The sequence below is a fragment of the Scyliorhinus torazame genome, chromosome 21, assembly GCF_047496885.1.
Source record: "Scyliorhinus torazame isolate Kashiwa2021f chromosome 21, sScyTor2.1, whole genome shotgun sequence".
Classification (NCBI taxonomy): domain Eukaryota; kingdom Metazoa; phylum Chordata; class Chondrichthyes; order Carcharhiniformes; family Scyliorhinidae; genus Scyliorhinus; species Scyliorhinus torazame.
The window spans coordinates 121162945-121289537 of NC_092727.1; the positions used below are offsets into that span (position 1 = coordinate 121162945).

General features: G+C 46.5%; 1 protein-coding gene across 1 annotated transcript; it reads right to left on the reverse strand.

Moving 5' to 3' along the window:
• Window positions 1-27206: 27206 nt before the first annotated feature.
• On the reverse strand, window positions 27207-80881 carry med1 (mediator complex subunit 1). The gene is made up of 17 exons (XM_072487425.1): window positions 80736-80881; window positions 71410-71516; window positions 71073-71151; window positions 69767-69821; window positions 69512-69644; window positions 68394-68422; window positions 67423-67494; window positions 58578-58652; window positions 50587-50660; window positions 49319-49408; window positions 47729-47840; window positions 42544-42668; window positions 40592-40713; window positions 39738-39939; window positions 34732-34827; window positions 33537-33642; window positions 27207-31812 (listed from the first exon to the last, which is right to left on the reverse strand). Exons 1-17 carry the CDS (start codon window positions 80860-80862, stop codon window positions 28584-28586), a joined length of 4833 nt encoding a protein of 1610 aa, XP_072343526.1. The 5' UTR covers window positions 80863-80881; the 3' UTR covers window positions 27207-28583.
• Window positions 80882-126593: the final 45712 nt, after the last annotated feature.

Below are 126593 nucleotides of genomic sequence, written 5' to 3' on the forward strand. Positions count from 1 at the left end.
GGGGGAGGGGGAGGTTTGGGGGGAGGGGGAGGTTTGGGGGGAGGGGGAGGTTTGGGGGAGGGGGAGGTTTGGGGGGAGGGGGAGGTTTGGGGGAGGGGGAGGTTTGGGGGAGGGGGAGGTTTGGGGGGAGGGGGAGGTTTGGGGGGAGGGGGAGGTTTGGGGGAGGGGGAGGTTTGGGGGAGGGGGAGGTTTGGGGGGGAGGGGGAGGTTTGGGGGGAAGAGGGAAGGTTTGTGGGAAGAGGGGGAGGTTTGGGGGGAGAGGGGGAGGTTTGGGGGGAGAGGGGGAGGTTTGGGGGGAGGGGGAGGTGAGGGGGAGGGGGAGGTTTGGGGGGAGGGGGAGGAGGTTTGGGGGGAGAGGGGGAGGTTTGGGGGAGGGGGGGGGGTTTGGGGGGGAGAGAGGGAGGTTTGGGGGAGATTTGATGGGGGAGAAGGGGAGGTTTGGGGGGGAGAGGGGGAGGTTTGGGGGGGAGAGGGGGAGGTTTGGGGGGAGGGGGAGGTTTGAGGGGGGAGAAGGGGAGGTTTGAGGGGGGAGAAGGGGAGGTTTGAGGGGGGAGAAGGGAGGTTTGAGGGGGGAGAAGGGGAGGTTTGAGGGGGGAGAAGGGGAGGTTTGAGGGGGAGGTTTGAGGGGGGAGGTTTGGGGGGGGGAGGGGGAGGTTTGGGGGGGAGGGGGAGGTTTGGGGGGGAGGGGGAGGTTTGGGGGGAGAGGGAGGTTTGGGGGGAGAGGGAGGTTTGGGGGGAGGGGGAGGTTTGGGGGGGAGGGGGAGGTTTGGGGGGGAGGGGGAGGTTTGGGGGGAGGGGGAGGTTTGGGGGGAGGGGGAGGTTTGGGGGGAGGGGGAGGTTTGGGGGGAGGGGGAGGTTTGGGGGGGGAGGGGGAGGTTTGGGGGGGGAGAGGGAGGTTTGATGGGGAGAAGGGGAGGTTTGAGGGGGGAGAAGGGTAGGTTTGAGGGGGAGAGGGGGAGGTTTGAGGGGGGAGAGAGGGAGGTTTGAGGGGGAGGTTTGAGGGGAGAGGGGAGGTTTGAGGGGGAGGGGAGGTTTGGGGGGGAGGGGGAGGGGGAGGTTTGGGGGGGGAGGGGGAGGTTTGGGGGAGGGGAGGTTTGGGGGGAGGGGGAGGTTTGGGGGGAGGGGGAGGTTTGGGGGGAGGGGAGGTTTTGGGGGGAGGGAGGTTTGGGGGGAGGGGGAGGTTTGGGGGGAGGGGGAGGTTTGGGGGGAGGGGGAGGTTTGGGGGGGAGGAGGGAGGTTTGGGGGGGAGGGGGAGGTTTGGGGGGGAGGGGAGGTTTGAGGGGGAGGGGAGGTTTTTGAGGGGGGAGGGGGGAGGTTTGGGGGGAGGTTTTGGGGGGAGAGGGGAGAGGTTTGGGGGAGAGGGGGAGGTTTGGGGGAGAGGGGGAGGTTTGGGGGAGAGGGGGGAGGTTTGGGGAGAGGGGGGAGGTTTGGGGGTGAGGTTTGGGGGGGAGGGGGAGGTTTGGGGGGGAGGTTTGGGGGGGGAGGGGGAGGTTTGGGGGGGAGGTTTGGGGGGGAGGGGGGAGGTTTGGGGGGGAGGGGGAGGTTTGGGGGGGGAGGGGGAGGTTTGGGGGGGAGGGGGAGGTTTGGGGGGAGGGGGGAGGTTTGGGGGGGAGGGTTTGGGGGGGGGGGAGGGGGAGGTTTGGGGGGGAGGGGGGAGGTTTGGGGGGAGGGGGAGGTTTGGGGGGGAGGGGGAGGTTTGGGGGGGAGGGGGAGGTTTGGGGGGGGAGGGGGAGGTTTTGGGGGGGAGGGGGAGGTTTGGGGGGGGAGGGGGAGGTTTGGTGGGGGAGGGGGAGGTTTGGGGGGAGAGGGGGAGGTTTGGGGGGGGAGGGGGAGGTTTGGGGGGGAAGGGGGAGGTTTGGGGGGAGGGGGAGGTTTGGGGGGGGGGGGGGGAGGTTTGGGGGGGGGGGGGGAGGGGAGGTTTTGAGCTGAGGCCGGGATCAGCTGGGAGACAATAACAAGGAAGGAGCTGGGTGGGCCTAGCGAGGGCAGAGGCAGAAGTGAAGCCTCTACTCCCACCCTCCCTAGCAACCGGCCACTCACTCACCTCGAACCTGCTCTTGGTGACTCCATCATGGTGCGGCTGTGTGCGGGCAGGCCCCGGCCCCCCCGGCCCCGGCCCCCCCGGCTCCTGCCCCCGGCCCGGATCGCTCTCTCCGCTTCTTCAACTTTCCAACAAAAACATTACAAGACAAACAGAGAGGACAATCCCGCCACCGGCCAGCATCCCGACACCTGATTGGAGCGCCCGCCGCCTCGGCTAACGGGTTATGAGGATTACAAACTGCTCCTCCCCCCCTCCCCCTTCTCCGCGGGACGGCTTTTAATAAATAAATAAAACCCCGGCCAGGGCTTTCTAACTCCGGCTTCCGCCTTAGGCCACCAGCTGAGGGTTCCGGCCAATCAGCGCGCCGCTTACAGGGACGTTCCAGCAGAGGGCGGGGCCTCACCTCCTACCTCATTTTTGCGGGAAAAACAAGCATGGCCCCAGCCCCGCCCCCTGCTGCTCAGAGCAACAAAAAACCCCAAACCCAGATACCCACAACACAATTCTGGCAGTACCAAAACCCCCAATATCCCCCCAAAACCCCAAATACCCCCATGTCCCCCAACACCAAAAACCCAATGTCCCCAAAACCCCAATGTCCCCAATATCCCCCAAATAACGAAAAACCCAATATCCTCAAAATCCCCAATATCCCCCAAACCTCAATATCCCTCAAAACCCCAATATCCCTCAAACCCCCAATATCCCCAAACCCCCAAAATACCAAAAACCCCAATATGCCCAAAATACCAAAACCCCAATATTCTCAAAAAAAACAACCTCCAATATCCCAAAACCCCAATATCCTCAAACCCCCAAAATACCAAAAAACCCTATTTCCCCAACCCCCCAATATCTCCAAAATCCCCAAAATAACAAAAACCCCACTATCCCCCAAGACCCCAATATCCCCCAAAACCCCCCCAAAATACCAAAACCCCAATGTCCCCAAAACTCCAAATATCCCCAAAACCCCAAATATCACCCAAACCCCAAATATCCCCAAACCCCAAATATCCCCCAAACCCCAAATATCCCCAAAATACCAAAACCCCAAAATAAAAAAAAACAATATCCCACAAACCCCCAAAACCCCAATATCCCCCAAACTCCCAATATCCCCCAAACCCCCCAATATTCCCAATATCCCCCAAATACCAAAACCCCAAAATAACAAAACCTCACTATCTCAGAAACCCCAATATCCCCGAAACCCCAAAACCCCCAATATCCCCAAAACCCCCAATATCCCCAAAACCCCCAATATCCCCAAAACCCCAAAACCCCCAATATCCCCAAAACCCCCAATATCCCCAAAACCCCCAGACCCCCAATATCCCCCAAACCCCCAATATCCCCAAACCCCCAATATCCCCAAACCCCCAATATCCCCAAAACCCCCAGACCCCCAATATCCCCCAAACCCCCAATATCCCCAAACCCCCAATATCCCCAAACCCCCAATATCCCCAAACCCCCAATATCCCCAAACCCCCAATATCCCCAAACCCCCAATATCCCCAAAATACCAAAACAACAAAATCCCCAATTTCCCCCCAAATCCCCAAACCCTCAATATCCCCAAACCCCCAATATCCCCAAAAACCCCAATATCCCCAAAATATCAAAATCCCAATATCGTCAAAATAACAAAACCCCCGCTATCACCACAATATCAGAATCCCCAATATCTCCAAAATAACAAAAGCCCCAATATCGCCACAATACCAAAAGCGTCAATGTCCCCAATATACCCAATATACCAAAAACCCTCAATATCGCCAAAATTACAAACCCCCAGTATCCCCAAAATACTAAAACCCTCAATATCCCCAAAATTACAAAACCCCAGTATCCCCAAAATACCAAAACCCCAATATCCCCAAAACCCCAATATCCCCCAACCCCCTAATATCCCTCAAACCCCAGATATCCCCCAAACCCCAAATATCCCCCAAACCCCAAATATCCCCCAAACCCCAAATATCCCCCAAACCCCAAATATCCCCCAAACCCCAAATATCCCCCAAACCCCAAATATCCCCAAACCCCAAATATCCCCAAACCCCAAATATCCCCCAAACCCCAAATATTCCCCAAACCCCAAATATCCCCAACCACCCAATATCCCCAAAATACCAAAACCCCAAAATAACAACAAAAAAAATATCCACAAACCCCAAAACCCCCACCCCCCACACCCCAATATCCCCCAAACCCCAATATCCCCAAAAACCCCAATATCCAAAAAAAAAACCAATATCCCCAAACCCCAAAATAACAAAAAACCCAATATCCCACAAACCCCAATAACCCCAAGTCCCCAATACCCCCAAAACCCCTAATATCCCCAAAAGCCCCAATATACAAAAAAAACCTCAATATCCCCAAAAGTACAAACCCCCAGTATCCCCAAAATACTAAAAACCCTCAATATCCCCAAAATTACAAACCCCCAGTATCCCCAAAATACTTTAAAAAAAAACAATATCCCCAAAACTCCAAAACCCCTCAATACCCCCCAAACCCCAATATCTCCACAATATCAAAAACCCCAGAAGACCAAAACCCCAATATCCCCAAAACTCCAAAGCCCCCAATATCTCCACAATACGCAAACCCCAATATCTCCAAAATACCAAAAAACCCAATATGCCCACAATACCCAAACTCCAATATCTCCAAAATACCAAAACCCCCAATATCCCCAAAATACCAAACAACCCTCAATATCCCCAAATTTACAAAACCCCAGTATCCCCAATATACCAAAACCCTCAATATCCCCCAAACCTCCAATATCTCCACAATACCAAAACCTCCAATATCCCCCAAAAGACCAAAACCCCAATATCCCCAAAACTCCAAAGATAACCTCAATATCACCACAATTCTGATAATTCCCAAAACAGCCCAGACCCTCAATATCTCCACAATACTGACAATATGTAGATAGTCCAACTAGGGAAGGGGCTGAACTGGACCTGGTATTGGGGAATCAGCCCGGCCAGGTGGTAGAAGTTTCAGTAGGGGAGCATTTCGGGAATAGTGACCACAATTCAGTAAGTTTTAAAGTGCTGGTGGACAAGGATACAAGTGGTCCTAGGGTGAATGTGCTAAATTGGGGAAAGACTATTATAACAATATTAGGCGGGAACTGAAGAACATAGATTGGGGGCGGATGTTTGAGGGTAAATCAACATCTGACATGTGGGAGGCTTTCAAATGTCAGTTGAAAGGAATTCAGGACCAGCATGTTCCTGTGAGGAAGAAGGATAAATATGGCAAATTTTGCGATCCTTGGATAACGAGGGATATTGTATGCCTCGTCAAAAAGAAGGCATTTGTCAGGGCTAGAAGGCTGAGAACAGACGAAGCCTGTGTGGAATATAAGGAAAGTAGGAAGGAACTTAAAGCAAAGAGTCAGGAGGGCTAAAAGAGGTCACGAAAACTCATTAGCAAATAGGGTTAAGGAAAATCCCAAGGCTTTTTATATGTACATAAAAAGCAAGAGGGTAGCCAGGGAAAGGGTTGGCCCACTGAAGGACAGGGGAGGGAATCTGTGTGGAGCCAGAGGAAATGGGCTGTACACACACAACTGCGTGGCAAAACTTGGTTCCAACTCCATCTACAAGTTTGCTGACGATACGACCATAGTGGGCCGGATCTCGAATAACGACGAGTCCGAATACAGGAGGGAGATAAAGAATCTAGTGGAGTGGTGTAGCGACAACAATCTCTCCCTCAATGCCAGCAAAACTAAAGAGCTGGTCATTGACTTCAGGAAGCAAAGTACAGTACACACCCCTGTCAGCATCAACGGGGCCGAGGTGGAGATGGTTAGCAGTTTCAAATTCCTAGGGGTGCACATCTCCAAAAATCTGTCCTGGTCCACCCACGTCGACGCTACCACCAAGAAAGCACAACAGCGCCTATACTTCCTCAAGAAACTAAGGAAATTCGGCATGTCCACCTTAACCCTTACCAACTTTTACAGATGCACCATAGAAAGCATCCTATCGGGCTGCATCACAGCCTGGTATGGCAACTGCTCGGCCCAGGACCGCAAGAAACTTCAGAGAATCGTGAACACCGCCCAGTCCTTCACACGAACCTGCCTCCCATCCATTGACTCCATCTACACCTCCCGCTGCCTGGGGAAAGCGGGCAGCATAATCAAAGATCCCTCCCACCCGGCTTACTCACTCTTCCAGTTCCTTCCATCGGGCAGGAGATGCAGAAGTCTGAGAACACGCACAAACAGACTCAAAAACAGCTTCTTCCCCACTGTCACCAGACTCCTAAGTGACCCTTTTATGGACTGACCTCATTAACACTACACCCTGTATGCTTCATCCGATGCCAGTGCTTATGTAGTTACATTGTATATGTTGTGTTGCCCTATTATGTATTTTCTTTTATTCCCTTTTCTTCTCATGTACTTAATGATCTGCTCGAAGAAAAATTCTTTTCACTTAACCTCGGTACACGTGACAATAAACAAATCCAATCCAATCCAATCGAGGTACTAAATGAATACTTTGCATCAGTATTCACCAAAGAGAAGGAATTGGTGGATGTTGAGACTGGAGAAGAGTGTGTAGATAGCCTGTGTCACATTGAGATCCAAAAAGACGAGGTGTTGGGCGTCTTGAAAAATATTAAGGTGGATAAGTCCCCAGGGCCTGATGGGATCTACCCCAGGATACTGAAGGAGGCAAGAGAGGAAATTGCTGAGGCTTTGACAGAAATCTTTGGATCCACACTGACTTCAGGTGATGTCCTGGAGGACTGGCGAATAGCCAATGTTGTTCCTTTGTTTAAGAAGGGTAGCAAGGATAATCCAGGGAACTACAGGCCGGTGAGCCTTACGTCAGTGGTAGGGAAATTACTGGAGAGAATTCTTCGAGACAGGATCTACTCCCATTTGGAAGCAAGGGGTCGTATTTGCGAGAGGCAGCACGGTCTTGTGAAGGGGAGGTCGTGTCTCACTAACTTGATAGTTTTTCAAGGGGGTCACAAAGATTTTGATGCAGGTGGGGCAGTGGATGTTGTCTATATGGACTTCAGTAAGGCCTTTGACAAGGTCCCTCATGGCAGACTGGTACAGAAGGTGAAGTCACACAGGATCAGAGGTGAGCTGGCAAGATGGATACAGAACTGGCTAGGTCATAGAAGGCAGGGAGTAGCAATGGAAGGGTGCTTTTATGATTGGAGAGCTGTGACTAGTGGTGTTCCGCAGGGAACAGTGCTGGGACCTTTGCTGTTCGTAGTATATATCAATGATTTGGAGGAAAATGTAACTGGTCTGATTAGTAAGTTTGCAGACGACACAAAGGTTGGTGGAATTGTGGATAGCGATGAGGATTGTCAGAGGATACAGTAGGATTTAGATCGTTTGGAGACTTGGGTGGTGAGATGGCAGATGGAGGTTAATCCGGACAAATGTGAGGTAATGCATTTTGGAAGGTCTAATACAGGTAGGGAATATACAGTGAATGGTAGAACCCTCAAGAGTATTGGCAGTCACAGAGATCTTGGTGTACAGGTCCACAGGTCACTGAAAGGGGCAACATAGGTGGAGAAGGTAGTCAGGAAGGCATATGGCATGCTTGCCTTCATTGGCCGGGGCATTGAGTATACAAATTGGCAAGTCATGTTGCAGCTGTATAGAACCTTAGTTAAGCCACACTTGGAGTATAGTGAGTGTTCAATTCTGGTCGCCACACTACAAGAAGGATGTGGAGGCTTTAGAGAGGGTGCACAAAGATTTACCAGGATATTGTCTGGTATGGAGGGCATTAGCTATGAGGAGAGGTTGAATAAACTTAGTTTGTTCTCATTGGAATGAAGGTGGTTGAAGGGCGACCTGATAGAGGTCTACAAAATTATGAGGGGCATAGACAGAGTGGATAGTCAGAGGCTTTTCCCCAGGGTAGAGGGGTCAATTACTAGGGGGCATAGGTTTAAGGTGAGAGGGGCAAGGTTTAGAGTAGATGTACGAGGCAAGTTTTTTACGCAGAGGGTAGTGGGTGCCTGGAACTCGCTACCGGAAGAGGTGGTGGAAGCAGGGACGATAGTGACATTTAAGGGGCATCTTGACAAATACATGAATAGGATGGGAATAGAGGGATACGGACCCCGGAAGTGTAGAAGATTTTAGTTTAGATGGGCAGCATGGTCGGCGCAGGCTTGGAGGACCAAAGGGCCTGTTCCTGTGCTGTACTTTTCTTTGTTCTTTGTAATACCAAACCCCAGATACCCTCAATATCCCCACAATACTGACAATAACAAACCCCAGATACCCTCAATATCCCCACAGTACTGACAATAACAAAACCCCAGATACCCTCAATTCCCCACAGTACTGACAATAACAAACCACAGATACCCTCAATTCCCCACAGTACTGACAATATCAAAACCCAGATACCCTCAATAGTCCCACAGTACTGACAATAACAAAACCCTAGATACCCTCAATTCCCCACAGTACTGACAATACCAAGACCCAGATACCCTCAATATCCCCAGAATACCAAAACCCCAGATACCATTCCATAACCGCCAAAATACCAAACCCCCAGGTAACCTCAATATCACCACAATTCTGATAACTCCCAAAGCAACCCAGATACCCTCAATATTCCCCAATATTGACAATTCCCAAACCCCAGTTTACCTCAATATTCCCCCAATACTGACAATATCAAACCCCCGGATACTCTCAATACTCCCGCAGTACTGACAATCACCCTGGCTCAATTTTAATTCATTCTTCTTGTTTCGAACCCAGGTCCTTGGTGTCATGAGGCTGCAGTGCTAACCACTGCACCACCGTGCTACCCAACCCGGTCATTCCAGGTATCAATCTAGTAACCTCTCCTGAACCGCTTCCAATGCACTTGTATCCTTATTGAATAAGGAGACCAAAACCGATGTTCAAGATGTGTTCTCATCAATGCATTGTATAGCTGCAGCATAACATCTTACTTTTACATTCAATTCCTCTTGCAATCAGGGATAGCATTCCATTAACCGTCTTGATTATGTGCTGTATCTGCATACTAACTGTGTATGATTCATGCTAAAAAGCATGAACAGAAAAAAAACAAATGCTGGAAATGGACAGGCCTGTCAGCATCTGGAAAGCAAAAAGGTTGGTTGCGAGTCAGCAGAAGTCCCCTGCTTAGGCAGTCCCTTGGCGTCGAGGGCGATTTTCTTCCACACTGAAGATGAGTTCTCAGGTGACTGAGGTGTCCAATGTGTGACCTACAAACTCTGTCACACGTGGCGCAGACGGTGGTTGGAGGAGCGGGTGGGTAGTTTGCCGGGGTTGCCACGTGTTCCTTTCGCTGTCGACCCTTGGCTTCAGCTTGCTCTCAGCTATGAAACTAGAGGTCTTCAGCTCCTTCCTAGATACTTTACCTCCACTTTGGTGGTGTTGGGCCAGGGATTTGCAGCTGTCGGTGGGGATGTTGCACTTTTTCAAGAAGGTTTTGAGGGTATAACCGAATGGCAACATGTATCAGGAACCCTGCCTAATCTTACCCCTCCCCAACCCAGGGCTGCTGTTGTGCACTGAAGCATTCCTACTGCTAATTTACCTAAATTCAGCTGAATCAACACAGAGCAATAATCTGTGACTCACAATCACCTTTCTGTGTTTCTTAATGCTTCACTGATGGCATATTTGCCAACTCGGTCAGTGGAGTTGATCAGACCTGCCCTACAGCATGTTTTCCAGGCTCAAGTAGTACTTTACGGAAAGGTCTGGGAGTCACTTTCCTTTGAACTGAAGGAAGAAAACAAATTCCAGTTAAGAGGAACCCTTTAATTGTATAAAACATCCCTGCACTGTGGCTGCATCACAGCCTACATTATGGATTCTCGTTTGGCAATAAATGAGATCTGAAGGAAGGAGCTTTAATTTTTGCCAGGGAGACTCATGTTACATTTTCATTAAAATAGAAGCATTCACAATTTCCCTTGTTGCATTTAGGGGCATGGTTTTTATGATACTAAAAGTGAAAATGCTGGAAAATCTCAGCAGATCTGGCAGCATCGGTAGGGAGAGAAAAGAGCTAATGTTTCGAGTACCTTTTATGATATCTGTGTTACCGCCCATTGCCCATCATACTTTGGAAGTTGGTATTGCTACTGATGAAAAAGAAAGTAGGACAGTGAGAACATGCTGTTATAGTTTGTCGTAATGTTCTTTCACTCTCTTTAATAGAGTGAACCTTTGGTTTCTGCCTCCAAGCCAGAGTTCACAATCCCATTCTATGGTGGTTGAAGTCTGTGATGACATTCAGTGTCTCTCCATATCTCTGTACCCCACCAGCCCTACAACCCTCTGAAAACACTACATTTCTTCAACTCTGGCCTCTTGAGAATTCCCCACACTTCTATCATCCCAACATTGGCAGCCTTGCTTTTGGCCACCTAGACCCTCGGCTCTGGAATTCCCTCCCTAAACCTATTGTCTCACCTTATTTAAGGCAATCCTTAAAACCTACGTCTTTAACCAAGCTCTGGTCACCTATGTTAATAATGTCTCTTTCTTCGGCTCTGTTTCAGTGTTTGTCTAGTTACACTCCTGGGAAATGGCTTGTCACGTTTTGCTGTTAAAGTTGTCACTGTTTAACCTGTGCTTTTTGGTCCTGCTGTCAAATTGTTTAATTTTAGTCCTGCTATATCATTCAGCATAAACTATCTCTTTGTCCTTCTTGACCTGTCTGCAACTTTTGACATGGTTGACCATGCCATCTTCTACCCGTTTCTTCACTGTTGTTCACCTGGATGGGATTGCACTTGGATCCAATTTTCTCTATCTAACCATAAGTAGCGGATAACCTCCAATGGCTTCTGTTCCTGCCTCTGCAGTTATTTCTGATGTCCCCCAAGGATCTAGCACTGGCCCCTCCTATTTCTCATTACATGCTACTCCTGTGATATCATCCAAATTCATGAAGTTAGTTTTCAATGTGTGCTGACATCTTCCTCATCACCACCTCTCAAATTCCCTCCAATAGTGTGAAGACTGGAATCATTGTCTTCAGTCCCTGCCACAAACTCAATTCCTTATCTTACCTCCAACCTTCTCCCCAGCAACTATCTTTGTTTCAACTAGGCTGTTCTCAACCTTGTAATTTAACACCAAGATGAAATTCCAAACATATAGCTATGCCATTACAAAGCCCACCCATTTCTACCTTCATACCAGTCCCTGACTTTGCCCCGCCTTTTGTTTTCTTGTTGTTGAAACTCCCATGCATACTTCTGTTACCTCCAGGAGTGACTATTCCAGAGAACTCCTTGCCAGTCTCCCATGTTGAGCATTCCACAAGTTTAACATCAAACCTCTGCCGCCTGTACCCGGACTCTCACTAAATCCTGTCCACCCATAATGCCTTTTTCTGACTGACCTACAGTGCCTCACAGTTAAGCAACACCTCGATCTTAAAATTCTCATTTCAGTTTCGAACTACATCATGGCCTCACCCCTCCCTATCCATGTCACCCCCCCCCCCCCCACCTCTCCCTGGATTTACAATGTTCTGGGATTTCTGCACTCCTCCGATTCTGGCCTTGTGAGCTTCTCCAATTTTTATTGCTCCCTTAGGAGCCGTGCCTTTGACTGAATAAGCTCTGAAACTACCTCTGTAAATCTCTGTTTGTCCACCTCTCTTTCTTTCTTTAAGGTGTTCCTTAAAACCTACCTCTTTGATCAAGCTTTTTGGGCATCTGGCCTTGCATCTTCTGGTGTGTCATATTTTATTTGATAATATTCCTATGAAGTGCCTAATTTTACTCTGTTAAAGGTGAGATAGAGAGATACAAATATAATTTATTGTTGTAGAAATATGGCTTAATTATTTTAATCCTTCAGAAGCACCTTCCAAACCCGTGACTCCCTACTTAGAAGGATCCCTTGAAGGGTGGCACAGTGGGTAGCACTGCTGCCCCACAGCTCCAGGGTTCTGAGTTCAAATCCGGCCTCGGGTGACTGTTTGTGTGGAGTTTGCACTTTCTCGCCGTGACTGCGTGGGTTTCCTCCGGGTGTTTTGGTTTCCTCCCAGCCCAAATATGTACACGTTGGGTGGATTGGCCATGCTAAATTGGTCCTTAGTGTCCAAAAGGTTAGGTGGGGTTACTGTGTTAGGGTGGAGGCATGGGCTTATATGGGGTGCTCTCTCCAAGGACCGGTGCATACTCGATGAGCTGAATGGCCTCCTTTTGCACTGTACATTCTATGATCTATGGATGAGGGCAGCAAACACATGGGAACACCACCATCTGCAAATTCATCTCCAAGCTACGCACCACCCTGACTTGGAACTATATTGCCATTCCTTCACGGTCACCGGGTCAAAATCCTGGAACTCCCTCCCGAACAGTACTGTGGGTGATCCTACACCACAGGGACTGCAGCAGTTCAAGAAGGTGGCTCACCACTACCTTCTCAAGGGCAGTAAGAGACTGATACCAATCGAGCCATTGATGCCCACATCCCGGGAAAATAATTTTAAAAAGTTTCCAATGAGAATTTTTAAAATAAAGTTGTTATTTAAGGCAACACAACATTTTTGATTTTTTTTCTGAAGACGTATGCGAGAAGAGCAAAGAGGAACTTCCAGTCCACTCAAAATGCTATCTTCCTGCTCAGAAACCAAATCTTTCCAGTCTGACAGGGTTTCAGGAAATTGTGTGGGCGGGTAAATGTTTGTTACTTGCAGTTCTCAAAATGAAAACGAGGAAATGTGGATTAGATACAACTGTAAAACTTGTGATTTATTGAAAATTAACCATCTAGACAGTTCAGTCAGAGACTGGGAAAAATAATCAGCAGGACCATGCATCCTTTGCCAGCTTAGCATTGATACATTCATGGTGGAAGTTTTGAACTATATACAGTGGAGGGGTTCAAGATGGGACAATGCGTTTTGGCTGCTAATTGTGCTTATTGAAGTGGTGGGACTGAACACCATGAAAGACCTGATTGCTGTGGTCAGGTTCAGCTAATCCAGAATTATAAAGACATCTCCAACCAGCAAACAGGATACCACAAGCGATCAAACTCCCTTAGTTCCAAACTGATAACCTACATTTACTAAGCAACATGAAACAGAACTCTGCAGGCAAGGAAGATCCCAGTTGCACCCTAATCTGCACCACTGGGGCTGGTTTAGCACAGGGCTAAATCGCTGGCTTTCAAAGCAGACCAAGGCAGGCCAGCAGCGCAGTTTAATTCCCGTACCAGCCTCCCCGAACAGGCGACTAGGGGCTTTTCACAGTAACTTCATTTGAAGCCTACTTGTGACAATAACCGATTTTCATCCCATTTTCATTCAAAGTATGGTCTTGGGCTCAGTGGTAACATTCTCACCTCTATGTCAGAAGGTTGCAATTCAAGCCTCACTCCTGTTAACGACTGTGGAATGCGGGCAGTATTTCATTGCAGTTCCGATGGGAGTGTTGCTCTGTCAGATGTCCTAACCTTCAGATGAGCCATTAAACTAAGGCCCTGTTTCACTTCTCAGTCTATTGTAAAAGAACCCAGAGCATCATCTGAAGAGCAGGCAAGTTCTTTCTGGTGTCCCTCAATGCATCAAAAACGAATTATCCAATCATTATCTAGTTGTTATTTGAGTAAGCTTGCTGTGTACGAATCTGCAGCTGCTTTACCACATTATCAGTGACTGCACTTTACTTAATTCGTTGCAAAAGCTTCGGATTGTCCTGAGTCAGGAACAAAAAGAACAGTCAAGTTTTGCTCACCATTCAAGGAGTTTTGTTCTAAAGTATAAACTTTGTGCGGGTAAAGAATCTGGATTAGCCGTAATATCCTCAAACCTCCAATCCCCACCTGCCTATTCTAACCTCATCGTTGACCCCCCCACCCCCCCCACCCCCCACCACCACACACACACACATTTCCAATGATGGTTTATGCGAGCTGTAAATGAATGACAGGGCACCCATTGCTCAAACAAATCTCTTCCTCATTTATATATAATCCTTTTGTGACGCCATCTGCAGGCAAGATTCCATGCATATACTGATGGCGCACAGCACAAACGCTTTACCCAGCCATAGAATTCCTACAGTACAGAAGGAGGCCATTTGGCCCATCTAGTCTACACCAACCCTCCGAAAGAGCAGTCTACCTAGGCCCACTCCCCCACCCTATCCCCAAAACCCCACGCATTGATCATGGCCAATCCACCTAACCTGCACAGCTTTGGACACTAAAGGACAATTTTAGCATGGCAATACACCCAACCTTCAATCTTTGGACTGTGGGAGGAAACCGGAGCAGTTTCATCCTCCGGTTTCATCTCACAAGTCCCAAAGACAGGCTTGTTAGGTGAATTGGACATTCTGAATTCTCCTCAGTGTAGCGAACAGGTGTCGGAGTGCGGTGACTAGTGGATTTTGGGGTTGTCACAAGGAGGGGACATGAGAAGTATTTGGCAGGAAGGATCAAGGAAAACCCAAAAGCTTTCTATAGGTATGTCAGGAATAAGCGAATGACTAGGGAAAGAGTAGGACCAGTCAAGGACAGGGATGGGAAATTGTGTGTGGAGTCTGAAGAGATAGGCGAGATACTAAATGAATATTTTTCGTCAGTATTCACTCAGGAAAAAGATAATGTTGTGGAGGAGAATGCTGAGTCCCAGGCTAATAGAATAGATGGCATTGAGGTACGTAGGGAAGAGGTGTTGGCAATTCTGGACAGGCTGAAAATAGATAAGTCCCCGGGACCTGATGGGATTTATCCTAGGATTCTCTGGGAGGCCAGGGAAGAGATTGCTGGACCTTTGGCTTTGATTTTTATGTCATCATTGGCTACAGGAATAGTGCCAGAGGACTGGAGGACAGCAAATGTGGTCCCTTTGTTCAAAAAGGGGAGCAGAGACAACCCCGGCAACTATAGACCGGTGAGCCTCACGTCTGTAGTGGGTAAAGTCTTGGAGGGGATTATAAGGGACAAGATTTATAATCATCTAGATAGGAATGATATGATCAGGGATAGTCAGCATGGCTTTGTGAAGGGTAGGTCATGCCTCACAAACCTTATTGAGTTCTTTGAGAAGGTGACTGAACAGGTAGACGAGGGTAGAGCAGTTGATGTGGCGTATATGGATTTCAGCAAAGCGTTTGATAAGGTTCCCCACGGTAGGCTATTGCAAAAAATACGGAGGCTGGGGATTGAGGGTGATTTAGAGATGTGGATCAGAAATTGGCTAGCTGAAAGAAGACAGAGGGTGGTGGTTGATGGGAAATGTTCAGAATGGAGTACAGTCACAAGTGGAGTACCACAAGGATCTGTTCTGGGGCCGTTGCTGTTTGTCATTTTTATCAATGACCTAGAGGAAGGCACAGAAGGGTGGGTGAGTAAATTTGCAGATGATACTAAAGTCGGTGGTGTTGTCGATAGTGTGGAAGGATGTAGCAGGTTACAGAGGGATATAGATAAGCTGCAGAGCTGGGCTGAGAGGTGGCAAATGGAGTTTAATGTAGAGAAGTGTGAGGTGATTCACTTTGGAAGGAATAACAGGAATGCGGAATATTTGGCTAATGGTAAAGTTCTTGAAAGTGTGGCTGAGCAGAGGGATCTAGGTGTCCATGTACATAGATCCCTGAAAGTTGCCACCCAGGTTGATAGGGTTGTGAAGAAGGCCTATGGAGTGTTGGCCTTTATTGGTAGAGGGATTGAGTTCCGGAGTCGAGAGGTCATGTTGCAGCTGTACAGAACTCTGGTCCGGCCGCATTTGGAGTATTGCGTACAGTTCTGGTCACCGCATTATAGGAAGGACGTGGAGGCTTTGGAGCGGGTGCAGAGGAGATTTACCAGGATGTTGTCTGGTATGGAGGGAAAATCTTATGAGGAAAGGCTGACGGACTTGAGGTTGTTTTCGTTGGAGAGAAGAAGGTTAAGAGGAGACTTAATAGAGGCATACAAAATGATCAGGGGGTTGGATAGGGTGGACAGTGAGAGCCTTCTCCCGCGGATGGATATGGCTGGCACGAGGGGACATAACTTTAAACTGAGGGGTAATAGATATAGGACAGAGGTCAGAGGTAGGTTCTTTACGCAAAGAGTAGTGAGGCCGTGGAATGCCCTACCTGCTACAGTAGTGAACTCGCCAACATTGAGGGCATTTAAAAGTTTATTGGATAAACATATGGATGATAATGGCATAGTGTAGGTTAGATGGCTTTTGTTTCGGTGCAACATCGTGGGCCGAAGGGCCTGTACTGCGCTGTATTGTTCTATGTTCTATGTTCTATGATTTTCACAGCATCTTCATTGCAGTGTTAACAGTAGCCTATTTGTGACAATAATAAAGATTATTATTATTATATAGGACTGAGATGAGAAATATTTTCACTCAGAGAGTGGTCGGCCTATGGAATTTGCTACCACAGAGAAGCAGTTGAGGCCAAATCATTGTTTTCAAGAAGCAGTTAGATATAGCAGTTGGGCGAAGGGGATCAAATAATATGAGGGAAGGCAGGATCAGGCCATTGAGTTGGATGATAACCCATGGTCATAATGAATAACAGAGCAGGCTCAAAGGGCTGAATGGCCTCCTCCTGCTCTTATTTTCTATGTTTCTATGTATAAGTGCCAGGAACCACTTGGTATCTCTTCAGGTGGCCAACTGCCAGATCTTCACTGTGTTTATCACAACATCTTGTTAGCAAACAGGAAACTACACTTTACAATTTTAGCAATGATCAGGCAACATGGCCCATTTACAAAATGCTGTACTACTACTGAAATTCACTGTCAAATACTAACCTTTAGGAATTGTTCCTCCAGCCCACTGATTCTTAACAGTCATTCCACACTGAGCCAAACTTAAATTCCCGTAACAGCCTCCCCGAACAGGCGCCGGAATGTGGCGACTAGGGGCTTTTCACAGTAACTTCATTTGAAGCCTTCTTGTGGCAATAAGCAATTTTCATTTCATTTAACTGAAGTGAAGAACAACTTTACAGAATGTTGTATCTTTTTGTTAAAAAAGTTGTTTTGTCACAGTACAGATCATTCAGCCGATCAAGTCTGCACCGACCGTTTGAAAGACCACCTACCTAGGCCCAATTCCCCCACCTTATCCCTTAACGCCATCCAACCTTCAGACACTTATGTGCAATTTAGAATGGCCAATCCACCTAGCCGGACAGGCAGCTGCATATTAGTTGCTGTTATGAAGAATTGTCACACAGATAGGTGAATGCGTATTGGCTGCCTTTAGTCTCTGACATTCTTGTCACTATCCTTCGATAAGATTGTCTCCTTGTTTTGGAGTCCCGTACCAGAAGACAATGTCCTATAGACCATGTCACTGTTATAAACACCTTAATTGGACTCTGTTCATCCCTAGGACAGTTTATTTATCACCAGTCATTGATCTATGGTAAGCCAAGAGTTAAGCAGCTGTCAACTAATGTAACCCTCAACTCAAGACTACTGAGAATATTTGTTCACTTAATGTTAATTAATGCTTTAACAAAGAATAATAAAAATTACAGCACAGGAACAGGCCCTTCGGCCCTCCAAGCCTGCGCCGATCCAGATCCTCTATCTAAGACTGTCGCCTATTTTCTAAGGATCTGTATCCCTCTGCTCCCTGCTCATTCATGTATCTGTCTATATACCTCTTAAATGACGCTATCGTGCCCGCCTCTACACCTCCGCCAGCAATGCATTCCAGGCACCCACCACCCTCTGCGTAAAGAACTTTCCACGCATATCTCCCTTAAACTTTTCCCCTCTCACCTTGAACTTGTGACCCCTAGTAATTGAGTCCCCCGCTCTGGGAAAAAGCTCCTTCCTATCCACCCTGTTTATACCTCTCATGATTTTGTAGACCTCAATCTCCGTCTTTCTAATGAAAATAATCCTAATCTACTCAACCTCTCTTCATAGCTAGCACCCTCCATACCAGGCAACATCCTGGTGAACCTCCTCTGCATCTTCTCCAAAGCATCCACATCCTTTTGGTAATGTGGCAACTAGAACTGTACGCAGTATTCCAAATGTAGCCAAACCAAAGTCTTATACAACTGTAACAAGACTTGCCAACTCTTGTACTCAATACCACTTCCAATGAAGGAAAGCATGCCGTATGCCTTCTTGACCACTCTATCGACCTGTGCAGCCACCTTCCGGGTACAATGTACCGGAACACCCAGATCTCTCTGTACATCAATTTTCCCCAGGGCTTTTTCATTTACCGTATAGTTGGCTCTTGAATTGGATCTTCCAAAATGCATCACCTCGCATTTGCCCAGATTGAACTCCATCTGCCATTTCTCCACCCAACTCTGCAATATATCTACATTCTGCTGTATTCTCTGACAGTCCCCTTCACTATCTGCTACTCTACCAATCTTAGTGTCATCTGCAAACTTGCTAATCAGATCACCTATACCGTCCTCCAGATCATTTATGTATATCACAAATAACAGTGGTCCCAGCACAGATCCCTGTGGAACACCACTGGTCACAGTTCTCCATTTTGAGAAACTCCCTTCCACTACTATTCTCTGTCTCCTGTCAGCCAGTTCTTTATCCATCTAGTACACCCTGGACCCCATGAGTCTTCACTTTCTCCATCAGCCTACCATGGGGAACCTCATCAAATGCCTTACTAAAGTCCATGTATATGACACCTACAGCCCTTCCCTCATCAATCAACTTTGTCACTTCCTCAAAGAATTCTATTAAGTTGGTAAGACATGATCTTTCCTGCACAAAACCATGTTGCCTATCACTGATAAGCCCATTTTCTTCCAAATGGGAATAGATCCTATCCCTCAGTATCTTCTCCAGCAGTTTCCCTACCACTGACATCAGGCTTATCGGTCTATAATTACCTGGATTATCCCTGCTACTAACGTAGGTGAACTAAACAAAATGGAGCATCATATATTACACTCTAGACATGCCAACATAAATTCAATACAATTCATACATTAGTTAAGCCTGTCCCAGTTAATCATGCACATATTAATAATGGGTGCATGGATCTGTAATTTGGATTCCTAACATTAAATGGAATTTGGACTAGAGACAAACATTAATCATTCCTATGACACTCACATTGCAATGAAAAAACATGTGTAAATTCCTCTGGTTTGGATGAATCATTACCAATTACTCAGCAAATGCTGCAGTCCCATAATCACTTTCTCCTCGAATTTATTTTTCAGGTGATTCATCAGAAATATTTTTTAAAAAGGGTCCAAGGATGGCACCGATTTTGGAGTGTTTTGACTGAATACCCGCAGTATTTGAAGAATGTAACCACAGAGAGAATGTGTTATTATTCAGAGGTGCAATACCTATTGAGAGAGTTTGCACTGTCATGCCTTATGTGCGCTCAGGATATGTTTTATAGGTCCCAAAGCAATTTGCATCCAACAAACACACCAATTTAGTGCCTATGAGGTCAATGTGTCCAGGACACTAGAAAAACTCCTGTGTGTGTGTGACAGGCCAGCAAGATTCCAATATGCAGAATAAATTGTAAATTGGCCATGGTTGGGGCAATCATAGGTTTGTTTTAATCAGATTCAGTAATCCTCAGATCGGAAGAGGGATGTAAGTTAGGGTCTTTGTTTGAATTGCACTATGGTATTTTCTAAATCCACTCAGACAAGGCACTCTGAATGATGGCATCTCTGAATAAGTTAATTAGACTGCTGAAGCAGAAGCTGAAACTTGACTCAGCTACACATGCATCTTCAAAACCAGCTACCTCCACTACACATAATCAGTTAGTGATAATTAAACCACGCCGCTCACTCCATTCCCAGATTCTATTCCAAATTACAAAATGATTCTGGCTCTGCTGCAGTTTCCCATATTTGGTCTCCATATCCTACCTCTGAAGTCAGACTTTTACTTCTCCCCAAAAGGTGTTGACTGGAATCAGAGACCACCACCACACAGGATATTTGGCTCATTGTGCCAAGCTACTCAATTAATCCCATATGCTTCCCTCGGATACTTCACGCATTCAACCCATTAATTTCTTCTAATGCGCAACGCACCTGCACTTTGTCAGTCACCAGATCACAACCAGGAACATAAATCCCGATTGTTGAAGCTGATTTCAGCGTCCTGGCTCCAGAGATCAGTTACATCGATATACATTGTATATTGGAACCCGCTAGGGCCGTCTAAACTCATCAACCTGCCAGCTCCCTGTAAGAGCAATTTAGCAAATTTCACACCCCACCCTTTCTGCTCTACAAAATCTCTCTTCTGACGCTTATCCAATTCTGCCTCCATTATCCAATAAACCCATCTCCTACTTGAATGCTTCACTCTCTCAAATCAGCATAAAAAGACCGTAATCCCAGCTCACTTTAATGTTAGCCAACACACTATCTGAAAAGGCCTCCTTGGCTCACATGATCTAACGTGGCAGAACCCCTAAAACCTGCTATCAAACATTGCTCTGGAAGTTATATATATATATATATTTTTTTAAAACAGAGGTCCTCTCAGTAATTCCCTTCCAATTTTTAAAATAAATATTAAAACAAGACCCATATACTTGGTGCAGTCAAATTAAATCTGTTTAACTGGTTACTCATTGTACTGTCTTTTGAGAGATCTGGCTGTACACAAAATGGTTGAAGTTGCCTATACAGCTACTGCACCTCAGTGTAATTTGTTGTCTGCGAGGTGCTTTGGGACATTTTTAAGACATGGTTAATTGCTATACAAACAGACACCTTTCTTCTCCTCACTGATATTCCACTTAAGCTAAATTATTTCAGTGATACGAAAAGTCTCAGCATAAAAGAGTTTTTCAAACTTTTTCTCCGGAACACACTTTTACTAACCGGCCAACCTTCGCAACACACCGTTTTCGCTTACTTTTAATGTGACAGGTGAGCCTGCTTGGTCCTCACGATCTCACTCTCAGGTTCACAAGAGGAGAGGGCAAAGCACATATCAGATGCATCAGCCGTTTCCTTTGCGCTGTCTTCATCTTTGTGAGGACGGAAAATCCAACCTCGCACATGTAGGTTGCGAAGGGCAATAGCAACAAAATGCTAGTTTTATTCAGAACTCAACACTTCTCGGAGATGCTAATTCAGAATGCTGACAGCCTCATGGACTTGTGGCGTGTTTTTAATGTGCTGTCAGAGGTGAGGCGCAGAGGTTCAGTCTCTTCATTTGGAGTCATCTGTAAGTTAATAATTGACTCTGGGGTCTCAAACGCAAAAGGATTTTTCACCCACCTCTTCTCATTGTAAATCTGAAACTTCGCCGCTGGAAAGTAGCAACAAAAACTGTTGAACAGCACAGGCAAATGCGATTGAATAAGGTTTGCCAGTCCGCTAACACTGTTTTCTTCGATGTGTTGTAGCAGTGTGGGGAACATGGCTTTGTTCTTGCACTTGCCAAACGTTTAATGACTTTTGGAAAGCATCTATTTCTTCATAGTACCGAAAGTAATCATCTTCCCCTTGCAATTTGAGGTTTAGAACTGAAAAGATTTTTGCAAGGCAAGACATAGTTAGCATCCAACTCTCATGTGCCAGTACTTTGCTGTGTATGACAAACATGGGCTTTCATCAGCACAATTGACAAAGCCATACCCAAGAAATCATCTTTATACTGCTTTGTTCCCAATTTCAGTTTCTTCTTAGTAGGCTGTTCATCAGAGACCCTGGAGTTCTGTCTGCAGCTAACACTAGCATTGTTTTATCCTGCCATGGACTCTCCTGTGCAGCTCTCTCCAGCAGATTCAGTTGTGAGATCCTGGTCTGTTTGTGTCTCTGGTCCTCTCTTCCTTCAAACAAAACAATCTTCAGTTTTTCACAGTCCTGCTGACTTGCTTACTGGCAGCTAGAAAATGGAGGAATCTATCCTCCGTGAGTTCACACCAAAAGCACAGAGGTACGTGCCGGGCGCATGACCTGGTCTATGCCGCCATTTCTGACGGGAAGACTGTATCTTTCGCATTTAAAGGCCAGTCGCGGCCGGAATTCTCAAATTAAAAGCCGGTCACAGCTGGCATTCTTAAAAGCCAGTCGCAGCTGTTGGGCCCTTAACCCAAGATCGGGAATACCGCAACCAATCGCTCCATGATCCACCCGTGACTCATCTGCAGGTTGCGACCAGCAGTTTGAAAAACCTGGCATAAAGTTTGCCCAAGGCTAATAAGTTAAACGGAGTAACCGCCCTCACATAAATTTGGATCATCCCAAGTGTGACACTTCAAACTGACCCACAGTAGCTGACTGTGAGGTCAAAAATAAATCTACTACTTCAACAATGGCAATTCGCAGTACTGCAATGTACTGCATCCTACGAGGAATTGGATCGAGACAATGTAAATGTATGTCACAAGTAATTAAAATTTTATTTACATTTTTAAATTTACAATTTTTAAAGGGGTGCATTAACAGAGCAATCTGGTAGTGTATGTACATAAATCTTTGACGGCGGCAGAACAGGTTGCGAAGGCTGTTTAAAAAGCACATGGGATCCTTTATCAATTGAGGCAGTGAGTATAAAGCAAAAAAAATATGCGCAACGTTTAGAACACACTTGCTAGGCCCCAGCTCGAATACGGTGTTCAAGTCTGTCCATCAAACATGAAGATGTCTACATCCTGGAAAGATTGCAGGAGAGATTTATTATAAAGAAAGGGATGAGGGTCTTCAGTTATGTGGCAAGACTAAAGAAGCTGGGATTGTTCTTCAGGTGAGAAGGTTAAGATAAGCGAAATACCGCAGATGCTGAAAATCTGAAATAAAAACAAGAAGTGCTGGAAATACCCAGCAGATCAGGCAGCAACTATGGAACGAAACAGAGTTAATATTTCAGGTCAAGTTAATCATTCATCTCTCATTCACATTAAGATATTTGAGAGAGATGTTCAAAATCATGGAATGATTTTGGGAAGAGTAAAAAGACAAACTATTCTCAATGGCAGGAAAGTTAGCAATCAGTGGACAGACATTAAAGAACCAGAAATGGCATGCAGAATTCCTTTTTTTTTTTTAAACTTAGCAAGTTGTAAAAATCTATAATTCTCTGCATTAAGGCATAGTGGAAGCAGATTCAATAGTAACATTCAAACGGCAACTGGGTAAATACTTAAAAGGAGTGGAGTGGAATTGGTAGGGCAGCCCTATTGTGAAATGAAATACCTTCTTCTGTGCTATATATCCTTCTAAAATTCTAAATGGTAATCCTTGAAGGCCTCCAAATCCAATAATCCGGGCTGCAGCCAAACACAGTTAGCAAAAATGAAAGGACATTGCACTTCAAATCATCCCCAGCTTCCCCACAATTTATTTTTGAAGCAAAACATTTGCAATACCAACATCAAAATTACAATGCAGAAACATTCAACATTGCAGTGTACAGACCAGGTTCCTGCAAATGCAATGTTAACAGGTGCAAATGCTCCTGCTAAAACGTTTACTTCCAACTGCATTTCATTTCCTGCAAGTAACACCCTCTACTGCAACGCCCATGACAGAAAGAAAAATCTACATTTTGTAAAAAGGTATGGCACAAGTCGAGCCTTCATGCTAAATATGAGGAAATTGCAAATCATTTACATGTTGGATGGAAAGAAAAAGCAAAGAATTGCTCAATAAAATACCAAAAGTCACCCCCCATTTTCTTTACCTACATCGGCTTTAGGCAAACACTGGGAATCTTAGTTGCCACACCATAAGATCACTATACAAAGAGAAATTACAAGGTGTTATCCCAAAATACGTATAAAAATAGCTTCTTTTAAAAAAACCATAACATCTGAACGTTTCTGGAAATAATTTAAAAGCAGTCACACTTTGACTTTCATTTTTATATACAGAGCCAACCAATCACCTCAACCAATGAACACTTCTAAATGGCTGCCTAATTGGGAGAGTGGGGGAAATGCAATCTTCAGTTCAACAGGAATGCTAAAATGGTTTCACTGCACCAGTTTTCTCTGCTATTACTGCCATCACTGATTCTTGCTGGGGTAGTTCCAGGGTGCCCTCTGGTGCCTAACCAAGGTTTCCTCATTCATTCTGGGCTAGACTGGCTGTCTGCTCTTGGGTCTCTGCCTAGCTCCCACACATTTTTCGGCAGAGGTAACTGAGCAGTGATGAGGAATTAAGGATGTTTTTCTCTTCCCTTAAATCCTAGGGAAACCAAAGCCACAAGATACAAGTTAAAACTCAGCACGGGTGAGGAATGAAAAGTTAGGTATTCTGGTCTGTCCTGCTTAGCTTAATACAAAGGAGCAACTTTGCTCTCCAGGCTGCTGGGAACAGATGTTACATCACCTATCCAGGCACACACACCAAGTGAAAGCATTTGTAAGTTGTACATCAGTGGGTCCAGCTTATTCCATTTTCTATATAAATCAAAAATCCAACAATACACCAAGAAATGCCTATTTGTTTCTAGTTAGTTTTGATGAACAAGGCCTAAGTTGATGTTTCTGGCACCATTACACAAACTAGGAGCAAGATACGGCAATTTGGACCCTCTAGCCTGTTCCGCCATTCAATAAGACCGTGCCTGATCATTGCCGCCTACTAGCATGATTGAATATGACCCATACATCAATACTCAATAAAAGTTTAGATTTTTCATGGAATTGTGTGCTCTTTTCCTACCCACTGAATATTAATCTAGTTCCAATAACTGAAGATACACTTATGAAAGTAGAACTGATTCAAAATTCATAAACAGTGGTCGTTACACTTCATATTCATCAATTGCAGAGAGGGTTAAAAAGAAAACCATCGTGCTGTAAATTTAAATAAAAGCACAAAATGTTGGAGCTATCTCGGGCCAGTCAGCAGCTGGGAGAGAAGGATGTATCACAAATTGCAGGTGGAGCTGTTCAGGGAAGAAGCCCAACCACAACTTACCTACTTTTCCCTTTAGGCGGCTTACAAACCCAGTTTGGCACTTCGAGCATTTCCTATTTTTATTTCGCAAAGCGACCCAATTTACAATAATCTCCAAAAAGATTAAAACAAAGATTTTTTTTTTTTTAAAAACAGATGTGGAGAATTCAGAAATTTCAGTCATAGATCCTAATTGAAACACAGCCCATAGAATCACTTGCAAGAGATTTAGATAGATGCTCAAAAGAGAGGAGTTCAAAAAGGGTGTGGGGAGCAAGCAAAATAGTGGATTTGATAAGTGGCTCACATGGAAAAAAACCACTGGTGTAGACTCGATGGGCCAAATAGCCTGCTCCTGTGCTGTAATGATTTGCTTCTAAAATTTGGTGTCACACCCGTGTTTCGCCAGGGTTCATAAAACACAGTTCTTGAGAAAGTCGCTGCATCTCCATTTATTCAGAGCTGCGGAACTGTGCCAAATGCAATCCGAAGTGCATGTTGCTAAAATTGTGGCTTTCACCCATCTCAATCCCAATATAATTTTGAACTGTAACGCTCTGCTGACAAAACCAATATGAATGAAAGCGATTGTATTTAAAAATTACAGGTTTAATTAAAGACAGTAATTCATTAATGATGGGACTCAATTTCATACTTTGAAAACATTTCTCAGTGTATCAAATCATATTTTAACATTGTCAATTTTTTCTCAAATCGAAATATTTAAAAATTATACCTGACTGATGTCTTCAATTTCACAATTAAAGTCGTCAATCTTGTATGAGATACTTTCTCATGACACCCGACAGTATTCCCTAAAATACTTTATTTCCTGACAACAGGGAATCATCTGCACCTCCATGAAGAAACTACTACAATCTACGTATTCTCCTACCCAAAAAACAAGGTATGCCCAAACACAAAATGCACATGCTTCAAGCAATAAAAACAGGGTGGGTTCGCAAGGCTGCGGTTGGGGTTGACCCAACGCCAATGGTGGGCAACGATCAGCCCACTTTTCTGTTCCTGATTACCATCATGTGATACTGATTGGAAACTGCAACTGCACAGGATGTTCGTCAAGAACAGGACTACTGGCTTTGGAACAACACCCTTCAGAGTCAAAGAGTCCACTGGCACTTGTTGCCATGGCCTACAGAAGGTGGCTACTTGGGTGCAATAATGGTTGGCAACTAATGTTTGTATTCCCCACTACCTTTTAAGATTTTAGTCAGTGCCTTGAGGACCAAGCAATGGGGAGGGATGATATAGGTAAAGGTGAAGGACACACTGTTGCAACAAATGCACACTGGATAAGAGATTCTGAGCTGAGGTCACTGGGAAGAGGAAAGTAAATACTCTTAAAGTTGGTCTGACACTGATCGAGAGAACTGCTCAAAAATAAGAGAATGGGGATAATTTTCACTTATGAGCTTGGGTGGAACACTGGCGGTGTGAATCATCTGTCCATTAATGCCCAAAAGATTTTTGTTCCATTCGCTTCAGTGGCAAAGCAAAATCAGGTGGGGTGCATAACAAGTGTCCAATCCAGAAATGCCAGTCTTTCTCTCATGCTCAGTTATAAAGTTCCCGCAACGTGCACAACACAACCTATTAGATTCTGGTCACAGACCCTTCACAGCTGTTCAGTACATTCAGTAGTCACCCTTACACACTGGATAAATTGGAACTATCATTAATCAAAATCATTAAACAATTGAGCAAAATGCCAATGACCCTTTATTTGGCAATACTACGGAGTATGATTTCTTTGGCCAAACTGGACAACGACATGCAAGGCAATAGAAAAAAAACCTCTTCCATTATCTGAACCGCTGTTGAGATCTTGACCAATTCATAACGATTTAGGATCCCAAATTTAATTTTCAGGACTTCAACATTTATTTTGAGGTGGATTTGGACAGTTGGCACAGTTATGCTACACTTGCAAATATATTGTAAAAGATTTTTGAAGAAAGATCTGTAGCTTTTACTAAAGTCTGGTGTCAGAACAACAGAGGAAAATCCTTCCTTTTTAAGTTCAGAGTGTCCAATCTGGATCCTTTTCTTCATTCCTGAAGTCTCAAATTGAAATTTCCATCCAGCAAAGGGACAGGGCCAGGTTGAGCATTGGCCTACGCTTTTCACGGTCTTATTGCATGGGTGATACAATTGCTTTAAAGATGCCTCACTATTCCAGTAAACGTACATCAAATGAGTACTCTTCCCCCCCGCCCCTCCCCCACCACCACCCACAACCCCACCCCCGGAATGTGAAGTTAGCACATGCGCTCTTGAGTTTTCCAATTAAGTGCTGTCCCATTTTGGTACCAATCGTCTTTTTCTCCTGGGCATCATAAAGAGTTATCGCCATGGAATTTGAGCATCGTGTAGCTGCAGATACCATTCTACGTCAGGTCTCTCTCCCTTTTTTCGGGAACAACATTTGCATACAATTAAGTAATGGTCTCATGGGGGCACCAATCCATCACCAGCACGACAGAGCGAACATTTACGTACTAATGGTTATGTTACCACGCATCTGGGAGATCAGTTACAGAGTTTGGCCGGTTCAATTTTCAGATAATGGGTGAATGCTTTCAGTTTAAGCCCTTTGGTTCCTTTTGTACGCAAAATCCTTTATCCCCCAACTCATGGTATGAAACTAGGAGTACCTGGGAAGAATTGAAAGACAAATTCTCACACTGAATTTTGACAGAATGTGACAAAGATTATGGAAACATCCTTCAAATAAACAAAACCATCAGCCTCAAAGTATTAATACAAATAATAGTACATATTCTTACACTTCATAAAAATGAGATAAAGTGAATTGCAGCACAATCTGCGTATTCAAAGCAACGCACAACCGTTGACTTCAAAATGTACAAAGAGGCTTTAGAAACTATTAAAATGATTTCACGAAGCACATGAAAAAACACTGAAATTAAGAGATTAATAAATAGTTAAAAATAAAGCATGTTAAAGCATCTTGGGTTTTTACATAAAAGAAGCTGGGCCTTGTGAACAGTTAAATAAAATCTATCTTTTGCATGCGGGATGGGAGACGAGGAGAAAATTCTCACATGGACCACTTTCATCTGAAAACAATGAAAGACTTTTAGCACACAAAGCCTCAGCCTCTTCTGATCTTAAAATGGATTTCGGCTAATAAAAAAAGTTGCAAAATGTGGGAGCCAAACACAAGTACGATTGAGCCGGGAATTAAAGCTGCAAAGCTTTGTTAAGACTTTTCTGAGTCCAACCCTTTGTTTTGGGGGAGGGAGTCTTCATACAAGGGTCGCCACACTTGGGTGGATCTTGCACAACTTCAAAAACTCTGATAGTGAGGGAAGGCAAAAAAATGTTTATGGAAAACTTGACAAAGCCCAACTCCTCAAAAATGTACAAAAAAGTTACATTTCACGTACACTGTCTGATAAGTGATTGCTCATATCAAAAATAATGACAAACTTAACACTTTGAAAATGTTGTTACGAACACGTTGGCAGATCTGAGGCATGTCAGAATCGGGACGAGTTACCAGCTTAAAGCAAAGAACCTCGTATAATCAGCAACAAAATACTATAGTTGTACAATAGACAGTCTTGCTTTAAGAACAATGCACTTCATTTCAGTTACCAATCAGAGCCACATTCATGAGGTCATCATCCTCGCCAATTAAAAATGCTGGGCTGGGGCGAGATGACCGTTCGGAGTTCAGGGATGTGTTCCCTGCCATAGATAAGGATTGGTCAGTTGAAATAGGAGACTTTGACCAACTTTCTGGTTTGATGCTGGAGTGAGATTTTTTCTTCTCCCTGTCTCTGTCACGGTCCCGATCCCTGTCCCGATCCTTGTCCTTCCCTTTCTTCTTCTCCTTTTTGTGCTTTTTATGCTTTTCTAAGCTGTACTCGGGGAGTGGCCGGATATCGTCATCTGAGCTTGGACTGTTCTGGTGGGATTTCTCAGCAAACGATGATCCCGATTCGCTGCCACTATCTCCACCTTGAGGGGTGTAGGCAGGAGACTTGCTGTAACTTGGTGAACACCGTTCGTGTTTTGGTGTTGAACCACTGAACAAAGGTGAGCCATAGTTTTTCGCGCCAGTTATCTGAGGTCTCAAACCATCACCACTACCGTCACTTGGCTTCTGCAAGGTTACTTTGGCCTTGATGCTGGGAGAACCACCATCATGTTTGCTAATGATAATTTTTGCCACACCAGTACCGCCACCATTCTTGGAGTCGGAAGATTTCTTTCCACTGTCACCCGAGCTGCCTGAGACAGAGACCTTGGATTTTCCTTCTTTGTCGCTTTTCTCTCGCTTACCCTGATAATCTGCAGGGGACATATTGTGCTTGGATGGCAAGCTATGTGTAGAGGGCATTGTTGCTGCAGCCATTTGACCATCTGGACAGTCTTCTGTACCCGAACCACCTACACCACCCACACCATGTTTCAATTTGTCAATCACTGCAGTCAAGGATGGCTTCTTGGTTCGACTTGGAGATTTTCCCTTGATTAAATTTCCATGAGCATTTTGAGATGAAGACATTGAGGAAGCAGAGGACGAGGAGGAAGAAGAGGTGGAGGTTGGAGGCTTCTGGCTCAAAGAACTGGAGGAAGCCATACCAGAGGACTGTTTCATGCTTGAACTGGAACTAGACCCCGACATGTGAGAACCTCCTGAGCCAGAGCTAACTGGAGATTTAGCTTTCGTCGGTGGAGTCCCTGGAATGGGCTTCAACGGTGATGAAAGCTTGTCCGAGTTGCCTGAAGGTCTTGAGTGGGAGGGAGACACATTGGGTTTTCCGCCAGATGGATTAACCAGGGAAGATGATGACTTAACTTGAGGTTTCATTTTGTTGCTACTACTATTGCTGGAACTCAAGCTGCTACTACTGGTCAACCCATGTTTGGTGACTGGAGAAGAGCTGGGTTTTCCCATAGACTGAGAAGAACTCTTGGACTGGCTCGAACTGGTGCTTTGACCTGAATAAAGGCTGCTGCTCATTTTGGAACTGGAAGAGCCTTCGGATTTGTTGCTTTTCGCTTTGCTGGAGGAGGAGGAATTGGATGAATGAGAGTGATGACTTTTACTGCTGGATGAAGGTCCTGATCCAAACTGACTATGTGAAGACGATTTGCCAACCATCTCTTTGCGAATCTGAATTGTGATTTTTGGAATTGGAGGTGTAGCCCCACTAGGTGGCGTCTGTGAGCGGCCAGAACTCCCAGGAGATTTGGAGCCGGTGGTACTTGCTGGTGGAGTGAAAGGACGACTTGACACACTATGAGATGGGGACTTACTTTCCGAGTCAGTTTTCTTACGTTTTGGAGGTTTTTCTTTGCTTTTGCCTTCATTCGATGGTGTCCTGGTGCGTTTCCCAGGCTTTCCATCAATGCCTATTCCTGATAAATTGCTACTTCCACTGCCATTTCCTTCCTTACCACATCGCTGCTTTTGAGATTTGTCCATTTTTCCGACTTCAACTGTGCTCAACAAAGGACTCTGATTCCCACTATGTTCCACGACATCAGATGGTCCTAAAGACTTACTGCCACTCGTAAACATACTGAAATCCACCATGTCTGTATGGCTGCTCCCTTTAGAGCGATCTCCAGTGTCACCACTCATTGTCTGCACATTTATTGAGGCAAGTGGATGTGAAGCAAAACTCTTTGAGTCGTCGACATCTTCACTCTGGCTGTTCTCATCAAAATAGCCACTCACAAAATTGTTGCCGCTTTGATTATCTAATAAAAAATCAACTCCATCAGGAAAAAACTGGTTTGAAGAGTCACTGGTTGGAGTAGCAGTAGCATCTGCTATTAAATCTGCAGGATCAGTGTACGTGTTCTCATTACTTTCACCTTGAAAAACATCCGCGTCAAACGTACTGTTTACAGCGGAATGAGAAGAGCTTGAAGAATCACGGACAGGCGTCCCAATGGACTGGCAATTGTCTCCGGTGGTGGCCAGCTTAGCTGTCTGTTCTGCAATATCGGATAGAATCTCTGTGACATCAGCTCCAATGCTGTCTGTACTAGGTAGGCGCACCATTCTCTGCATACTGGACTGCTGAGCATGCACCACCGTTGAAGGGTATGTAGTAGGTGGTGTGTTACATTGGCTTGGGGCTGGGGTAATATGAGGAGTGTCCAAAGAATCTCCGGCCAGGTTTACATCAAAGACACTGTTTGGAGCATCAAAGTCCATGGAGATGAGTTCTCTCTGGAAGTCCTCCTCAGTCTGTTGCTGCTTGGGCTTATCTGTTTGCGACCTCGTCCTCTTCTTTTTCTGTTTCGTACTACTTGAAGCCACATCAATTCTAGGAGAGCTTGATGAAGAATTTTGCCTCTCCAAAGGACTACTATTATACAGTGTCGAGAAATCTTGGCTTGGGTTGTCTTTGAGCAAGTTCATGAGCATGGGGTGGTTTTTGGTATTACTTGCCGGGGAAGATACTGATGGTGGTGTATGGCCGGGTGGTGTAGGGCTTGAACCAATGGATGAACCAACACTCCCTGTAATTTGCAGCAAACTAGTCAGAATCGGGTTCTGGTTTACCTTAAAGGAATCCTCCCCGTGCCCCGATTCATGCCTTTCCTTCACACCCATGTTTCCCAAATTGAAGATGGTGGAAATGGGGCCGGGAAAGGTACTGGTCGGAGTAGTGGTGCCACTTGCTGGATTGTTGCCCAGTTGTGTGCTGTAGCCGGGACTGGTCGCTGGGGGTGGATTCCTTTTCAGCATGTCCTCAACTGTCTCTGCAATGAGGGGCAAGGCCGGTGTGTCTGCTTGGATGGTCTCAGCCTTTCGACGGATTGCTCGCATCGTCACGGGGATGGACATACACCTGTAAAACACATGTGATATCAGTAACATCACCCAAATTTAATTTAAAGTGTTTCCACCCCCCCAGAATTTGTCCATGGTAGAAAACTGTCCAGCTCGATCTCGAAGTAGAATTCAATAAGACAAAAAGCACCGTGCCTTTATCTGAAGCTCAGCTTTATAAAAAAATGTGAGCCCACTTCATTCCACATTACACTTTATGCAAACGTAGGCGGCCCATTGAAGCTCATTCATTCAGAAGAGAATCATGCCACAGTATCTAACTAAATCTGAAATAATTCCAACATATTCCCACAATGAAGGCCATTCCACAGATTGAAGGCTCTTTATGTAAACAGTATCCTGCCATCATCTGTAAATTAATCTTCTTTTCTTCTTTGTCCTACTGATGCCATCTTAAAGTAAAGCTCCGTAGCTGTACTCTTACTGTCTTATGTATTGTTGCCTATCAGCTGCCTTGAAGACCAACTAGAAAAAATAAGCATTACAGGAATTAACTACTGCAATAGCCTTTTTCTGCAAAAGTCCCCAAGTAACAGAAACATAGAAAATAGGAGGGGGAAATTCGGTCCTTCGAGCCTGTTCCGCCGCCATTCCTTATCATGTCTGATCATCCAATTCAGTAACTTGATCCCGCTTTCCCCCATATCCTTTGATCCCTTTAGCTCCAAGAGCCATATTTAACTCCTTCTTGAAAACATACAATGTTTTGGCCTCAACTACTTCCTGCGATAATGAATTCCACAGGCTCACCACACTCTAGGTCCTAAGTGGTCTATTCTGTATCCTCAGACTGCGACCCCTGATTCTGGATTCCCTCGCCATCAGAAACATCCTTCCTGCATCTACTCTACTTAGTCCTGTTAGAATTTTATAGGTTTCGATGAAATACCCTCTCATTCTTCTAAACTCCAGCGAATATAATCCTAACCGACTCAATCTCTCCTCATATATCAGTCCCACCATCCCAGGAATTAGTCTGGTAAACCTTCACTGCACTGCCTTTATAGCAAGCACACAATATTCCAGGTGTGGCCTCACCAAGGCCCTGTATAATTGCAGCAAGACATCACATCCCTGCCTCTGTACTCAAATCCTCTCGCTATGAAGGCCAACATACCATTTCCCTTCTTTACCATCTGCTGCAACTGCATGCTTACTTTCAGTGGCTGGTGTACAAGGACACCCATGTCTCGTTGCATGGAACATTGGAACTAAAAGAATTCAAGCTCATACGTCTTCCTTACTGATTTTCTCCTCCCTTTATTGAAGGAAATCCTTTTCAGACATTATTTGATGTTAACAGACAGCCCAAAAGTGGCTAGTCTTCAAACTGAGAAATTGAGTTATGAACAGATTATTCAGCTATGGGTGGTATCACAATCAGTGCTATTTTCTTTCTCCCGATTGCCCAACTTGTGTGTATTTTCCAGGACAACTAGCAGGAAAGTAATAGAGATGGAATACCCTGGCTGAATCTTCCTCTCTTGAGCCCAGAATGCTGACCTGAAACTGAGTCCGAGAGCTTCTGTTCACGTTGTGACAGCGCAAAATCAAACAATGCCTCTTCCCACCAGACTACTGGAGAACGCGATCTCCAAAACTCTGGTATAAATCTCTAAATGTTACTGGATAAAGACGGAATTTGAGTTACTGGGTGACGGTAAATCCCACCCAAGAATCCCAAATTTTCAGCAATGTATTCAGCATAGAGAAGACCCTTACCGCTGTACCACTCTGGCAATGAAGTCATCAGTACAGATGAGGGCATCAGATAGTCCTTTATACAGCTTACAGCTCACTTGCCTCGAGTCCAGCACATCCATCACAACTGGCAAAATAAACAGCATTGAAAATTGAAATGGAGTAGCTACCGAGAACAGAACTGAATACCGATTACTCTTTGGGAGCCTTCAAAATAACATTGATTGTTTAGAACAAAGGCGACATTTAAAAATAACTGAACAAGATGCAGTCTGAGAAAGTCTAGAGATCCTTAAAAAATTATTTTGATAAAAGCCAAAGATGTGCAGGTTAGGTGGGGTTACGGGCATAAAACAAAGAAAAGTATAGCACAGGAACAGGCCCTTCGGCCCTTCAAGCCTGCGCCGACCATGCTGCCCGTCTAAACTAAAATCTTCTATTAGGATAGGGGAGGGGAGTGGGCCTAGGCAGGATGCTCTTTCCGAGGGTTGGCGCAGAATAGACGGGCCAAATGGTCTCCTTCTGCACTATAGTGATTCTATGGTTCCAAAGGGTATTAGCTCAAAGGTAGAGCATTTGACCGAAGATCAAGAAATCCCCAGTTCAAAGCTGGGTGCCCCCTCCTTGTTTAATGGAACTGGCAAAAGTGAATTGTTATAATCTAGAAAGCACTCCCTGAAAAGGGAGATGGAAGATGATTCAATAATAAGCTTCAAAAGGGAATTGGATAAACACTTGAAGGGAGACATTTGCAGGGCTATAGGGCTAGAACAGGAGTGGGAACTAATTCTTTCAAAAAGCCAGCACAGGTACAAAGGTCTGAACGGCCTCCTTCTATGATTCTAAGAGGCTCACGCCAGATGATTGAGTGCACTAACCAGTGCGAACACAGGAAGATCCTAGGTTCAGTTGCTGGCCTGTACAGAACACGGACACTTGCCACCCAGCTCTTACATGAAAAATGATACAAGATACTGCTGGGCACTGACTGTATAATCTGTACTTCAGTACCAGTTAGAGATCAAAGATTCAGAGAAAAGCGCACCCTGGGGGGGAGAAAACTGCATCATAACAAAAGTAGATTTCGTGTTGCTGCAGGCATTTTCTGAGCAGTTACAAAAACTGATGTTTCCGAACCTAGTCGCAGTAATGGGTATTCTACAAAATGGCTTTACATAGAAACTATTTAAAGATTTGAGACTGTAAAGTAGCATACCACAGACGAGTGAGTCATTGACTGGGTGCTGGAAGGACAGGCTGAAGCTGGTATCAATCAGTGGGCACACCTCAAATTGCAAGCGACCAGGTAAATCTGCAATCAAATGATTCAGACAGAATAAGAAAGCAACACAGAAAAGGAACAAAATTCCTTTCTTTCTTTTAAAAGAAAGACCATTTTACAACTGTTCTGATCAGCAGATTGGAAGGTGGGTCCCTGCTGTTTCTTTCCACCCCTGGAACGAGGTCTAGTCCTGATTTGTCCAAGACATTGTCCTCTTTCTCTTACTCTGAAATTAATTTTAGGGATTGCCATCCAGTTCTTGGTCAGGATGAGAGCTAACAGAAGATTTTAGAATTATTAAATTATTTGCGAGAGTGAACCACAAAAGATTGATTTCCTCTCTGTTCCAGTAAAAACAAATCCACAATTTTCACCACAACTATAGCCTCATGACATGAACATCCTACAGATGCTGAACTCCATTCAATATTCCAACCATGTCGCTACCAATATCACACTTCCTTGTTTTTATAATAAGTGACTCTGTGTATAATGAGTTCAAATCTCATTACGGCATGTTACAAGATTGAATTCAACAAATTTGGTAATTGTGAGCATACATCAGAACAATAATCATGACAGCTGCCAGATTGATGTCAAAACAAAACTGGTCCATAATTAAATTTCAGCATTGGAAAGTTGCTTGCCAGCAACTGACTACAGTTTCATGCTGTTGTTGATTCTTAACGCCCTCTGAAGTGGTCTAGGAAGTTTTATGGCTGTAAAAACAATTACCGAGTGATTCAGGAAGGTCTGACTCTTTCTGGGGGGGGGGGGGCGGGGCGTACGGTGAGTGATGGACCATATATGTGGCCCGATTCGGGAGAAGCTGGAAAAAACCTCGGGGCTGTGAAGGAGTTTGGAGAGGTGCTCAAGGGCGTGGAGGCAGCCTTGTCACAGCATGAGAATCGAATCACCTCGCTGGAAGCTGAAATGCTGCTGGTGGAGGAGAGGAACAAGACCCTGAGGGCTGAGGTGGATGACTTGGAGAACAGATCGAGGAGATTGGAACCTCAGAATAGTGGGGTTACCAGAGGGGATGGAGGGTCTGAAGTCGACCGATGTTTGCCAAGCTGTTGGAGGGGGATGAGCGAGTGTCCCCTTCAGAGTTGGATCGGGCTCACCGAGTACTCTGGCGGAAGCCTCGAGTGAATGAGCCGCCATGGGCGGTGATTAATGGATTCCACCGCTTCCAGAGAAGGAGCGGGTTCTGCAATGGGCCAAAGTGAATTGGGACCCGAGGTGGGGAGGAAGCATCATCTGAACACACCAAGTTGTCGGAGCGGAGTTGGCAAAGCAGCATGCAGCTTTTAATAAGGCAAAGTTAGCACTATTCAGGAGTGGAGTCAGGTTTGTATGGTGTACTCGGCGAGGCTCAGAGAAACTTTTTGGTTGAAAGATCATTTATTCAACACGTTGGAGGAGGCAGAGGCTTTTGTCAAGGAGCGTGGACTTGGACTTGATTAAAGATTGAGACTTTAATGGTGACGGTTAGGTTCAAGATGTGTTGTATTTTGTCTTTGTAGTATGCTTGGATATGTGGGCGCTACGGTTGTCAGGAGTGGTAGTATGGGGAATATAAGGCCTCCGGGGAGTTGTGTTGGATTTTGGTTCACTGAGCTGGGATGGACCAAGGAGCTTTGTTTTTCTTTGTGCACTCACCCTGGGTGGGGGTTACCTTTGCTAGCTGTAAAGATTTAGATGGTGAATGGGAGTGAGGTGGCGGGAGGAACTGTGGACTTGTTGGATCTGTTTAATTAAAATTCAGTGAGCCTAACTTGTTTGATTGGTGGTGGGGGAGGGGGGAAAAGAGGAGAGGATGTGTGTGTGTGTGTGTGTGTGTGTGTGTGGGGGGGGGGGGGGGGGGGGAGGGAGGGGATGGGGATCTGACGGGGACCAAGGGCTTTTCATTGTCTCACCTTAGGGGCGGGGTTGGTGGCTGTCTTGAATGGGCCCTACACCCATCGGAGGGGGTACCTTTGTTCAACCTTAACAATCAGTGGTGCCGGGGGGGGGGGGGGGGGGGGGGGGGGGGGGGGGGAGACTTGTAAATTGTATTTGATCCGTATGGATTTGTTCATTTTGTGTTTATTTTTTAAAAGTTGGCGGCGTAGTGATAATGTCGCCAGACTAGTAACCCAGAGACTAATGTTCTGGGGCATGGGTCTAATCCCACCAGCTGGTAGAATGTGAATTCAACCAATAAGATCTGGAATATAAAGCTGAAACCATTATTGATCGTCATAAAAATCCATCTGGTTTACTGATGTCCTTAAGGGAAGGAAATCTGCCGTCCTTACCTGGTCTGGCCTCCAGAAACACAGCATTGTGGTTGACACTTAACTACCCTCTTAAGTGGCTTGGTAATCCACTCAGGTTAAGGGCAATTAGGGATGGTTACACTCACATCCCAAGAAAGAATTTAAAAAGCCCAATATATTACAGTATTTGGAACGGTCCCTGAGCAGAAGCAAAACAGGCAATAGGGACTGGAAAAGCAGGCGACGCTGAATCGGTGAACTAATATTTCTGTCAGAATTTCAGATGGTCCTGTAGTGACCTGGCTGGAAATGAGCCATACTTTCACTTGAATATTGTAACAGATTGAAGATTTCAGCCTGCTTATACATGATGCTCACGTCACCTTTTTGGAATGAATCCTAGGGGACAGCACCATAGCAACAGAATTATTAAAAGGATTTTTTTACCATGTTGTTCCATTTTGCAGCCCAGTTGTTTGCATAATCTCCGACTTTTATCCTGAGTGCTTAATGATGAACCTTCTTGAAAAATGTTACAATTCAAAAGCGGTATATCTGAGATGGCACAAGGTGAAAGCGGCACGGTAGCACAAGTGGATAGCACTGTCACTTCACAGCTCCAGGGTCCCGGGTTCGATTCCCTGCTGGGTCATTGTCTGTGCGGAGTCTGCATGTTCTCCCCGTGTCTGCGTGGGTTTCCTCCGGGTGCTCCGGTTTCCTCCCACAGTCCAAAAGATGAGCTGTTAGGTGGATTGGCCATGCTAAATTGTCCTTAGTGCCCAAAAGGGTTGGGTGATGTTGCTGGGTTACAGGTATGTGGCGGAGGTAAGGGGTTAAATGGGGTGCTCTTTCCAAGGGCTGGTGCAGACTCAATGGTCCGATTGGCCTCCTTCTGCACTGTAAATTGTATGTCTATGAAAGAAGGCATTCCAGGTTGATCAGCAGGGACAAGAGCTGGTATATGCACAACCACTCTTTATGCCTCAAACCATACCTGCTACAGGCAAAGTGAAACTGGCTCTGCAAGCTTCAGGTCAGCATGAAACCAGTTGCAGGCCGATGCCACCTTCTGCAAGGAGACTGGCGACCAACCTGCACCACAAGTAGCACACCACAGAGGTGAAAGTCACTTTTTTACGACTACTTCCGAGGAGGTTAAGGGGTGATGTGATCGAAGCCTTCAAGATATTTACAGGAAAAGACAGGGTAATTAAAGATAAACTAATTTGACTGGTTGAGGATTCTAAAACTAGGGGCATAGTCTTTAAGGTTAGGGTCAGACCGTTCAGGAGAGATGTTAGGAAGCACTTCTTCACTCAAAGGGTTGGAATCCTCTCCCACAAATATTTGTAGTTAGAACAGTTGTAAATTTTAATTCCAAGATTTTTGTTAGGCGAGGATATAAAAGGATGTGGGCCAAAGGCAGGCATATGGTTTTAGGCCACAGGTCAGCCATGATGTCACTGAACGGCACGACAGGCTCGAGGGGCTGAATGGCCTCCTCCTGCTCTTATGAATGCCAAGCAGCACAACGGCGAATTCCATTGAGCAACCAGAAGGTTCGGGAGCAGCATCGCTTACTCACTAACTCACAGGCTTGGTTTGCGTATCCAGATTTATTTTGCCAGACAATTGATTTTGTTGAGCCACCTTTTCTCCCCAACTAGCCCTTTGTGACTGGAGAGATCACATTCATAACTTTTACAAAACGTTTTACTACCCATCTGCCTTTTAAGGGCTACTGACGTAGCCAAATCACTGCCCCCTGCCCTTTCTCAGTGCTCAGCCCTATTAGCCAGATACTGGCCACAAACTGGTAGTGAGGGGCAAACCTGAAAAAATAGTTGGGAGAGTCATGCTGACGAGTGCTGCGCTTTGCACACATTTTTCATCGGGTTCCGTTGTGTCACAACAAATTCATCCTGTTGTCTTTTCAAGGGAAAAGCAGTCACAGGGAAGTTGCTAGCATATAATGGTCGGATAGCCCTTATCCAAAATGCTTGGGCTGAGTGTGCGTCGGATTTTAGAATGTTTCGGAATATACTCCGCAGCACACATTGGGAATTGCGCAAGCACATGCATTGGGAACTACGTATGTGCGGAACATTTGGAACTACGCATGTACAGTGCGCATCGGGTACTGCGCATGTACGGAACATTGGGAACCGCGCATGTGCAGGGCGCTTGAAAAAAAGTGTGGATTTCGATACTTTGGATAAGGGACGCTCAACCTGTTTTTGCTCAATTGCAGAAACTATTTTCAGCAGAACTGACCAACAAGTTCCTGTTTGCCTCATAGGGGAGAACAAATCTGGGCACAACTGTTTCACAAAAGGGAGGCACAGTGGTTAGCACGCTGCTTCACAGCAACAGAGGCCCAGGTTCAATTCTGGCCTTGGATGACTGTATGTGCGGAGTCTTCACTTTATCTCTATGTGTGTGTGTGTGTGTGTGTGGGTTTAATCAGAGTGCTCCGGTTTCCTCCCACAGTCCAACAGTGTGCTGGTTAGGTGGGGTTAGGGGTGTTACAGGCATAGGGTGGGGAAGTGGACCGAGGTTGGGTGCTCGATGGGCCAAATGGTCTCCTTCTGCACTGTAGAAATTCTATTTCTTTATGTCTATATGCAAACTCCCTATATACAGAGCAACAAGGCTTTTGCATACAAAACCTCCACATACCTTCCTTCAGCACAGTCCTTTTCACACAGCTTCCAATCAGTGTGTTGTAGGACACTTGGTGTCGGATGAGTTCTAGAATCTGAGGCACCTGGCCTGGGTGTCTGAAAGGAATTTTATGAAGCAGTGCACCCTGCAGACACCTTCCATCATGGATTGGAGCGTCTTTGTTCAGAAAGTAGCAATGCTGCTGGCCTGGCAAAGACTGGCAAAACATCAAACTTTTAACTTAGTTAAATATATTGTGAATACCCATATTAAATAGAATAAAGCAGTCCAGTTAACCTGCAGAATACATTTATCACAGATGTTATCCAGAGGAGGCCATTTGTCAAAATGTGGGGCTTTCTTCATTTCTTTTGCTCTTTCCACCACCCATTACATCTTATTTAAAGAGACAGAATAGAAGGCAACCAAGTGAAACAGTGAAAGACTGTGTGTCTGCCAAGTGGAACTACTTGAATATTGACACAGTAATTGAGGAGATATACACTCAACTTGCTCTCTGTCTTCCTATTTTTACAGTTTCATAAGTTTGAGAGACTTCCTTCATGCGCGAGTGAGGATGGTTAACATCAACGGGTTATTTGACTGTTGTGGAAATTGCAGTCAAATATGACTTTGTTCTTATCAAACGCCCACCCAGATGGATGCCCTCCAAGAGGTACCTATGAATAGCAAGGAAGAGCACTGGCTGACACTTACACTGCTAAATCCTAGGGCGGTGGGGCGAGCAGTGTCCCAGATAGGTCAGCTAACTCAGCATGAAAACACAAATCAGCTAATGAATAAATCAAAAGTAATGTTTTAAATGAATAATCAGGGTTATAACAAGTCTATAAATTATTGCCACTCACAGCATAAAACAGCATGTTGTGTTTCAATGTTGATGAGGTGTCATCCTTCCCGGAGAGTACAAACTGCGTGATCAGTTCATAGAGTGGAACTAGAGTGGCAGGAGGATCAAAGAGCGGGATACCTGTTCAAAAAAATACATTGGTCATTGGAAGAAAGTGGAAAATCACATGCCTTCAGATAGTGAACTTGTGATTCTTCAATTAAGTTTGTGTATTGAACATAATGGGCACAAATCCAAGTTCCGGCTGACTTTTGAGCTAAAAGTGCTATAAAACTGTATACACTATCCATTCCTTTCAAAACGATCTTGGCGAAAATGTTACAGTAAATGCTCAGCTCTTCCTCTTCCTGACTGAACATCGGGCTGCAGCTGGATTGTAATTTTATTTTAAAAGATTTCCGAGATGGCGTCTGAGCGTGGCAACTCTCTGTGAGCTCGCCCCTGTGGATCCTCTTTCTACATCTTAGTTGTTATAGAATTATTGTAGTATGTCCTATGTATTTATGTATGGAGCAATCTGCCAGCACTGTGAGCAGAATACTTATACTGGATCTCAGTACACGTGACAATAAATAAATCAATCAATCAAATCAAATACATAGACAAAAACATAGTGCAGAAGGAGGCCATTCGGCCCATCAAGTCTGCACCGACCCACTCACTTCCACCCTATCCCCGTAACCCAATAACCCCTCCTAATCTTTTTGGTCACTAAGGGCAATTTACCATGGCCAATCCACCTAACCTGCACGTCTTTGGACTGTGGGAAGAAACCAGAGCACCCGGAGGAAACCCACGCAGACACAGGGAGAACGTGCAGACTCCGCACAGACAGTGACCCCAGCGGAGAATCGAACCTGGGGCCCTGGCGCTGTGAAGCCACAGTGCTATCCACGCTATGTTGAGACTACTATAGACAGTAATCTATTTCTGCCAATAGGGTGCAATAGAAACATGTACTTAATAACTTGGAGACTTCACTACTAGATGGCGTGAGGATGCTTTGTAAAATTTCGCAGTAGATTGCGAGTGTCCAAAGTCAACAGTGTTAAATTCTGCTTTCAAAACATTTTAAAACTCAAGACTATGATTTAGACTGTTTGATCCTGGACAAGGGAAACAGAACTGATTCAATTTAAAAATCCAATCTTACCCTGCCCAAATTACTCTCTCTTAGAAAAATGTGGGGCATAACCCTTCTACTTTCTTGTCTCCATGGCTGCTTTGCACACATGCACCTGGAAGAGAGTCTGGGTGGGGTCCTGGGGGACACAATTCTGCTCCAAACCAAATTTCAAACAGAGATCAGAAGCAGGAGCCCTGGGATGACTTTACTTTTTAAAACTCTCCCTAATCTGTGGGCACCGAGTTCAATTGCTCTTCCCCAGCTGGGATCAGCTAACCCAACACTGGAGTCAACCAAGCCGCTCTTTAGCAGCTCCTGATCTTTCTACCACTTGGGGGACTGAGCCCCAACCTCTGAAATTCCTTCCCAAAGTCTCTCTACATCTCTCTCTCTCACTTTTAAGATACTCCATAAAACCTCCCCAATCTGCCCTAATGTCCCCTTTTGTGGCTCAGTGTCACATTTTAATTGATATTGTTTCTGTGGCATAATTCAAAATGCTAAAGGCACCTTATAAATGAACGTTTTTATAAACAGAGAAGCTGCTGCAATATCAGGAAAAATACCATAAAGTGATATCTCACAACGTCTTGAGTTAATGAGCGATCTACAAAACTAAGAGCATCACAGTGAAACTTGAAAAACAGCACACTGCACTGACAGTAGAGATTTGATCAAGTCTACAGGAAGTTCTTAAAACTTCCATTCTTTAATGTTGCTAAATTTTAACAAGCTGGACTATACAAAACCCTCCAGGGCGAACTTTAAGCTTTGATTGCACCTTGCAGCAATGTTTCTCACACACCAGGTGCAGGTAAACTAACCTAAGAAGTTCTGAAGTTTCTGAATGCAAAAAGCTGATATAGGAATTGGCCGTGGAAATTTTAGGAAGAAACAGGCTGGAAGGTCCACACTGTTGGTATTAGTCACAGAAGAGAAGGTAGGTGTGCTGGAAGAGAAACAAAAAAAGATTACTACACATCTACTCAACAGTCAGGACGCAGAGTCAGATTTATCTGCGGAATTTCAGAGCTCAAACTGTAGTGTTGTCAGGAACCTTAATTAACCTCTCAGTAACAAAAAAAGAGGAAATATTTTGTTTCAGGCATAATATTAATTCTCTGCTGACATATTTATTGCAGGACACCCTTAATTTATCATCTCAAATTGATCCCAATGCTATCACCATTACACATGCTTTTGCCAGCATTTAGGTGCCAGTTTGGCTCAGTTGGTAACTCTCCATCACTAAATCAGAGGATTGAGTTCAGGTCTCTGAACCATTCTATGGGAGTGCTGCGTTGTCGGAGATGTGGTCTTCCAAATAAAATACCAAAGCAAGGTCCCCTCAGCCTGTTCTTATGGTTCAGGTGAATGGCAAAGATTGAACAGACTGTTCCTCCAGTGCCCCAGCCAACACTCACCCCTCAACCAGCAGGCATGAAAAACAGATCAACTGGTCATAAGTTCACTTGCTGCCTGGAAGTGTTTGCCTTGGCAAAAATGACTACCGTTTCCTCCATAGCAATGGCTGCACATGATAAAAGCGCTATGAAGCACTTTGGCATCACTTGAGGATATAAGCTACATTGTAAATGCAAACTCCTTCTCTACTTCAGCCTAGCACTGCACTACATAAAAATACTAAATATTGAAAAAGCTATCCCTACAAACTAACTGACGAGTGAACATTTTTAACAATAATTATGGCAAATAAAAAGCATTGAGTTGTGCAACAGGCATTCAATTCACTATTACTTGGTGGCACTGGGAGTTTTGACATAATCTAGCATCATGTACAAGATGATATAAGCAAAAGCCTGGGGATTTGACTAAGTTTCTCTTCTTATTTAAGGAATGGCGTAGCGATCCCTGCTGATGTTAATGCTGGACAAGTCATATCCCAGAGTGAAACCTGGCTTGAAAGATCCTAACTGGTTTTTTTTTAGAAACCATGGAATGAAGTTTTTTGAGGGGGTGACCAAGAAGGTAGATGAGGGCAGTGCAGTAGACGTTGTCTACATGGACTTTAGCAAAGCCTTTGACAAGGTATCGCATGGTAGGTTGTTGCAGAAGGTTAAAGCTCACGGGATCCAGGGTGAGGTTGCCAATTGGATTCAAAATTGGCTGGACGACAGAAGGCAGAGGGTGGTTGTAGAGGGTTGTTTTTCAAACTGGAGGCCTGTGACCAGTGGTGTGCCTCAGGGATCGGTGCTGGGTCCACTGTTATTTGTGATTTATATTAATGATTTGGATGAGAATTTAGGAGGCATGGTTAGTAAGTTTGCAGATGACACCAGGATTGGTGGCACAGTGGATAGTGAAGAAGGTTATCTAGGATTGCAACGGGATCTTGATCAATTAGGCCAGTGGGCCGACGAATGGCAGATGGAGTTTAATTTAGATAAATGTGAGGTGATGCATTTTGGCAGATCGAATCAGGCCAGGACCTACTCAGTTAATGGTATGGCGTTGGGGAGAGTTGTAGAACTAAGAGATCGAGGAGTACAGGTTCATAGCTCCTTGAAGGTGGAGTCGCAGGTGGACAGGGTGGTGAAGAAGGCATTCGGCATGCTTGGTTTCATTGGTCAGAACATTGAATACAGGAGTTGGGACGTCTTGTTGAAGTTGTACAAGACATTGGTACGGCCACACTTGGAATACTGTGTGCAGTTCTGGTCACCCTATTATAGAAAGGATATTATTAAACTAGAAAGAGTGCAGAAAAGATTTACTAGGATGATGCCGGGACTTGATGGTTTGAGTTATAAGGAGAGGCTGGATAGACTGGGACATTTTTCCCCTGGAGCGTAGGAGGCTTAGGGGTGATCTTATAGAGGTCTATAAAATAATGAGGGGCATAGATAAGGTAGATAGTCAACATCTTTTCCCAAAGGTAGGGGAGTCTAAAACTAGAGGGCATAGGTTTAAGGTGAGAGGGGAGAGATTCAGAAGGGCCCAGAGGGGCAATTTCTTCACTCAGAGGGTAGTGAGTGTCTGGAATGGGCTGCCAGAGGTAGTAGTAGAGGCGGGTACAATTGTGTCTTTTAAAAAGCATTTAGATAGTTACATGGGTAAGATGGGTATAGAGGGTTATGGGCCAAGTGCGGGCAACTGGGACTAGCTTAATGGTAAAAACTGGGCGGCATGGACTGGTTGGGCCGAAGGGCCTGTTTCCATGCTGTAAACTTCTATGATTCTATGATTCTAAGTTACAGTGTCGGCTGATGAACTTTTAACACAATGAATAAAATATTTATTAAAAACAAGAAAAATTAATTATATTACACCAGACAAAAAAGGTTGAAAAGATCTCAATAAAAACTCAAGATGACAATTCAAATTCCCACCATTCCACAATTCACATTCCTGCATTTCCTTTACACCAGGAAAATCTTTAGGGACATAAACTAGTGAAGAGTTATCACTAGCTTGACACAAACATCTTCTCGCTTGAGACGGGCACAGTTGCAAATGGTTTTCTTGCACTGAATTCCTGAGCATTCATTCAATGCTTTTCATCCAACTTGCATCGCTCCCCGAGACACCCAAACACCCTATGCCCATTCTTTCCTCAACGGCGGAGCAAACAAATGAATTCCCTAAACTCAGTTTTCGAGACGCAACTCTCCTCAGCTGATCACTTTACTGAGTCCGACAACTGATTATTCACTGAACTACTGTCCCAATAGCCTTGAAGGGTTTATTCTCAGAGGGCTGAAAATCCTTGTCTTCACTCTCCGCCACACACTGAGCACTCCCTTTCAACTCCTGTCTTTTTCTGTGCCTGTGTCATTGTTTCACTGTCACTGGGCAATAATAAAACTTTTTTTCTACTACTATTAACCCCCCCCTCCTCTCCAGTGCCCCTCCCCCCTCCCCCAAACCCATATAACCCATCAATCCATCTCTTTAACTTCAGGGTAGTAAACCACAAACAACCTAAATGAAACTGAAACTGTTTCACTTATTTAGTACACTTATACATTCAACTTAAAAATTATACAATGTTCATAATGGTCTAAACATTGAGTGCCGATTTTAAAATAATTCCTGTATCAAATTATGCAAACAAGTGTACAAAGCATATAGAATATAGATCACCGTGAGATATCAAGGCATATTACACAAAATCACCAAAACGAAATACAGGTTTAGTCACTCACACGATGATTAATTTATGGTTTGTTACTGAGATGTTGCAATCTTTATCAGCACACCCGCTTGGCAATTAGCGAATCAAAAAGTCTCTTCCTGCAGCTGACGACAAGTTTAATGTTAGTTTGAAGGTATTGCGGCCTTGTACCAAAACTAATATATACCGGAGTTAAGGTTTGGCCTCCAGTCAGACCCATTCCCTTGTTCTAAACCTGTAGTCCTGCAAGTTTATTTCTCTCAAGTGCCCATCCAATATCCTTAGGAAATCACCTATCATCTCTGCTTCCACCACCCTTGTAGGCCACTTGCTGCATTAAAAGTTATCTTGTCCAATGCCTTAAATCTGTGTCTCCTAGTCCTTGTGTTAGGCCACACTTGGAGTATAGTGTTCAATTCTGGTCGCCACACTACCAGAAGGATGTGGAGGCTTTAGAGAGGGTGCAGAAGAGATTTACCAGAATGTTGCCTGGTATGGAGGGCATTAGCTATGAGGAGCGGTTGAATAAACTCGGTTTGTTCTCACTGGAACAAAGGAGGTTGAGGGGAGACCTGATAGAGGTATACAAAATTATGAGGGGCATAGACAGAGTGGATAGTCAGAGGCTTTTCCCCAGGGTAGAGGGGTCAATTACTAGGGGGCATAGGTTTAAGGTGAGAGGGGCAAGGTTTAAAGTAGATGTACGAGGCAAGTTTTTTTTACGCAGAGGGTAGTGGGTGCCTGGAACTCGCTACCGGAGGAGGTAGTGGAAGCAGGGACGATAGGGACATTTAAGGGGCATCTTGACAAATATATGAATAGGATGGGAATAGAAGGATACGGACCCAGGAAGTTGTAGAAGATTGTAGTTTAGTCGGGCAGCATGGTCGGCACGGGCTTGGAGGGCCGAAGGGCCTGTTCCTGTGCTGTACATTTCTTTGTGCCATCAACTCATGTGAACAGCTTTCCTTTTTCTACTCCTGTCACAATCTTGTCAATCTCTATCAAATCTCCCCTCCCTCCTTTGCTCCAAGGAGAACCTCCCCAGTTTCTGCAACCTAACCTTGTAGTTAAAACCCCTAATTCCTGGAATCAGCAGTAAATCTCTTCTCATGAACCCTTGCATCTTTCCTAAAGCGTGGTGACAGGAATTGGATGCAATAGATTATCATAGAATTTACAGTGCAGAAGGAGGCCGTTCGGCCCATCGAGTCTGCACCGGCTCTTGGAAAGAGCACCCTACCCAAGGTCAACACCTCCACCCTATCCCCATAACCCAGTAACCCCACCCGACACTAAGGGCAATTTTGGACACTAAGGGCAATTTATCATGGCCAATCCACCTAACCTGCATATCTTTGGACTGTGGGAGGAAACCGGAGCACCCCCAGGAAACCCACGCACACACGGGGAGGATGTGCAGACTCCGCACAGACAGTGACCCAAGCCGGGAATCGAACCTGGGACCTTGGAGCTGTGAAGCAATTGTGCTATCCACAATGCTACCGTGCTGCCCTTATATAGCCTGGTTATAGCTTCACCAAAGCATTATAAAGGTTCAGAATAACTGTCCTGCTTTAGTACTCAACTTTTTTATTTACTTATGAAGCCCAAGATCCCGCATGCTTTGCTATCTATTCTCCCAATATCCTGCCACCTTCACCTTATATTTGCGGAGTTACCAACCTATAGTTTATGTTGTAAGTACACATCGATGAGGACAATTAATAGTGTATGTTTGGATTGTTGTCAATCATTGCATAGCCATGTTAGGAAAGTCCATATTAACACTGTACATGAACAATTACTTACAAACTAGTGCTTAATGAACAAGGATTACTTTGAACCCATTCACCAGCAGCAAGTTTTCTTACCCCTTGTTGTCTGTGGGATGGGAGCCAGTGATCAGGGGAGCTATAGGCAGCTTACACATTGCTGTGGGGCCCTCAATCGTTACAAACACATTCATGCCCAAGGAACGGGGAACTGCACAGGAAGAATAAAAAGAATTAGCTGCAAAACTACAACAGGACAAAACGGAAAATAAACAGAAGTGCAGAATTCCTGCTACTTAACATTTGTTACCTATAAAATAGCATGAAATAAAATAATATATGGGTCTGACTGTATCACAAGATGAAAACATTTAAACTTCATACGCTGAAGCAGCTTATAATACTCACCCAAACCTACATATCAGTCTGAAAGGAAAACTTTCCAATTCTGTTTTCTCGAGTCTGCAACTTCTAGAATGCTATCTGGTATTTTCACTTTTTAGAGGATGGAATTATGATTGTTGTTTCTGATTACTTCACTGGAATTCGAATGTCTTGCCAAAGTTACAACAGTCAGCTAACTGACATAGGATTACTTCAGCATAATCTCAGTCTAACACAGTCTAGCTACCTGGGCGGCATGGTAGCACAGTGGTTCGCACTGTTGCTTCACAGCACCAGGGACCCGGGTTCGATTCCCGGCTTGGGTCACTATCTGCATGGAGTCTGCACGTTCTCCCAGAGGATTTTCTCCGAGTGCTCCGGTTTCCTCCCACAGGTTCCGAAAGGCATGCTTGTTAGGTGAATTGGACATTCTGAATTCTCCCTCTGTGTGCCCGCACAGGCGCCGGAATGTGGCGACTAGGGGCTTTTCACAGTAACATCATTGCAGCGTTAATGTAAGCCTACTTGTGACAATAATAAAGATTATTATTAATCCAATAATATCAGGTGCCCACAATGGTGGAATAGATGGTATGGCCTCGGATATCAGTCTGCCCTACATTGTCAAAAGCATGGGACATGGGCCAAACATAGGTGGAAAATATACACAGTTCCATTACTTTTACATGGAATTAGATGAATGTGTGGAACAGGCTTCCCAAATATGTTGATCTTACAGGAGAAATGGTCAAATATTTCAAGGAGTAGGCAATCAAGCAGTATCAGCTTTATTGGTACCAGCTAGAAAACTCAATCGTCTCACAATACTGAGTTCCTTCCAAAAAAATAACCTGTATTCCAACTGGAGATGCACATACAGTCTCCTTACTTACGTCGAGGGTTTTTGTAAAAGTTGTCAATTCTATGATAGAATAAATACAGACACCATAATACGAACTACTCTGTCTAGTTTCTCCTTGGGTTGGGTGTAGAGATACAAGAGCTAAGACATCAACAAAACTTTAAAATCAGGTTCAAAATGGACAAAAAACTAAATTGTACGATCTCTTTGTCAGCTGTTACGTTTGATTCAAAATGGAATCTGTGGAAGAAACTCCCCTCCCATCTGTCTTAGCTTTGCAGTCTGCTAGATAACAAAACAGATCCTGGGCACACATTAACATTACAACTGGACTACATGAACAAAATTACCAAGAACTTAATTTATCAAGAACTCACTGTCCTAGATGTAACACATCACATTTTCTGCCTCAGCCATTAATTTTCTACTGACAATAAGCATACCATTATTTTCATTAAGGTTCAGAGATGCACCAGTTCCTTCTTCAAACAGATCATAAGGAGAGATGTAGTACTTTAAGTTCATTAAGTGTCCTATAAAATCAAGCAAAGATATTTTGGTTCAAAACAAATCTACCATTAAAGAAACTGGTCGGAACAAAATTGAAAGCATTGGAAATACAAAGATCAATCAGTGCCTGAAAGAGAAAGATAGCTTTGCATGGTATCTTTCATCTCTTTTATTGAAGCGTTTCATCTAAATATTAACCTACCTCTCACTCTCTGAGCTAACGTACAGGGCAGGAAATAGAGCGAGATGCTGCAGAGCTACTGCTGCTATCTTAACGTGAATCACACCTTCCGGGGGAAGTGGTGTATGGGGGGGAGAGGAGAGACAGAGTGTCTAGCCAGCACGGTAGCCTTGTGGATAGCACAATTGCTTCACAGCTCCAGGGTCCCAGGTTCGATTCCGGCTTGGGTCTCTGTCTGTGCGGAGTCTGCACATCCTCCCCGTGTGTGCGTGGGTTTCCTCCGGGTGCTCCGGTTTCCTCCCACAGTTCAAAGATGTGCAGGTTAGGTGGATTGGCCATGATAAATTGCCCTTAGTGTCCAAAATTGCCCTTAGTGTTGGGTGAGGTTCCTGGGTTATGGGGATAGGGTGGAGGTGTTGACCTTGGGTAGGGTGCTCTTTCCAAGAGCCGGTGCAGACTCGATGGGCCGAATGGCCTCCATCTGCACTGTAAATTCTATGAAATACCATTGTGGTGGCCGGGGAGTTGGATGCAGGGTAGGACCTATGGCAGGACTGATAGCAAATAGTCTGTCTTACAGAAAACAGTCTATTTAAGCAATACACTACTGCAAATGGTCAATTTACTCAGCAGAGTCTGGACAAACTACAGCAAACAGAACTCGTGACCAAAACTACAGCAAGCTCACCCAATAATAATGGTGGTTTCTCCAGCAGAATGCAGCGAGGATAGGTACAGATACAAATTTTGTGTGTAAATGTCCGTCCGCAGCAGCACAGTCACCAGGCATGATTGACATGGGCATATCGTCGTTACTATGTAGACGAGGTGAAGGACGTTAAACTAAAATTTAAAAGATGACTAACTGTTCTGAGACTGCCAGGGGTTTTACAAAGTAGCGCAATCTAATTCCATTGCTGCAATTGTTTCAGTGATGTAACACAAGTTAATATCGATCGCCCTCTCATGTCTAGATACTGTCCTGAAATACACACAGGTCAAATATCGAAAGTAACATACCACCACTCCTCGGGGTAAGATAACCAACACTTCCTTGAAGTATTGTATCAAGGTTACTTGCATTTGTCGCTAACCTACAAGATGAAGAACAAAGAGAGATCTTATGACAGGATTACAAAACGAATGTTGCAAACTAACACATTTCTAATTAATCCTCACAAGCACTTTCTGAATTTTTATCACTTCCCCAATGCTCCCATTTGGTGCATTTATAAACAATGAAGACCCTGTTTATGTATCCAGCCCCCTTGATAGTTTAGTCAATTTATTGAGTGAGACGCTAACCACAGGCACCAAGAATGTCCCTGTTCTGATACATGGGACTGCAGGTGCACCACATGAGTGAAATCAGTGACTTCCGGTTGTGGCAATGCGGAGCTAAGTCGCACATTCGGTGGCTCCCGCAAAAACAGACTTTTGGGCTCTTTTCAGGGCCCCCAACGGCACTTTTTCGACGTTTCCCGGTGTGGTAAGGAGTCTATAACAGCTCCCCATCAGTAGATGGCTTCAACTAGGAGCGGGGCGACAAAAAAGGTGGTGGTGGACCCGAAGGTGCGAGGGAAGGAGAACAAAATGGCGGCGGGCGGAGACCAGGCAGCGTGGATGCAGTGGGCGGAGGAGCAGCAGGAGGGTATCCAGCGCTGCCTCAGAGAGATTAAAACGGACCTGCTAGAGCCGATGGAGGCTTCTATTGATAAGCTGCTGGAGACACAGATGGCCCAGGGGGTGGCGATCCGCGAGGCCCGACAAAAGATCTCTGACAATGAGGACGAGATCTTAGGCCTGGCGGTAAAGGTGGAGGCGCACGAGGCGCTCCACAAGAAATGGCAGGAGCTGTTCGAGGAGATGGAGACTCGGTCGAGGCAGAAGGATCTGCGGATTCTGAGCCTGGGGCTGGAGAGGCCAGACGTGGGGGCCTATGTGATCACCATGTTGAACTCGCTGATAGGAGCGGGGTCTTTCCAGGGGCCCCTGGAGCTGGAAGGGGCCCATAGAGTGCTGGCGAGGAGGCCCAAGGCTAACGGGCCTCCGCGGGCGGTGCTGGTGAGGTTCCATCGGTTCGTCGATCGGGAGTGTGTGCTCAGGTGGGCCAAGAAGGAGAGGAGCAGCAGGTGGGAGAACGCAGACGTTCGGATATATCAGGACTGGAGTGCGGAGGTGGCGAAGAGGAGGACCGGGTTCAATCGAGCGAAGGCGGTGCTGCACAGGAAGGGGGTGAGGTTTGGCATGTTGCAGCCGGCGCGACTGTGGGTTACCTACAAGGACCTGCACCATTATTTTGAGTCTCCGGAGGAGGCGTGGGCCTTTGTTCAGGCCGAGAAGTTGGACACAGATTGAGGGTCGGGATGGGCGATTGGGGACTGCGGTTTATATGTTATGTTTATTTTTGTTTCGGGGGGGGGGGGGGCTTTGTATTGCTCCGGGTTTCTTTTTCTCTGTGTTTTTCTCTTTCTGGTCGGTGAGGGTGGCTGGGGCGGGTTGGGCACTGTTTTGGTTGGGTTGGTCGGGGGTGCTCTTGGAGGGGGGTAGGTAAACGGAACGGGGGGGGGGGGTGAGATGGGGCCCCGCCGGGGGGGGGGGCCTTGTCAGGGGTGAGGGGACCGGGCCTGTAAAAGGAGCTGCATCAGAGGTGGCGGGGCCTGGTAGGTGGAAAGCGCGGGCTTTTTCCCGCGCTGGAGACTGGAGGGGGCAGGGCTGGGAAGCGAGGGTTGTTACCCGCGCTTAGAACGGAAGGGGGAGGGGGAGAGCCTATGGATGGGGACGGGAGAGGAGGGTGTGCCACACAATGGGAGGAGTCGAAGGAGAGGTGGGAGTGGCCGGGGTCAGCTGACTTGCGGAAGTGCAATGGGGGGGGGGGGGGGGGGAGTAAATCAGCTAGGATGGGTCCTTGCTGGGGTTGGGTGGGGGGAAATCGAGTTGCTGCTGCTATGGTCAAGGAGGAGCTGGAGCGAGTGGGGGGGGGGGGGTCGAGACGGGGGTATGCCGCTGTGGGGAACGGGCCGGGTGTGGGGTGCGGGCGCGTGGCTGGCCGAGGAAGGGTCATAGCTAGTCGGCGGGGCGGGTAGCCCCCTGACCCGGCTGATAACCTGGAATGTAAGGGGACTGAATGGGCCGGTTAAGCGGGCCCGCGAGTTCCCGCACATGAAGGGGCTCAAGGCGGATGTGGTTATGCTTCAGGAGACACACCTGAAGGTGGCAGACCAGGTAAGATTGAGGAAAGGGTGGGTAGGCCAGGTGTTTCACTCGGGGCTGGATGCCAAAAATCGAGGGGTGGCGATCTTGGTGGGAAAGAAGGTGTCATTCGAGGCGTCGAGCATTGCGGCAGATAATGGCGGTAGGTACATAATGGTAAGTTGCAGGGAGAGAGGGCGGTACTGGTCAATGTGTACGCCCCGAACTGGGACGATGCAGGTTTTATGCGGAGTATGTTGGGTCGGATCCTAGACTTGGAAGTGGGGGGCCTGATAATGGGGGGAGACATTTACACGGTGCTGGATCCGGCAGTGGATCGCTCCAGGTCTAGGATGGGTAGGAAGCCGGCGGCGGCTAGAGTGCTGAGGGGGTTTATGGACCAGATGGGAGGGGTGGACCCTTGGAGATTTGCAAGGCCGGGGGCTAGGTAATTGTCATTCTTTTCACATGTCCATAAAGCTTATTCAGTAATTGACTTTTTCATCTCGAGTAGGGCGCTGTTAGCGAGAGTAGAGGATACTGAGTATTCGGCAATAGCCATTTCGGACTACGCCCCGCATTGGGTGAACTTGGAGTTGGGGGAGGAGAGGGACCAGCGCCCGCTGTGGCGCTTGGAGGTGGGGCTGTTGGCGGACGAGGAGGTGAGCGAGCGGGTCCGTGGAAGTATAGAGAGGTACTTGGAGACCAACGATAACGGGGAGTTCCGTGTGGGGATGGTATGGAGAGCACTGAAGGCGGTGGTGAGGGGAGAGCTGATCTCCATTAGGGCCCACAAGGGGGGGGGGGGGGGGGGGAGTTGGTGAGGGTAGACAGGAGGTATGCGGAGGAGCCCGAGGAAGGATTGTTGAGGAAGAGGCGTAGCCTCCAGGCCGAATTCGACCTGGTGACCACCAAGAAGGCGGAGGTGCAGTGGAGGAAGGCCCAGGAAGCGATTTAAGAGTATGGGGAAAAGGCACGCCGGATGCTGGCGCATCAGCTTCGGAAGCGGGACGCAGTTAGGGAGATCGGGGGAGATAAGGACAGGGGAGGGAGTGTGGTGCAGACATGTGGTTGGCATCAATGGGGTCTTCAGGGACTTTTACGAGGAATTGTACCGATCCGAGCCCCCACAGGAGGAAGGAGGGATGGGCCGCTTCCTGGACCAATTGAGGTTTCCAAAGGTGGAAGAAGGACTGGTGGCGGGATTGGGGGCCCCGATTGGGCTGGAGGAGCTGATCAAAGGGATAGGAAGCATGCAGGTGGGGAAGGCACCGGGGCCGGATGGTTTCCCGGTCGAATTCTATAAAAAATATATGGATCTGTTGGGCCCGCTGTTAGTCAGGATCTTTAATGAGGCAAGGGAGGGGGGGGGCTTTGCCCCCGACGATGTCCCAGGCACTGATCTCCTTGATCCTGTAGCGGGACAAGGATCCCCTGCAATGTGGGTCTTACAGACCGATTTCCTTGCTAAATGTAGATGCCAAGGTGCTGGCGAAGGTCTTAGCCACGAGGATTGAGGATTGTGTGCCGCAGATCATCCATGAAGACCAGACGGGGTTTGTGAAAGGGAGACAGTTGAACGCGAATGTGCGGAAGCTCCTGAACGTTATCATGATGCTGGCGAGGGAGGGAGAGGCGGAGATAGTGGTGGCGATGGACGCTGAGAAAGCCTTCGATAGGGTAGAGTGGGGGTACCTGTGGGAGGTGCTGAAGAGGTTCGGGTTTGGGGAGGGGTTTGTCAGGTGGGTTAGGCTGTTGTATGCGGTCCCGATGGCGAGTGTGGCCACAAACAGGAGGAGGTCTGAGTCCTTTCGGTTGCACCGAGGGACGAGACGGGGTGTCCCTTGTCCCCCCTGCTCTTCGCACTGGCGATTGAACTCCTGGCTATGGCACTGAGGGAGTCAAGGAACTGGAGGGGGTTGGTGCGGGGTGGGGAGGAGCATAGGGTGTCACTTTATGCAGACGACTTGCTGCTATATGCGGCGGACCCAGTGGGAGGAATGCCGGAGGTAATGAGGATTCTTAGCGAATTCGGGGACTTTTCGGGGTACAAACTCAACATGGGGAAGAGTGAGCTGTTCGTAGTTCATCCAGGGGACCAGGAGAGGGGGATTGGCGAGCTCCCACTAAAAAAGGCGGAGAGGAGCTTCAGGTATTTGGGGGTCCAGGTGGCCAGGGGTTGGGGGGCCCTGCATAGGCTTAATTTTACAAGGCTGGTGGAGCAAATGGAGGAGGAGTTCAAGAGGTGGGACGCGTTGCCGCTGTCCTTGGCGGGTAGGGTGCAGTCAATCAAAATGACGGTGCTCCCAAGGTTTTTGTTCCTGTTCCAGTGCCTCCCCGTGTTTATCCCGAAGGCTTTTTTCAGGCAGGTTAACAGGAGTATAATAGGGTTTGTGTGGGCGCGAGGGACTCCGAGGGTGAGAAGGGTGTTCCTGGAGCAGAGTAGAGATAAGGGGGGGACTGGCGCTGCCCAACCTCTGTGGGTACTACTGGGCCGCCAATGCGACGATGGTGCGCAAGTGGGAGGGGGCTGCATGGAAGAGGCTGGAGACGGCGTCTTATGTGGGTACGAGTCTGGGGGCGCTGGCAATGACGCCGCTGCCGCTCCCTCCAAGGAGGTATACCACGAGCCCGGTGGTGGTGGCTGCCCTCAAAATTTGGGGGCAGTGGAGGCGGCACAGGGGGGAAGTTGGGGCCTCAGCGTGGACCCCATTACGGGGGAACCACCGGTTCGCCCCAGGAAGAACAGGTGGAGGGTTTTCGGGGTGGCACAGGGCAGGGATACGAAAGTTGGGGGACCTGTTTGTGGACGGGAAGTTCACGAGCCTGGGTAAGCTGGAGGAGAAGTACGGGCTCCCCCCTCGGGGAACACCTTCAGGTACTTACAGGTAAGGGCGTTTGCCAGATGGCAGGTGGTGGAATTCCCATGGCTACTGCCACACACAGTACAGGACAGGGTGGGTGGGAGTGGGGAAGATCTCGGAAACTTACCAGGTGATGCAGGAGGAGGAGGAGGCTTCGGTGGTGGAGGTAAAAGTTAAGTGGGAGGAGAAGTTGGGAGAAGAAATTGAGGAAGGGACGTGGGCAGATGCCCTGGGGAGGGTGAACTCTTCCTCATCGTGCGCGAGGCTCAGCCTCATACAGTTTAAGGTGCTGCACAGGGCGCACATGACCAGGTCAAGGATGAGCCGTTTTTTTGGGGTGAGGACAGGTGTGTTGGGTGCTCAGGGAGCCCAGCAAATCACACCCATATGTTCTGGGCATGCCCAGCGCTGGAGGAATTTTGGAAGGGCGTAGCGAGGACGGTGTCGAGGGTGGTAGGATCCAGGGTCAAACCGGGCTGGGGGCTCGCAATATTTGGGGTGGCAGAGGAGATGGGAGTGCAGGAGGCAAAAGAGGCCAGAATTCTGGCCTTTGCGTCCCTGGTAGCCCGACGAAGGATTCTTCTTCAGTGGAAAGATGTGAGGCCCCCAAGCGTGGAATCCTGGATCAGTGATATGGCAGGGTTCATTAAATTGGAAAGGGTGAAATTCGCCTTGAGAGGGTCGGTACAAGGGTTCTTTAGGTGGTGGCAACCGTTCTTAGACTTCCTGGCAGAACGATAGACATTGGTCAATGGCAGCCGCAGTTCGGGGGGGGGGGTTACTTTATTATTGTTTTTGTTATTTCCACTGAAGGGTCTGAGGGGGTGTATATAGCTGTTGTGTTAAGTCGGGGTGTTAATGTTAATTTATTATTTATGTACGGGGGGGTATGGGGGGTTGCTTTTCTAGATTGTGTTTTGTACTTAACCCTGTTGGGTTCTTTTTTTTTTCTCATTTTGTTATTGATATTTTATGGAAACCTTTAATAAAATTTTTTTTTTTTTTTAAATGAGTGAAATCAGTCAGAATTTGCATTCCTAATTACTACCCAGTGATGCCGGTTGTGAAGATTTGCACATGACTATCAGGTGAAGACAGGATCAAGCTTGGCCTCACTCAGTCAAAATATCCACGAAGTGAGAGGTGTCAGTGTAACATACTTAAACAAAAAGTCAACAGCTTCAGGAGACAAGGCAAGAAGAGAGAATTGACATGGAAAAATAATTTAAAACTCCCCAACCAATAGTTCAGATAATCTACCTGGCTCTCAATGTCAGCTTCAATTCTTGAGACCATGGTGATGAAACAAATTGGCGTCCAATGCACTTGTCACATAGCAAATCAGTCACAGACATGTAGCGAACCTATGCACTTCATTAGCTGAGAGACTTTAATCCGATGGACATTAGAACCCTACAGTAGCCCATTCGACTGAGGACCCAGTTCCTAACTCAATGCATGGCCACATCGAAAGCAGAAAATCCAAAATACAATCCTGAATATTAAAGAATTGTAAACTAGCTTTTAATTGCGACACCATAATTGGAAGCTTTGTTTTAATTCATTTACGGGATGTGGGCGCTGCTGGCTAGGCCAGCCTTTACCTAATTGTCCTTGGTAAGGTAGTGGTGAGCTGCCTTCTTGAAACGCTGCATATCTGATGTAAGCACACAGGGAATACGTTCCTTGTAGCGGTTTGATACAACTGAGTGGCTTGCTAGGCCATTTCAGAAGTTAGTTAAGAGTCAGTCACATTGCTGTGGGTCTGGAGTAATATGTAGGCCAGGCCGCGCCAGGTAACGATGGCAGATTTTCTTCCCTAAAGAGCATTAGTGAACCAGTTGAATTTTACAACGGTAGTTTAAATATGCAACAAGTTTTTAACTCCAGATTTTTTTAAAAATTGAACTTAAAGTTTCACTAGCTGCCACGTTGGGATTTGAACCAGTGTCTCCAGAGCAAGCCTGAGCCTTTAGATTACTAGTCCAATGACACTATCACTACGCCACCACCTTCCTCCTAATGCTGGGTACGGATTAGTTGCTGCTATGAAAAACATTTGACAGAGCTGCTGTCACAGTGCACCATTGCTCATATTTAGTCCTGTCCCTCAATTACAGTTAATCTTTGGGATTGTTAGGTGATTCACCCCACCTTTTGCAATATACTTTGAGTCGAATATGATGAGTTGATTGCCACAAGTTTGGCGGGCATTCTACTGGAATGTTACAATTGGCTACAGGAAATTGGGGGAGGTGGAGATGGAAACGTTAACTAGGATTCCCACTCCTGTTCCTATGGAAAAAGCATGAGTATTTCAACTGGGCTTGAAAGTGATGCCTCAATGGAAGGCTGGCCTGGCAACACATTCTGCCTCATGACACACATGCCACTCGGGCTCCTGTGGAACTGTCCCCTCGGCACGAATCAGCTATCTTCTGGAAAGCAGAGAGGAAAGTTTATATTTGGCTTGGGGTTTCATAATTAACATGTTTGGGTGAGAAATTTAAACGTCAATCACAAACTTGCAAATCTTTCGCACCAGTTCATAATCTTTGTACCAACTATATCTATAGAGGGAGTCAGGTTTGCACAGATAATCATATTTCAAAATAAAAATGAGTGAGCTACCTTTTAGTAAATACTAGGAATACAAAGGGAACAATAAAAACATTAATACAACATGTCTGAAATAGCCACTTAATTGTTCTAATAATAGCTGAGGAAGTGTCAATGTTCCTTTCATTTCACTGCAGTAGCAAGCCTGGAGGTTCTGAACTTGTTCAAAATCAATCCCCCAACCATTTTGCTCACCCCTCATGAAAAGCCACTGCACTTATGTTCTGCAGAATTATTTTCCATGGTCTTATCTCTTGCATTAAATCATTCCGATCCAATTTTATTACAAACCAATCTCAACAGTAACTGTGTCAAACCACAGGAGTGACTTGTTACCTGAACATATGCGCCATCTTTGAAAGATCAAGCTCTAAGGACTGTAGAGCCAGGTACATCTTAGTTTTCAGCTTACTGCAAGAAAAGGAATGAAAAACTGAGAATGTAACATACCCCTGATTACCCACAGACTTGCCTATACTGAAACATTTCCAGGGAGTCAGGAGAGCAGCGATCTGCACTGCAGGGAGCAGCAAGAGGAGTACACTGATCAGAAGAGAAGAGCCTTTTCTCTACAGTGATCCTTGTGTTCTATATTACTCTTCTATGGGGCTATTCAAACTTTTTTTTTTTTTAATATAAATTTAGCGTACCCAATTCTTTTTTTCCAATTAAGGGGCGATTTAGTGTGGCAAATTGACGTACCCTGGACATCTTTGGATCGAGGAGGTGAGAACAACGCAGACACGGGGAGAATGCAAACTCCACACGGACTGTGACCCGGGGTCGGGATCGAACCGGGGTCCTCGGCACCTATTCAAACATTTTATGCTGCTCTTCTTTACAGCTATCCTTACAATCTATATGGATATCCTTACACAAAGTTTCTTCTCAACTATTAATATTGAGTTATTTTTGAGCGGACAAAACTTTCAAAAATAAACAGGATATAAGAAGAATTGCATACAAGCTCAGTCAACCCCACCTCATTGGTAACTTCACTATCTTCCAAATTTTCATTAACCATTGGTTAATGCACATGTCCCCACTACTATAAATATACAGTGATGCTCATTTCCTTCTACCCTGAAATAATTAAACATTAAACCAGGAAACAACATTTTTTTAAAATTACAGCAAAGGTAAAAGTCAAGGCATTAAGATATCGTTCCTTCCTGTGGCTACATCTACAGTAGGTAACAGAGCTGGCAGGATTCATGATCGGGAATGGATTCCCGTATGGGTACGTCAAATCATAGTAGTTCACTAAAGGCCTGAATATAGTAACTCTGCATCTAAATGAGAGACTTTAAACTGATTATCTAGGTATGAACAGTTAAATACATTACAAGATTACTCTTATTTTAGTATTTTAGTGAGAGTGCATTATAACATATTTAAAATATGCATGTGACTCTTCAGCAGATAAGTGCAAAAATGCGGTAGTTATTTATCATAGGATTTACAGTGCAGAAGGAGACCATTCGGCCCATCGAGTCTGCACCGGCTCTTGCAAAGAGCACCCTTCCCAAGGTCAACACCTCCACCCTATCCCCATAACCCAGTAACCCCACCCAACACTTAAGGGCAATTTATCAAGGCCAATCCACCTAACCTGCACATCTTTAGACTGTGGGAGGAAACCGGAACACCCGGAGGAAACCCACGCACACACGGGGAGGATGTGCAGACTCCGCACCGACAGTGACCCAAGCCGGAATCGAACCTGGGACCCTGGAGCTGTGAAGCAATTGTGCTATCCACAATGCTACCGTGCTGCTCGATGGATTTTACCACACAACTGCCTCCACTTCACCAATTTCAGAAGGAAGTTTTGACTAGTGAATGTGTTCAAAAAATAATTAGATGATACTAACTCCAATTCTTTTGCACAAAAATAAGCTCGTCATAAGTTACAGTTTCCTTGGCAGCAAGCCAAATTCCCAGGTATGAAAAACGCTCAGACCTATTTTCTGGATACCCACACAAGATCTCTCCATTCCCAAAATGGAGGAACACACCAATACAACATGGAAGATGGGAGTACCTACCACATGCAACAGGCACCACATCAGAGACCTAATCCAATGGTGTACAGGGCAGAGTAAGAAAGCCACCCATACAAAGCTAGTTGGCTACTCTCCCTAGTTTGTGACCACTTTGACCCCAAAGCTTGTGGCTGTGCTACATCAAAATAAATTATAATGCTAGCATACTTGCAACAGCTTATTTTCCTCTTATAACCCCAGACCAGGCCCCAACATTTGTCAGGATACTGGACAAGAACCCTAAACACTTTGTTTTAATTTTTAAAACTGTGTGGAAAGGATATTTTGCTCCAGGAGTGATTCCACTGACCAATAGGTATCTTTTAAATTAAAATAAACTTTATTCTCAATATAGGGTTAAATACATGACCAGACTTCCGGGTGCGGCGATGACCAGCTGCGTCGCACGTTTCGGCAGCTCCCGGTGTAACGGACTTTTGGGCTCTTAATAAGAGCCCCAACGGCAATTTTAACGGCTAAAAGTACTGTGCGGTGCACCAGAAGGGAATCCCCCCTGGATACGGATGGAAAAAGGAGAGGAAGGTGGCCGGATTGCGGTGGATCCTTTAGAGCAGCGGCAAGGAAGGCAAGCAAAAACCAAGATGGCGTCGGAAGGTGGCAGTTTAATATGGGGCCCTGAACAACATGAGTTTTTGAAACGCTGCGTGGAAGAACTCAAAAAGGAAATGAAGAAGGAGCTGTTGGCTCCGATATTACAGGCGATCGAAGGGCTAAAGGAGGAGCAAAAGACCCAGGAGCGGGAGCTTCGGGTCGTGAAGGCAAAGGCTGCCGAGAATGAGGACGACATACAGGGCCTGGTGGTGAAGACGGAGATGCACGAGGCACACCATAAACGATGTGTGGAAAGGCTGGAGGCGCTGGAGAACAACGCGAGGAGGAACAACCTAAGGATTCTTGGCCTTCCTGAAGGTGCGGAGGGAGCGGACGTCGGGGCATATGTGAGCACGATGCTGCACTCGTTAATGGGAGCGGAGGCCCCGGCGGGTCCGCTGGAGGTGGAGGGAGCATACCGAGTGATGGCGCGAGGACCGAGAGCAGGAGAAATTCCCAGAGCCATAGTGGTGAGATTCCTCCGTTTTAAGGATAGAGAGATGGTCCTTGGATGGGCAAAGAAAACTCGGAGCAGTAAGTGGGAGAACGCGGTGATCCACGTATACCAAGACTGGAGTGCGGAGGTGGCGAGAAGGAGGGCGAGCTTTAATCGGGCCAAGGCGGTGCTTCACAAAAAGATGATAAAATTCGGAATGCTGCAACCGGCAAGACTGTGGGTCACATATCAAGGGAGGCACCACTACTTTGAGACGGCGGATGAGGCGTGGACTTTTATCGTGGAAGAAAAATTGGAATGAGCGGGTTATTAAAAAAAAGAACGTTTGAAACAAAGTGGTGGGGCGAGTATGGGGGGCGAAGAAGGGGGGAAAGAGGAGTTTTATGTTATTAATCCTGCGATGTGGTAACTTTTCTCTCTTCCACAGGAGGTGGTGGGGGGAGGAAAGGAGGTGGAAGAGATAGGGCGTTGGCCATTGGGGGCGGGGCCAAGGGGGAAGCGCGGGCTCGGTTCCCGCGCTATGATAATCATGGCGGGAATAGGGAAGCAGGAAGGAGGGGGCATCGCACGGTGCGAGCCGAGGTCACGGGGGGAAGCCGAGGTCGGCCAGAGTTTGCTGACTTCTGGGAGCAACATGGGGGGGTGTAACTACGCTAGTGGGGGATCTAGCGGGGGGGGTGGGAGGGGGGAATTATTGGGCTGCTGCTGCTGGGGAGAGGGGGGAGCTGGTATGGGGTGGGATGGGCGGGGGGGGCACCGCCTGGGGGGGACACAGCTGCGTGGGAACCGGGTGAGGAGCTGGAAAAAGGGGATGGCTAATCGACAAGGGGGGGGGGAAAAATCCCCCCAACCCGGCTGATCACGTGGAACGTGAGAAGGCTGAACGGGCCGATAAAGAGGGCACGGGTACTCACACACCTTAAGAAACTTAAGGCAGACGTGGTTATGTTACAGGAAACGCATTTGAAACTGATAGACCAGGTGAGACTACGCAAAGGTTGGGTGGGGCAGGTGTTCCATTCGGGGCTAGATGCGAAAAACAGGGGGGTGGCTATATTAGTGGGGAAGTGGGTAATGTTTGAGGCAAAGACTATAGTGGCGGATAGCGGGGGCAGATACGTGATGGTGAGTGGCAAACTACAAGGGGAGACGGTGGTTTTGGTAAACGTATATGCCCCGAACTGGGATGATGCCAATTTTATGAGGCGTATGCTAGGACGCATCCCGGACCTAGAGGTGGGAAAGTTGGTAATGGGGGGAGATTTCAATACGGTGTTGGAACCAGGGCTGGACAGGTCGAGGTCCAGGACTGGAAGGAGGCCGGCAGCAGCCAAGGTGCTTAAAGATTTTATGGAGCAGATGGGAGGAGTAGACCCGTGGAGATTTAGCAGACCTAGGAGTAAGGAGTTTTCGTTTTTCTCCTATGTCCACAAAGTCTATTCGCGAATAGACTTTTGTGTTTTGGGAAGGGCGTTGATCCCGAAGGTGAGGGGAATGGAGTATACGGCTATAGCCATTTCGGATCACGCTCCACATTGGGTAGACCTGGAGCTAGGGGAGGAAACAGAAGGGCGCCCACCCTGGAGAATGGACATGGGACTAATGGCAGATGAGGGGGTGTGTCTAAGCGTGAGGGGTGCATTGAAAAGTACTTGGAACTCAATGACAATGGGGAGGTCCAGGTGGGAGTGGTCTGGGAGGCGCTGAAGGCAGTGGTTAGAGGGGAGCTGATATCAATAAGGGCACATAAAGGAAAGCAGGAGAGTAGGGAACAGGAGCGGTTGCTGCAAGAACTTCTGAGGGTGGACAGACAATATGCGGAGGCACCGGAGGAGGGACTGTACAGGGAAAGGCAAAGGCTACACGTAGAATTTGACTTGCTGACAACGGGTACTGCAGAGGCACAGTGGAGGAAGGCACAGGGTGTACAGTACGAATATGGGGAGAAGGCGAGCAGGTTGCTGGCCCACCAATTGAGGAAAAGGGGAGCAGCGAGGGAAATAGGGGGAGTGAGGGATGAGGAAGGAGAGATGGAGCGGGGAACGGAGAGAGTGAATGGAGTGTGCAAGGCATTTTATAAAAAATTATACGAAGCTCAACCCCGGGATGGGAGGGAGAGAATGATGGGCTTTCTGGACCGGCTGGAATTTCCCAAGGTGGAGGAGCAGGAAAGGGTGGGACTGGGAGCACAGATTGAAATAGAGGAAGTAGTGAAAGGAATTAGGAGCATGCAGGCGGGGAAGGCTCCGGGACCGGATGGATTCCCAGTTGAATTTTACAGGAAATATGTGGACTTGCTCGCCCCGCTACTGATGAGGACCTTTAATGAGGCAAAGGAAAGGGGACAGCTGCCCCCGACTATGTCTGAGGCAACGATATCGCTTCTCCTAAAGAAGGAAAAGGACCCGCTGCAATGCGGGTCCTATAGACCTATTTCCCTCCTAAATGTAGACGCTAAGATTCTGGCCAAGGTAATGGCAATGAGGATAGAGGATTGTGTCCCGAGGGTGGTCCATGAGGACCAAACTGGGTTTGTGAAGGGGAGACAGCTGAATACGAATATACGGAGGCTGCTAGGGGTAATGATGATGCCCCCACCAGAGGGGGAAGCGGAGATAGTGGTGGCGATGGATGCCGAGAAAGCATTTGATAGAGTGGAGTGGGATTATTTGTGGGAGGTGCTGAGGAGATTTGGTTTTGGAGATGAGTATGTTGGATGGGTGCAGCTGTTGTATAGGGCCCCAGTGGCGAGTGTGGTCACGAATGGACGGGGATCTGCATACTTTCGGCTCCATAGAGGGACAAGGCAGGGATGCCCTCTGTCCCCATTACTGTTTGCACTGGCGATTGAGCCCCTGGCAATAGCATTGAGGGGTGCCAAGAAGTGGAGGGGAGTACTTAGAGGAGGAGAAGAACACCGGGTATCTCTGTGTGCGGATGATTTGTTGTTATGTGTAGCGGACCCGGCGGAGGGGAGGCCAGAGATAATGCGGACACTTCGGGAGTTTGGAGAATTCTCAGGATATAAACTGAACATGGGGAAAAGTGAGTTGTTTGTGGTGCATCCAGGGGAGCAGAGCAGAGAAATAGAGGACTTTCCGCTGAGGAAGGTAACAAGGGACTTTCGTTACTTGGGGATCCAGATAGCCAAGAATTGGGGAACATTGCATAGGTTAAATTTAACGCGATTGGTGGAACAAATGGAGGAGGACTTCAAGAGATGGGACATGGTATCCCTGTCACTGGCAGGGAGGGTGCAGGCAGTTAAAATGGTAGTCCTCCCGAGATTCCTCTTTGTGTTTCTGTGCCTCCCGGTGGTGATCACGAAGGCTTTTTTCAAAAGGATCGAAAAGAGTATCATGAGTTTTGTGTGGGCCGGGAAGACCCCGAGAGTGAGGAAGGGATTCTTACAGCGTAGTAGGGATAGGGGGGGGCTGGCACTACCGAGCCTAAGTGAGTACTACTGGGCCGCCAATATCTCAATGGTGAGTAAGTGGATGGGGGAAGAGGAGGGAGCGGCGTGGAAGAGATTGGAGAGGGCGTCCTGTCGGGGGACTAGCCTACAAGCTATGGTGACGGCCCCATTGCCGTTCTCATCGAAGAAATACACCACAAGCCCGGTGGTGGTGGCGACTTTGAAAATTTGGGGACAGTGGAGACGGCATAGGGGAAAGACGGGAGCCTTGGTGGGGTCCCCGATAAGAAACAACCATAGGTTTGCCCCGGGGAGAATGGATGGGGGATTTGGAATCTGGCAAAGAGCAGGAGTAACGCAACTGAAAGATCTGTCTGTGGATGGGAAGTTCGCAAGTCTGGGAGCGCTGACCGAGAAATATGGGTTGCCCCAAGGGAATGCATTCCGGTATATGCAACTGAGGGCTTTTGCGAGGCAGCAGGTGAGAGAATTCCCGCAGCTCCCGACGCATGAGGTGCAGGACAGACTAATCTCAAAGACATGGGTGGGGGACGGTAAGGTGTCAGATATATATAGGGAGATGAGGGACGAGGGGGAGATTATGGTAGATGAGCTGAAAGGGAAATGGGAAGAAGAGCTGGGGGAGGAGATTGAGGAGGGGCTGTGGGCGGATGCCCTAAGTAGGGTAAACTCATCGTCCTCGTGTGCCAGGCTAAGCCTGATTCAATTTAAGGTGTTACACAGGGCGCATATGACTGGAGCACGGCTCAGTAAATTTTTTGGGGTAGAGGATAGGTGTGCGAGATGCTCGAGAAGCCCAGCGAATCACACCCACATGTTCTGGTCATGTCCGGCACTACAGGGGTTCTGGGTGGGGGTGACAAAGGTGCTTTCGAAAGTAGTGGGGGTCCAGGTCGAACCAAGCTGGGGGTTGGCTATATTTGGGGTTGCACAAGAGCCGGGAGTGCAGGAGGCGAGAGAGGCCGATGTTTTGGCCTTTGCGTCCCTAGTAGCCCGGCGCAGGATACTGTTGATGTGGAAGGAAGCCAAGCCCCCGGGGGTGGAGACCTGGATAAATGACATGGCAGGGTTTATAAAGCTGGAACGGATTAAGTTTGTCCTAAGGGGATCGGCTCAAGGGTTCACCAGGCGGTGGCAACCGTTCGTCGAATACCTCACAGAAAGATAGAGGGAATGGAAAAGAAGAAGGCAGCAGCAGCAGCCCAGGGGGGAGGGGGGGGGGAGGATCCAGAAGGAGTCTCAGGGTTAATATATATGTATAATATGTATAGGTCGTTGCTATAAATAATTGTATATTGGATTGTTAAACCATATTTTTGGAGAGTGTTTATCTGAGACAAGGCAGTTGCCATTTAGTTTTAGTTTTCGTTTTTGTTATATATTATTTATTCTTTGTTTATAAAACAGGTCATTGTTATTTATACTGTTATATTATTGTGTAAAGGATACACAATGTACTGTGATGGTTGACCAAAAATTTTCAATTAAATATTCTTAAAAAAAAACATTACCATCACAGAAAATAGCTTTTCAATTAATAGTTAAACAATTCTTAAAATAAAAGAAACCCTTTTTACTACTGATGACTTTTCTATCTCCAATTAAACAAAGCCCATCACAGGTCAAAAACCACTTATAAATAAAGTTAGAAAACACAGGATTACTTGCTGTACACTTGCATAGAGATTTCTTGGGAAGATTACTTGACGAGAGAAAGATCTTTTCAGGAATAGTCTGCAGATCTTTCTGTCTGTGTCAGACTACTGCTCATCCTGACAGCATTTGGCAAAAACTGCTGCTCAACGTAAAACGTAAAGCAGACTTCCAAACCTATATCAAACTGCAAAACGACAGACAGGCCTGGCTCCTCTCATTAATTACATCATCTTTATCCAACTCAGGTCCCCTGACCTGCTTACCCAAGTCTGAACACATTGTCTAAAATGATCTATTCTCTGAGGAATCTCCAGCAATCATAACAAAATGCCATTAGGTCTCTCTTTGTACACAAACACATGGTTGGAATGAATGATGATCTGATTTTTACGACATCTTAATTGCCTCTTTTGCAGATACACCGCCTGCCTGTAGGTTAATACTACTGTGAGATTATAAACACCGTAAACTAGGCTTTTAATGACATTATTGCAACTGTCTTTAACCATTTGTTTCTTTCTTGTCTTTCTTTATATATATTTACCCACCCCCCCATCTACATCTGTTACAGGTTACCCTCGGATGTTAGTTTCCCAGCTGTTTGGCCATTCACACCTTTTGTTCTCTCTGGAAATTGCCATTAGCACTCTTTCCCTTGGTATCTGTGGCTATGACTCATCTTTCATTCACACTCCACAGTATAAAGATTTCCCACTTTCTCGGTCTTTTAGTTTTGATAAAGGGTCATCTGGACTCGAAACGTTAGTTCTTTTCTCTCCCTACCGATGCTGCCAGACCTGCTGAGATGTTCCAGCATTTTCTCTTTGGTTACTGCAACGGATATATATTATATATATAATACAATCTATATTTAAAAATCCTACATTAATCACACTCTGCAAACAAATACAACAACATTGATATGTGAATTAGTGAAAACTGCTCGGCGAGAGAAAGAAAATATCTGATACTTACTTGTCCCCAGGGAGTTTATATAGATTGACGAGACCTTTAAGATGTTTTGAGAACTCCAAAAAATTCTTCTCTCTGTAACACAATTAGCTTCCATTATCAGGAAAGCACAATATAAAAATAACACATGAAGAAAAGATCTTACATTTTCCAAAGTATGTTCATTTCCCTTTCTCTGAATTTGCGAAGTGATTATTCTGGCTGAGAATGGTAGCACTGTAATACACCAAGGAGAGATGAAACGAGGATTCAATCGTCCCAGTCCTCTGAGCTGTTCCGATGTAGGTACCCCACAATTCATCGTAAATTGTGAGGGATGGAGAATGAATGGAAAGTGTTCTCCAGCTGCTGTTCATCATCTACTGATGGACCAGTCGGGTCTCCCGCTCTACTGACCGCAGCAACATGGTTGACTCTTAACTGCACTCTGAAACGGTCCAGCAAGCCACTCAGTTTAAGGGAAATGAGGGATGGGCAACACCCAAATCCCATCAAAGAATAATTTTAAAAAGGGAAGCTAGTAGTCCATTAGGAGAAACAAAATAGCAACACAACCTCATGTAAAACTGCTCTACCCAGCCCCTTCTCTCAACTTTTCTCAGCTGAGAAGCAACATGAATCACAAAATCAATGCAATGCGATCTTTACTGCTGCTTATTTCAGAAATTAAGGTATTTTAAAAACATACACCAATAAAAATATACACCAAAAACATGGCCAATATTTAAACAAGAGATTTCAGCTTATTTCTATTTATGGTTATAGGAGAAATTAGATAAATGGTAATTTCCCCCAGTATCAGAATTGGTTTTCTGTGCTCAAATGTAATTGCTTCCTTGAATCAACACCTCACTGATACTGACTAGCTCTACATATTTATCAGATTGCTTCATGGCCTTTACCCCTGTCCTAAAGACTTTAAGTTATTCACAATGAAAATATTCATCCCATCACGTTCTTTAAAAATTACTTACCTCAAATATTGCACCAGTTCCTGGCAACTCTAGGAAAAACATGTTTAAAAACATCATGTAAAGTTATATTTTTAGAAAAAGTCAGGCAATTGTAGACACAAGTGCATTTCATCAATTAAAACATTTATGTATTTAGTTTCTCATTGAGAACGTTATCCCAATTATCATTGCTTTATTATTTTAAAAACTTCACCACAGATTTACATTTTTTTAAAAGTATTTTTTCATTTAAAAATTTGTTGGTGTTTGTACCAAAAATAAACTTAGCTCTCAGATATGACAGGCCATTTTAGACATCACCATGCACTATTGCACTGTACTTCAGTGCAGAACTGAGGGACCCTGTTGGAAGGGTCACCTTTTGGATTAAACCAAATCAAGGTCCCATCTATCCTCTGAGGTGGCTGTAAAAGATCCCATGGCCATATTTCAAGTGCAGAGATGTCCCCCTGCTGTCCTGGCCAACATGCATCTTCTAATAATCTCCACCAAAACTAGATTATCTGGTCATCTTTCTCATTGATGTGTAGAAATTGGTTGTGGTGTACTCCAACAATATCTATCCTTTCCCTTCATTCTGTTGATGATCTGAAATTGATGCCTCTAATTGCTGAGCATTGGGAATAGTTATTTTTTCGATCTGTGAAAATCTCTCAGTTAACACCTCTATTCGAGTTCCTCTTCCACCCCTTCAACATATCCTTTTATTCATTTCTTTCTTGTGCTTATCTAGCTTGCCATTGAATGCAGCCACGTCATATGCCAGAACGATTACTTGTGGTTGAGTTCCACATTCTAACCACTTTCTGGGATATTTCTCTTGCGTTCCTTATTGGATTTATTACTAACTATTTTGTAATTATGTCCCTGTATGGATAGCTAAATGGATAAAGCACAGAAGGTTGAAGACAATTGTACGATCACAATCCCAACAAAGTTTAGGGGTACCAATTATAAACAAACACAGGACTCTGTTTAACAGACAGCTCACACACACTTGAGGCTATGTAGCTCCCATGAAGCAACAGATCAGTCATAAGTGGAGAATTTTAGAGACTAAAATCATTAAGTGAACAGGCAGTAGAACAGTCACAGAACCCCAACAACAAAGGACTTACCACGGGATTTTCTCCATGATGTGCCACCTTGACATCACAGACTTGCCCTGTTGAATCCAGCAGCACTTCTACATAGAACATGTCTGATGTAATGTAACATTCGGTACCTGAAGGACTCAGGTGAGAACCAAGGCTGGATGTCAGAAAAGGGTAGACTGGAATTAGGTACTTTTAAAAAACTTTAATTGCTTAGTAAACAGTCTGAATGATGGCAGATCAATGAATTCATTTGGCATTCAAAGCAGGGAGTCTTACCCATTCTGTCTGGCAATAGACTCCAGGCGGTCTGTCATTGCAGGCAGAGACATGACTAAAGAAACAATGAGCATGAATTGAGAGTTAGCATCAATGTAAAGATTCAGAGAAAACAAGGGCAACATTTGAATTTGTACAGTGCCTTTAAGGACAGAAAATCATTTTGATTGAAGAGCTAGGTTTTAAGATGGTGTTTGAAGGTAGTGAAAGAGCTAAGGAGATTTCAGGAAGGAGAAGAAAGCAGGGCTTGAGGAACCTACAGAGGGAGGATAGGGCTGGTAATGGAGGGAGTTAGACATAGTTTTTAAATTGAACATGTTGGGATCAGGGAGCCAGTGAAGGTCAGCGAGGGCAGGGGTGGTCCGCCCTGTACTTTGGACAGGTCATGGATGATGAAGTTTTAAACAAATTGCAGATCATAGGGGAAGGGGAATGCTAAAATAGTTTCGTCTCGAATTGACAAATGCATGTATAAGAAATGACTTCCTTACAAGTTTTAGATCTAAAAATAACCTAGACCCATCTAATATGTACACACAAAGAGAATAAAGCCATTACCCATATAAATACTGCACGTTTAAATACTAAAACATCTTAGTTTTTTTTATATAGCACTGACAATTATCTATGGCTAAAAAGAGAAAAAATGGCTTCCTTAGTGGGCCTTGTGAATAAAAACACCACACAAGACAATAAGCGACATATCGAGGTTCGAGCTCTGGTTTGTACAAGGCTCACTGATTTAAGTTAAGAGTTGCACAATTGATTCCAGCAACCCTAAGCTACAGAAGAGAAAAATGAGATGGAGTTCCTGTGCTGGCTGGTTTCTGATGGCCTCTGCTGGAAACTACTGATGGTCTGAAATTCTGCTTAAATGAAAATTGCTCGTCACAAGTGGGCTTCAAATGAAGTTACTGTGAAAAGCCCCTAGTCTCCACATTCCGACGCCTGTTCGGGGAGGCTGGTACGGAAATTGAACCGTGATGCTGGCCTGCCTTGGTCTGCTTTCAAAGCCAGCGATTTAGCCCTGTGCTAAACCAGCCCCAGCTTAACTTAACTTGTGGAAGTCATAAAAAATATATGCAACATTTTCTCTGGCTAATAAATGCATTGCAAAGAGATAATCAGACAGCAAGAGGAGACTGTACATGTGGAAAGAACATGATTGATGAGCTAAATGGCCTGCCTTCCATTACATAAACAGTATACTGGTGTTCATGGTGAAATCTTACGTTGATCCCACAGCCCATAAGAATGATAATGTTTTTTCAATCTCCTGTATCAGCTTGTGAAAATCTTCACCAACCTTTTAATGCTTTCTGCAGAGTCTCCAAACAGGCAATAAGATGCTGGTGGCCTCCTGTGTTCATTATACCGCGTTTCTCCTTAACATAAAGACAATACAGCAATTAGAATAGCTGTTCATTGTAAGATGTAAAGAAGACAGGCTGTGATAAATGTTTATCGGTAGATAATAAGAATCATGATAACCAATACTATATCTCGACATCATCAGATTCTGTGTCTAAGAAATTATCATCTATTCACCATCTTTGAAGGAACACTGCGAGGAGAGATTAAAATCTTGGCCGACTGTGGCCCACAGATTCTTGTCTGATGTCTGAGCTTCTCTGCAATCTTACCATGGCTTGCCGCACAAGTTTCGCTGTTTCAGTCCAGGGTCGTGTCTGGCTATATTTTGCATGAAGTTTCTCCAGCAAGGAGTTCATTTTACTCAACTTCTCAGCTTCTGCAGAACAAGCAAAAAGAAAATTAAGGCATCGTTTTTGGGAGAATATGTCCATTATTAAGTATACATCTCAAAATATTCCCTGCAGGTATAAACTAAGTTAAAATTTCCACATGAGAAGGGAGTACGGTGGCGCAGTGGTTAGCACTGCAGCCTCACGGCACCGAGGTCCCAGGTATGATCCCGGCTCTGGGTCACTGTCTGTGTGGAGTTTGCACATTTTCCCCGTGTCTGCGTGGGTTTCGCCCCACAACCCAAAAGTGCAGGGTAGGTGGATTGGCCATGCTAAATTGCCCCTTAATTGGAAAAATGAATTGGGTACTCTATAAATTTATTTTTAAAAATAAAACAAATCAGTATGGATAAGCCTGCACTATTTCAATAGTTGCATCTTTATGGTTATTTTGAAATACTTGTCCTGGTTTCACTCAAGATAAAATATGTTGCTTTGAATTTTTTTTTGAACCAACCCTAGTTCTCAAAGACTAAAAAATAAATTATGCCATTGTTGCTACTTTCATTTCCCCATCACCAAAAGATGTCCAAACTATGGAAGTATCTCCCATGAAGAAAGAGCATCAAACAGATCCTCTGGCTGTTTTTGTTTTACATGAGTAAATGGAAAACACGGGGAACAGCGAAATGCTGGCAACACCTCACTGGGGAATAAGGGATTTCAACGAAGAAGCTTTAGCCGCTTGGGATTTTCTTGTGTGTTAGAATCACTTATTCTCCAAGGAGAGAAATGACAACATTTATAATCAGAATGCTCCATGGCCCCAGGTGTAAATTTCGCAGTTACATGCAGGCTCCATTAGTAATTTCCTCCGTAAGTGCCGGAATAAATGGCATATCTATGTATTCTGCTCTGTCCCTTCGTGTTTTTGAAACCACACCTGGGATTAAACATTCGCAATCTGATCCTTTTGACACTTCGTGCAATGTAACTGTAGCAAATGAAACAGTCCACTGACATGTTCAAATGGAATATCAGAGTTGGACGGATCTCAGATCTGTAAAGATTTGACCATTTACTTGAAAAGCTTTCAACCTGAAGTCGGAAACAACTTGGGTTATTTGATTCTCAATGTGTAAAATCTAACACCCCAATTTAGGGTTTAGTATTGAAAACATTTAATCACACTTAAGATTTTAGTTCCAATTAACTTGGTGGCTTTGATACATAAAACTCACCACTTATCCCAGGTTCAAACATTACATAAGATAGACTTACAACTTTCAAATTATTCTCAGGAGAGGAGGCTTAACACTAAGAGGGCTTACAGTGGTTGTTAAATTGATGCCAAAGGCTTTTACCATAATATTCAATATGGTCAAACCCGAATTAAGTGAGCCTGTTCTCATCTATTTTCTTCTCTTTGGAACATTCTATGCTGCATAATTTACCATTTGCTCAGATGACGAGAAGATTATTTGTTCCAGGATGATGTGAATGCTATCCTGAAACCAAATTCTAGAAATAAGAGCACTTTCCTTTCACTTCCTCCCAAATCTTCATTCAATATTAGGCAAATTCTATAGTTAAGGACAAGTTATTGAATACAGAAGCAAAGTGCTAGCCTGTGTCCACTCTTTCAAAACACATTTGGTGAACTCTGCTGCTAAAGCGTTGAGACACAAAAAAATCCATATTTAAATTGTCTCATTCGACTGTCAGCAACACCTTGTATTACATTACATACAGTACATGTTATATACAATACATGTACATATTACTGAACCTGAGCTAATTGTGTATCAGGTGGTGAAAGGGAGGGAAGAACTTGAAAGAAATACAATCATAGGGAAAGGGTATGAAGAAAATTATCAGAATCAAAAGCTGAAAAGTGCACAGATCCTGGTGGGCTTCATCCTGATATTTTAAAAGAAATAGCTGCTCATATAATAGATACATTGGTTTTAATTTTCCAAAATTCCCTAGATCCTGGATCAGTCCCATCAGGTTGGAAAATAGCGAATGTGACTCCTCGGTTCAAGAAAGGAGGGGGACAGAAAGCAGGAAACTACAGGCCAGTTGGATTAACATCTGTCACAGCAAAAACGCTGGAATCTATTATTTACAAGGACATAGCAAGGCATTTTGAAAATCTCAAGTGCGATCCTGCAGAGTCAACATGGTTTTAGAACATAGAACAATACAGCGCAGTACAGGCCCTTCGGCCCACGATGTTGCACCAAAACAAAAGCCATCTAACCTACACTATGCCATTATCATCCATATGTTTATCCAATAAACTTTTAAATGCCCTCAATGTTGGCGAGTTCACTACTGTAGCAGGTAGGGCATTCCACGGCCTCACTACTCTTTGCGTAAAGAACCTACCTCTGACCTCTGTCCTATATCTATTACCCCTCAGTTTAAAGTTATGTCCCCTCGTGCCAGCCATATCCATCCGCGGGAGAAGGCTCGCACTGTCCACCCTATCCAACCCCCTGATCATTTTGTATGCCTCTATTAAGTCTCCTCTTAACCTTCTTCTCTCCAACGAAAACAACCTCAAGTCCATCAGCCTTTCCTCATAAGATTTTCCCTCCATACCAGGCAACATCCTGGTAAATCTCCTCTGCACCCGCTCCAAAGCCTCCACGTCCTTCCTATAATGCGGTGACCAGGACTGTACGCAATACTCCAAATGCAGCCGTACCAGAGTTCTGTACAGCTGCAACATGACCTCCCGACTCCGGAACTCAATCCCTCTACCAATAAAGGCCAACACTCCATAGGCCTTCTTCACAACCCTATCAACCTGGGTGGCAACTTTCAGGGATCTATGTACATGGACACCTAGATCCCTCTGCTCATCCACACTTTCAAGAACTTTACCATTAGCCAAATATTCCGCATTCCTGTTATTCCTTCCAAAGTGAATCACCTCACACTTCTCTACATTAAACTCCATTTGCCACCTCTCAGCCCAGCTCTGCAGCTTATCTATATCCCTCTGTAACCTGCTACATCCTTCCACACTATCGACAACACCACCGACTTTAGTATCGTCTGCAAATTTACTCACCCACCCTTCTGCGCCTTCCTCTAGGTCATTGATAAAAATGACAAACAGCAACGGCCCCAGAACAGATCCTTGTGGTACTCCACTTGTGACTGTACTCCATTCTGAACATTTCCCATCAACCACCACCCTCTGTCTTCTTTCAGCTAGCCAATTTCTGATCCACATCTCTAAATTACCCTCAATCCCCAGCCTCCGTATTTTTTGCAATTTTTTTGTGAAAGGGAAATCACATTTGACTAATTTATTAGTGTTCTTTGAGGAAGTAACAAGCAATATGGATAAAGAAGAACTTGTCGATGTGGTGTACTTAGGATTTCTAGAAGGCATGTGACAAGATTCCACATCAAATGGCACTACGCAAAATATGAGTTTCTGGTGTAGTAACATATTAGCGTGGAGAGTAGATTGGTTAGCTAACAGGAAACTGAGAGTCGGCATAAGTGGGTCATTTTCGGATTGTCAAGATGTGACGAGTAGAGTGCCACGGGGATCTGTGTTGGGGCTTCAAGTATTTACAATTTATATCAATGACTTGAATGAAGGGGTTGAATGTATGGTTGCTACATTTGCTGATAACTCAAAGAAAAGTAAGAAAGTTAGTCATAAAGAGGACATAAGGAATCTGCAAATTGATACAGATAGATTAGGTGGGCAGGCAAACATTTGGCAGATGGAGTATGATGTGGGAAAATGTGAATTTGTCCACTTTGGCAGGAAAAATAGAAAAGCAGCATATTATTTAAATGAATAGAGTGCGAGTGCAGAACTCTGTCCTGATACACAGATCACAAAGGTTAATATTGGAGGTACAGCAAGTGCATTGGGAAGCAAATGGAACGTTGTTGTTTATTGCAAGGGGAATAAAATATAAAAGTATGTTTGTTTTGCTGCAGTTGCACAGGGCATTGATGAGACTACATCTGGAGTTCTGTCTCATTTAAGAAACGATATAAATGCGTTAGGTGCAGTTCCCTCGACTGATACCTGGGTTTGGGGCAGGGGGTTATCTTATGAGGAAAGGTTGGACAGGCTGGGCTTGTACCCATTGGTGTTTAGAAGAATTAGAGGTGATCTTATAAAGATCCTGAGAGGACTTGACAAGGTGAATGCTGTAAGCATATTTCCCCTTGTTGGAAAGACTAGAACTAGGGAACACAATTCAACAAGGGGTCTCCTATTTAAGACGAAGAGGATCATTTTTTCTCTCAGGAAAACTTGAGTCTCTGGAACTCTCTACCCCACAGAGTGGTGGTGGCAGGGACTTTGAATATTTTGATGCATAAGTAGTTAGATTCCTGACTAACAAAGAAGTCAAAAATTATCAGGGGTAGGTAGAATGTGGAGTTAAGGCCACAATCGGATTAGCCATGATCTTATTGAATGGCAGAGCAGACGCGAAGGGCCAAGATCTATTCCTGCTCCTCATTCGCATGTCCCTGCATGTTCATATGAATGGCCTGCTTGTTCTCATGTTCTTATAATGAAACAGAAGAACTTGCATTTATTTAAACACCACAAATCCTCAAAACGTCATAAAGTACTTCACAATCAACAGTTACTTTTGAAATGTAATCACTGCAATTATCTCAACACAAACAGTAATGAGATAAACGAGCAGTTAATCAACTTGGTTGCGGCATAAATGCTGATCACGGCATTAGAAGAACTAGCATTCTGTTCTTTAAGAAGTGTCATGGGATATTTTGTCAGCATAAACACAGGACCTTGGTTTAAATCAAAGCCAGCATATCTAACAACGCAGCACCCTCTCTTTACTGCATTGTTTTAGAGTCCTAACTAGGGCTTTAACCATCAACTCTCTGACAACGGCTAAAGTGCTCATGTGCATTAAGCTTGTTGGTAAAATTAAATTCTTGTCTGTTCGCTCAGATATAAAAAATGATAAATTTGAGACTAGAACTCTGTGCATACGTACAGGTACAGAGCCCGGTGATGACTTAGATCTGTTAGCTGCACATCACACTCTACAGACACTGCAGTCATACAACTACATCCCTAATTTAACAATATATTGTTACATCCTTCCTGCATGAAGCAGAGTTTGCTTAAAGGTTAGCTATCAGCATATTTCCATTTTAAACCTACAATAACCCTAACCTGTAAAACTGCCTCCCTTCACTCGTTTACTAAAATTTATTTTCACACTGCTGCGATTTCATTGCTGCTATGGGTTTTTTTCCTAAAGATATTCAGCACGGTAGCACAAGTGGATAGCACTGTGGCTTCACAGCGCCAGGGTCCCAGGTTCGATTCCCCGCCGGGTCACTGTCTGTGCGGAGTCTGCACGTTCTCCCCGTGTCTGCGTGGGTTTCCTCCGGGTGCTCCGGTTTCCTCCCACAGTCGAAAGATGTGCAGGTTAGGTGGATTGGCCATGATAAATTGCCATTAGTGACCAAAAAGGTTAGGAGGGGTTATTGGGTTACGGGTTTAGGGTGGAAGTGAGGGCTTAAGTGGGTCGAATGGCCTCCTTCTGCACTGTATGTTCTATGTATCCAATCACAGACTCTCGGAAGCCAACACAAGCTGCAAGTATTCATTACGCAGGGATCCCAACCACCAGCAAGACTCAACTGTATTCTCCATGTTTCTCACTGATTATTGCTGAACCCTTTCCTTTCGTGCTGCTCAAGTTTCATATCACGAGTGACCATTCATACTTTCTGTTAATAGCTGATTTCAAACAAAAATAATGAATATTCACTTTTTTGTGTATAACATCTTGGTAAGAAACAAAGGCGAATTTAACACCCCATTTCTGAAACTAAATGTATTTTCACTCGCTCAGGGTCTCTCATTTTCATTCTGGTCAAATTGATATCTTTACACATTGGTAGGGATTCAGATGTTATCAAACTGAAGAATGAACCTAAACAATTTATCAGAGATCACTGTTAACTCTGAATTCCGCCATTCCAACTCGGGGCCAGTTTTTCAGCTACTGCGCTTTAGAATTCATCCAAAAGCACAGTGTCTTCCCCTTCTTTAAAAAAGCACTTAAAAATCATCCTCTTTGATTATGCTTTTGGTACCATCAACTGAATATTCGATCAGCAGCCACTTTCCCTTGTGACCACAAGAAATAGGAACAGGAGTTGGCCATTCGGCCCCTCGGGAATGCTGCCACTCAACAGCATCATGCCTAATCTGACATTCCTCATGTCCACTTTCCTGCCCTGTCCCCATAACCCTTAATTCCCTTACTGATCAAGAATCTATCTATTTCAGCCTACACAAGAACTCTGCCCACACAGCTCTCTGTGAAAAGGAGTTCCAAAGTCTCATAACCCTCTCAGAGAAGAAATTCCTCCTCATCTCATCTTAAATTGGCGCCCCTTTATTCTGAAGCCATGCCCTCTGGTCCTAGACTCTCCCATGAGGGGAAACATCCTCTCAGCATTTACTCGGTCAAGCCTCCGAAGAATCCTACGTTTCAATGAGATCCCCTCTCATTCTTCTAAATTCCAATGAGTAGAGTCCCGACCTGTTTAACCGTTGCTCAAAAAGCAATCCCTCCATACCAGGGGTCATCCAAGTGAACCTTCTCTGAACCGCCTCCAATTAAATAATATATTTTCTTAAATAAGGGGAACAAAACTGCCCACAATGCTCCAGATGTGGTCTCATCAGTACCATGTACAGTTGCAACACCTCCCAACTCTTATACTCCAACCCTCATGAAATAAGGCCAACATTCCATTAGCCTTCCTGATTCCCTGCTGCACCTGTGTGCTAGCTTTGTGTTTCGTGCACAAACACGGCAAGTCCCTTTGTGTTGCAGCTTTCTGCAGTTTTTCTCCATTTAAAGAATACTCTGTTCCGCTTTTCTCCCTTCCAAAATGAACTTCACATTTTCCCACATTATACTCCATTTGCCAATTTTTTCTCACTTACTTAACTATCACTATTTCTTTGCAAACTGTTTGTAACCCTCTCGCAACTTGCCTTTCCGCCTATTTTTGTATCATCTGCAAATCTGGCTACACTACATTTGCTTCCTTCCTCCAAGTCATTAATATATATTGTGAACAGTTGCGGCCTCAGCACTGATCCAAATGCATTATCTCAAGCTTCTCTGGATTAAGTTTTGTCACTTTTTTGCCGAGTTGACCAATCCATTGATATCTTCATGCAGTCTACAGCTTTCTCCTTCACTATCATGCATCCTACATTTAAGTACAAATCATTGGTCTGTGCCACAAGCAAGGAACCTAGTGAGCCCTGTGGAACCCCACTGGAAAATGCCTTCCAGTAACAAAAACAGCCGATTTCCCGTTGCAGAATTGTCACAAACTAGGGAAAATAATTAATGTCATCAATAGATTGATCCGAAGAGAGTTGAAATTACATCTTTTCACATAGAGGGCAGTGAGGGTCCAGCATTCACTGGCTGAAATGGTAGTGGAGACAGAAAACCTCATTGCATTTGAAACATATTTGGATGTGTACGTGAAATTCTGTAATTTTTCAAGCCGACAGACCAAGAGCTGGAGAGTTGGATTAAGCTGGTTCGCTCTTTTTCAGCCAGCAAATATCTGATGAACTGAATGGTCTTCCTCTGATCCTAAATTCTCTAATTCTATGCTATAAACAAATCAATAGGGAAGCGATCAGCTCCAAAATTCCAATTTACACATGGTGAAATTTCAGTTCTCATTTCTTACACTCTTATCTGCAGCCTCATCTGATAGTCATTTTTTCAGGGTACATCTGTAAGTGTTTATCGTCTAAACAGACGCTAACTTGGATTTTCTTGTAAGCAGTACAGCGCCTTCATGATCATGGGAAACATAATACACACAAGTCTGAAATGAGTAACAAATAAAGTACACTCACCCTCGAGGTTTTTTTTAAAAAGAACTGTTATGACCCAGGTAGCAAGAAGTTTTAGTCAAAGATTAAATTGCACTGTCACCAGGGTGTCAGTAAAACACGAGGATAAACGTTCAGTATTAAACTTTTATACCATGTCAATTTGACTGTTGAAACATCAGCAAATACAATTTTGATGGCAAGGATGGCGCGGCACGGTAGCACAGTGGTTAGCACAATTGCTTCACAAGTCCAGGGTCCCAGGTTCGATTCCCGGCTTGGGTCACTATCTGTGCGGAGTCTGCACATTCTCCCTGTGTCTGCGCGGGTTTCATCCGGGTGCTCCGGTTTCCTGCCACAGTCCAAAGCTGTACAGGTTAGGTGGATTGGCCGTGCTAAATTGCCCTTAGTGTCCAAAAATGTCAGGTGGGGTTACTGGGTTACGGGGATAGGGTGGAGGTGTGGGCTTAGATAGGTGCTCTTTCCAAGGGCCGGTGCAGACCCAATGGGCTGAATGGCCTCCTTCTGCACTGTAAATTCTATGATCTATGATTATGTCTCGGGATGGCATCTCCATACAATGCTGGAATGCAGGTTAGTTAGATTTGTCTCTCGGGTGGATACAACTTTTTATTTTTTTTTGTTTTAATCTTTATTAGTGTCACAAGTAGGCTTACATTAACACTGCAGTGACGTTACTGTGAAAAGCCTCTAGTCGCCACACTCCTGCACCTGTTTGGGTACACAGAGGGAGAATTCAGAATATCCAATTCACCTAACAGCACGTCTTTCGGGATTTGTGGGAGGAAACCGGAGCAACTGGAGGAAACCCAGACAGACATGGGGAGACCATGCAGACTCTGGACAGACAGTGACCCAAGCCGGGAATCGAACCTGGGACCCTGGCACTGTGAAGCAACAGTGCTAACCACTGTGCTACCATGCTCAACCAATGCCCCACCCCACCCCCTTTCCACTTATTGATCGTGTCTGCCGGGATCCTTTGGTCTGCAGCGAGGATCACCCCATTCATATGTTTGCACTCGGTCTGTTTCAGTGGGGCTGTAGCCGGTTGTCCCACACAGCTGAATGGAGAGGGTCTCCCAAACCCCAGGCTCTGCCCGCGTCTGGGGAGATGATGGGCCCTCAGTTTGGGGGGGGGGGGGGGGGGGGGGGGTGATCCAGCCCAGCGGTCTGAGGCCCAGCGGTCTGAGGCCCCGCCATTGTCTCCGTCTCACCCCCCCCCCCCCCCCCCGGGCGGCCCTCCTGTTCCTGGAAGCTCCGGTCCCCCTCCCCCCACCCTCCGCGGGGCTGAGCTCGGAGGGTGTTCACCGGCCGAAGGCCTCGTCTGTACCTGTCGCCTCTTCTTTACTCCGCTCGGCGTGCGGCGGCTGGTGCTGGGGCTGCGGACCGGCTGAGGTGTCGGCGGAGCCGCCGTGACTGTAGGAGACCGAGACGGGAAACCCCTGCAGCGCCGCCATCTTCCCTCCGCTCGCACGGCCCCGGCCGCGCGGACTGATAGCGTCACTTCCGGTTTGCCCAGCTGCCGTCAGAGGGCTACCAGCCGCGCCCCTGGAGGCGGATGGGGGAACTGCAGCCCAGAGTTCAGTGTTGCCCAAAGTTACCCAGACCTTCCAGGCGCTGTAATTCCATCTCACTGCCCTCCTCTCACGTTCACATTTCCATCCTTGGCCTGCTGCAATGTTCCAGTGAAGCCCAGCGCAAACTGGAGGAACATCACCTCATCTTCCGATTAGGCATGTTACAGCCTTCCAGACTTAACATTGAGTTTAACAACTCCAGACTGTGAACTCTCTCCTCCACCTTCACTCCATTTTTATTTCTATCAATTCATTTTCCTTTTTTCCATCGATCCATTTTCCCCTCACCATTGTTCCACACCCCACAAGGAACATCTGTTCCCTATTCCATGTTGCCCTTTGACACACTGCTTACCTTTGTTCTGCCATGAACACATTCTGATCTCGTAATGGGTCACTGTCAGCGCCCTTCTTAGCCTTAACCCCCCCCCCATTTTCCATTCCCTTTGTCTTTTCGTCCGCGACAGCTTTGCCAATCTCCACCTACCGTTGGCCCTCTATCCAACCCCACTGCTGCATCCCACACACCAGTATAATCTGACCCTATTTCCAGTTCTGAAACAAAAACAGAACATGTTGGACAATCTCAGCAGGTCTGACAGCATCTTTGAGGAGAACGGAGCTAACGTTTTGAGTCTGGGTGACTTTGTCAAAGCGGGATGACTGACTCTTTTTCAAAGCGTCATCCAGGCTTGTAACATTAGCCCCGTTCTCTCTCCACAGATCTGCAGAGATTGCTCAGCATTCTCTGTTTTGCCCCACAGGTTGCTGATGGGTAATTCAGCAATGGTATTGCTCCTGAATGTTAAGGGGACGTGGTTATGCACCCCTAAAGGAGAATGAAATGAAATGAAAATCACTTATTGTCACAAGTAGGCTTCAATGAAGTTACTGTGAAAAGCCCCTAGTCGCCACATTCCGGTGCCTGTTTGGGGAGGCTGTTACAGGAGATGAACCATGCTGCTGGCCTGCCTTGGTCTGCTTTAAAAGCCAGCGATTTAGCCCAGTGTGTTAAACAGCCCCTGATGGTCATTGCCTGGCATTTCTGCAGTGGGAATTTTCATTGCCGCTTATCAGCCTCACCTGAATGTTGTCCAGGTCTTGTATGGATCACCTCATTATCTGAGGAATAGCAAATGGAACTGAACACAATGCAATTAAAGAGCAACAACAACTCTTTATTTAGTGTCTCTATAGAAATAGAGCCAAGGTGCTTCATCATCCCCATTTCAAACATTACGGTGAAGGGAAAGCTATTGATGAAGCTGCTGAAGATAGTTGGCCTCAGGAAATTCTCTGAGAAATACCTGTACCAATGTCCTGGGCACATATCATTTGCCTCCAACAACAACAATCGTCTTTCTTTGTGCTATATATGTCTTCCACTAGTGGAGAATAGTCCCCCTGATTCCCATTGACTTCAGTTTTACTCAGGCTTGCTGGAGCTTTGAAAGCTTGCTTGGCTAAATGCTGCCTTGATGTCAAAGGCTTACACTCACCTCCAGAATTCAGCTCTTTTGTCCATTATGTTTTTCCTGTATACATTTCCTGTATATAAAATGTCTTTTAAAATGGCTCAAATAAGGTGCCCCTTTTTCAGCGCAGAGAAATAATATTGTGAAAATAAATTGATGTTGAGGGCCTGGATGATCGAGTGATCAGCACACCATCAACCTAACACTGGCATGCAAATTCTAACTTTGTAAGCTGTCAGGCAGCTGTAAAGGCCTGATGACCAATGAGCTTGCCCACCTGATTTTTGCCAAGTGTCCACAATACAAAACTGTCCATAACTTAGGAATAAATCACAAACCTCACCCAGGATGGCTGGTGAGGCAAAGGGTGCAGTGGCTGGTGCTTTCAACCACCTAGGCCCTACTCTTTTCCTGAGATCCTAAGCAGTTGGCCACCTCTCCTAGCGCTTCATTCTGTGGCTTGTTTTTTTTTGTCCGATACCACACCATTGAGGGATATTGAAATGTATTCCTACATTAAAGGTACCTTTTCAATGGAAAGTGTTGTTCCTGTATTTGAATCGGGTGTTAGCTGGAGTAGAACAAAAGGACATTTAATCAACAACAAACTCATTGTGTGCGCCAACACCAAGTATTTTGATTGATTATTCCATGTTAAAGGCACTGTATAAATGCAAATTATTTGAATTGCATGATCGCCGTATGAAAAATCTACTTAAAAAATAAAGAAAAGTGATTTTTCCCGACGCTATTATCCAATAATCAGATTTATCACTGGCTTGAAGCAATCTCTAAACAAACATATAATTTATGTATGGTTGAGTTTTACATAGCATATGCATAGAATTCCTACTGTGCAAAAGGAGGGCACTTGGCCCATCGAGTCTGCACCGACCCTCTGAAAGAAGACCTTATCTAGGCCCACGCCCTCATTCTATCCCCGTAATCACATCCCATAACCTGCACACCTTTAGACAAAGAACAAAGAACAAAGAAAAGTACAGCACAGGAACAAGCATTTTGGCCCTCCAAGCCTACGCCGACCATGCTGCCCATCTAAACTTAAATCTTCTACACTTCCGGGGTCCGTATCCCTCTATTCCCATCCTATTCATGTATTTGTCATGGACACTAAGGGATAATTTTTTTTAGCATGGCCAATCCACCTAATCCCACAACTTTGGACTGTGGGAGGAAACCAGGGCACCCCGTGGAAACCCACACAGACACGGGTTTCTCATTGAAGGAGCAAACTCCACACAGACTGTCACCCAAGGCTGGAATTGAACCTGGGTCCCTGGCACTGTGAGGCAGCAGTGCTAACCACTGTGCCACCGTGCCACCCTTGCCACCTTGAGCAATGGAGTGTAGATACTTAATGCACAAGAAATGCCAACTGATGCACATAAGTTCATAAGATGTAGGAGCATAATTATGCCATTCGGCCCATCAAGTCTGCTCCCACATTCTATCATGGCTGACATGTTCCTCATCTGTTACCTACATCTGTTACACATGAGGTCTGCCTCAACCAGGAGAGACAGTGGCTCAGAGATCGAGCAGGCTCAAAGGAAAATCCAGTTAAAATTGCGTAATCCTGGGTAAACATCAGTAATACGGGCACTGATGATACTGGTGTTCCATTTTAATTATACAAGACCAGTTCCAACAGATTTTACTGGTGCCCTTCACTTCCAGGTTTTCCTGACCTTTCCTGATGATTAAATTCATCTCTGGGTTTGAGGGAGAATTCCCAAGGTGTCCTGGACTGTGCCACTTCTCCTTTTTGTCATGGTAATCTGGTAGGCTTCAAATTCTTTGAGCACGATGAGGCTGTGCAATACTTTATATGCAGTCAGATGGAAAGCGAATGTTTTATGTGCTGGGATTTTACTACACTCTGCAGTAGGTTTGATAAGGGAACGGAGTGGAAGCTTTTAACATAACTACTTTTGTGGCCTTTCAATGTCAAAGATGTATTAATGTGCAATCATCCCTGTGCAGACTGTTTGCAGTTCCATTTCCTCTCTTTGGGGAGCGCTGTAGTCTGAACCACAAGCATAGTTTACAGACACACAGTTTGTGCTGATTTTGCAAATGGTGAACCAGCCATTTGGCTGACCACTTTCTATGGTTGGTTTCGAAGAATGTGTGCATGCGTATGTGGGTAGTATCTTTCCAGCATTTACTGGAAGTTCCAGTAATACTATATATATATACACTAATAATATGTGGGTCAGCAAGATTCAATTCTGAATGGGGAAATGAAACCAGTTCTGATCTGCCATTCTTGTCGAAAATACCAGTAATACTGGTGATGACTAAGAAACTGACTTAACTGGATAGAGCAACTGTAGAATCTGGCGGGCGAGAAACACTCATAGGATGCACGGTACGATACACAGAAAGAGATTTATTAAGATACACTACTAAACACCCATGCTCTGAAGGGTCACCCTCCCCGACCTATCCCCAGGCTGGGGTTTTTATACTCTGGACCATTCCCTGTTAAGGGGATAGCTCTGCCCCCAATTACCGGAGAAGTTCATACTCGTTATGAGTTAATGGGATTCGGATGGCACACACTCCCTTACTTCCCAGGGGGTCATAACAACCCTCCCCCCAAGTCCGTAGAAATGTCCATGTCCTCTGGCTGATCTGTGGGACCCTTTGTCCATTTTGCATGGTATCGGCGTTCCGGCATTGAAGAGATTCCCAGGAGGGATAAACCTTATCGGTGAGCGGCACTTCCGCGCCAAGCGTCAAGGCTGGACCAGTGGGGGTGGTGTTGGAGGAGGAACGGACACGGGTATCATCGTGGGTGTTGATAGCCACGGATCTGAGTCTTCCTGCGGCTGGACGTCCATGCCAAAGTCCGAGTCAGGATCTGAGAAAACGGCATTGGGCACCTCGACCTTCTGGCCGTCGACAGCTGGACGGGACGCCGGTTGCGGCGGAGGCTGCGGCTGGGGGCTCCGTAGTGTTGCTCGTTTTAGCCTTAGTTTACTTATTCTTATTCTGTCACCTTTGCTCAGAGTCGCCAGGTATCTTTCTAATACCACCACGTGGTTCAAGTCCAAGTAATGATTACATAGAACATAGAACAATACAGCGCAGTACAGGCCCTTCGGCCCACGATGTTGCACCGAAACAAAAGCCATCTAACCTACACTATACCATTATCATCCATATGTTTATCCAATAAACTTTTAAATGCCCTTAATGTTGGCGAGTTCACTACTGTAGCAGGTAGGGCATTCCACGGCCTCACTACTCTTTGCGTAAAGAACCTACCCCTGACCTCTGTCCTATATCTATTACCCCTCAGTTTAAGGCTATGTCCCCTCGTGCTAGCCATTTCCATCCGCGGGAGAAGGCTCTCACTGTCCACCCTATCTAACCCTCTGATCATTTTGTATGCCTCTATCAAGTCTCCTCTTAACCTTCTTCTCTCTAACGAAAACAACCTCAAGTCCATCAGCCTTTCCTCATAAGATTTTCCCTCCATACCAGGCAACATCCTGGTAAATCTCCTCTGCACCCGTTCCAAAGCCTCCACGTCCTTCCTATAATGCGGTGACCAGAACTGTACGCAATACTCCAAATGCGGCCGTACCAGAGTTCTGTACAGCTGCAACATGACCTCCTGACTCCGGAACTCAATCCCTCTACCAATAAAGGCCAACACTCCATAGGCCTTCTTCACCACCCTATCAACCTGGGTGGCAACTTTCAGGGATCTATGTACATGGACACCTAGATCCCTCTGCTCATCCACACTTTCAAGAACTTTTCCATTAGCCACATATTCCACATTCCTGTTTTTCCTTCCAAAGTGAATCACCTCACACTTCTCTACATTAAACTCCATTTGCCACCTCTCAGCCCAGCACTGCAGCTTATCTATATCCCTCTGTAACCTGCTACTTCCTTCCTCACTATCGACAACACCACCGACTTTAGTATCGTCTGCAAATTTACTCACCCACCCTTCTGCGCCTTCCTCTAGGTCATTGATAAAAATGACAAACAGCAACGGCCCCAGAACAGATCCTTGTGGTACTCCACTTGTGACAGAACTCCATTCTGAACATTTCCCATCAACCACCACCCTCTGTCTTCTTTCAGCTAGCCAATTTCTGATCCACATCTCTAAATCACCCTCAATCCCCAGCCTCCGTATTTTCTGCAATAGCCTACCGTGGGGAACCTTATCAAACGCTTTGCTGAAATCCATATACACCACATCAACTGCTCTACCCTCGTCTACCTGTTCAGTCACCTTCTCAAAGAACTCGATAAGGTTTGTGAGGCATGACCTACCCTTCACAAAGCCATGCTGACTATCCCTGATCATATTATTCCTATCTAGATGATTATAAATCTTGTCTCTTATAATGCCCTCCAAGACTTTACCCACTACAGACGTGAGGCTCACCGGTCTATAGTTGCCGGGGTTGTCTCTGCTCCCCTTTTTGAACAAAGGGACCACATTTGCTATCCTCCAGTCCTCTGGCACTATTCCTGTATCCAATGATGACATAAAAATCAAAGCCAATGGTCCAGCAATCTCTTCCCTGGCCTCCCAGAGAATCCTAGGATAAATCCCATCAGGCCCCGGGGACTTATCTATTTTCAGCCTGTCCAGAATTGCCAACACCTCTTCCCTACTTACCTCAATGCCATCTAATCTATTTACCTGGAGCTCAGCATTCTCCTCCACAACATTATCTTTTTCCTGAGTGAATACTGACGAAAAATATTCATTTAGTATCTCGCCTATCTATTAATAATGCAACACACCGCTTAGTAAGAGTTAAATCAATGCTCATTTATTATATACAGCAATTAATACTTATACAATAATTCTACTTCTAGACTACTACCTACCACTAAAGGCCAATACTTAACTTTGGAAATGGCCCACTAGGTCAGGGAAACAAATGGTCTTTCGAATTGGTTCTGAGCCTGTGGGATTCAACAGCTGGTACAAGTCGATAGTCAGGAGTACCTATCTGGTAGCGATCGCTGGAGTAAAACTTACGTTTTCGTGTAGAAGGGTCTCGAAGGTTGCGGGTAGGAGGAGAAGAGTCGAGCTGAACTTGGCCCCTATTCTTATAGTCCCCAGGGGCTTCCCGCCTCTCGGGGCGGACCTTGTACCTGGTTCCAAGTGATTGGACTTGGTCCCAATCACTTGGTTCGATATGCTCCAATACTGGAGCGATTCCTTGATCGAGGGGTGGTCGTTTACCTTTCTTTGTGTCAGCTCCTGCTGGCGCCGGAAGGTCTGGGTCGGCTTTGAGTTGCTAATTTGTAGCACTTGTTCCCGGGGATGGCTGCTTAATAAGCAGATGGCTGAGTTGTTGTTATGTTGATGGCTGCAGGTATCGATTCGGTCTGGCTTCCCCAGAGGCGAATACACTGTTTTACCTGCAGCTGTCCGTTTGAGTCCTGTTGGCTGATTTTCCCATCAGCCTCTTCCGTTCGCCATTTTAGATCGGGGTTTGACCATTCTAATCGGGAGTCAGCCATTTTACATGGCTACAGTAGAAAATGGGCGGTTGCGGGCACTGGCAATTCTTGGAAGCAGCCGCAGATGTGGTCCACATGATGGTTAGATTCCTGGCCCAATCCCCATACAGAGTAAGATACCGGCCCCATTTGGCGTAGCATGATCCCTGGGATCCACGTGGCCCCATCGCCGAAATTCCGGATGTAGATGCCGTCCCCAGGAGTGAAATTGCAGAGCTGCCTCCAATGTCCATCATCGGCTTTGGACAGCTCTTGACCCTGCTGGACCTTCTTCCCGATATTCGGAATGATCAGGCTTAACAGTGTCCAGAGGCATTGACCCATCAGTAGTTCAGCCAGTGCCGCTCCCATGGTTGCATGCGGTGTGCTCCTGTATCGAAACAGAAAACAGACCAATCGGGTTACCCAGGTTCCATTGGTCAGCTTCTTCATCCCAACGTCGTCTTGATCTGGCCTATATGTGACTCCAGACCCACAGCAATGTGGTTGACTCTGAAGTGGTCTGGCAAGTCTCTCAGTTCAAGGGCAATTAGGGGCTGGTTTAGCACAGGGCTAAATCGCTGGCTTTGAAAGCAGACCAAGGCAGGCCAGCAGCACGGTTCAATTCCCGTGCCAGCCTCCCCGAACAGGCGCTGGTATGTGGCCACGAGGGGCTTTTCACAGTAACTTCATTTGAAGCCTACTTGTAACAATAAGCCATTTTCATTTTTTTCATTTTCAATTAAGGATGGGCAATTAATGCGCACCAGCAATGCCCATATCCTGTGAATGAATAAAAACAATTGCTCTCCAAGTAATCCGATCTATTCTCAAAATGTGCATTTCTCCAACATGGTAATCATTTTTAAAAACTTGAATCATAGAGAATCATAGAATCATAGACGTTTACAGCATGGAAACAGGCCCTTCGGCCCAACCAGTCCATGCCGCCCAGTTTTTTACCATTAAGCTAGTCCCAGTTGCCCGCACTTGGCCCATAACCCTCTATACCCATCTTACCCATGTAACCATCTAAATGCTTTTTGAAAGACACAATTGTACCCGCTTCTACTACTACCTCTGGCAGCCCATTCCAGACACTCACTACCCTCTGAGTGAAGAAATTGCCCCTCTGGGCCCTTCTGAATCTCTCCCCTCTCACCTTAAACCTATGCCCTCTAGTTTTAGACTCCCCTACCTTTGGGAAAAGATGTTGACTATCTACCTTATCTATGCCCCTCATTATTTTATAGACCTCTATAAGATCACCCCTAAGCCTCCTACGCTCCAGGGAAAAAAGTCCCAGTCTATCCAGCCTCTCCTTATAACTCAAACCATCAAGTCCCGGCAACATCCTAGTAAATCTTTTCTGCACTCTTTCCAGTTTAATAATATCCTTAGTCTGAACTCTTGGTTAATATAAAAGCAAAATACTGCAGATGCTGGAATCTAAAATTAAACAGGAAATCCTGGGTCAGCAGGTCAGAACTGCGAGAAATAAAGACAACATTTTCGGTCAATGGCCTTTGATCAGAGTTTTTGACTTAATGTAAACACCTTTGAGTGTTTTCTGTCTCTCTTTTATTTTTGAAGGCATTTATTTTATATCATCAAAGATTTTACAAGCAAAATGCTGCTATTCATCGACAGATAAGAGCCCTTATATATTTTTATATTCAAGAGAACTCCATCCTCCTAAAGTCAGCGTTTAATAGTTCCGAAACCAAAATGAAAATATTGTTCATTCAGTGACTTGTGCAATTCCCTGGAGTCTGTTAAGCAACTTACTTCCTGAAAATTGATGATGTGGAGATGCCAGCGTTGGACTGGGGTGGGCACAGTTCGAAGTCTTCCAACACCAGGTTAAAGTCCAACAGGTTTGTTTCGAATCACTAGCTTTCGGAGCGCAGCTCCTTCCTCAGGTGAATGAGGAAGGAGCTGTGCTCCGAAAGCCAGTGATTCGAAACAAACCTGTTGGACTTTAACCTGGTGTTGGAAGACTTCTTACTGAAAATTGATGGTAAGGGACACTTTAAATTTAGTTCTGTCCCTTAGATGTTTTCATGTCATTGTTTTATGCACATTAGGCATCCTTAACTTATTTGTTTCTGATCAGTTTGGGAGTGAGCTGAGAATATTCAATATAGAATTAAGTTATGAGAGACTTTAGGAGGGTAACTTGAAATCACTCAAAAATGGGTGAGTTTGGGTTTGATGAGAATTCAAATATTAAAAATCTGAAACAGGAACCCAATTTGTCCACTTCCCTAACTGGGTTTGAAAGACCAATCTGCTCTCAGTAGCAGGTCATTCAGGAAGGAAGCCTCATTTCCTTTATTTTACCAGGTTTTCTGCTTTCAAACTATGTCGGCCTCAGCAACGTCCAACCTCCTCAGTGACCAAAGCAATATGTTCCTGGGATGCGTTTGAACTCAGAACTTGGTGATTGAGAGGTGAGTGTGCTACCAACTGACTGAAGCTGATGCACAAGATGAAGGTTTACTTGGATTGGAATGGGACTGTATCAGAAGTGAATGGAATGAATGAAAATGAATGAAAATCACTTATTGGCACAAGTAGGCTTCAAATGAAGTTACTGTGAAAAGCCCCTAGTGGCCACATTCCGGCACCTGTTCGGGGAGGCTGGTACGGGAATTGAACCGTGCTGCTGGCCTGCCTTGGTCTGCATTCAAAGCCAGCGATTTAGCCCTGTGCTAAACCAGCTCTGCTAAAACAGATGCCCACGGCTTGAACATCTTCCTTTTGTGACCTGGCGACGGGAATCGAACATGGGACCCTGGGACTGTGAAGCAGCTGTACGAACCAGTGCGCTACCTTGGAGATGTTTGCTGATAATTGCATAATTTTTAGCACCATTTGGGACTCCTCAGATGTTGAAGCGGTCCATGTCCAAATTCAGCAAGACCTGAACAGTATCCAGCCTTGGGCTGGCAAGTGGCAATTAACATTTGTGCCACACAAGTGCCAGGCAATGACCATGCCCAACAAGAGAAAATCTAGCCATTGTCTCTTGACATTCAATGGCATTACTGTCACTGAATCCCCCACTATCAATATTCTGGAGGGCATCATTGACCAGAAAATGAACTAGATTAGCCTGAACAGACAGAGTCTAGAAATCCTATGGTGAGTAACTCAGCTCCTTACTCCCCAAAGCCTGACCACCATCTACAAGTCAGAAGTCAGGAATGTGATGGAATACTCTCCACTTGCCTGGATGAGTGCAGCTCCAACAACACTCAAGAAGCTTGACACTATCGAATTTACTGCAGCCTGCCTCACTGGCATCCGATCCATAAGCATTCACCCCCTCCACCACTGGCACACAGTGGTAGCAGTGTGTTTTGATGAATGTAAGAATTTCAGATATATATTGTATTATAGGTATTTGGTGGAGTAAGGGTTAAATGCCTGGGTTTGTGTGTGTGTGAATGTTACAGTAATTGTTTTTAAAACTCCAGGTTTAAAAGACAGACACTTTGGCTACAAGGGATAATTAAAGCATTGTAAAAGTTTGGGCAAATGGAATTTTGTTTATATGAAGACGGAAGACGTGAAATCATTCCTGGGGCAAAGTATCCTTTCCTCCGAATCTCACAAATGTAATAGTTATGCTAGTTATCCCAGCAACTGCTGGGGTCTGGTGCAGGATCATAATAGTGTACCATCTGCACGATGGACTCCAGGAACTCACAAAGCTTCTTCAGACAGCACCTTCCAAACCCACGACCCCTACAAGCTAGAAGGACAAGGGTAGAAGACACATGGGAACACCATAACCTGGATGTTCCCCTCCAAGCCACCCAACATCCACCCTGACTTGGAAATATGTCACAGTTTCTTCACTGTCATTGGGTCAAAATCGTGTAACACATTCCCTATCATCACTGTGGGTGTGCCTACACGACAGGGACTGCAGCGGGTCAAGAAGACAGTTCATCCCCACCTTCAAAGGAAAATTAAGGATGGGGAATAACCAGTGACTCCCAACTCACAAAATAATTTTTTTAAAATATTTTAATTTGGGTATTTTAAAAGCAGTTTCAGTGACTTTCTTTGTCTCATCGATTCATCTGGGGCTTTATTTTATGTGCCCTCCCACTGGCTGTGTTTTGAACAGTGAGGGGGGTGGAGCTGGGGAAGGTGGGGGGGGTTATGGGGGGGTTATGACAGAGTGACATGTAAAATAGGTTCGGTACCCAGCCTTCCTATCCACCCTGAGCTCACCCACATATTATGGGGAGTGGGCGGACACCAATATTGGCAGCCCGCCCACCTTACTCAAACAAATAATCAAGCATCAAATAGACTTGGTATTAATCCAATTGACCCTGTTAGCAAAATATTGCTCATACACTCCACATGCCATAAAACATTTGGCAGCTGGGCAGGAAAAGGGCAGGAAGGAAACACTCTTCCCTTTGCTGATTGCAAGCCCCCTTCCTCCCTTCCTGTCCACAGCCTCGAGGACCCATACCTCCTGATGCGACCATCAATTCACTGAGAGACACGTTGAGAAGTAAAACCGTGGTTTTAATCAGCTTAGAACTGAGCCTGCCTGTGACCGGTACAACAATGAATGCGGCCCCGCAGGTCAGCTGCCTTTATACTTCCTGTAAGGGGTGGAGCCATGGGCGAGCCCGTACATGCCCCGACATATCCTCCTGTGGGTGAAGCCGTACAATGGCCCATAGGTGGAGCCCACAGGGTTAAACACATAACGTAACACGATACAGCAGTAACATGATATCACAGTGCACTGGTGAATTAACAGTAGTTCAATTCACCACACCTCCCTCACCCCTACACAGAAGCAAAGTTGGTGTGGAGCCGATACACCAACAGGCCAGCACATCTCTCAGCCAAAAAGCACCTCGGGATGGCTAAATGAGGGCCAATTGAGTCTTTCACCTGCCACAGTGGTGGAAATCCTTCCCTCTGGCACTGTTGTAGCCAATTGGTGTATCAGCAGCCACTGTTCAATGAATATTAATAATAGAAGGCCCATGGTTCCCCAGGTAAGTCTGGGGTCCTGGCAGTGAGGGTTTGGGCAGGTCAGGGAGGGTAGGTAGGAGAGTGTGGGTTTCAGGCTACGGGCAGAAAGATGGATGCTCGATCTTAGTGGGACCGCCTCCCCATGATCCACAAAAGACAGGCACCAAAGATTGAAACACTCCCCTTCCCTGCTGGCCCTCGAAGAACGGCAGCACGGTAGCACAAGTGGATAGCACTGTGGCTTCACAGCGCCAGGGTCCCAGGTTCGAATTCCCCGCTGGGTCACTGTCTGTGCGGAGTCTGCACGTTCTCCCCGTGTGTGCGTGGGTTTCCTCCGGGTGCTCCGGTTTCCTCCCACAGTCCAAAGACGTGCGGGTTAGGTGGATCGGCCATGCTAAATTGCCCTTAGTAACCAAAAAGGTTAAGCGGGGTTATTGGGTTGCGGGGATAGGGTGGACGTGGGGGCTTAAGTGGGTCGGTGCAGACTCGATGGGCCGAATGGCCTCCTTCTGCACTGTATGTTCTACGTTCTAAGATAGCATTTATTGCAAATCCCTAATTGCCGTTGAATAGATGGTGGTGAGCTTTCTACTTTAATAAGCTAATCGGATTGTAGGCCATTTCGGAGGGCAGTTAAGAATCACTCACATTGGCGTGGTCCTGAAGTCACATATACACCAGGGACTGGATTCTCTGGTTTCCCAGTCGCGTGTTTCCCGCCGGCGTGACGTTCGCTGGCGGCAAAATCCTATACTCCCGACACTTGTCAATGGGATTTCCCATTGAAGATACCCCATGTTGCCGGGAATCTCGCGACGGGGGCGCTCTGCTGACGGGAACAGAGAATGCTAACGATGGGAGAATTCCAGCCCAGATGTACAGATTTCCTTCCCGAGAGAACATTATGACCAACCTCATGGCTCCACGGTCATCATTACTGATACCAGCTTTTTATTGCTTTTCTTTAAGTAGTTAAATTAAATTCCAGCTGCCACGGTTGGATTTGAATCCAGGAATCCATATCTTTTGTCTGGCCTCCGGATTATTAGACCAGTGACATAAATCTCATGGTAACACATTCCACATACTTACCTAGAGCATCATTGTATGAGGGTGCTGATACACGATCAATTACTGCAAAGACGAGGTTAAAGCATAACTGGAGGCTTTAATAGACTAGAACTGTTCCCCAGCAGCTCAGGTACAGAATGAGGGCTGCTGGGACGGCACCGACTCTTATACCCCGCCTATCTGGGCGGAGCTACATACTATACAGCCAATGGTAAACACCCAAGTTTGGCCAATGGAACTTCAGCCTCTCGGGTGCTGCAATACCTGATAATACCACATTCACCCCCTGTTAAAAAAGAGTCCGGCGGGGGTGGTGGCCAGCGGCTACAACTGTATTCAACATGGTATGATCAGATATGGAGGTACCGTGATACCTTCTTACAGTGTTTAGAGGATATTTACAGTCATGGCAGATATATACAGTCAGTGTTTATTATTTACAATTACAGATTGGTTAAGATGAAGCAATCAGTCGTTAGGGTGCCCTGGTCGTCCTCTGGGATTGTCTAGGCCTCGGTGGTGATTCCGGTGGGGGTCCAGGCATCTGCGACTCCGGGAGCGTGGCTTCGGCCTCCATGGGAGCTTCGTCACCCCTAGACGGCGCTGGTGGGGAGAGCAGTTGACCTGGGAGGGGGGCGCCTGTAGGGGGCATCGGTGGGTGGGAGGGCCCAGGCAGGAGCGTCGGGAGGACTGACCCTCCTGTGAGGTGCTGCGGAGGGGGGGGTGGTTGGGGTGCGCGTGGGGTTCCGGCAGGCGCCAGGTCCGGTAGAGAGACCGTATCTTGTCGGACGTCAGGGAACGCCACGTAGGTGTACTGGGGGTTAGCGTGCAGCAGATGGACCCTCTCGACCAACGGGTCCGACCTGTGTGCCCGCACGTGTTTCGGAGCAGGATGGGTCCAAGTGTCGCTAGCCAGGTCAGGAGCGCGGTCCCGGAGGAGGACTTCCTGCTTCCTGGGGAAGACAAGGAGACGTTCATGAAATGAGGTGTTTGATTGGTGGTCGTACAGAGCAATGACCGGATGGAGTGGATGGCCTCCTGGAGGACTTCTTGCCAGCGGGAGACTGGGAGGTTCCTGGACCGTAGGGCCAGTAGGACGGTCTTCCAGACCGTTCCGTTCTCCCTCTCTACCTGCCCGTTTCCCCGGGGGTTGTAACTGGTCGTCCTGCTTGAGGCGATGCCCTTGCTGAGCAGGAATTGACGCAGTTCGTCGCTCACAAAGGAGGACCTCCTATCACTGTGTATGTAAGCGGGGAAACCAAACAGTGCAAAGATACCATGGAGGGCCTTGATGACGGTGGTGGCGGTCATGTCGGGGCAGGGGATGGCGAATGGGAACCGGGAGTACTCGTCAATCACGTTCAGGAAATACGTGTTGCGGTCGGTGGAGGGGAGGGGGCCTTTGAACTCCATGCTGAGGCGTTCAAAGGTGCGGGAAGCCTTTATCAGGTGCGCCCTCTCTGGCCGGTAGAAGTGCAGTTTACACTCCACGCAGATTTGGCAGTCCCTGGTGGCTGTCCTGACGGGCAGGTTGCGGGTCTTAACAAAGTGGAAAAAGCGAGTGACCCCGGGTGGCAGAGGTCCTCGTGGAGGGCTCGGAGGCGGTCCACTTGTGCGGTGGCACATGTGCAGCGGGACAGGGCGTCAGGAGGCTCGTTTAACTTCCCGGGACGATACAAGATCTCGTAGTTGTCGGTGGAGAGTTCTATCCTCCACCGCAAGATCTTATCGTTTTTTATCTTGCCCCGCTGTTCATTATCGAACATGAACGCCACGGACGTTGGCCAGTGAGGAGAGTGAATCTCCTGCCAGCCAGGTAATGCCTCTAGTGTCGCACAGCTTCTACTATGGCCTGGGCCTCCTTTTCGACTGAGGAGTGGCGGACTTCGGAAGCATGGAGGGTACGGGAGAAGAAGGCCACGGGTCTGCCCGCTTGGTTGAGGGTGGCCGCCAGAGCTACGTCGGACGCATCGCTCTCGACCTGGAAGGGGAGGGACTCGTCGATGGCGTGCATCGTGGCCTTTGCAATGTCTGCTTTGATGCGGCTGAAGGCCTGGCGGGCCTCCATCGACAGGGGGAATGTTGTGGACTGGTTGTGGGCTTTGCCTGCGTAGTTAGGGACCCACTGGGCGTAGTAACTAAAAAACCCAAGGCAGTGCTTCAGGGCCTTGGGGCAGTGAGGGGGAGGGGGAACTCCATGAGGGGGGCACATGCGTTCAGGGTCGGGGCCTATAACTCCATTTCACACTACGTAGCCGAGAATGGCTAGACGGTCGGTGCTAAATACGCATTTATCCTTATTGTACGTTAATTTAAGGATTTTAGTGGTCTGGAGGAATTTCCGGAGGTTGGTGTCGTGGTCCTGCTGGTCATGGCCGCAGATGATGATGTTATTGAGATACGGGAACGTTGCGTGCAAGCCGTACCGGTCAACCATTCGGTCCATCTCGCGTTGGAAGACAGAGACCCCGTTAGTGACACCAAAGGGAACCCTTAAAAAATTATAGAGCCGTCCATCTGCCTCGAAGGCAGTGTATTTGCGGTCGCTCATGCGAAGGGGTAGCTGGTGGTAGGCGGACTTGAGATCCACCGTGGAGAAGACCTTATAATGCGCGATCCTGTTTACCAGGTCGGATATACGGGGGAGAAGGTACGCGTCCAGCTGCGTAAACCTGTTGATGGTCTGACCGTAATCAATGACTATCCTATGTTTCTCCCCAGTCTTTACCACCACTACTTGGGTTCTCCAGGGGCTGTTGTTGGCTTCAATGACCACTTCCCTTAGTAGCCTTTGGACCTCCGACCTAATGAAGGTCCGTCCTGGGCACTGTACCGTCTTCTCCTGGTGGCGGCGGGTTTGCAATCCGGGGTGAGGTTCGCAAACCTTAAGACCTTAAGGATCGCGAGGCCGCAGACAGTAAGAGGGGGTATAGGGCCACCGAATTTGACTGTCAGGCTTTGCAGGTTACACTGGAAGTCCAACCCCAGGAGTGTAGCCGCGCAGAGGTGCGGAAGGACATAAAGGCGGAAATTGTTGAATTTCATTCCTTGGACTGTGAGGTTTGCTAGACAGAACCCCTTTATCTCCACTGAGTGGGAACCGGAGGCCAGGGGGATTCTTTGATTTACAGGGTGGGTAAAAAGTGAACAGCGCCTTACCGTGTCGGGGTGTATAAAGCTCTCTGTGCCCCCAGACTCGATCAGGCAGGACATCTCGTGGCCGTTGATGAAGACCGTCGTCGTTGCAGTTGAGAGTGTTCGATGTCGAGTTTGGTCCAGAGTCACCGAGGCCAGACGCAGTGAATTTTGATCGGGCAGTGTATAGTCGGCCGGGCTGGGGTCCTGGGGCCCCATCCAAGATGCCATGGGTCGCACATGGTGGTCGGAGATGGACAAAATGGTGGCGTCCAGTGCGGTGTCCGGGGAACAAGATGGCGGCGCCCGTGGGCCGCACGTGGCCCTAGGATGTGGGGGTGGCGGTGACTGCTGGCCACCTGGGGCCTGAGGGGAAGTTCGCTGTGGCAGCCCGGAGTCGCCGCTAGAGACCGCGGCCACCGCTCGTACCTGGCAGACCCCCACAAAATGGCCCTTCTTGCCGCACCCTTTGCAGGTGGATGTGCGGGCCGGGCAGCGCTGGCGGGGCCCATCGGATTTGGCGGGCCGCCTTACAGCGCAGGCCTGCAGGGACAGGGGGAAGGTCTGTGGGGCTGCCGCTGCGGGATTCCACGCTGCCCACGGGGCCGCCGCACGGTCGGGCACGTAGGATTGTGCGTTCCTGGAGGCAACATCCATGGACCCTGCCAGGGCCCGTGCCTCCCTAAGTCCCAGGGTGTCTTTCTCTAAAAGATGCTGGCGGATCTCTGAGGAGCTCATACCTGCTACAAAGGCATCCCGGATTAGGAGTTCCGTCCGGTCGCTCACCGAAACTTGGGGCAGCCACAGCTTCTGCCCAGCACCAGTAGCGCGCGGTAGAACTCCTCCAACGATTCCCCGGGGCTTTGTCGTCTCATTGCAAGCAGGTGACGTGCATAGACCTGATTACTGGGCGGATATAATGTCCTTTTAAAAGTTCGATTGCTGCATCAAAGTCTTCCGCCTCCTCGATGAGGGTGTAGATGCCAGGGCTTACCCTTGAGTGCAGGAGATGCAGTTTCTGCTCCCCCGAGGGTGTGCCTCCAGCCGTCTCAAGGTAGCCTTTGAAACACGCCAGCCAGTGTCTGAAAATCGCCGCTGAGTTCGCCGTGTGGGGACTGAGTTGCAAACACTCCGGCTTGATTCGGAGATCCATCTTCTCTGCTTAAGTGTAGTCTATTAAATTGATACACGATCAATTACTGCAAAGATGAGGTTAAAGCATAACTGAAGGCTTTAATAGACTAGAACTGTTCCCCAGCAGCTCAGGTACAGAACGAGGGCTGCTGGGATTGCACAGACTCTTATACCCCGCCTATCTGGGCGGAGCTACATACTATACAGCCAATGGTAAACCCCCAGGTTTGACCAATGGAACTTCAGCCTCTCAGGTGTTGCAATACCTGATAATACCACAGGTGCAATCTTCGAATAGCTTATTTTGGTCAATTAGATCAGAGTTGATTTTCCTTTCTGAAGCTCTGTATGAAGTGGTCTACTCAGTATTTTTGTGATTAGTGCTGTATGCGTATTTTTTCTACTAACACACTGTATTTGCACTGAAGTACACTATGCTCAGGATTACTCAGAGAATGATCCTGGTAATAGCATTGATGTAATTCATGGGCGCCCTGATGGGGATGAAAATAGCATAACCTAAGTTAAAATGGCAGCTCACTATCACTTCCTCCTTTGTCAGTCTTGGTGAATCTATTTCTTTTCCATTTTATATTTTCAGGCAGGTAGACAGAGGACACAGTTTTGTGAAAGAGCTGAATGATGAAATTCTTTACGTCGTATCGGAAGTGGTTGAGTCCAGCCAACAATGCCATCTGACTAGGATTTCCAAGGCACAATCTGGATTGGAAGTGCCTCTGAAAATGTTAGAGGGGAGTATAACTGTGCTATCAGTGAGCTATAACCAATCGGTTTGCAATATTAACTAAAATGTGCATGGTTTATGGTTGGAGATTTTGACTTCATTATCCTTAAACATTGGGTTGAAGTGAGAAAATTGCCTGTTAGTTTCCAGGCAAATGAATGGATTTTGGTAACACAAAATTCTTAGAGGTATCTCACTGGACATTGCTATTCAAGACATACATCAAGATACGTTGTCATAACGAGGCAATGTCACCCTTGAGGGCCGGGGCCTCTTAGAGCCGGAAAGATACACGGAGATCGGGGTGACATTTTTAGAGGGCACCCTGATCTCACAGTGCAGGTCAAGTCTCCATGCCCCTCACCCCACCCTCCCCGGATATCAAGACCCAGCAGACAAGGAGGATACCCCGAACTCTGCAACACATAGGGCCAAACCTCCCCCACCATTCAAAGGTCGGGTCACCCCCCACCACCACCCTTCCCCCTTCCGTAACACCAGGCAGGCATTTGGGCGAGCCCCCCCCACCCCCACCCCACCCCCATCATCGCCGGCATCGAGGAACCCTTCCCCCCCACATTCTTAGTCTCTCCCCTCCCCCACCATCAGCACCACCACCATGCAGGCACAGTCGAGGAAACCGGAGTACCCGGAGGAAACCCACGCAGACACGGGAGGAACATGCAGAGACTCCGCACAGACAGTAACCCAAGCCAGGAATCGAACCTGGGACCCTGGCGCTGTGAAGCAACAGTACTAACCACTGTGCTAATGGCCCTCTTCTTCCTCCTGGGCACTGCTCCCTGGCAATGCCTAGACACTAACCCTGGCACGACAAGGAAACTGCCCCCTGGCACTCCCCCGACACTGACCCTGGCTTTGCATGAACACTTCCCTTGGCATGAAATGGGGACTGCCACCTGGCACTACCTGGGTAGCCCCGTACCTACTGAGTACTGTCCAGGTACTTGAGCAGTGCCCAGGCATGCCCCTCATGCCCCTGAGCACAGCACTCACCTGAGTTCCCCTGGGAGGGCTGCTTGCCAAGTGCATGTCTTCAGGGATCACTTGCAATTTATAGCTATCTGCCATCACGCTGACGATTTTCTGATGGGGAGGCGGGGAATGACTCTGGCTTAGGGGCTGATAATTATATGTTGTTTACTGGGAAACATGCTCTGTCACTGGTGGGGGCGAGGACAATCGCATCGCACGTTTATGCTGACACAAAACACAACTTGCCGGTTCTTGCAATGTTACTTTCCCATCACTGAACCCGCCCGAGGCAAATGGGAGCGGACAAACCCAGCCTTAATGTTCAAATACAGAATACTGACTGATCAATTGCAATAATCCCAATTTCTCTAGTCTGTCCAGATAATTGAAGTCTCTCATCGCTGATTACGGATTAGTAAATCTGCTCTCCACCATCTTCGAGTCAGGTTTTGACTTTGCTGTGAATTCAGTTTCAATATTAAATATTCTAATTTTCTTTTTGCGTGCTAGGTTAAAGGAGAAATCGATATAAAGGGACAGAAGAAATTCTCCTTTCCTGCTGGAACTACGATTGCATTCAGGGTCTCAAAACTCAGGATTACTCAGGATGACACCTTGGGTATGGAAATGGAGACAAACAAAGGAGATTTTCCCAATAGCAAACTGCCTGATGAAAGGTTAATTAAAAGTTCTTTCACTTTTTGTCCTATCACCATGTATTGAAGACTCTACAAATATGTCCACTTTGGAGTTATACAGAGATACCAGAAAGCAAATATATTTGTGCCTGTCTAAAATTCCTTCTCCTTCCTGCATTTTTATTTGGTGTAGCCACCCATTAAAAGTTAATTTGCGAGCTGTTCCGGTGACGGCGGGCGGGAGGCAGCCGCGTGTTGGAGGGCTCCCGTTCGGGAACGGCATTGTCGGGGAGTAACGCCCGGTCCTAGGGCCAGCGACGGCAGTAAAGGTCAGGAGATAGCGCAAGGAGAAGAAGGATGTCAAAAAACACCAAAAAAACGGCCGGGAAAAAAGCGGCTGAAAGTCCGTTGGAGAGGGGAAAGGTCACCGCGGGGTCAACAAAGAAAATGGAGGCTGGAGCACCAGGGGAGGCCGCAGAGCTTACGGCTGAAGAAATAACTAAGGTGATGGCTGCGGAATTCCAAAAGCAGTTGGCGCAGATTGAGAAATGTATGGAGATGGTGAGGAAGGAGATGAGGGAGGTTTTGAGTGTGCTGGTGGAGGAGGCGGTTTCCCCGGTGAGGATGGAGGTGGCGAGCGCAGTAGCGGAGGTGCGAGAGCAAGGGGAGGCGCTGAAGGAAGTGGAGGAGACGGTATTGCAGCACGGTGATCAACTTACCTCGATGGGGAAGGAGATGCGGAAGGTGATGGACACGAACAAGGATCTGCGAGGAAAAATGGAAGATCTGGAAAACAGATCCAGGCGACAGAATTTGAGGATTGTGGGGCTGCCCGAAGGAGTTGAAGGACCCAAGCCGACTGAGTATTTTGCCGCAATGCTGGCAAAACTACTGGGGGAGGGGGAGGACCCCTCCCGATATGAACTGGATCGGGCTCATCGGTCGTGGAGGCCTGTACCAAAGGCGAGTGAGCCGCCAAGGGCAGTGACTCTGTGCTTCCGTAGGTACAGTGTGAAGGAGAATGTCCTGAGCTGGGCCAAGCAGAATCGAGTGGTGCAGTGGGCTGGAGCTGGTATACGTGTATACCAGGACTTTACGGTGGAGCTGGCGAGGAGGCGGGCTGCCTTCAACCGGGTGAAGAGGGCACTGTACATTGGCAAGGTGCAGTGCGGCATTGTATATCCAGTGAAGCTGAGGGTGACTTACAAGCTCAGGGACTTTTATTTTGGAACGGCGGAAGCAGCGGAGGAGTTTGCGAAAGCAGAAGGACTGTGGCAGAACTGACAAATTGAGGAATGGCCATGTGCCGATGTAACCTCATGACTGTATTTTCTTCTTTTTTTTTGTATCACTGCGCGCGGGTGTAGAGGCTAAAGGAGCCAATGTTGCATATATTTGGACAAGGGACGGGACTTTCACTCGAAAGGAGGGCTCTTTGGGGTGTAGGTGGATATGCGGGGTTTGTGTGCTAAAAGGGGATCTTTGGGCTTTCCTAGGGCCGGGCAAGGGGGAAAGGGACCCGGGCGGGGTCCTCCACGCTGGCCGGTTTAAGCCGGCCAGTGAACGGGAGTGAGGTGGGGGGAGGGGCTGCGGCCATCGGAGCCTGGCTGAACAGGGTCCGAGTGGTCTAGCCGGGGTGGAAAGTTGGGGGGAGGGAACCGAGGTTGGGGGAGGGAACCGAGGTTGGGAGAAGGAGTTTTACAAGAGGCAGTGGACGGGAGGAGCTGGAGACTTGGGGGGGGGGGCGGGGGTACAACTTTGGGGTATCATGTACGGTCCTCTCTTAGAGGCTGGATGGCGTTGGCTGGGTGGGTGGGTGGGGGGGGGGAGAGCCGTGTAGATTAAGGGTGACTACGGGTAAACTTTGATTCCTTTTTGTCATTTGTTTATGTAAACATGCGGGTTGAGGTTTGGGGGTTGGTGGGCGGATGGGATCGTTGTTATTATGGGGACTGACATATCTTGCTGATTATTGTTTATTGTTGATGGGTGTAAAAGTGGGAGAAAACGTGAAAAAGGAGGAGAATAAAAAAACATTTTTTTAAATTAAAAAAAAGTTAATTTGCTTGTTATATTACTCTTTAGTAATATGGCGTTACTCTTTGCTTCATAAACCGGAATGGTCCGATGGTGTGATTATAAAGAACCCATCTGTTGTGTTATGCTTCTTCATGTAGCATAAGCTGCTTCCTTGATGTACACTCTGACAAAGGAAGGTTCAGACTTAGAGGTAGGTTTCACACATTTATTGAACAGTTAACAATTCTCCTACTTGAGTTTGACTCTCCTACTGATCTTCCTATAGTAACTCAATCTAACTAACCAGTCTGCTCTAATCCATGCGGTGGGTGTGTTGCTTCCTGATCTGCCCCTGTCTCTGTGAGTGTTGGCTATGGAAAGAGAAAGAACATGTGGGCCCTGTCCTTTTATATGGGTAGCCCTCTTGTGGTAGTGTCACCTCTGGGTGTGTCTTGACTGCGCATTTGTCGTGTCCTATCTTATTGACCTATTGGTTGAATGTCTGTGTCATGATGTCTCTGGTGCTCCCTCTTGTGTTTATTTAGTCGCAGTGTACCTACATTAACCCCTTGTATATTTACAGTGATGCATATCACCATACCATCAATCTTTAACTTAAAGCAAAACTAATTTATTGAATAACAAATTGATTAATATTGAGTTCACACACTCCACAGAATTATAACTAGTAATCAAGTAATCTATATTAAAGTAATAACTAATTTAAACTACACGTGCTAAACAATGCTGTGCTATGCTAACAGCTGTGTCCTCCACCAAGGACAAGTGCAGCTGGGGCTTGGGAACACATCAACTCCAAGTCGCGCATCATCCTTATTTGGACAAAGATAATAGAACATAGATCATAGAATCCCTACAGTGCAGAAGGAGGCCATTTGGCCCATCCGGCCCACACCGGCCCTCTGAAAGAATACCCTATCCAGGCCCACTCCCTGCCTATCCCCATAACCCCACATAACATTTGGTCACTAAAGGGCAATTTAACATGGCCAATCCACCTAACTGCACATCTTTGGACTCAGCCAGCTAAATGGAGAGTGTTCTATATCGTTACTGACTTAAACTTTGTCAGTTGGAGAGAGACTTTGAGGATTTCGCTGGTATATCTATCAGCCATTCCTTTATTGTCACCAAAGTCCTGGAACTCCTTAAGTTGTCCTTCTTAGACAGATCCCTCAGGATCAAGGACAACTTGCTTCGACTCCAGTTCGATGGATTCTAAGGTGGCTGAGAGGTCCAATGCCTGATCTGCAGACTCATAGAAACATAGAAAATAGGAGCAGGAGGAGGCCATTCGGCCCTTCATGCCTGTTCCATCATTCATTATGATCATGGCTGATCATCCGACTCAATAGCCTAATCCCTCCTTCCCCCCCATATCTTTTGATCCCCTTCACCCAAGTGCTATATCTAACTACTTCTTGAAAGGTTACATGTTTTGGCCTCAACTACTTTCTGTGGTAATGAATTCCACTGACTCACCACTCTCTTGGTGAATAAATTTCTCCTCAACTCTGTCTTAAATGGTCTACCCCGTACCTTCAGACTGTGATCCCCGGTTCTGGACCCCCCACCATCGGGAACCTCCTTCTTGCACCTACCTTGTCTAGTCTGTTAGAATTTTATCGGTTTCTATGAGTTCCCCTTCATTCTTCTGAACTCCAGTAAATGCACTCCTAAACGTCTCAATAGGTGGGATTTACCCACCAACCCGCCGCTTGTTTTACGGTGGCAGATGTCTATTATTCCTGCCATTGCCAATGGGATTTCCGCCCAATCTCTCCTCAAAGGTCTGCCTGCCACCCCAGGAATCAGTCTGGTAAACCTTTGTTGCACTCCCTCTAGAGCAAGAACATAATTCCTCAGATAAGGGGACCAAAACTGCACACAATATTCCAGGTGTGGCCTCACCGAGGCCCTGTATAATTGCAGCAAGACATGCCTGCTCCTGTACTTGAATCCTCTCGCTATGAAGGCCAACATACCATTTGCCTTCATTGCCACGTGCTGCACCTGTGGCTGGCATATGAGGACACCCAGATCTTGTTGCACATTCCCCTCTCCAATTTTATGGCCATTTAGACAATAGTCTGCCTTCCCGATTTTGCTACCATGTGACTCAGTCACATAAGGGGCAGATCGTGCTCGGATGATCGGGTAGATGAGTTGTTGGACGATTTGTGCAGTCTCTCCAATGCCACAACCTTGCCTCGGCATGTTCCTGAGCAAGACTTTCGATTTGTTCTGTGCCCTCCTGAATTAACCTTCTCCAGTTTGGTCAGTCACAAGCCAGGAACTCCCATGAGTCGGTGGGGATGTTTGACCTCTTCTGGGATGCTTTGAGGACATCCCCGAAAGTATTTTCACAATCCTTCTGGGAGTTTTCTTCCATGACTGCGTTCCGAGTAGAGTAATTGCTTTGGGAGCCTGATGCCAGGCGGGCACCCCCCCTGCGATTCTCCGGCCCAGATGGGCCGAAGTCCCGCCGCTAAAATGCCTGTCCCGCCGGCGTAGGTTAAACCACCTACCTTACCGGCGGGACAAGGCGGCGTGGGCAGGCTCCGGGGTCCTGGGGGAGGCGCGGGGCGATCTGGCCCTGGGGGGTGCCCCCACGGTAGCCTGGCCCTGCGATCGGGGCCCACCGATCCACGGGCGGGCCTGTGCCGTGGGGGCACTCTTTCCCTTCTGCCTTCGCCACGGTCTCCACCATGGCGGAGGCGGAAGAGACTCCCTCCACTGCGCATGCGCGGGAATGCCGTCAGCGGCCGCTGACGCTCCCGCGCATGCGCCGCCTGGAGATGTCATTTCCGCGCCAGCTGGCGGGGCACCAAAGGCCTTTTCCGCCAGCTGGCGGGGCGGAAATTTGTCCAGCGCGGGCCTAGCCCCTTAAGGTTGGGGCTCGGCCCTCAAAGATGCAGAGCATTCCGCACCTTTGGGGCGGCGCGATGCCCGACTGATTTGCGCCATTTTGGGCACCAGTCGGCAGACATCGCGCCGATACCGGAGAATTTCGCCCCTCAACCTCAACAGGGAAGATCCTCAAATCTGTCATACCCTTTTAATCCCTGTTATTTTTAATCCTTTCCCTACCCCCGCCATATGTTTGTTTTGTGTGTGTCTGGGTAGAGGGTGGCGCGGGATTTTGGGAATAGGTCGACTAGTAGACAACTGTTCCATTATTTCCATTATATATTCATCTTTTACTCTTGTTATAAATAAACAGTTTGTTAATGTTTTACTTATAAATCTGGGGCCTGTAACTCTTTGGAGCAGGTCAAGGGTTAAAGATCACAGGATAATACACAAATAATTGGTTAGTTCAACTATGCTGGAATGCTGGGGTCTGTGGGGCTGGAACTGACCGTGCGCACTCGACCAGGGTGTCATGACAAGGGGTATGGGAAAGGTGTGGGCGTATGGTGTTGAGATAGACGATTAGCTATGATTATATTGAATGATGTGGAGATGCTGGCGTTGGACTGGAGTGAGCTCAGTAAGAAGTCTTCCAACATCATGTTGTTGGACATATTGAATGGTGGAGAAGGCTCGAGGGCCAAATGGCCTCCTCCTGCACCTATTTCCTATGTTACTATGAATGATGACTGGTGACTGTCTTAATAACTGGAAAAAAAAAATTCTGTTTATTGACGGAAACCTAAAAGACTATTATGTTCATTTGTCGGTACGTTTGTTGCACATTTTGCCAGTGGGTTTGTTTTATGTTTCATATCATGACTCTAAGGAACTGTTCAAAGTAGGGCATGAAGAAGTGGTGGATGGTGAAAGTTGTAGTGATCTGTACATCTGTACATACATCTGCACATACACCAGGGACTGCAGACAGATGTGACAGCCACAACATCACTAGAGGGCATCAGCGACGGGTATAAAAGGTCCAGTCCAAGGTAGGATCCACCTCTTTCAGAAGCGCAGGGCTAGTGAGCAGCAGCAGCAGACAGAGACACTCAGCATAGGCAGTTTACCTGAGCTTTACTGGTCATACTCTGGACTGTATTACATAAAGTTAAGCTCTGGAAACAGAACAAACCTAATGAATAAAGTTCTTGTGTTAACTGGAAGTCTACAATCTTTATTCAGACTTAGAGAATACTATAAAAGTAATGTAGTATCTACTGATTTGTTTCTTTAGCTTTGAGCCTTCAGTGAATCCAGCTTCAAGTTTATATTTTCTCAAAATACCAATATTATCCCAAATTATTGATAGTATTATTATAACATTTGGTCCATCATAATTTTTTAGAACATGCATAATTATCTTGATGTAATAAAAATGAATGCGCAACGCACACTGGGGTAAAGCTTTCACTCCGGATGGTTAGAGACCCGATGCCCCTGGAAGATACACAACAGGACCCCTTTGGGAGTCTCAACTCTGTCAGAGTTTCCCGGAAAGTTTGAAGTTCCAATGGACAGTTTCTCCGCATCTGGAACCCTCTGGAAAAGTCTCCAACACATGAATTAGAGTCAGACTTCGGAGGATTCCAACTCATTTACCGAAGATGATTATCTGGGAAATGTTGGACAGAAAAATGTGGGAAATTGGGATGAGCTTAGTGGTAAAAACTGGGCGGCATGGACATGTTGGGCCGAAGGGCCTGTTTTCATGCTGTAAACCTCTATGAGTCTAAACACCATGATTGGGAGATTCCATCCCTGCCCAGAAAAACGGGCTGGAAAATCCCACTCGATGTCTAATTCCAAGGTAAGTATACCACCGACCCACCAGACCCCCGATTGCACCCCCGTCTTATTGCACCCCCGACCCTCCGACTCCCTCAACATGAGCTGCCTTCACCACACTTAACAAAAGACTTAACAATATAAGGCAGCTAGTGCTGAAAAGCAGGGGCTCGGCTTGGCTTCCCCAGAAGACCCTGCACTACGGGGAAGGATTCTGAGGACAGGTACACTCCACCTTACTGAAGAGGAGTCTGGGCCAGAAATGCGCATCTTCGGTGCTGTGTTTAAGAATAAAGGTAAGAATGGAGTGACAATCCAATGGGGATTACTATTCCTCAGAAGATTCAGCCCACCATTTCTCCGGAATTTACACCAATTTCCACTGGGAAAGCGACGGAACCCTCACGGGAATTCTCATTTGTCTTTCACTCTTCAAGATCACTCTTCTAATCAATTCTCGGAGTGCTGCTCTGAAATCCCGAAGAGCCCATGCAACTTTAATTCTTGCAGTCAGACCAGTAGTACGCATGACCGCATCACTGAGCTATTTACAACCCTGTCCCCATCATTGGATATTAAATGACAAGAGTCCGGTAAGGTGGACGGTCTCAAGATCTGCTCTATTGTATTCCCAGTAGTGGAGCTTATTCTCTCCCCTTTTGCTCTTTTCATCAGGTTGTCTGTTATTGAAAAGCCTCAGCCCATTGTTTACATTACCCGTTGCGCCTCACCTCACTTTGGGTAAATGGAGCAGGATTAACATTTGTAATTTTATTCAGGGGTCGTCCTTTTTAAACCTCAGTAATGATCCCTTTTCTTCATTAGGATGGAGTTCTCACCAGAAAGCTGACATTCCGCTTACTGAACCAGCTAAGCTGTCGAAAGACACAAGTCTGCTGTTCCTCAACACGTTCCTTGAGATGGGCGAGATGCAATCAAGCTGCTCACTCGCTGCCACCCATTCTAGATAAGCACACTAAACCAAAATCAACACCATTGGCTCCTAATATATAAATGCCAAGTCTGGTCAGGTATGAACTGAATGCTATCTCCATTCTTGAGGACGATCTTATAACATTGACTTCACATCTTAGACAAGATAGTAGAAAAGACATGGGGCGGAATTCTCCGATCCTGGGGCTAAGTGTTGACGTCGTTGTAAACGCCGGAGCTTTTTCCGACGGCGTCACCTGGCCCCTAGGATCAGCTATCCTGCGCCCCCACCGGAAAAAGCTCGCCCGCCGATCGGTAGGCCCTGATCGCGGGCCAGGCCACAGTGGAGGCCCCCCCGGAGTTGGATCACCCCTCCCCTCCACCAGGCTGCCCCCCGCAGCATGAACGCCGAGGTCCCGCTGGGTAGGACCACACAAGAACGATGTTGGCGGGACTCGGCCTAACTTGGCAGTCACCCGGCCGCTCGCGCAGGGTGAATCCCCGGAGGGGCCGCGTTGAGTGCCCCCCCGACCGACGCTGTGCCGACCGCGGCGATGGCGCCGATTCTCCAGTCGCCGGAGAATCGGCTGACTGGCATCGGAGCAGCGTTGTGTTATTCGCGCCCCCTCGGCGATTCTCTGACCCGGCGCAGGGTCGGAGAATCCCGGTCTTATGTCTGGAGGTTCCTCAACGTGGGGAGGACACGCACCATGGAGTAAGTGCATTGAATGGCAAGAACCTACACATGGAGTCTTTTAACACGTGGAGCCTGTTGCATTGAAGGAGTCAGACAATTCTGGCTAACGAGGAGACTCTCCTGCTATAGGCATTTTGGAAGTGTTCGCAGGTTGACTAATAAGCTGATTGGTCATGTTACAAACACACCTTTGGTGACCATCAAGTTTTTGGAGTGGGACTTGAACCTAGAAATTTTCATTCGGGTAGTGACGCTACCTGCAGCACCACAGGCCCTCCAAGGTATTTAAGAACACACAAAATAGAAGCAGGATTAGGGCAGACAGCCCCTCGAGCCAGCTACACCATTCAATAAGAAATCTTCAAACTCAACTTCATGTTCCCGCTCTGACCCGATGTGCCTGTGATTGACTTCAGGACTGTATGTTATTGATCTCATTCAAATTTTAAAACACTGATACTAATAACTTCATTTTCCACAGTCCTCATTACAGTAAGATTGACAAATTGGGAGTCGGGGGGGGGGTGTTGCATCATGTTTGCTAATTGGGTTGAACTGGTGGTGAGAGTTCTGACTGGTTAGGGACTGTGAAACATGCGTTCGGACTTTTCGATTCTCTGACCCCCACAGGGCCCCAATGGGCCGAGCGGCCGTCCATTTTTGGCCAGACCCGCCGGCGTGGGTTACTCAGGTCCCAAACGGCGGGACCATGCAGGTGAGTATGCGTGAGCGGTCCTCGGGAGGGGGGTTGCGGGGGGATCTGACCCCGGGGGGGACCCCCACGGTGGCCTGGCCCGTGATCGGGGCCCATCGGACTCCGGGCGGGCTTGTTCCGTGGGGGCACTTCTTTCTTCCGCGCCGGCCCCTGTCGGGCTCCACCATACTGCCCGGGGGCCGGCGCGGAGAAGAGAACCCCGCGCGTATGCGCCAAAATATGCCTGCCGGTCTGCGCATGCGCGGAAGTATGCCGATGGTTTCGCGCATGCGCGAGATCACGCTGGCCCTTAGGCACATGCGCGAACTTGAGCCACCGCTTTGGCGCCAGCTGGAGCGGCAGCAAACCCTCCGGCGTCCGCCTAGCCCCCAAAAATGCGGAATCACGCACTAGCCATTTCCAACCGGTATCTTTGTTCACTAATTGTTTTGAGGGGACATTCTATTGCATATTCATTACAATATACCATCTAGTATTTCAAAGGAGACTTTGAATCATTTAATTTTGTTCCTTACAAATTGACTTTATAACAAGTGATTTATTTGTGATTTGTCTTTCTGTTTGTGAGATCAGAGGTGCCAGTATTAGGGAATCTTTCAGTTTCTCTCAGTGTCAGTGTGGAGTGAGCTGCGGTGCTCTGCGGTGTAAATTTGATATAAATTGAGTAATGCTTCCTCCACCCTCTCCCCAATATTGTTGTTTCAGCTCTGATTCCAGAGGAATGTTCCTGTTGTCCCAATGTGGTTTTCATTTCTCATCTCCCACACCCAACATTCTCCTGTCTCTTTCAGCGAGATTAATAACAAATTCTGAACAAATTTACATCGTAGAATTGTGAGCTGCCGCTGTCAAAACCAATTTTACCCGGACACCTTAACATTCCGAAAAAGATGAGAATTACTCGCCAGAGGCAACAGCAACGGGACTACAGCACAGCAATGAGGCAAAATTGAAAAGTGTTATTCTAACCCCGGCTGTCTAATCTCTTATTGGAGAGTGCAATATGAGCGGCGCGGTGGCACAGCGGTTAGCACTGCTGTCTCACAGCGCCAGGGAACCGAGTTCAATTCCGGCCAATGACTGTCTGAGTGGAGTTTGCACTTTCTCCCTGTGTCTGCGTGGGTTTCCTTCGGGTGCTCCGGTTTCCTCCCACAGTCCAAAGATATGCGGGTTAGGTGGATTGGCCACGTGAAATTGCCCGTAGTGTCCAAAGGTTAGGTGGGGTTATGGGGTCACAGGGATTGGATGGGGGATTGGGCCTGGGTGGGGTGCTCTTTCAGAGGGTCAGTGCAGACTTGTAGGGCCAAATGGCCTCTTTCTACACTGTCGGGATTCTATGATTCTATGAATATACCAACATTGAACATCTGAATTTGGGAAGTGTTTGATTCCCCAACAAAGTATCTCTTGTCTCAATAGACACAAAAGTTAATCTATATCTAAGGGAGGCACAGTAGCACAGTTGTTAGCACTGTTGCTTCGCAGCTCCAGGGTCCCAGGTTTGATTCCTGGCTCGGGTCACTGTCTGTGCGGAGTCTGCACATTCTCCCCGTGTGTGCGTGGGTTTCCTCCGGGTGCTCCGGTTTCCTCCCACAGTCCAAAGATGTGCAGGTTAGGTGGATTGGCCATGATAAATTGCCCTTAGTGTCCAAAAAAAAGGTTGGGTGGGGTTGTGGAGTTGGGCTGGAGGTGAGGGCTTAGATGGGGTGCTTTTTCCAGGGGCTGGTGCAGACTCGATGGGTCGAATGGCCTCCTTCTGCACTGTAAATTCTGTGAACACTCTATAACGTTCCCCCCACTTCCCATGTGTTTTCAGCTTGACCAGATGTGTGGAAGTCTCCAACACGATCTCCAAGTGCTGGAGCTGATGGAAGAAGAGAACAGAGCGTATGCGGAGAAGCTGCTGGATCTGCTGGGAATTCGGGAGGCTGATCCACCGGGACAGCCCCTCACATTGACTCCCCATCAGAATGGAATCATAACGACTGTCAACATTTTCATTGAGTCACTCAATGGTATGGTAGAAAGAGTATTTGAGTAACACTTACTCAATAATTAACAAATCACCCTCTGTGTCCAGCTACCTAGCCCTTCAGCCCTGGGGTTTTCTCTCTAAATCTCTCTGACTCTCCATCTCTCCTCTTTCAAGATGTTGCTTAATCAAGCTGATGGCCACTTCTTCTCAAATCCAATTCTGTGGCTTGGTGTCACTCTGTTTTTGATAACACTCCTGTGCAGCCTCTCGGGTCTTTGATCACATTAAGGCGCTATATTAATGCATGTTGTTTATAAACATTTCTACTAAGTAGCTGATAGCATCATCAACAGACCCAGTTGGTTGATTGCCAGTATTGCTGCTATATACTGTGCTATCATTTGATATATTTCTGGCTGTCCGGTGAGGGTGAAAAGTTTTAAAATAGAAAGTTCTAATAATGTTCCCTTGCTGAAAACTGCAAGGGGGTTTCTTTGAATTCAGCCTCAACATTTGGGCCCGTTAGATGTTCTGGTGAAACAAGGTCACATGGGATAGTCTGGAGAACGGGATTCTTGGACATAGTGTCCATTTCCACTTAAAAACACGTTATTATTGAGCAAACTCCTTTGGTTGTCTTTATTGCTGTGCCACTGCCTCAAAAAACAGCATTGTTACGTCGGTGAATATTTGTCGAAAAGGTGTCAATTTACAATGCAAGTTTAGCTTTAGTGTGAGGAGATTTCTGCTTTGCACTGACAGTATTTGCACAGTTTGACCTGGCTATGGATTGAACTGAAACTCGGCCCCCTGGAGGAGGATAACTAACAGTTTGATACTTCATGGAGGTTAAGTCCAGGACCGAGCCAAATCCAGTTTACAATGTGTTCAGAGTTTTTTGATACTCTCTTGAAACTTTCTCAATCTATCTGAACTTATTTTAAATATCCAGACAGCCGTTTTTCTGCCCCCAGGGCTCCCGAAGCATTTAAATTCTTTATTCTCGAGGGGAGAAGCACGGATGTCTATATCCAGGTCGATGCAGACTTCCTACTGGAACAGGACATTTCAGTTTCTAATCAGGGAGAAACCAAGCAATGGTTGTGGTTCGCAAGAGCATCAACAACAGTTATCAGTATCAAAGTAACCTTTAGACACACAGCTGAATAAAAACCAATGAGGTTAAATAATGTAATTCCACTTAAATTTGAGCTCACCCAAAATACTGCTGCCTGCATCCTCACTCGCACTAGGTCCCCATTCACCCATTGACTCTGTGTTTGTTGAGCTACATTGGCTCCTGGGCCAGCAACATCTCACTTTTAAAATTTGCAGCCTCCTTTTCAAATCTAACCATGGCCTTGCCCCTCATTCAATCTATAACCTCTTCCGAGGCATCGACGCTCAGGCATTTCTGTTCTCTTGTGCATCTTTGATTTTAACCGCTGCACTATTTGTGGGATTTCCTTCAGCTGGCGAGACCTTAGATCAGGAATCCCTTCGGTAAACCTTTCTGCCATTCCAACTCATTCTTCTTCACTATGGTGTCACTTCAAATCTACCTCTTTGACCCAGCTTTTGATCATCTGTTTCAACACATGCTTTTGTGTCGATTTTCTTTCGATTAATCTCCTCGAAAGTGCTTTTGGTCATTTCACTATGTCAAAGGCACTATATAAACTCAAATTGTTGCTGTTTTTGTTCGAGCATTCAAGTGTGACTCTGCAGCCCACTATGGGACGGTCTGAATGATTTTGCTTCTCTTTCAGAACTGAATCCTGACGTTCTAATCCTGTTGGCTACCAGTGTTGAGATGAAGATTATATCCAGACAACTCATGCTGGTAAGAAATGCACTATGGACAATGCTGCACCAGGACAGCATCTCGCCGCGGTGCAGCGTGGCTGGCGACAGCCGGGAGACCACGCTCCCGGGACCCACCCGGCTCGCAACGCCTCGCGAGATTCAATGCATTCTCGCGAGACATTGCAAGGAGAATCCCGCCCACAACGGGCAGGATCACATTTTGGTAAATTTACATATTAGAGCAAGGCAGTAAGCCTTATTCCAATGTGCAGATTCCCAAGATACTTGAGGATTTGGAATTCAATCCCTTCGCCTCTGGGACTTCAGGCGAGCGTCGTTTGGTACTGGTCCTCACTAATGGGGCCAGACTGAACAGCACTTGTGGGAGTCTCCAAGGGGATCAGAGGCCCCCAGCTGCATGCTCTTTGGGCAGGGTGGTGCCCTGGCACTGCTGGCGCCACCTGGGTACCCTGGCAGGGGACCTCGGAGATCGAATTGTCATTTAAAAATTGTATCCCGATCTCTCATGCAACGGGGAGTTCTGGCGAGCGGAGCTCCCCGTTGCGACAAACGGAGCTATGTGCGGTCTCAGCTGCACGTTCCCCATTTAGGTCCCTTATTCACCGTGAGTAGCATTGAATAGCCATGGGTTTCCCGGCACTGCGATTGCGAAGTGGCTAAATACGCTCGCTCGGGGACTTTGTTCCCTTTTGGGAAGATCGTGCCCTTTGTTATTAATTCAGATGGAGTGAGAAAGGAAACGATAGGGTGACTTGGAGCAACTTGATTTCTGGATGCTGACCCAGGTCTGAAACACCATGGACCCAGAAGACAGAGATCCTTGAATAGAGTTAATGACAATCTCAGAAATATTTCCAACACAGAATAGATTTGAATGTCACTGATGTTATGGTATTAATGTTTAAAGTACAGGAGACAATTTCTTCTGTCTGATATTTTACCAGAATTATTACCCAGAATTTAATTGAGTGGGTTAAGTATTCATTTGGTAGGCTTGGTAACAGTGATTTCTACCATTATATTCCAACTTTTGCCAATCATCTGTATTTATTTGACGCATTAGCAGCAAAGAGATGAACTTGCTGGTCAATTGGATACTGTATTAATGGTTTGTGTCTGAGACCATTATTCCTCCAGGCTGAGTGTTCCCAGGGATGGAACTGATGTTTGTGCTATTCTAAAGAGAAGCTCAAGTGATTTCAAGACTATGAAAAAAGATAAGATACCAAATACAATAAATAGCTTCTGGAGTGAAATGAATTAAAGTTTTCGACTATGCATTTTGTTTATTTGTTTTGTGGGTTTCAGAAAATAATTGAGTACAGAATCTGATTCGCTTCGGAAGCTGATTGACTTCAGACTCTGACACTTTCCACTAAAAACATCACAAACAAAATGGCACACATTTCATGCTAAGCTCCAATGGTTGCATGATAATAAGGACAAACGCTCTGCACCGAGTCTTACTCCAGCACACACAAAACTCCATGGACACATTGGCCAGATGTTTCCAGACGTTCTCGCCAGTGGGACCTTCTTATCCCACCGACTGCCAACACCGATGACCGGGGAGGGGCTGCTGCAGAGGGGGTGTTTGCAAAGGATGGGAAACCCCGTTGGCAGTGGTGAGATCAGAAGATCCTGCCACTGGCCAATGGTGGGTCACCTCCTTTGCCGTGAAACAATGTTGTGAGGGGCATGGAAAATCCCACCTGTTCTTCCATTAAATACAGACCCAGTGAAGGCCTTGGTTAATTAGTTTACAATTACTCATCTTTTTTTTAAAATAAATATTTTATTGAAAATTTTTGGTCAACCAACACAGTACATTGTGCATCCTTTACACAATATTATAACAACACAAATAACAATGACCTATTTTATAAACAAAAAATGAATAAATAATAAATAACAAAAATGAAAACTAACCCTAATTGGCAACTGCCTTGTCACAAGTAACACTCTCCAAAAATATAATTTAACAGTCCAATATATAATTATCTGTCGCAACGACCTATACATATTATACAGTATATATTAACAACCCTGAGAGTCCTTCTGGTTCCTCCTCCCCCCCCACCCCCTCCGCCCCCCCCCCCACTCTCCCCCCCTCCCCCCCCGATCCTGGGCTGCTGCTGCTGCCTTCTTTTTTCCATTCCATCTATCTTTCTGCGAGGTATTCGACGAACGGTTGCCACCGCCTGGTGAACCCTTGAACCGACCCCCTTAGAACAAACTTAATCCGCTCTAGCTTTATAAACCCTGCCATGTCATTTATCCAGGTCTCCACCCCCGGGGGCTTGGCTTCTTTCCACATTAACAATATCCTGCGCCGGGCTACTAGGGACGCAAAGGCCAAAACATCGGCCTCTCTCGCCTCCTGCACTCCCGGCTCTTGTGCAACCCCAAATATAGCCAACCCCCAGCTTGGTTCGACCCGGACCCCCGCTACTTTTGAAAGCACCTTTGTCACCCCCATCCAAAACCCCTGTAGTGCCGGGCATGACCAAAACATATGGGTATGATTCGCTGGGCTTCTCGAGCACCTCGCACACCTATCCTCCACCCCAAAAAATTTACTGAGCCGTGCTCCAGTCATATGCGCCCTGTGTAATACCTTAAACTGAATCAGGCTTAGCCTGGCACACGAGGACGACGAGTTTACCCTGCTTAGGGCACCTGCCCACAGCCCCTCATCGATCTCCTCCCCCAGCTCTTCTTCCCATTTCCCTTTTAGTTCATCTACCATAGTCTCCCCCTCGTCCCTCATTTCCCTATATATATCTGACACCTTACCATCCCCCACCCATGTCTTTGAGATCACTCTGTCCTGCACCTCTTGTGTCGGGAGCTGCGGGAATTCCCTCACCTGTTGCCTCGCAAAAGCCCTCAGTTGCATATACCTGAATGCAATCCCTTGGGGCAACCCATATTTCTCGGTCAGCGCTCCCAGACTCGCGAACTTCCCATCCACAAACAGATCTTTCAGTTGCGTTATTCCTGCTCTTTGCCACATTCCATATCCCCCATCCATTCCCCCCCGGGGCAAACCTATGGTTGTTTCTTATCGGGGACCCCCCCAAGGCTCCAGTCTTTCCCCTATGCCGTCTCCACTGTCCCCAAATCTTCAGTGTAGCCACCACCACCGGGCTTGTGGTGTAGTTCCTCGGTGAGAACGGCAATGGGGCTGTCACCATAGCCTGTAGGCTAGTCCCCCTACAGGACGCCCTCTCTAATCTCTTCCACGCCGCTCCCTCCTCCTCTCCCATCCACTTACTCACCATTGAAATATTAGCGGCCCAACAATACTCACTTAGGCTCGGTAGTGCCAGCGCCCCCCCCTATCCCTGCTACGCTGTAAGAATCCCTTCCTCACTCTCGGGGTCTTCCCGGCCCACACAAAACCCATGATGCTCTTTTCAATCCTTTTAAAAAAAGCCTTTGTGATCACCACCGGGAGGCACTGAAACACAAAGAGGAATCTCGGGAGGACCACCATCTTAACCGCCTGCACCCTCCCTGCCAGTGACAGGGATACCATATCCCATCTCTTGAAATCCTCCTCCATTTGTTCCACCAACCGCGTTAAATTTAACCTATGCAATGTGCCCCAATTCTTGGCTATCTGGATCCCCAGGTAACGAAAGTCCCTTGTTACCTTTCTCAACGGTAGGTCCTCTATTCCTCTACTCTGCTCCCCTGGATGCACCACAAACAACTCACTTTTCCCCATGTTCAATTTATACCCTGAAAAATCCCCAAACTCCCCAAGTATCCGCATTATTTCTGGCATCCCCTCCGCCGGGTCTGCCACGTATAGTAGCAAATCGTCCGCATGCAAAGATACCCAGTGTTCTTCTCCTCCTCTAAGTACTCCCCTCCACTTCTTGGAACCCCTCAACGCTATCGCCAGGGGCTCAATCGCCAGTGCAAACAATAATGGGGACTGAGGGCATCACTGCCTTGTCCCTCTATGGAGCCGCAAATATGCAGATCCCCGTCCATTCGTGACCACGCTCGCCATCGGGGCCCTATACAACAGCTGCACCCATCTAACATACCCCTCTCCAAAACCAAATCTCCTCAACACCTCCCACAAATAATCCCACTCCACTCTATCAAATGCTTTCTCAGCATCCATCGCCACTACTATCTCCGTTTCCCCCTCTGGTGGGGCCATCATCATTACCCCTAACAGCCTCCGTATATTCGTGTTCAGCTGTCTCCCCTTCACAAACCCAGTTTGGTCCTCGTGGACCACCCCCGGGACACATTCCTCTATTCTCATTGCCATTACCTTGGCCAGGATCTTGGCATCTACATTTAGGAGGGAAATAGGTCGATAGGACCCGCATTGTAGCGGGTCCTTTTCCTTCTTTAAGAGAAGCGATATCGTTGCTTCAGACATAGTCGGGGGCAGTTGTCCCCTTTCCTTTGCCTCATTAAAGGTCCTCGTCAATACCGGGGCGAGCAAGTCCACATATTTTCTATAGAATTCGACTGGGAATCCATCCGGTCCCGGGGCCTTTCCCGCCTGCATGCTCCTAATTCCTTTCACCACTTCTTCTACCTCGATCTGTGCTCCCAGCCCCACCCTTTCCTGCTCTTCCACCTTGGGAAATTCCAGCCGATCCAAGAAGCCCATCATTCTCTCCCTCCCATCCGGGGGTTGAGCTTCATATAATTTTTTATAAAATGTCTTGAACACTCCATTCACTCTCTCCGCTCCCTGCTCCATCTCTTCTTCCTCATCCCTCACTCCCCCTATTTCCCTCGCTGCTCCCCTTTTCCTCAATTGGTGTGCCAGCAACCTGCTCGCCTTCTCCCAATATTCGTACTGTACACCCTGTGCTTTCCTCCATTGTGCCTCTGCAGTGCCCGTAGTCAGCAAGTCAAATTCTACATGTAGCCTTTGCCTTTCCCTGTACAGTCCCTCCTCCGGTGCTTCCGCATATTGTCTGTCCACCCTCAAAAGTTCTTGCAGCAACCGCTCCCGTTCCTTACTCTCCTGCTTCCCTTTATGTGCCCTTATTGATATCAGCTCCCCTCTAACCACCGCCTTCAGCGCCTCCCAGACCACTCCCACCTGGACCTCCCCATTATCATTGAGTTCCAAGTACTTTTCAATGCACCCCCTCACCCTTAGACACCCCCCCTCATCTGCCATTAGTCCCATGTCCATTCTCCAGGGTGGGCGCCCTCCTGTTTCCTCCCCTATCTCCAAGTCCACCCAGTGTGGAGCGTGATCCGAAATGGCTATAGCCGTATACTCCGTTCCCCTCACCTTCGGGATCAACGCCCTTCCCAGCACAAAAAAGTCTATTCGCGAGTAGACTTTATGGACATAGGAGAAAAACGAGAACTCCTTACTCCTAGGTCTGCTAAATCTCCACGGGTCTACACCTCCCATCTGCTCCATAAAATCTTTAAGTACCTTGGCTGCTGCCGGCCTCCTTCCAGTCCTGGACTTCGACCTATCCAGCCCTGGTTCCAACACCGTATTAAAATCTCCCCCCATTATCAGCTTTCCCATCTCTAGGTCCGGAATGCGTCCTAGCATCCGCCTCATAAAATTGGCATCATCCCAGTTCGGGGCATATACGTTTACCAAAACCACCGTCTCCCCCTGTAGTTTGCCACTCACCATCACGTATCTGCCCCCGTTATCCGCCACTATAGTCTTTGCCTCGAACATTACCCGCTTCCCCACTAATATAGCCACCCCCCTGTTTTTCGCATCTAGCCCCGAATGGAACACCTGCCCCACCCATCCTTTGCATAGCCTAACCTGGTCTATCAGTTTCAGGTGCGTTTCCTGTAACATAACCAAATCTGCCTTAAGTTTCTTAAGGCGTGCGAGTACCCGTGCCCTCTTTATCAGCCCGTTCAGCCCTCTCACGTTCCACGTGATCAGCCGGGTTGGGGTGCTTCCTACCCCGCCCCCCCTTGTCGATTAGTCATCCCCTTTTTCCAGCTCCTCACCCGGTTCCCACGCAGCTGTATCTCCCCCAGGCAGTGCCCCCCCGCCCATCCCCTCCCATACCAGCTCCCCCCTCTCCCCAGCAGCAGCAACCCAGTAATTCCCCCCTCCCACCCCCCCCCCCCGCTAGATCCCCCGCTAGCGTAATTACTCCCCCCATGTTGCTCCCAGAAGTCAGCAAACTCTGGCCGACCTCGGCTTCCCCCCGTGACCTCGGCTTGCACCGTGCGCCGCCCCCTCCTTCCTGCTTCTCTATTCCCGCCATGATTATCATAGCGCGGGAACCAAGCCCGCGCTGCTCCCTTGGCCCCGCCCCCAATGGCCAACGCCCCATCTCCTCCACCTCCCCTCCTCCCCCCATCACCACCTGTGGAAGAGAGAAAAGTTACCACATCGCAGGATTAGTACATAAAACTCCTCTTTCCCCCCTTTTTAACCCCCCTCTTCGCCCCCCACATTCGCCCCACCACTTTGTTCAAACGTTCTTTTTAATAACCCGCTCATTCCAGTTTGTCTTCCACAATAAAAGTCCACGCTTCATCCGCCGTCTCAAAGTAGCGGTGCCTCCCTCGATATGTGACCCACAGTCTTGCCGGTTGCAGCATTCCAAATTTTATCTTCTTTTTATGAAGCACCGCCTTGGCCCGATTAAAGCTCGCCCTCCTTCTCGCCACCTCCGCAATCCAGTCTTGATAAACGCGGATCACCGCATTCTCCCATTTACTGCTCCGAGTTTTCTTTGCCCATCTAAGGACCATTTCTCTATCCTTAAAATGGAGGAATCTCACCACTATGGCTCTGGGAATTTCTCCTGCTCTCGGTCCTCGCGCCATCACTCGGTATGCTCCCTCCACCTCCAACGGACCCGCCGGGGCCTCCGCTCCCATTAACGAGTGCAGCATCGTGCTCACATATGCCCCGACGTCCGCTCCCTCCGCACCTTCAGGAAGACCAAGAATCCTCAGGTTGTTCCTCCTTGCGTTGTTCTCCAGTGCCTCCAACCTTTCCACACATCGTTTCTGATGTGCCTCATGCGTCTCCGTCTTCACCACCAGGCCCTGTATATCGTCCTCATTCTCGGCTGCCTTTGCCTTCACGACCCGAAGCTCCCGCTCCTGGGTCTTTTGTTCCTCCTTTAGCCCTTCGATCGCCTGTAGTATCGGGGCCAACAGCTCTTTCTTCATTTCCTTTTTGAGCTCTTCCACACAGCATTTCAAGAACTCTTGTTGTTCAGGGCCCCATGTTAAACTGCCACCTTCCGACGCCATCTTGGTTTTTGCTTGTCTTCCTTGCCGCTGTTCTAAAGGATCCACTGCAATCCGGCCACTTTCTCCTCCTTTTTTCATCCGTATCCAGGGGGGATTCCCTTCTGGTTTACCGCGATGCACGGTGTTTTTAGCCGTCAAAATTGCCGTTGGGGCTCCTATCAAGAGCCCAAAAGTCCGTTTCACCGGGAGCTGCCGAAACGTGCGACTCAGCTGGTCATCGCCGCACCCGGAAGTCTTACAATTACTCATCTAAACACTCCAGTTAACTGTTTCCTTCCTTCTCTTCTTAAAATGAAATCAACCATAACAAAAATAAAGATGGGTTTCCTTTTCCATAACATAAACATCAGTCTATATTTTCCTTATTCGCACTTGAAAAACATATACAGAAAAGTCGACAACACTTTATTTCTTTATGTCTTCTCATAGGAAAAAACATCCCTCTTTGAGGATATCCAATAGCTTTTCAGACCTTGATCCTCTTTTCGTGAAGTAGTTGGTCGCTGCGATCTATCCATTTGATCTTAGTCTCTAGCATCTGTTTTAATCTTGGAATGCCGGTTCATAAGTTCTTTTCGTTAATGCATTTCATAGAGTGAACATTTTCCCAAAGTGACTTGTTGACTACATTTGGTAGGTACTGCTCCTGAAGACCCTTTTCCTTTGAAAATTTCTGTCAGCATCATTCATATGAAGAATGCCATATCCAGCGCCTCAACAAGGACGAGTGTCTCTGCTGCCAATGTACTTTTTACAACTCTTTGTATTTCTTTAGCTTCCCACGCCAAAAGCATCATTTACCATTTAGCCCATGAGAAATATTATAAATCCTCCCGTGCTTGAAAACCCATTCACTTAGTTTTGCATAAGAACATAGTAATAATAATAATATCGCTTATTGTCACGAGTAGTCTTCAATGTAGTACTGTGAAAAGCCTCCTATAAGATATAGGAGCAGAATTCGGCCATTCAGCCCATCGAGTCTACCCCGCCATTCAATCATGGCTGATCTGTTTCTCATCTCCTGCCTTCTCCCCATAATCCCTGATCCCCCTTATTAATCAAGAATCTACCTGCAATGTTCTTGTCGGATTGCCTGATTTATATTTCATATAGCTAAAGCTATAAACGATTTATTAACATTAACGGTGGGTCAAATATATACAAAACAACAACATGCACAAGCAACCTCTCTCCCAGCTTCCTCGTCAGTCTGAGGTCACCTGACTCTAACATTCACTGAAATACTGGAGACTCCTCGTGGTCAGTCGGTGAATTGCAGCACAACCATGATATCACTCCATCCCCTTTCCTTTGAAGGAATAAATTAATACGTTATCATCAGTATGTTTACATGCGACATCATTAGCTTGTGAGTCTAACAGTATCAATGTTTGCCTTTAAAATTTTTTAAACTGGTTTAACAAATATATATATATACATATACAAACATATACAAGAACAGCAAACATAGTATGTGCAAGTAGTCCAAATCTACAAATTGAGTCGATCAGGGTTTCTTCTGACTCTGGCTGATCGTCTCAAAGTTTGACCTTGCTGCTCAGAACTTGTAGATTCAATGTTCTCCATGACATTCTCATGCTCAGGAAATGCTGAACTATCTGACTCTGCAGCTGATGTTGATTCTGATGTGGATTCATCATCCATCACGTTGTTGTGAAAGTCTTCTCTGGTCTTCAAGAGTAAGCGATGATTTCTCCTTAAAACCAACCCTTCCTCTGTTTGGAGATTGTAGGAACGAAGTGCTACTTCTTCAAGTGCAATGGCTTTTCTTGACTAATTACCTGAATCTTCTATTATCACAATGTCATCACGACTCAGAGTTGATAAAGTTCTAGAACTCTATCATAGAACTGTTATTGTTTTGCTTTAATGTTTTGAATTTCCTGCAGTACCACTGCATTCTCCTGCTTCTTTTCCAAGTGTGGAAGTGCCGTACGCAACCTTCTATTCATGAATAACTCTGCTGGCGATGTACCATGTGACAATGGTGACGCTCTGTAAATCAGTAGTGCGAGATATGGATCAGATTGGCTGTCCATTGCCTTCTTTAACAATTGCTTGACAATATATACACCTTTTTCGGTTTTGCCATTGGCTTGAGGGTACAACGAACTTGATGGGACGTGATTAAAACCATACGTGACTGCGAAGTGTTGCCACACTTCACAGCTAAAACAAGGACCGTTGTCACTCACATCGACTTGCAGAATTCCGTGTCTCGCAAAAATTGACTTTGTATGCACTATTACACTGCTTGCCGATATGCTTGACAGTGGAGCCACTTCGGGATAGTTTGATAAATAGTCTATGATAATTAAATAATCTTTCCCTCGTACGTGAAAGAGATCCATAGCTACCTTCTGCCATGGAGCCGTAGGTAAATCAGATATTTGTATAGGTTCTCCTGTTTGCTTGCAACGATGCGCCTGGCATGTGTCACAACAACTGACCACCCTGTCAATAGCCTGGTTTATACCTTGCCAGTAAACAGAGTCATGAGGTCTCCATTTACACTTCTTAATCCCGAGATGTCCTTCATGTATCCTCTTAAGTGCTTCCTTACGGCGAGATGAGGTATAACTATAGTGTTCAAATGAAGCACCACTCCATTAATAATACTGAGTTCAGATCTTATATTGTAGAACTCCATACATTGATCTCTGTGCCAATGTGAGTTGATGTTCCTCATCACCTCTTGAAGAGTTTGACCCTTCCTGGTCTCTTCTTGCATTTCACGTGGTTTTGTATCTAATACTGTTAGTAGCGTGGAAATAAGATTGACATGCAGATCTACATCTTCAGAAATTTCACTACTATTATTTTGTATTGGCGCTCTCGATAATGCATCTGCTAAGAACAAATATTTACCTGGCATGCAGATGAGATTGAAGTCATTGCATTGTAACTTCATCATCAACCTCTGAATATGCTGAGACATTTGGTTCAGATACTTCTTGATGATTTTAACCAAAGGACGATGCTATGAATCAACTGTGAAAGTTTGAAGCCCTTGGATGCAGTCGTGGATTTCTCCAAGCCTACAACTAAACCCAGGCATTCTTTTTCGATTTGAGCGTACCTCTTCTCTGCTGTCATCATGGATCGTGATGCATTCGCAACTGGTTTCCAATCGCCATGCTTGAGTTGCAGAAGAACTGCTCCTAGACCATCTTTCGACCCGTCGGTTGATACTTTAATCTGCTTAGATGGGTCAAAAAATGTGAGAACTGGTGTGGTGGTTAGTGAAGTCTTGAGCTTCTACCACTCTTGCTCATGTTGCTCAGTCCAAGTGAACCCATCTGGTGACCGAATGTAACCCATCTGGTGACCGAATACAACCCATCTGGTGACCGAATGCAACCCATCTGGTGACCGAATGCAACCCATCTGGTGACCGAATGTAACCCATCTGGTGACCGAATGTAACCCATCTGGTGACCGAATGTAACCCATCTGGTGATCGAATGTAACCCATCTGGTGACCGAATGTAACCCATCTGGTGGTCCCAAAGTTAGAAATCCTTCCTTTAGCTGAATGGAGATGTAATTCTGCCCATCCTCCCTGAGTTACAAAGAGCCTGAGCTAAACACGCACATTAATAGCTGGAGTTCCCGACCTGAACATTGTCTCCACGTCCCGACCGGGAGAAAGTCGACAAGATTCTACCTGAGATTTCCCACAGGCAGGAGTTAAAACTCAAAGACAGTCAAGAATCCGCGCTTTCCGCGTTCCAGACCATAACCCCGCCCCTTGCTGCTTTCCAGACCATAACCCCGCCCCTTGCTGCTTTCCAGGCCATAACCCCGCCCCTTGCTCACAAACCCCAACTGTATTCCCAAGCCACGTTTTATGTTTGTAGATTTTTACAATCATGTTCCACAAAACAACTTGGAAAATTGTGAAAGAGATTGACCCTGATGGCTACAGACTGTCACTGCCTCAGTCTGTGGATTCTAGACGGTCATCAGTAATTTTGTATTGTGGTTTATTGGGGTCTACACCATGTTCACACTGGAACTCTCTGACTTTCCCACTCCCATTGATCCAAAGTTGTATTGCCATTTCTGAGACATGGAATAGATCTTACATTTAGTCTCCAGAAGACGGGACTGTCAATAATGCAGAACACACGAATGAGCGAGAAAGAGAAGTAAAATAAGTCAACGGAAAATATTTCCTCTCTTTTTGTGGAGAATTGATGTTGAGACATCAATGTCAATTCATGTGGCAGATTCTTCATGATCTGGAATATATTTACTAAACATGCAAACAGTGCAAAAGTAAGGAAATGATGATGAATATTTATAAAACATTGGTTTAACCTCCACGGTATCATTCCTACAATGTTTCAGGGATGAGGGCCACCAGTTATGTGGATGGGTGGAAAAATTAATGTTTTTCCCAAAACAAGAAAAAGTTGAAAGAAGAAAACAAATTATTGCGGATGCTGGAATCTGAAACAAAAGAGAAAATGCTGGAAAATCTCAGCAAGTCTGGCAGCATCTGGAGGGAGAGAAAAGAGCTAACGTTTCGAGTCCGATGACTCTTTGTGAGATTTTCCAGCATTTTCTCTTTCGTTCAAGAGAAGGTTGAGCCGAGATTTAATAAACCTGTTCAGCATCATGCGAGGTCAGAATGGGCAGAATCAATAGAGAGTAACTGTTCCTATTGACAGAAGGGTCAAGAACCAGAGGACACCTATATCAGGTGATTGTCAAAAGAGTCAAAGGTGACATGGGGCATTTTCTTCACGGAGGGAGTGGTTAGGATTAGGAATGTGCTGTTTGAGCATGTCTTGGAGACAGATTCAATCGTGGTTCTCAATGGGGAATTTGATAAGTGCTTGAAACGAATTGAAAAAACAGGGTGAAGGAAAGGACGAATGGGACAGGAGAAAGGTACAGACCCGATTAGCCTGAACAGATTCCTTCTCTTCTTCTTCGGTGATCACTCGCTCGCTAATGTGTTTGACTGCCCACCTGAGAAACTCCTTGCTACTGGTCATGGGTTCTGTGGGTTTTTCCTTGGCTGATGAGCCTGATTCTAGAACTGCAACTTCAACCGCACACTTGGCCGGGGTTTCCGGGAGGTGGGATCGGCCCTTGGACTCTAGATTCCTGGTATTGCTTTCTCAGGCTCATTTTCCGGCCTCCTCCTGCCATCAGCAGTCCGCAAAGAATTATGTCCCTTCAATCAGGAGGTTCCTCCAAGTAAGTCTCTTCCAAGCAAGGGTCTCCCAGGCATTGACCTTTATGTTGCATTTCTTGAGGTAAGCCTTCAGGTTGACTTTGAAGCACTTCCTTTGTCCTCCTCTTGTTCGGATGCCTTCCTTGAGCTGCGCCAGTACCCAGTACCCAGTACTAATTTAATCACTGCTCCGGAATCTAGGTCTTAAACCTCCCAATTACATTGAGAATATTCCGACTTTTGTATGCGTCAAGACTTTTGACAAAAATTAAGGTTTAAGAATAGAGTCAAATGAAGTTTAAAAAAATGGTTTGGATCAAATAAAGTGATTTATATTATAATAATCTCTATTGTCACAAGTTGGCTTACATTAACACTGCAATGAAGTTACTGTGAAAAGCCCCTAGTCGCCACATTCCGGCGCCTGTTCGGGTACACCAAGGGAGAAATCAGAATGTCCAAATTACCTAACAGCACGTCTTTCGGGACTTGTGGGAGGAAACCGGAGCACCCAGAGGAAACCAACGCAGACACGGGGAAAA

Excerpts from the sequence above, each read along its gene's own strand:
- med1 (XM_072487425.1), bottom strand. The coding sequence starts at position 80,862 with ATGGCGGCGCTGCAGGGGTTTCCCGTCTCGGTCTCCTACAGTCACGGC. Across the intron at positions 69,645-69,766 it reads TCTATTGCCAGACAGAATGG|CCTTGGTTCTCACCTGAGTC; the intron begins GTAAGACTCCCT and ends TCTGACATCCAG. Across the intron at positions 34,828-39,737 it reads AAGGACTGTGCTGAAGGAAG|ATTTACCTGGTCGCTTGCAA; the intron begins GTATGTGGAGGT and ends ATTTGATTGCAG.